Source organism: Rhinolophus sinicus, chromosome 18 (genome assembly GCF_057876585.1).
Source record: "Rhinolophus sinicus isolate RSI-liver-muscle chromosome 18, RSI-T2T, whole genome shotgun sequence".
NCBI classification, from domain to species: Eukaryota; Metazoa; Chordata; class Mammalia; order Chiroptera; family Rhinolophidae; genus Rhinolophus; species Rhinolophus sinicus.
Window position 1 is genome coordinate 91,464,528 of NC_142518.1, and position 113,798 is coordinate 91,578,325.

Below are 113,798 nucleotides of genomic sequence, written 5' to 3' on the forward strand. Positions count from 1 at the left end.
CCTGTAGGTTCCTTTATCTAGTTTTGGAGCTCTTGTTCTAATCGGTTTAAATCTTCCTGAGTCCCAGTTCAGCCATCCACCATACATTAACCAACCCTATGAGCCTATTGTCATCTTCACACCTGAGCAATGTGTCTCTGTGCTTGCCGCAAGTCCTGGATAACAATGTGGAGTAGAGCAGGACTAGGAATAGGGTCCTGGAAATGCTGCTGGGGACTGCCTGGGCCTGGCATCCATTGCAAAGTAGTGAATCAGTAACACAAACTGTGCCAAGGTCAAATCCTGCCTTTGCCACTTTTGTGGCTGTGAAATTGGGAATAATCGTGCTGTGTATTAGTTTCCTAGGGCCACCATAATGCAGTACCAAAAACCCAGTGGCTTAAAAAACAGAAATGGGATTGACATCATCAAAATGGTGGCGTGAGGTGAGCCTCTATAAAGCTCCCCTGGAATTTACAACTAATCGAACAACAATAACTCCACAAAGGACTCCCTGCACAGCACACAGGCAAGACGAAGAGGCCCACTACTGAATTCACCTAAAGGTGGTTGAATCGCACGAGTGGGGGAAGGGGGAAGGGAAAAGTGCGGAGAGGCATTTTTTCCACTGATTACCATCCCCCATCAGTTGAAGGCTGTCCTGGCATCTGGTTCCTGTGTGCAACTGTGCAAGTTCCCCAGTGCTGGAGAAAGCCCTCCCTCCAGCAGAGAAGTTGCAGGTGCTGGAGGTGAGAAACATGAGCCTGCTGGAAAGAGCGTTCTCCTGAAGCCATAGGGGACCTCGGCTAGGCTGAGATGAGGGGGGGAGGGAGATCATCATCTCCTGCTACAGAAGCCTTCCAAGTTTGTGTGCCATCTGTGTCTCCACCATTCTATTTTGAGTGCATGTGCTACCAAAGTGAGCTCTCACATTTATAATTAAGACTGTCATCCAGCCCCTGCAGACACCTTGCCCACAGGGGTGTCACAGGAGAATCTGTCAATGGCCTAACGAAACCCACATGTGTCCTGCCCATCTCTCACCCCCAGGCCCTGCCTTTGTGTCGGTAAAATCTTTTACACTGTTGGTTGTGTGGTGGAGAGAACTCACCCCTAGGGTAATGAAACTATGGTTCAGGTTCACCTTAGGAAGGGAATACTCCCCTCTCTCACAGTCCCTACATTCACCTAGTTCAATTGATCCACACTCTTGACATTCAGTATCACGTTTCATCCACATCACAACCCTACAAGGCAGTTGCAATGATTGTCCCTATTTTATAGCCAAGGAAACTGAGGGCTCAAAAAGCTAAGTCACTTGGTCAAGACTACTCTGAAAATGGCAAAAGTGAGATCCAAATGCACTATAGTCTATCTGATGCACTATACTCTGTGGACTTCACAGGAGAAACCAGGTAGTAGGCCAAAATGAGATTTAAATACAAATCTAAACTACAACTCTAGAACAATCTGTTGCACAAGAACAGTGAGAAGAACTGCTTTTATTTGTACACAGCTTCTAGTCCTAGTGTAACACAGTGGATCTGTTAGGGTGTGATTCTTCACTTGAGAAAATAACATACTGTAGATAAAATACATGTATTACTTTTTTTTTAATTTATTGGGGTGACATTGTTAGTAAAATTACATAGATTTCAGGTGTACAATTCTGTATTACATCATCTATAAATCCCATTGTGTGTTCACCACCCAGAGTCAGTTCTCCTTCCATCACCATATATTTGATCCCCCTTACCCTTTTTATAAGTTAGTGTGTTTATTTTCCTCAGTGTTTGTATTCACTGAGATGGTTGGGTTTTTTTTAGATAATTGGTAAGTGAATAGCTCCCAACACTGGTAAGCAAAAGATACTATGGACACATGAAATAGATTCAATATCATTAGTTTAAAATTTTTCATCCTAGGGTTTCCTCAACTAGTGATTTTTCCCAATGCATCAAATGTAGGATCCCACTCCCACATACATTTCAGGAACACACTTACAAAATAAGATAGATCCACCTTTCTGCTATGTTTGAGGCCATTTTCCCTCCCTTTCCAGTCAATAAACTCCCTAAGGGAAGGATTGGTGGATTTCCCTGCACATCATGTGTACAGGGTCAGAGGTGTGTTCATGGAGAGGTTTTCAACCTGTAAGTTCAAGTAAGCCAGCCCTTGAAAAAATGAGTCCATGCGGCTCTTGGGGAATGGGGGAGAGTGATGTAAGCTTTTCTGCATTTCTTCAACTCTTACTTCTTTCTTTTTTTTGCACACTTATCACTCACTGTAGAGAACACAGAAAAGAAGAGGCTCCAGTCTCTCTGCTTGAAGGTGCTGGCAGTCCAGTTGGAGAGACAAGAAAAACACACTGGAAACAACTCATGTACAATACAAGAGAGCTGAGGAATAGTGTGAGTGTGGCTCTGACTCAAAGTGCTGAAAGGGGCTCGGGGAAGGGAGAGATGGATGTGAACTAAGAGGAAAGTAGGTGCAGTGAAAAGAGCACTGGGCTGGGATCGTGAGACCTGGGTTCTAGACCAGTTCATCACTCAACCCTCTGTGCGACTGTGTGTTCACTTCTCTCTCACAGACCCACCCTCAACCAGCTTGCAGTCTAGCAGGGCACACAGGGCCAAAACTCCCACAGATGCATGTGATACTACAGGATCAAGGAGATACATTCATTCACCCATCATATCCTGAGTACCAGCTAAGTGCCAGGGACTGGGAGGCAAAAGTTAAACAACTATGCTGAAATAGCTACAGGTCCCCAAACCCACCTGGCTACTCTTGCTTTTACAACTTTGCTTGTGTTGTTCCATGCCCCAGCATTACCCTTCTCATTTTGCCCATCTGGAAAAACTGTTGATCCTTCAAACACCTGGTCAGGAATCACCTCCTTTGTGCAGACGTCTATCTTAGTCAGTACCTTTATTACACTGAACTGAAATGGTCTCTGCCCCTCCTACCTATCTCTCTAATTCACCCTGAGGACAGGAACCAAGGCTTCTCTTTGTAATCAGTACTGGCACTGGGCCTGGACTAGAGCAGTGGCTCCTTTGGTAAACGTCTGTCGAATCACACAGAATCAAATCAAACTGAGAGTGGGATCCTTGACTCCATCATACTTCAATTCAATTTGCTTTGCAGTAACCCTTGGTAGAGAGGGAGCTTGGAAGCATGATCCGCTTGTGAGCTTTGCTGACTGTGTGACAGACCAAGAGGTTCTGAGAAACATTTTACCAAATTGCACGGTAGCGAACAATCTATAAATGGAGACCAATGCTCTGCTGCCACCCCCCTCGCAGGCTCTGATTGACAACCCAAACTCCAGAAGGGCCCGTTTAAAAAACAGAATCATGTATAGTTAGTCCAGCAGCTTCAAAGTCTACTGGGTTAGGGAGGCCCATTGTCTTAGCTCAGGCTACTCTAACAAAAATATCACAGACCATGTGGCTTAAACACAAACATTTATTTCTCACAGTTTTGGAGCTGGGAAGTCCAAGATCAAGGTGCTAGCAGTTCAGGCCTTCTCATTCTATCCTCACATGGTGGAGAGTAGAGGGAAAGGGACAAGAAGTAAATTCTCCCTGCCTCTTCTTATAAGGGCACTAATCCCATCCTGAGGGCTCCTCCCTCATGACCTACTCACCTCCCAAATGCCCCACCTCCTATTACCATCACACTGGGAACTAGGGTTTTAACATGAATTCCAGGGGGACACAAACATGCAATCTATAGCACCCATTATGTTGCACATAGGTGCCACAACCCACCCAGCCTGAGCTGTGTAATGCAGCAGCCTGGCACCACAAATGAGCAGAGGGACGAGGCTGACTAGCCCTTGGTGAGTGGCCCTCAGCTTCTACTGTCTGCCTCCCTTATACTCAGCCCCTGCTATGGGCACAGGGCAGAGGCAAAGAAAAATAATAATAGCAAATTCGTAAACAGAGTTAAAGCATAGTCTACACACTTGCAGAGGCTGCAAAACAAATATAACATCCCAGAACACAGGGTCTCTTTGATTGGTTAAGGGAGAAGTCTGGGCTAATAAGGGCAACAGTGTGGACCCAGCCCTCTACCAGCCAGTGTGTTTTCCACTGTTTCTAGCCACAGACTTCACCCTTAAGGGCCTTGTAAATTAGCACAGAGGACCCAGAGGAGAGCTTGTGGCAGTTCAGTGCCAGCCCAGCCATTTCCACCACTGCAGCAGAGAGAATTGGACACACAGGGCAACACCATTCCATGTTTTGGTCCCACTTTTATGTGATGTTTTGGAAAAGAGGCAAATGTGACCCTTTCCAACCAGAGGTGCCATAAAACCACAGTTGGTTCATCTGTATTCCTCTAGGGATCAGTTTGGGTCAGTTCAGCTGGGATAAGGAGGAGGAATAGAGAACAGTGCCCCAATGGAGGCCTGGCAGCAAAGACCACCCCCCAGGGAGACACCATGGTGTTGTAGCCAGGGCAAGAGGCTAGTGCAAGTGAGGGGAAGAACATCCAGACTAGCCGCCTTCCACACACGGTTACTACCCCATTTTTCCAATGCAGGAAAGCCCAGGTCTGCGTTAAAGCCTGTGGTAAGATGGCAGGCAGGTGAAGGGAGGGGCAGACACCTGGAAAAAACTTCTAAGCCAGTGTCTTTGCAAGTGCCTTGGCTTGTTTATTAGTATGACGTTCCATGCCCACTGACACCCTGTAGTTCAGGCCCCCAGAATCAGCCTGTGGATAGTTCCAGCTCAATCTGAAATAGAGTCTGGGTCAGCCTCAGTCTGTGGCTGTCAGCCCAGCATAGCTCACTGGGCCTGATGCAGCCTGAGCCCACATGCTTGGCTTCATTAACATCAAACATTAACCAACCAGAGTGACCAACCCCAGGCTCAGTCTCCAGGAATAGCTTCATTTAAAAGTTTGTAAGATGCAAGTAAACAACACACTAATGAAATCCACAGATGAGCTAAAACCAGACTGTTTGGCATCAACCAAGATCAGCCAAGACTGAGACTGAGTCTCTAGAGGGCCTAGGAGTTTAGAAATATGGTAAGTAAATAATCGAGTGAAACTCAGCCTGGGCAGGAGCCAGCTAAACTCATGTGCATGCTGCCAGATTCTCCCACAGTTATCAGAAGGCAGGAGGGCTGAAAAGATCAGCAGAGCTAAGGGAAACAGAGAGGTGCAATGTGGCAGGGGCTTGGGGCAGGTGATCCCCCCATTCATTTGGGGGTAAGTCTGTAGAGACAGCACATGCACCGGAGAGAAGACTCCTGCCCACGTGAGCCAGGAGGAATTCCAAGGAGTCCCAGCAGGACTGAGAAGTTCCAGGGGGAGCAGAGGTTTAGAGGCACTAGAACAGGAAGGGCATTATGGATGTCATGCTTGGAGCAATTTTACACCAAGAATAGCAAGATCTCTGTTGCCCACCTGTGTGCTGGGGAGCCCCACAGCAAGCTTAGACCCCAGGAACAACTCAAGTCAGCAGGAGATGGCAGTGATAAAGTCTCTGGAGTCAGACAGACCTGGGTCCCACTCCTAATCCTGTTTTGGACTTGTAGACTAGTTATCTAACTTCCTACAGCCTCAGTTTCCTCATTTGTAAAATGGGATGATATTTGACTTTCCTCATTGAGTGTCCTGAGGACAAAATAAGACAATACTTGTGAAGCAATAAGCACAGTTCTTAGCACACAGTTTCAGCCACGAAGAAAAGGAGGAAACCAAAGACTGTATTGTTGGGGCCCTCACCATGATGTCCTTCCACATCCCTTCTCCTCAGAACCTGAGGAATGGATAAACAAAATGTGGTATATCCTCCCAATGAAATATTATTTGGACAGCAAAAGGAACAAGGATGAACTGTGAACACCACATTATGCTAAGTGAAAGAAGCCAGATGCAAAAGGCCACAAATTATGTAATTCCATTTATATGGAGTGTCCATAATAAGCAAATCCATAGAGACAGAAAGTAAATTAGTGGTTTCTAGGGGCCAGAGGCTGGGGGAGGAGAGCAAAGAATGACTGCCAGTGGATACAGGGTTTCTTTTTGGGGAGATAAAAGTGTTCCATAATCAAATAGTGGTAATGGTTGCACAACTCTGTGAATATACTAAAAACCACTGAATTCTACATTTTAAAAGGGTAAATTTTATGGTATCTGAATTATGTCTCAAAAAATTGTTATTTTTAAAAGGTTATAAAGGTAAAAACAAATAAATAAAAGACAAAGCATTCTTTTATAGTTTAAGGATCTTAATGATTTAGATTTTTAAACACTATGGAAATACTTACATAATCTACTACTAGTTCCACTTCCTGATCTTCTCCTCTCAGTTTCCTCACGACTTTTTGGATGAAGTCTTCAAACTTGGTGGCCATATAGACATCTTCATTTTGTAACTGAAGCCCACCACATTTCTGTTTGATCTCTTCAACCAGCCTTAAAGTAAGTCCAGCACATGTTACTTACATGTTTTTAAAGGGTTTAGGGACACTGTATTATTACATATGTCAAGTTGCTTTGAAGTAAGACTTATGAGGCCTGACAATTAACTTCACGAACTCCTAGAAAAAGTACTACAGACCTTATTGCCGAATATCACTGTATGAAACTTAACTTCTGCACAGCAAAAGAAACCATTGACAAAATAAAGAGGCAAACAACTGAATGGGAGAAGATTTTTGCAAACAGTGCCTCCGATAAGGGGCTAGTATCCAGAATATACAAGGAACTCATGCAACTCAACAAAAAAAACAGACAACCCAACTGAAAAATGGGCAGAGGACCTGAACAGACATTTCTCCAAAGAGGACATACAAATGGCAAATAGACATATGAAAAAATGCTCAACGTCACTAATCATCAGAGAAATGCAAATCAAAACCACAATGAGATATCACCTCACCCCAGTCAGAATGGCTATCATCAACAAGACAAATAGTAACAAATGTTGGAGAGGCTGCGGAGTAAAAGGAACCCTCATACACTGTTGGTGGGAATGCAGACTGGTGCAGCCATTCTGGAAGGCAGTGTGGAGGTTCCTCAAAAAATTACGAATAGAATTGCCATATGACCCAGCAATCCCTCTCCTGGGTATCTACCCAAAAAATCTGAAAACATTTAGAGGTAAAGACACGTGTGCTCCAATGTTCATTGCAGCTTTGTTTACGGTGGCCAAGACATGGAAACAACCAAAATGTCCTTCGATAGATGAATGGATAAAGAAGTTGTGGTATATATACACAATGGAATACTATTCGGCGGTAAGAAAAGATGATATAGGAACATTTGTGACAACATGGATGGATCTTGAGAGAGTAATGCTGAGCGAAATAAGTCAGACAGAAAAAGCAGAGAACCATGTCATTTCACTGATATGTGGTATATAAACCAAAAACAACAAAAGAACAAGACAAACAAATGAGAAACAGAAACTCATAGACACAGACAATAGTTTAGTGGTTGCCAGAGGGTAAGGGGGGTGGGGGTGGGGGGTGGGAGATGATGATAAGGGGGATCGAATATATGGTGATGGAAGGAGAACTGACTCTGGGTGATGAACACACAATGGGATTTATAGATGATGTAATACAGAATTGTACACCTGAAATCTATGTAATTTTACTAACAACTGTCACCCCAATAAATTTAATAAAATAAAATTAAAAAAAAAAAAGTAGAATGATAGTGTCTTAGAACGTGCCCTCTGGGCAATTGCAGGTTCAAGCCGGCAATAACAACAGCTAGGAGTCCAAAGGAAGCACATGAATGGATAAGATGTTTTCTCTTATCAGATCAAGACTCAAGGACCTGGAGGGGCATGATGCCACAATGAGGATGAGCCTATTAGGGGTACTAAGACTGAGCTGGGTGCAGAAATTATGCTGCTGCTCTCCCACATGTCCAAGAAGTCTTCCGCTTTCCTTGATGCACTCAGGTTTTGCCAACCTCCAACAAGAGAGCCAAAGATAAGCCTGCTGGTAAGACCCACTGCCTAGGACCTTGGCCCAGCTCCCCAGCAGAGAGACTGGCCTCCATCTGGGCTGTTTTTTTTGTCTTTTTTTTTATTTTGTTTTTTAAATTTATTGGGGTGACAATTGTTAGTAAAATTACATAGATTTCAGGTGTACAATTCTGTATTACATCATCTATAAATCCCATTGTACCATGAGCTGTTCCAGCATTAGAGTATGAAGTGTTCTGTCAGATTTTCCAGGCCAGCCCTACTTTCCCGCATCCAGGCCCTTGGTCAAATCATGTGTCCAGAGTTCTGGATCAAAACATGTGTTCCCCATAAATAAGAGGCTTGGAAAGAAAATGTGCAGCAGCTGGCTCCAGCCAGCTCTTATCACCTCAGTCATTCCAATGCCCCTCTCAACACCAAAGTCTTCAGCTCAGCTGCAACCAGCTATGTTCTTGCTCATAGCTTTTTAAAAAATGGGTCCTTATCCCTAACTATTTCTGAGTAAATCCTGCCTCCCCATCTGCTGCCTAAGGAGCTGTATCTCCTCGTCAGGCTGGGAGCTCCTATGGGGAGGGCCTATCTTTTCCTACTTCTGGTGCTCCTGGAAATAGAGCTTTTAAACCCAATGGATACTCTTTGTTGACTGCTTATCATGTGCCAGGCTCTGCGCTAGGATATCACAATGAACAAAACAAAGTTCCTACCCTAATGAAGTCAGCATTTTAGTGGAAAGCAAAGGGAATCACTGAGAGGAGAAACCACAAGGCACTTGTTCAACAAATAGGTATTGGGCACCCACTGTGCCCCAGGCTTTAGACTAGGTCCTGTAGGCACAATACCAAAGCAGACCTGGTACTTGACCAAGAGGAGCCACCAGCCAGGCTAGCTTTGTGGCCACTCTTCGAGAGGAAACATTTTCTCTCAAGATCCTAGTTGGAAATTGCTTCATTGGCCCTGGTCAGCTGCCCACTACCCACTTCCCCATCTACCCACTTCACCCTTTTCTCCACCACAAGCAACACAAGTCAGTTGAGAGCTCTTCATCCATACATTTATAAGGAACCAGACTAGTGTTTCTTTGGAGGCAAAGAGAAGAAGGAGGTGTGTCGTACGGGAGACCCTGCTCGCTGCACCATCTGTCGTGCGGGGGACCCTGCTCACTGCGCCATTTGTCGTGCAGGGAGGCCTGCGGGGTCTCTGCTCCCGCTCCCCATACAAGAACGCAGGATATGGTGAGGCCAAAAAGGAACACCCACGGAGCCATAGGTAGGGTAGTCATACCACTATATTCTCTCTGGCGGCATTATACTCTCACTGGAGGCTGGATCCACACTGTCTGCAAACCGCCATCCATACTTGCCAGCCCAGCCGCCACCTTCTTGCTAGCCCCCATTATTTTTCTCTGCTAGCGTAGCCACACCAGTTATATTAGTGGCCAATGGCTCACTGGTTACAGCTGACAGCCAACTAGCCACAGCTGATGGCCATCCCATCACAGTTGATGGCCATTTACTACCTGAGCCAGCACCTGTCCATGTGAGGCCGCGAGCCTGGAAACTACTTTCTGGGGCTCTGCCCCCACACTCCACCCCTACAGGCTCTCGCCTCACAATCTACGCGACAAGCGTCTTCCGCGAGGGGCCCTGTGCGAGGAGCCTGGAGGTGAATGCAATATCCTGGACACAGCCAGGCTCTCTGGGCACAGCTAGGGTTTCTCAGGGCACCACCAGTACTTCTGGGCACAGCCAGACTTCCTGGACTTCTTAGGGTACCACCTGTCTTCCCGGACACAGCCAGGGTTTCTCAGGGCACCACCAGTACTTCTGGGCACAGCCAGACTTCCTGGACTTCTTAGGGTACCACCTGTCTTCCCGGACACAGCCAGGGTTTCTCATGGCACCACCAGTGCTTCTGGGCACGGCCAGACTTCCTGGACTTCTTAGGGTACCACTAGTTTCCCCGGGCACAGCTAGGATTTCTCAGGGCACTGCCACTCTCTCTGGGAACAGCCCGACTTCCTGGGCACAGCCAGGGTATCTTCAGGGCTCAGCCAAACTTCCTGGACTCAGCCAGGGTTCTCAGGGCACTGCCACTCTCTGTGGGCACAGCCACACTTCCTGGACACAGCCAGGGCTCTCAGGGCACTGCCACTCTCTGTGGGCACAGCCACACTTCCTGGACACAGCCAGGGCTCTCAGGGCACTGCCACTCTCTGTGGGCACAGCCACACTTCCTGGACACAGCCAGGGCTCTCAGGGCACTGCCACTCTCTGTGGGCACAGCCACACTTCCTGGACACAGCCAGGGCTCTCAGGGCACTGCCATTCTCTCTGTGCCTCTCAGGGTACCCTGCTGGAACAATAGCGACTCACAATCAAGGTGCTTACATATTCTCAATGGCGGCCAGTCAAGACACAAAAGCAAATATCCCCCAGTTCCACTACATGGTGGTATGTTCCCAAACAAACAGTCAAGCGGTCCACTAAATTAGGGATGGAAAGCAATTACCCATAGTCCATAGTCATTCGCCAGGGCTGTCCTGGGGGTGAGGGATGACCGTGACCTCACCCTCATCTCCCATGGAGGACTCAGCAAGCGTTACCTCCTGGGACTATAAGTCCTGCATCCGGGCTGCCTGAGCAGGAACCTCCCGGCCCACAGGGCTGCAACGACCTTCGCTTTCTCCGGCCTGTGCTGGTTGGGGAACCGTCCACATCTTTCCACCTCTTCGCGGGGCTCCATCTCTCCAGCAGCTGCATGGCTTTTCCTGTGCTCGTGGGAGAACCGTCCACGTCCTCCCACCCCTCCACGGGGGTCCAGCTCTCCGGCAGCTGCTCCTCCTGGTCTTCCTGAGACTCAGTGTTCATACACACAAACTGCTCCACCACTCTTGGGAGAGCCTTGGCCGGCACCATACCCTGCTTACGAAGCTGAGCTTTTATACGTGTAAACTGCTCCAGTACATTCCGGAGAGTTTCAGCCGACACCATACCCTGCTCGCTGCGCCATTTGTCGTGTGGGAGACCCTGCTCGCTGCACCATCTGTCGTGCGGGGGACCCTGCTCACTGCGCCATTTGTCGTGCAGGGAGGCCTGCGGGGTCTCTGCTCCTGCTCCCCATACAAGAACGCAGGATATGGTGAGGCCAAAAAGGAACACCCACGGAGCCATAGGTAGGGTAGTCATACCACTATATTCTCTCTGGCGGCATTATACTCTCACTGGAGGCTGGATCCACACTGTCTGCAAACCGCCATCCATACTTGCCAGCCCAGCCGCCACCTTCTTGCTAGCCCCCATTATTTTTCTCTGCTAGCGTAGCCACACCAGTTATATTAGTGGCCAATGGCTCACTGGTTACAGCTGACAGCCAACTAGCCACAGCTGATGGCCATCCCATCACAGTTGATGGCCATTTACTACCTGAGCCAGCACCTGTCCATGTGAGGCCGCGAGCCTGGAAACTACTTTCTGGGGCTCTGCCCCCACAAGGTGGTTTTCAGATCTGCCTCAAAGTTGAGGGCACACACCAGTGAGAAAAGCAGTGGCAGATTTCCCTTGGGAGCTATTGTTAATATATCTACCATATACACTGACCACCTGACCAGTGAGTGAATGAAAGGTCACAGCCCCTCTCCAGCAGCCCCCACAACCTGCCTACTCCAAGTGGAAACTCCAGCAAGACATGGGTCTAGGAGCTAGGACCCTGCTGTGGGGCTTGAGGAGACCTGGGCAGATTGTCTAGCCTGGAGTTCAGCTGGAAGGGGAAAAACAATTGCCTTGGGAACAAACCAGTGAGGACTGGTTCCAGACAAGGTGTCAAGGTGGAGATCCCAGGAAGCTGCAGGTATGGTGCCGGTGGCATAAAGTTGCACTGCTCAGATCTCTCTTCAAGAGAACCAGCTGCAGGGAGCTGAGTTCACTGACAGCCCCAGCTGTTAACACTTTTGGATCTACGGTGGTGTTCACATCAAGGCTGTGTTTCCCCCAAGCTACTCCCAGCTAATTACTAAGTCTGGCAGCAATACCAGTCCCAGCCATTCCAGTGACAAGGGACTCCTCCAACAGGCAAACCTTGCTCAAGGATTCCCCATCAATCTGACCAAGACTTTATCAGAACTGTGCTACAGTCTGAGGCTCTTCCTACACAAGCCTCCTTCTTTCCCCGTGTCCTTTTTTCAGGGGTCAGTCTTTCACTGTGGTGGGAAAGCTCTCCCTGCCTACTCCTTCCACACCTGTATCCATCATAGCCTTTTCTTCTAATAAATCACTTGCACATTTAATTTCATCTTGATGTCTGCTTCTCAGAGGACCCACACTGACAGAAGGCAAATATCCTGTGGGTCAGGACAAGTAGCCTAATAGATATATCTGCCCATTGCAGCCCAGAAGGTTTAGTACCCACTGTCAAGAGAGCATGTTTTCCCAGGTCTAGGGGAGGGGGCTAACATGAACTCCTTTCTGATGACTAGAAGGGGTCCCAGCCTCACACAGCTCTGATCCTGCTGAAGAGAAACTGCACCAACTCTCCCCCTCAGCTTAGGGTTCTCCAGTTTCCTCAAGTAGAAATCACTGATATGTGGTATATAAACCCAAAGCAACAAAAGAACAAGACAAACAAATGAGAAACAGAAACTCATAGACACAGACAATAGTTTAGTGGTTGCCAGAGGGTAAGGGGGCGGGGGGTGGGGGGTGGGAGATGAGGGTAAGGGGGATCGAATATATGGTGATGGAAGGAGAACTCACTCTGGGTGGTGAACAGACAATGGGATTTATAGATGATGTAATACAGAATTGTACACCTGAAATCTATGTAATTTTACTAACAATTGTCACCCCAATAAATTTAATTTAAAAAAAAAATTAAAAAATTGGCACTGACCCTGGTGACAGACTTGATCATTGCCCTTTGCTTCGTGATTGTATTAAGTGACTGCCAAAGGCCTGTTCCTGAATAATCAGCACATTCCTCAGGACTGGGAGTGGGAGCCCATCTGCTCTGGGAGAACTTCCTTTCTTTTACTGTGCTATTTTGGCTTCAATTTCCCATTTGGACAGCAGCATCTTCTAGCCGGTGGCAAAGGGAGAGGGTGGAGAGGAGTGCTACAGTCTTCCTTCATTTCTCACTCATTCCCCTGGTCTCTCTGGAAATAAATCAACAATAATCAGACTATGTGCTAGGCACTGCTGTAAGCTCTCTATATGTTTTCATGCACTTAATCCTTCTAACACCCCTGTGAGGAAGGTACATATACTACCTCCATTTTCCAGATGGGGAAACAGGCGCAGAGAGGTGAAGCGACTTGTCCAAGGTCACAAAATATGTGATAGAGCTGGGATTGAACTCAGGCAGGGATTGAACTCTGGAGGCTGAGTTCTTCCCCATTGGTTCTATCACCTTGCAGGGCTTGGATTCCTGAGTCTTTAGATCTGGGCCCAGTGGTATCTGTGTCCATGGCCTCTTTCCCCTTTCACTGTCTGTCAGCAAGACCTAAAGTCATTTGCATTAAAAATGGGATGCCTTGCATAGCAAAAGGTGTTTCTCATGCCTTGCCAATGACCCATTCATTTAATGTTTGAACTCCCAGATCCTAGGCCAGCAGGAGAATGTGGGCTTTTCCGTAGGGTAGTTGCAAGGAGCTTATGTAATAATGCAAAACAGCTGCTGGGAATAGAGTACTCACTCTATGCTCTTCTCTTAATGCATTGCCTCATTTAAGTCTCACAGGAACCCTTAAACAGGTTTCAGGGAGAAACTGAGACTCAAAGAGCTCCCAGCCAACCACAGACCTAGCACTTGTGTACATCATTGCTACACTAGATGTTAAATAGCTAGGTAGCCTTCATTCGGTGTCAGGCATTGTCTAAACACTTTCCTGCATTGATTCATTCAATCCTCACAACCCAATGAAGTTGGTTCTATTAGTAGTTCTATGTCCCCATTTCACAGATGAAACTGAGATATAGAGAATTCAAGTAACTTGCCCAAAGTCAAACAGCCAGAAAGTAAAAGATCTGGGATTTGAACCTAGAATCTTAACTTAGAATGTTGGCTCCCTGGTGTATGCTCTTAACCACTATGCTGTGCTACCTCTGAGCATTAAGGTCACCTCAGGGCCCTGGAGGTGTCATACTACCATAACCCCCCTCTACCGCTTCTTCTTCATATCTCCCTGCTATTCCAGGTGGACTTGATCTTCCCAGTAACCATAACTGGAGCCTCTGGAGTCAGACAGTCTTGAGTTCAAATTACAGCTCTGCAACTCACTAGCCATATGACTTCTGTTTCTCTCTGTGCCTCAGTTCCCTGATCTGTAAAGTGGGGATAATAATGGCAGTGACCTCATAGGGTGGTTGTAAGGATTTATATCAAGCAGGGTAGATTCCCCCATTTCCACGACTACCACCTTTATTCCAGACCAGCCCCAGCATCCTGCAGGGGGAAGTGGTGCTTCACGCCCTTGCACTTATCAGTCTTGCCCTCGGTGTCTGTCTTTTCCTGTCCCAAATGAAAGGCAACCTTCAGTTACAGATTCTTTAGGCTTTTCAACACTTGGTGATTACAATTCCTCCCAGGAGATCAGAGAAACCCATTTCCCTAGCATTCTAAGCCAGGAATTCTATTGTCATTTGGTAACTCAAACATTACCAAGATGGCCCAGCCCATCTCCTTTCTTCCCAACCCATAGTATAGGCAGAGAAGACTCAGCTTCACTGAAATATACTCCAGCAGCACCCCATAACCAGAGTCTCCCAGAGAGAAATTCAGATCAAAGAAAATCAGCCAATTCAAACAGTATTTGTTTGGAATCTGAGAATTCCTTGCTACACCAGTAACTGTGGAAATGAGCCTATTTTTCTTGCCTTCTTTACAGAAAGTGTTTAAATACTGGGCAGGGAATATAAATTATTCAGTATCTTTCCCTACCTTCTCATAATTCCAGTCTCTTCCAGTTGTATAGTGTCTTAAGCTCAGTGGGGTAGGATAGAGTATAGGGCTACCTATAAGCAGGCAGTCAGGACTAGAAAAAGAAGGTTCTTTGCTAAATTCTTCATTCATAGGCTGAGCCATAACCCTGGCCACTGACTGCCCTTAATCTCATTCACAGGCTGAGTATAAAATTGCAGAATTCTGTATTACATCATCTATAAATCCCATTGTGTGTTCATCACCCAGAGTCAGTTCTCCTTCCATCACCATATATTCGATCCCCCTTACCCTCATCTCCCACCCCCCACCCCCCACCCCCCTTACCCTCTGGCAACCACCAAACCATTGTCTGTGTGTATGAGTTTCTGTTTCTCATTGTACACCTGAAATCTATGTAATTTTACTAACAATTGTCACCCCAATAAATTTAATAAAATTAAATTTAAAAAAAAATTGCAGAATTAGGTAACTTGAACCTAGAGAGATAAATCAACTTGAACTGCATCACAGAGAACCAATGCATTCTCCATCCTAGCCACATACTGACCATGAACTTCAGCCCATGTTTTTAGCCACAAAGGACAAGACTACAAGCATGTGGATACATCAGTGCAAAGGAATCTTTATGATATTAGTAAGGTTTCAACTCAAGGACAGGTGAGTGGGCAGCACAACTTTGTCTCTGAGGGAGAGCCCACTCTACCGGTCTTCCCTGAGTGCTGGGGCTGTTAAAAAGAATTCTTGCCTAGGGAGAGTGATTTGAATGATGAGAGAAATCAATAAATTGCTCTTGAATGCAGTTCAACCTCACTTACTCAAACTAATTGGAGGTAGCCCTTCAAATTAGTGAACTATTTGTGTTGTAGGTTATTTGTAAAGAAATGAAGCTTTATTGCTCTGAATACTTCACAGTAACTCCAAGTAGACTAACAAATTGTAGCCTAATCAAGGTCTTAGGAGACTTAACTCAATGAAATTAAAAGAATCCCCAGCATCACCTACTTATATATAAAAGGTGCTGCCAAAGGAGTGACAACATTTGCTGCCTTGAAGTATGGAAGCTCAGTGCATGTAGCCCATTTATGTATATTCACATGACTCTGCCAGGAATGGACAAATTAAAGCCAGGTAAGGCCCAAGCCATCCCCACTTGGTACTCATGGAGTGTCGTCTCATGAGCTTTTACTGTAAAGGAAGCAATCTAAGTGACCATAGAAGTAGCAGGTGCAATTCTTCCACTGATGGCATGAAAGATAGTTTTTAAATACTGTCACTTCCTTTCATTTTCTTTCCTAAGAAGACATATGTTACCAACTCAAGTCAAGTACCTCAGTGCTTTGTCAAAACCCGGAACAAACATTACAGGGGAAAAAATCTGAAGGTTGAGGAAGGGAAATAAACAAGAAGAGTAAGTAATGCATGAATCATTCATTACCACCTGATGGCTCTTTAAAAATAAAAATAAAACGTGGAAGGAAATAGAGTCTGTGCCACAGTCTGACATTTTTCTAGAAAACCTCGTGCGACTCTGCCCTTTTATTTCACAGAAGGAACTGACCTGTAGCTTCTGACTTGGATTACCTTTTCCTTAAGCCCTCACAGAGCTCAGGGCTGGGTGACAATGTTCACCCAGCACCAGTGCCCACTTTTCTGCTGGACACTGGTAGTGGGGACTGAATAAGTGCATTTTATTTGCACAGATTTAATTACTTACATCGTGTTTCTGAAAGATTTTGAGGTGGCTTACAACAATAAAATAATAATAAAATAGAAACAGAGAGCCAGATCAAGGGAAATATCAATACAACTTTTTAAACTTCAGTGTAAAAAAGATCCTCAAAGGCCATATAGAGCTAATTACAAGAAGTTGAAAAGAGCAGAGTTAAGATTCAAATTAGCTCAATCCAATGGACCATCTCCTGAAAGAGCACAGGCTTCCCAGATGTACCTCTCTATAAGTGTGATCTTGGGCCTGATATCTAACATCTGTGAGCCTCAGTTTCCTCATCTGGATGATTAACCTAATAGATAGTATCTATTTCATAAAGTGTTATAAGGATTCATTGAGATGATGTCTGTAAACCACTGAGTCCCAGTGTCTGGCAGAAGACACATGCTCAATAAATGGTAGATATGAAAACCAATATGAAAACAGCTTCACATTGTGCAATACAAAGCATTTGCCCATACTGGGATCTCATTTGATCTTCACACCAGCCAGGACTTGGGCCCAGGATCACAGAGAAGAGAGAGCAAAGAAAGTGGGGAGTCTTTAGGGAAAGTTTTCTGCAGGAGATGGCACTCCCGTTGGATCTTCTGAAGGCCAGGTAGGATTTGAGGAGATAGAACTGAAGTACAGATGAGGAATGAGATGGAAGTGTATAAGAACAGTAAGAAGACCCTTCTTACTAGAGCAGAGGGACAGGTAGGAAATAAGAGTAGGGAGGGGAGAATAGGGCAGGATTGACTCGTGGAATTGCTTGACTCTGGCCAGATGGTGAAGGAATTTGGACATCATTTAACAGGAAATGGGGAGTCATTGAAAGATTTTGAGCAGGTTGAGTAGGGGAAGGATATGACATGTTGAAAGGGATGTTTTCAAAGGTGGAGGCTGTCTGCTATTGCTTGCTATGTGCAGGCTGTGGTTGGAGGTTGGGAGGAGGCAGAGTCTGGCATTCCAGCTGCAATGACCCAAGGAAGAGACAGATGGTAAGAGCTCAAGCTAAGGCAGTGGGAATGGAGACAATAAGCAATTCCCAATTCCAGTTAAGGGCACTTGAGAGGGAATGCTTGCCAATCAACATATTTCCCTTCTAGACTCAAAATCCCATGAGGATAGGGATCACGCACACCTTGTCCATCACTTTATCCCACAGAATCTAGTATAGTGCTTGGTACACAGTAGGTGCTCAGCAAGTGTTGAATGAATCAATGAATGTGTTCATGTATGGCTCCATGCAGACAGATGCTGAATAACAGTTAAGAATAGTTGCTGAGTCAAAAATAAGCAATGGGGCGAGGGAGCAGACGGCTCAGTTGGGTAGAGCGCAAGCTCCTAACAACAAGGTTGCTGGTTTGATTCCCACATGGGCCAGTGAACTGCACCCTCCACAACTAGATTGAAAACAACGGCTTCAGCTGAGCAGCCGGTGGGCAGCCAGTTTGCTCAGTGGTTAGAGTGTGGTGCTCATAACACCAAGGTCACCAGTTCGAGTCCCACCTGGGCCAGTGAGCTGCGCCCTCCACAACTAGATTGAAAACAACAACTTGACTTGGAGCTGAGCTGCACCCCCCACAACCAGATTGAAAAATGACTTGACATGGAGCTGATGGGTCCTGGAAAAACACACTGTTCCCCAATATTCCCCAATTAAAAACAAAAGAAAAGAAAAGAAAAACAATACACAATAGTACAAGGAAAATAAAATAGAAGATTACCCAAAATTCCCACTGCTTTAACTGACTTTCTTTCACTGTCTCTGGACAAATACTGACAGTCTGGTGTAGGAAGATAGCCCAGGAGAGAGCCAGAGCAAGTTGGGAAAGAAACCACCTAAAGCAGAAGACATATCGGCATGCGTGCTCTGTAGGTGGCACACCAACCACACATCCCCAAACAGTTCACACAATATATGGACATCACAAAACAAGTAAATTATGGATGAGAGATGTTTTAAATGGGGATATTTACCTTACAAAAGAATTAACTGAGAATTTATATAAAGTAGCAAATAGCCTTGCTATTACACTTAATTTGAGACTAGGATATGACTTACTAAAATTGGATTTCCATCCAAGACAATGTAAAATAATGATAAAAGCCCTGACTTGGGAGTCTAGAGGCCCAACCCTTGGTCTAGGTGAGTAGCAGAATGTGGTGGTTAATAGCACAGGTGCTGGAGTCAGGCTGCCTGGGTTTTTCATCCTGGCTGCACCTTGGGCAAATGGCTTAGCTTTTCTGAGCTGCAGTTTCATTATCTATACAATGTGATAATAAAACAACTGATTCTACCTCATAAAGTATTGTGAGGGTTATGTAATGTGTTCAGCAGTGCCTATAGGGTTTCAGTAAGTGTCGACTTTTACTTTGAATCCTAAATGTATGACCTTAAGTAAGTCATTTCCCTACTCTGGGCCTTGGTTTCCTCATGAACCTGAGGCTTCTTTCATCTATACCTTAGGGATGTGGTCCGTACTTGTACTACAAACTCATCATTGAACACACATAAGGGTTCCTCTAACCTCTAGGGTCCCCAGTTGATAACTTTGGCCTTACAAGGACAAAAGTTATTGGGACTCCGAGATAAGTGAGAAGGCCCAAATACATACAAGACTAGGATAGATGCACTTTTGTTAATATACTTTGTAAAGATCCCAACTCATTCACACAGCTCCCACCCTTACATTCTAGCCCCTTTTGCCCCTCGCAAGCTGCCCTATATCCTTAACCATGTTCATCCCAGATCCTAAGGAAGAGTAATCCCAAGAGCGTCTCTGGACAGCTTCCCCGGCCCATTCTGCATTTGGAATTAGAACCCCAAGTTCTTCCTTTAGGTTTCTCTTCCCTATGACTCCAGCCCAGGGAACTACAATTGCATCAACCTCTGCTGCCCTCTGCTGTGGCTCCAGACATTCTGACTCCAGTTGGGCAGGTTGCTTCAGCTTCCAAGCATGTGTCAGTTTCTCAAGTCCCTAGATGCCAACCTGACCTCAAGAATACAAAGCATGAGTTCCTTGTATATTTTGGATATTAGCCCCTTATCGGAGGCACTGTTTGCAAAAATCTTCTCCCATTCAGTTGGTTGCCTCTTTATTTTGTTGATGGTTTCTTTTGCTGTACAGAAGCTTTTAAGTTTCATATAGTCCATTAATTTATTTCAGCTTTTACTTCCCTTGCCTTTGGAGTCAAATTCATAAAATGTTCTTTGAACCCAAGGTCCATAAATTTAGTACCTATGTTTTCTTCTATGCACTTCATTGTTTCAAGTCTTATGCTTAAGTCTTTGATCCACTTTGAATTGATTTTGGTACATGGTGACAGATAGCAGTCCAGTTTCATTCTGTTGCACGTGGCTTTCCAATTCTCAAAGCACCATTTATTGAAGAGGCTGTCTTTCCTCCATTGTATGCTTTTAGCTTCTTTGTCAAAAATTATCTGTCCCTATTTATGTGGTTTTATTTCTGGGTTCTCAATTCTATTCCATTGGTCTACATGTCTGTTTTTCTGCCAATAGCATGCTTTTTGATTATTGTTGCCCTGAAGTACAGGCTAAAGTCAGGGAATGTGATACCTCCAAGCATTGTTCTTTTTTCGTAAGATTGCTTTGGTTATTTGGGGTCTTTTGTGGTTCCAAAGAAATCTGATATTTTTTGTTCTATTTCTTTAAAAAATGTCACTTGGATTTTGATGGGAATTGCATTAAATCTGTATATTGCTTTGGATAATATGGCCATTTTAACTATTTTGAGTCTTCCAATCCATGAGCACTAAATGTCTTCAATTTCTTTCAGAAATGTCTTATACTTTTCACCATGTAGGTCGTTCACATCCTTGCTTAAGTTTATTCCTAGGTATTTTATTCTTTTTGCTGCAATTGCAAAAGGAATACTTTTTGCATTTCTTTTTCTGAGATTTCATTGTTAGTATATAGGAATGCAATGGACTTTTGTACATTGATTTTTAGCCGGCAACTTTACTGTATTCGTTGACTGTTTCTAATAGCTTTTTGGTGGAGTCTTTAGGGTTTTCTATATATATCATCATGTCATCTGCAAAGAGTGATAATTTAACTTCTTCATTCCCAATTTGGATGCCTTTTATTTCTTTCTCTTGCCTGATTGCTCTGGCAAGGACTTCCAACACTGTGTTGAAAAGCAGAGGTGACAGGGGACAGTTCTGTTGTGTTCCTGAACATAGAGCAAAGGGCTTCAGTTTATCACCATTAATTATGAGATTAGCTGAGGGCTTGTCATGTATGGCCTTTATTATGTTAAGGTATTTTCCTTCTATACCTATTTTATTATATGTTTTAATCATAAATGGGTGCTGCATTTTGTCAAATGCTTTTTCTGCATCAATTGATATAATCATATGATTTTTGTCCTTTATTTTGTTTATGTGATGTATCACATTGATGGATTTGCGGATGTTGAACCATCCTTGTGCCCTGGGGATGAACCCCACTTGGTCATGATTAATAATCTTTTTGATGCATTGTTTTATTCGATTTGCTAGAATTTTTTTTAGGATTTTTGCATCTGTATTCATCAGAGATATTGGTCTGAAGTTCTCTTTTTTTGTGTTATCCTTACCAGGTTTTGGTATTAGGGTAATGTAGGCTTCATAAAATGAGTTAGGGAGTACTGTCTCTTCTTCAATATTTTGGAAGAGTTTGAGCAGGACTGGCATTAGATTCTCTTTGAAGGTTTGGTAGAATTCACTAGTGAAGCCATCTGGTCCAGGACTTCTGCTTTTGGGAAGGTTTTGGATGACTGATTCAATTTCGTTACTGGCGATCGGTCTGTTTAGATTTTCCAGTTCTTCATGGTTCAGCCTTGGAAGGCTATATGCTTGTAAGAACTTGTCCATTTCTTCTAGGTTATTGAATTTGGTGACATATAGTCCTTCGTAGTATTCTTGGATGATCCTTTGTATTTCTGTGGTGTCCGTGATAACTTCCCCTTTTTTTATTTCTGATTTTGTTAATTAGTGTTTTCTCTCATTTTATCTTAGTGAGTCTAGCCAAGGGTTTGTCAATTTTGTGCATCTTTTCAAAGAACCAGCTCTTTGTCACATTAATTTTTTCTATTGTCTTTTTGTTCTCTATTTCATTTAGTTCTGCTCTGATTTTTGTTATTTCCATTTTTCTGCTGACGTTGGGTTTCATTTGTTCTTTTTCCAGTTCTTTAAGGTGTAATATGAGGTTATTTATCTGAGATTTTTCTTGTTTCTTGAGATAGGCCTGTATGATATAAATCTCCCTCTTAGAACTGCTTTTGCTGCATCCCAAAAATTTTGGTAGGAGGTATTTTCATTGACATTTGTTTCTATGTATTATTTGATGTCTCCTCTAATTTCTTCTTTGACCCGGTCATTCTTTAGAAGTATCTTGTTTAATCTCCATGTATTTGTGTTTCTTCCTGCTTTGTTTTTGCAGATGATATCCAATTTGAAAGTCTTGTGATCAGAGAATATGCGTGGTATGATTTAAACTTCTTAAATTTGCTGAGGCTGATTTTATGTCCCAAGATATGGTCTGTCCTTGAGAATATTCCATGTACACTAGAAAAGAATGTATAGCCTGATGTTTTAGGATGAAGTGCTCTATATATGTCAGTTATGTCCATTTCATCTAATGTGTCATTTAGGGCTACTATTTCGTTATTTATTTTTTGTTTGGATGATCTATCCATAGCTGTCAATGATGTATTTAAGTCCCCTAGTACAATTGTGTTTTGGTCAATTTCTTCCTTTAGTTGTTTGCAGTTGCTTGGTATATTTCGGTGCTTCCTGACTGGTGGCATAAATATTGGTGACTGTTGTCTTCTTGTTGTATAGTCCCCTTCACCATTATGAAATGTCCATCTTTGTCTCTTGTTATCTTTTTCACCTTGAAGTCTGTTTCATCTGATATCATTATGGCTTCACCTGATTTTCTCTGGATACCATTTGCTTGGAGTGTCAATTTCCACCCTTTCACTTTGAGTCTATGCTTGTTCTTGTAGCTGAGATATGTCTCTTGGAGACAGCACATGGTTGGGTTTAGTTTTTTGATCCCATCTGCTACTCCGTGCCTTTTTGTTGATTAGTTCAGTCCGTTTACATTTAGGATAATTATTGATATGTGAGGATTTCCTATCATTCTATCTTTAGTTTTCTGGTAAGGTTGTGTCTCCATGATTTCTTTGCATTTTGTTGTTGTCTATTATTTCTCTGTGGTGGTATTCTGTGATAGTTCCCTCTGTTTCTTTTTTATTGCAGTATATATTTCAGTACTGGACTTTTTTTGAGTGGTTACCCTTAAGTTTATGTAAAAGAAAATTTGATATTTAGAGTATTCTATTTTCTTCAGCACGCTTACTTTCTCCATTCCCATATTCCGGTTCAGGCCTTTACTCTCCCCCTTTTTGAGTTTTGGTTGCCACAAATTGTCCCTGTTGATGGTGGTCGAATACCCTTGTTTATTATTTCTTGTAGTGCAGGTCATGTATTAGAACATTCCCTCAGCTTCTGTATGTCTGGAAAGGTCTTTAATCCTCCTTCATATCTAAAGGATATCTTTTTTGGGTATATTACTCTTAGCTCATAATTTCTCTCTTTCAATAGTTGAATATTTGATCCACTCCTCCTGGCTTGTAGAATTTCTGCTGAAAAATCTGATGATAATCTAATGGGCTTTCCTTTGTAGGTTACTGTCTTCTTTTCCTTGGATGCCTTGAGGATTCTTTCTTTGTCATTGATTTTTGACATATTCAACATAATTTGCGTTTTGAAGGCCTATTGGGGTTGAGGTAATTAGGTGTTCTATTTGCTTCTTGTATTCGAGGGTCCAGTTCTTTCCACAAGTTTGGGAAGTTCTCATCGACTATTTCTTTGAATATACTCTCTGTTCCCTTCTCTCCTTCCACTTCTGCTCTGCCCATTATTCTTTTTTTTTTTAAATAATTTTATTTTATTAAATTTATTGGGGTGACAACTGTTAGTAAAATTACATAGATTTCAGGTGTACAATTCTGTATTACATCATCTATAAATCCCATTGTGTGTTCATCACCCAGAGTCAGTTCTCCTTCCATCACCATATATTTGATCCCCCTTACCCTCATCTCCCAACCCCCACCCCCTACCCCCCTTACCCTCTGGGAACCACTAAACTATTGTCTGTGTCTAACATTATTCTTGTATTGCTCTTTCTGATGGAGTCAGATAGTTCTTGTCGAGTTCTTCCATTTATTTTAAGTCTCAAGTCTCTTTCTTCTACCATCCATGTAATTTCCAGGTTTCTGTCTTAGCTGTCACTGATTCTTTCCTCCATCTGGTCAACTCTACTTACTAATCTGGTTGTTTCAGTCTTAATTTCTTCTACTGAGTTCTTCATCTTCGGAAATTCTGTTTGGTTCTTTTCTAAATTTCAATTTCTTTGGTAAAATACTCATGTTGTTCTTTGATTTGTTCCTGAGTTCATTAAACTGCCTTTCTGTATTTTCTTACTTCTCGTTGAGTTTTTTACGAACTGCAATCGTGAATTCTCTGTCATTTAAGTCACATATTTTTATATCTTTAATTTCATTTTCCAGAGACTTTTCATTTTCTTTCTGAGCTGTCTTGTTGCCTTGGTTATTCATGGCAATTAATGATTTATTATTTCTCTTCCTAGATGTCTACAGGAGTGGCTTCTGATACAGGTTGATAGGAAGAGGTCTTTCTTTTCCTTTCCAATTCGTGTGGGTAGAATGTTTTATTTTCTCTCTGAGTGCAGCCTTTTTTTCTCTCTCACACTATAGTGCTATGCTTTCTCTGCACCATTCCAGCTTCTCACACAATGGGGGGATTCCCTGGGAGATTGGTTTCTCCTCTGTTAATGGTTCGCCTGGGTCACAGGGCGTGCATCCCTGTGGGGATGTGGAGAGCTTTTGAATTTCCTAAGCTATTCTTGCACCAGACTCAGAGCCCGTGTGTTTCAGCAGTTCTGTTTACTCCTGCATGGATCCACTCAGATAGGTGGGGACAGGGGCGGGATGAGATGTGAGAGGTGGCCCAGAGCAATGGCGGCATCAACCACCACAGCCAGTCTTGCTTCCACAGCTCCCTCCCATTTGCTGGAACTAATTGGGCTGCAAATCTGTGTCTGTGGACCACAGTTCTCAGAACTGCAAATAGGCTCTTCTTTTGATCTGACACTGGTACGCTTCCGCTTCTAGCACTGGACAGGTGGGGGCAGGGCGTGCTCTGCGAGGGTACGGAGGGGGCGGCTAGTCTCAGTGCCTGTGGCTTCCATTCTCTGCTCAGCAGTGAGGGTTAAAACAATCTTTTCAGCCTTCTTCCCTCAATCTTTCCTCCGAGGACTGTGCCATGAGTGTTGGGTTAAGCTGTGTTATATGCTATCCCCTCAGCCCTGTAGGCCATAGGCAGAGCCCTAGTAGTCCGAGTTCTTCCCTCTCCTGCAGCTGTGGTAGTTCCGGGATGCAGTGAGCTCGGAGCACTGAGCTAGGTCTGCATCTTGCGCCCGCGAGGCTCCGTCTCCACACTTCTCCCTTCCCTCCTCCCCTGCTCGTGCAATTTGCCCACCTTTAGGTGACTTCAGTAGTGATCTTCTTTGTCTTGCCTGTCTGCTGTGCAGGAAGTCCTTTGTGGAGTTATAGCTGTTTAATTTGTTGTAAATTCCAGGAGAGATTTCCAGCGGCTCACCTCACGCAACCATTTTGAACAACAATTACTTTCAATGTAAATGGATTAAATGTTCTCATCAACAGACATAAAATGGCTGAATGGATGAGAAAACAAGTCTCTTAGTATTCTGCCTACAACACACTCACTTCATGTCAGAAGATAAACACAGACTAAAAGTAAAGGGCTGGAAAAATATATTTCATGAAAATGGAAACAAACAAACAAAAACTGGGGTAGCAATACTTATACCAGACAAAATAGACTTTAAAGCAAAGACTATAATAAGAGACAAAGAAGGACCTAGTCATCCCATTTCTGGGTATTCATCAAAAAAATTCAAAATGCTGCTTTGAGGGGACATGCTCATCCATATGTTCATTGCAGCATTATTTACAATAGCCAATATATGGAAGCAACATGAGTGGACCAGAAGGAATGAATGCATAGAAAAGAGGTGCTACATACATACAATGGAATATTACTCAACTGTAAAAAGAATGAAATTTTGCCATCTGTGATAATATGCATAGACTTAGAGGGTATTGTGCTGAGTGTTCCAAGTCAGACAGCAAAAGACAAAAGACATATGATTTCACTTGTAAGTAGAATCGAAAGAACAAAATAAACAAATGAAGCAGAAACAAACTCATAGATACAGAGAACATTTTGATGGTTGCCACACGGGAGGGGCATTGGGAGTGGGTGAAAAAGGGGAAGGGGTTAAGAAGTACAAATTGGTTGTTACACAGTAGTCATGGGGATGTAGGGTATAGCATAAGGAATATGTCAGTAATGTTGTAATAACTATGCAGGGTATCAGATGGGCACTAGATCTATCAGGGTGATAGATGGGAGGGGGTTGGGAGCAGGGTGAAAAATGTGAAGGGATTAAGAAATAAAAATTGGATCAAAATGGCGGAATGAGGCGAGCCTCTATAAAGCTCCCCTGGAATTTACAACTATCCGAACAACAATAACTCCACAAAGGACACCCTGCACAGCAGACAGGCAAGACGAAGAGGCCCACTACTGAATTCACCCAAAGGTGGGCAAATCGCACGAGCGGGGGAGGGGGGAAGGGAGAAGTGCGGAGACAGAGACACACAGGCGCAGGACACAGACCTAGCTCTGTGCTCCGAGCTCGCTGCATCCCGGAACTACTGCAGATGCGGGAGAGGGAAGAACTCGAACTGCTAGGGCTCCGCTTATGGCCCATAGGGCTGAGGGGACAGCTGAACCCAATGCTCATGGCAGATACGTTGGAGTAAAGACTGAGGGAAGAAGGTGGTTTAAGCCCTCACTGCTGAGCAGAGAATGGAAGCCTTAGGCATTGAGACTAGCCGCCCCATCCCTCCCCTCCCAGAGCTCGCCCCGCCCCCACCTGCCTGGTGCTAGAAGCAGAACAGTAGCAGTGTCAGATCAAAAGAACAGAATATTTGCTGTTCTGAGAACTGTGGACTGCAGACACAGATTCACAACCCAACTAGTTCCGGCAAAGGGGAGGAAGCTGTGGAAGCAGGACCGGCTGTGGTGGTGGTCACCGCCATTGCTCTGGGCCACCTCTCAAAACTCACCCTGCGCTTGGCCCCACCTATTTGGGCGGATCCCTGCAGGAGTAAACAGAAATGCTGAAACATACGGGCTCTGAATCTGGTGCAGGAAAAGCTTAGGAACTTCAAAAGCTCTCTGCATACCCACCGGGACACTGCGCCCTGTGACCTAGACGAACTATTAACAGAGGAGAAGCCCGTCTCCCAGGGAATCCCCCCATTGTGTGAGAAGCTGGAATAGTGCAGAGAAAACATAGCACTACAGTGTGAGAGAGAAAAAAAAGGCAGCAGTTGGGGAGAAAATAAAACATTCTACCAACAAGTACTGGAAAACAAAAGAAAGACCTCTTCCTATCAACCTGTTGCAGAAGCCACAACTGTAGATGTCCAGGAAGAGAAATAGTAAACCAGTAATCGCCATGAATAACCAAGGCAACAAGACAGCTCAGAAAGAAAGTGAAAAGTCTCCAGAAAAGGAACTTAAAGATATGGAAATATGTGACTTAAATGACAGAGAATTCAAGAATCCAGTTCTCAAAAAACTCAACGAGATGTAAGAAAACACAGAAAGGCAGTTTAATGAACTCAGAAACACAATCAAAGAACAACATGAGCATTTTACCAAAGAGGTTGAAATTTTAAAATGAACCAAGTAGAATTTCTGGAGATTCAGAACTCAATAGAAGAAATTAAGAATGAAATAACCAGCTTAGGTAGTAGAGTTCACCAGATAGAGGAAAGAATCAGTGACATCGAAGATAGAAACCTTGGAATTACACAGATGGAAGAAGAAAGAGACCTGAGACTTAAAAGAAATGAAAGAACTCTACAAGAACTTTCTGACTCCATCAGAAAGTGCAATATAAGAATAATGGGTATACCAAAAGGAGAAGAAAGAGAGAAGGGAACAGAGAATATATTCAAACAAACTGTTGATGAGAACTTCCCAAACTTGTAGACAGAACTGGACCCTCGAATCCAAGAAGCAAATAGAACACCTAATTACCTCAATCCCAACAGGCCTTCTCCAAGGCACATTGTATTGAAGCTGTCTAAAGTCAACGACAAAAAAGGAATCCTCAAGGCAGCCAGGGAAAAGAAGACGGTAACCAACAAAGGAAAGCCCATTAGATTATCATCAGATTTTTCAGCAGAAACTCTACAAGCCAGGAGGGAGTGGAACCAAATATTCAAACTATTGAAAGAGAAAAATCATGTGCCAAGAATAATATATCCAGCAAAGATATCCTTTAGATATGAAGGAGGAATAAAGACCTTTCCAGACATCAAGAAGCTGAGGGAATTTTCTAATACACGACCTGCACTACAAGAAATACTAAAGGAGGAGTTACGTCATAGGAATGGCGAGAGCAGGGCACACTTTTTGAGTTCTCCTCTGGATCTTATCACAAACAGGAATTATAACCCATCAATGGACTCTCTGCTCATCACACAGAACAGCTAAGAGACTCGTGCAAGGATTACTCGTGCAGGTGGCAAAATTGGACAAGCAGGGGAAGAGGGAAGGGAGCGGAGTGGAGACGCGATCCGCATCTGCGGCTGTGGGGACACGGTCCGCATCTGCAGTGGTGGAAACGCGGTCCGCACCTGTGGCTGTGGAGGTGCGGCCCACATCTGTGACTGTGGAAACGCAGCCCGCATGAAAACATGGCCGGCTATGAAAACACGGCCGGCAACTGAGGCGGTGGAAATGCCACCGACACCCGCAGCTGCAGAGACGCAGGGGATCCCAGGACAGAACAGAGAACACAAAAGCCAGGAGGTGGGCTCTTTCCCTGTGTCCCACAGCTGATCTCTCCTGCCGAGGAGGCAGCATATCCAGCATTTGAGGTAATAACCTTAGCTGATACCTCCAGTTAAGCCCTAAGCCGGACAAAGGACACAAACTCCATACCTGGGCTTCTCCCCCCGCTCTTCCAATCCTACCCCCGCCCTTCCAGAGACTTGAACTGGCCCCTGAAATGAGGAGTGGTGTCAGATTGCAGAGGAGCCCTGGTGCTCGGGCTCTGGCCCTGGGAGGAGGCTGGGAGGAGTGTGGTTTTTGCTGGGCTAGGAGAGAGAGTTCTCCTCTGCCCCAGCCACCACCTTTTCTGGCCTGCGGGAAGACTGTGACATGGCTGGGCTGGGAGAGAAAAGACCCATCCATCCCCAGCCCCTACCCTTTCTGGCCTGCCTAGGCCGGGGCAATTACATCTGCAGAGGAACTCCCAGGGATCAGCAGTAAGCAGCATACGCAGCTCCCAGCTTTCAGCAGCTCAGAAATCTCCTGCCCACCACACACACACACACACACACACACGGAAAAGGTGCCCTAAGACTCAGGAGAACTGTACACAGGGCTGGTGGTGCTACTCTCAGTATGCATATGTGCATGCAAGGGCAGAAACTGCACTGGCTTTGTAAAAACTACCATCCAGACCCCTCAGCCCCACACATCTAAATCTGCAGTCCGAACGTCACTCTGGGCACCAGGTGACCGACTCTGCCTACACAATACGCAGGGGACTCTTTGGTACAGCAGAGGAAAACCTGGAGATTACTTGGTGGGCTTAAGCCAAGACTGTTGCTGCTTTTTGTTTTGTTTTGTTTTGTTTTGTCTTTATATCTTTGATATCTTTGCCTGTGTTGAGTGGGGGTTGTTGGTTGTTTTTACATGTGAATGTATTTGATTTTTTTCTTTGTTGTTGTTGTTGTGCTTGGTGATTTGCTTTGTTCTGAAATTGCCCTACCAGGGCCCAGCTTAAGAGGCACAAGATTCAACAAACCCAGAGGCCAACTCCAGACCAAACCAGAGTACTACCGGGTTTGACCTACAAGTGACACACCCAGAGGGAATTCTCTAGAGGCACAAGAGCCCATAGAGGCTGAACCATATTTAAGTGGTCAACCCTCACGCAGCAGAACACTCTGCAGTGGGCAGAGCCAAGTCTCACAACTAGTCAGCCTAGGAGTTAACCCCAACTACTCACAAGTGAAAAGCAATTAAAGATCTTTTTTTAACAGGACAATATACACAACACAAGAGTCACCGTTGGAGCACACGCAGAGGAGAAGAATGAAGTAGTGCAAGTCAAATATAAAGGACACATACTACATAAGATAACCCAGCAAGAACTAAGAACCCTAGGGGATCTACCTAATACATCGGAGCAAACACAGAGAGTCAGCCAGAATGAGGAAACAAAGAAACATGTCCCAAATAAAAGAACAGAAGAAACTTCCAGAAATGGAACCAAATGGAACAGAGGTAACCAACCTATCAGAGACAGAGTTCAGAACACTGATGATAAGAACGTTTAAGGAGCTCAGAGACGACATAAAGAAGGATGTAGAAATCATAATGAACAACCAGTTAGAACTAAAGAACACAATTACCGAAGTAAAGAACTCACTTGAAGGAATTACCAGCAGGTTAGATGAAGCAGAGGATCGAATCAGGAACTTAGAAGAAAAGTTAGCAGAGATGACCCAAACAGAACAACAGAAAGAAAAAAGAATAAAAAACAATGAAGATGGTTTAAGAGACCTATGGGATAACATCAAGTGCAACAACATGTGAATCAAAGGAATACCAGAAGGTGAAGAGAGGAAGCAAGGGATTGAGAACATATTTGAAGTAATAATGTCTGAAAACTTCCCTAACCTGATGAAGGAAACCAACATACAACCCCAGGAAGTGCAGAGAGTTCCAACCAGGATAAACCCAAACAGGACCACACCAAGACACATTATAGTTAAAATGACAAAGAGAGAATCCTAAAAGCAGCAAGAGAAAGACAGAAGGTTACATACAAGGGAACTCCCATAAGAATATCAAATGACTTTTCTGCAGAAACATTGAAGGCCAGGAGGGAGTGGCAGGAGATACTCAAAGTGATGGAAAACAAAGGCCTACAACCTAGATTGCTTTATCCAGCAAGGCAATCATTTAAAGTTGATGGAGAGATATAGAGCTTCCTCGAAAAGAATAAGCTAAAGGAATTTATTACCACCAAGCCAGCATTGCAAGAAATACTAAAAGGACTTCTGTAAATAGAAGAAAGATGAAAACTAACTACAAATTTAAAAATGGCAATAACTATGTACCTATCAATAATCACTTTAAATGTAAACGGATTAAATGCTCCAATCAAGAGACATAGGGTGGCTGAGTGGACAAGAAAGCAAGACCCTTGTATATGCTGTATACAAGAGACTCACTTCAGATCAAAAGACACACACAGGCTGAAAGTGAAGGGTTGGAGTAAGATATTTCATGCAAATGGAAATGAGAAAAAAGCTGGAGTTGCAATACTTATTTCTGACAAAATAGACTTTAAAATGAAAACATTAAAAGACAAAGAAGGGCACTATATAATAATAAAGGGATCAATCCAACAAGAGGACATAACCCTAGTAAGCATCTACGCACCCAACATAGGAGCACCTAAATATATGAAACAGATATTGACTGACATAAAGACAGAGATCAACAGTAACATTATCATAGTAGGGGACGTCAACACATCTCTGACAAAAGGGGCAGGTCTTCCAGACAGAAAATCAATATGGAAACAACAGCCTTAAATGACACATTGGGCCACTTGGATTTAATCGATATTTTCAGAGCATTTCACCCCAATGCTGCAGGATACACGTTCTTCTCAAGCGCACATGGAACATTTTCCAAGATCAACCATATGTTAGGCTACAAAACAAGTCTTGATAAATTTAAGAAAATTGAAATCATACCAGTTGTCTTCTCTGATCACAGTGCTATAAAATTAGAAATGAACTACAGGAAAAAAAACTGGAAGACACACAAATTCATTGAGGCTGAATAACATATTACTAAATAATGAATGGGTCAAGCAGGAGATCAAGGAAGAAATCAAAAGATATCTCGAGACAAACGAAAATTAAAACACGACGACCCAAAATCTATGGGATGCCGCGAAAGCAGTCCTAAGAGGGAAATTCATAGCATTGCAGGCCTACCTAAAGAAACAAGAAACATCACTAATCAAAAGTTTATCTTCCCACTTAAGGGATGTGGAAAAAGAACAGCAAAATGAGCCCAAAGGGAGTACAAGGAAGGAGACAATAAAGATCAGAGCAGAAATAAATGAAATAGAAACCAGAAAAACAATACAAAAGATCAATGAATCCAAGAGTTGGTTCTTAAAGAAGATAAACAAAATTGACAAACCTTTAGCCAGACTCATTAAAAAAGAGAGAGAACTCAAATTAATAAAATCAGAAACGAAAGAGGAGAAGTGACAACAGACACTGCAGAAATACAAAAAATTGTAAGAAATTACTATGAGCAACTAAATACCAAAAAATTTGACAATCTGGAAGAAATGGACAATTTTATAGAGGCGTACAACCTTCCAAAGCTAACTCAAGAAGAAACAAAAAACCTGAATAGACTGATTACCACCAGGGAAATTGAATCGGTAATCAACAATCTCCCAACAAACAAAAGCCCTGGACCAGATGGCTTTACAGGTGAATTTTACAAAACATTCAAAAAAGAATTATCACCTATTCTCCTCAAGCTCTTCCAGAAAATCCAGAAGGAGGGAAGACTCCCAGACACTTTTTACGAAGCCACTATCACCCTGATCCCAAAATCAGACAAAGACACAACAAAAAAAGAAAACTACAGGCCGATATCGCTAATGAACATAGATGCAATAATCCTCAACAAAATATTAGCAAACAGAATTCAGCAATACATTAAAAAGATCATACACCATGATCAAGTGGGATTCATCCCTGGTATGCAAGGGTGGTTCAACATCCGCAAATCAATTAATGTGATACACCACATTAATAAATGAAAAATAAAAATCATATGATCTTATCAATAGACGCAGAAAAAGCATTTGATAAAATCCAGCAGCCATTTATGATAAAAACCCTTAAGAAGGTGGGAATAGAGGGGTTATATCACAAAACAATAAAGGCCATATATGATAAATCCACAGCTAATATCACACTTAATGGGGAAAAGCTAAAACCATTCCCCTTAAGACCAGGAACAAGGCAAAGTTGCCCACTTTCTACACTTCCATTCAACATAGTGCTGGAAGTTGTAGCCACAGCAATCAGACAAAAAAAGAAATAAAAGGCATTGAAATCGGTAAGGAGGAAGTAAAATTGTCATTATATGCAGATGATATGATACTATATTTAGAGAACCCTAAAGACTCCACCAAGAAACTATTAGTGGTGATAGATGAATTTGGTAAAGTAGCAGGATACAATATTAATATTCAGAAATCAGTTGCATTTGTATATACCAATAATAAAACATCAGAAGGACAAATGAAAAAAGCAATCCCATTTACAATTGCTCCAAAGACTATAAAATACCTGGGAATAAATTTAACCAAAGAAGCAAAAGATCTGTACTCAGAAAATTATAAGACACTGCAGAAAGAAATGAAAGAAGATACAAATAGATGGAAACACATACCATGTTCGTGGATAGGCAGAATTAATATAGTTAAAATGTCCATACTGCCTAAGGCAATATACATATTCAACGCAATTCCTATCAAACTACCAATGACATTTTTCACAGAAATAGAACATATAATCCTAAAATTTATATGGGACCATAAAAGACCCCGGATAGCCTCAGCAATCTTGAGAAATAAGAACAAAGTGGGAGGTATAACAATACCTGATTTCAAATTATACTACAAGGCTACAGTAATCAAAACAGCATGGTACTGGCATAAAAACAGACACATAGATCAATGGAACAGAATAGAGAGTCCAGAAATAAATCCATGCCTATATGGCCATTTAATCTACGACAATGGAAGCAAGAATGTATGGTGGGGTAAAGACAGTCTATTCAATAAATGGTGCTGGGAAACCTGGACAGACACATGCAAAAAAATGAAGCTGGACCACCTCCTTACACCATATACTAAAATAAATTCAAAATGGCTTAAAGACTAAAATGTAATATCTGAAACCATAAACTTCCTAGAAGAAAATATAGGAAGAAACTTCATAGACATTACCCGGAGTAAGATTTTTACTGATATATCCCCTGATGCAAGGGAAGTAAGAGAAAAAATAAACATGTGGGATTATATCAAACAAAATTTTTTGCACAGCAAAGGAAACCATCAATAAAACAAACAGGGATCCTACTGAATGGGAAAAGATATTTCCCAATGATATACCTGATAAGGGGTTAATATCACAAATTTATAAAAAACTCACTCAACTCCAAAAAAACAAACAACCCAATTAAAAAATGGGCAGAGGACATGAAGAGACATTTTTCTGAAAAGGACATAGAGATGGCAAACAGACATATGAAGAAATGCTCAACCTCACTAACCATCAGAGAAATGCAAATAAAAACCACAATGAGATACCACCTCACCCCAGTCAAAATGGCTATCATCAATAAATCAACAAACAACAAGTGCTGGCGCAGATGTGGAGAAAAGGGAACGCTTGTGCACTGTTAGTGGGAATGCAGATTGGTGCAGCCACTATGGAAAACAGTATGGAGGTATCTCAAAAATCTGAAAATGAAACTACCTTGTGATCCAGCAATCCCACTCCTAGGTATCTATCCGGAGAAATCCAAAACGTCAATTCAAAAATCTTTATGCACTCCTATGTTTATTGCAGCACTATACACAATAGCCAAGACATGGAAACAACAGAAATGCCCATCGGTAGATGACTGGATTAAGAAATGTGGTACATTTATACAACGGAGTATTATGCAGCCATAAAGAAGAAAGAAATCTCACCATTTGCAACAACATGGATGGACCTAGAGAACATTATGTTAAGTGAAATACGTCAGACAGAGAAAGACAAATACCATATGATCTCACTTATATGCGGAATCTAAAGCAAAAAATAAGTGAATGAACTAATCAGAAACAGTTTTGGAGACATAGAGGAAAAACTGAGGGTTGCTAGATGTGCTGGGGGATGGGGATAAGGGGGAAGGTGAGGGGTTTAGAAAATAGTCGGTAACCACAAGATGGCCACAGTGTTTTGAAAATTAATTTGGGGACCATAATCAATAATGTAAAGATTTTGTAGGGTATCTGATGGACACGTGTCCCATTTGGGAGACCACCTCAGGGATGATGTAGATGCCTGATCTCTGCACTGTACACCTGAAGCTGAACAATAATGAAGGCCAACTATAATTTTATATCTATATCTATATCTATATCTATATCTATATCTATCTATCTATCTATCTATCTATCTATCTATATATATATATATATATATATATATACACATACCTATGTAAATGGTTACAGGAAGCAGAGTACGGCATTAGGAATATAGACAGTTGAACTGTAATGGCTCTGTGCTATGTCACAGGGACAGTGGTTGGGGGGAGGGGGTTCACACAGTATGAGGGATATAAATGATAAACGTCTAAGTATTGCTTTGTCTTGTGCACCTCAAACTAAGAGAAAAAAAAAAAAAGAAATTCCAAAGGAGGCTATTCGACCACCATCAACAGAGATAATTTGTGGCACCCAAAACATAAAAAGGGGGAGAGTAAAGGCCTCAACCGGAATATGGGAATGGAGAAAGTAAGCGTGCTGAAGAAAATGGAATACTCTAGATATCAAACTTTCTTTTACATAAATTTAAGGGTAACCACTCAAAAAAAAAAAAAAAAAATCCAGAACTGAAATATATACTGTAATAAAAAAACAAACAGAGGGAAACATCATAGAATACCACCACACAGAAATAATAGACAACAACAGAACGGCAAAGAAACAATGGAGACACAGCCTTACCAGAAAACTAAAGATAGAATGACAGGAAATCCTCACATGTCAATAATCACCCTAAATGTAAATGGACTGAACTCACCAACAAAAAGGCACAGAGTAGCAGATTTGAACAAAAAAATAGACCCAACCATATGCTGTCTCCAAGAGACGCATCTCAGCTACAAGGACAAGCATAGACTCAAAGTGAAAGGGTGGAAATTGACACTCCAAGCAAATGATATCCAGAGAAAATCAGGTGTAGCCATAATGATATCAGACGAAACAGACTTCAGGGTGAAAAAGATAACAAGAGACAAAGATGGACATTTCATAATGGTAAAGGGGACTATACAACAAGAAGACATAACAGTCATCAACATTTATGCCCCCAATCAGGGAGCACCGAAATATTCCAAGCAACTACTAACAGAACTAAACAGAGAAATTAACCCAAACACAATTTTACTAGGGGACTTAAATACATCATTGACAGCTATGGATAGTTCATCCTAAGAGAAAATAAATAATGAAACAGCAGCCCTAAATGACACATTCGATGAAATGGACATAATTGACATACATAGAGCACTTCATCCTAAAACATCAGGCTATACATTCTTTTCTAGTGTACATGGAACATTCTCAAGGATAGACCATATATTGGGACATAAAATCAGCCTAAGCGTATTTAAGAAGATTGAAATGATACCAAGCATATTCTCTGATCACAAGGCTTTGAAATTGGATATCAACTGCAAAAAGAAAGCAGTTGGAGATTAAACTCCATTAAATACATGGAGATTAGGAGGACTTCCGGAAAAATAGCGGCTTGAGGTGAGCCTCTGTAAAGCTCCCCTGGAATTTACAAAGAATCGAACAACAAAAACTCCACAAAGGACTCCCTGCACAGCAGACAGGCAAGACGAAGAGGCCCACTACCGACTGAAATCACCTACAGGTGGGAGGTCCGCGCGAGTGGAGGGAGGAGGAAAGGGAGAGGTGCACGGAGACGGAGCCGCGCGGGCGCAGGACGCAGACCTAGCTCAGTGCTCCGAGCTCACTGCTTCCCGGAACTACCGCAGCTGCGGGAGAGGGAAGAACTCGGACTGCTAGGGCTCCGCCAGGGCTCCACAGGCCTGAGGGGGCAGCATATAACACAGCTGAACCCAACGCTCACGGCAGAGACCTCGGAGAAAAGACTGAGGGAAAAAGGCTGAAAACGGTGGTTTAAGCCCGCACTGCCGAGCAGAGAACAGAGCCTTAAGCACTGATACTAACCGCCCCCTCCCTCCCCTCCCAGAGCTCGCCCCGCCCCCACCTGCCCGGGGCTAGAAACGAAACAGTAGCAGTGTCAGATCAAAACAACAGAAAATTTGCTGTTTTGAAAACTGTGGACTGCAAACACAAATTCACAGCCCAACTAGTTCCAGCAAAGGGGAGAGAGCTGTGGAAGCAGGATCGGCTGTGGTGGTGGTCACCGCCATTGCTCTGGGCCACCTCTCACAGCTCACCCCGCCCCTGGCCCCACCTTTCTGGGCGGATCCCTGCAGGAGTAAACAGAACTGCTGAAATATACGGGCTCTGAATCAGGAACTGGAAGAGCTTTGGAACATCAAAAGCTCTCCGCATACCCACCGGGACACTGCGCCCTGTGACCTAGACGAACTACTAACAGAGGAGAAGCCCGTCTCCCAGGGAATCCCCCCATTGTGTGAGAAGATGGAATAGTGCAGAGAAAACATAGCACTACCGTGTGGGAGAAGAAAAATAAGTTGCAGTTGGAGAAATAATAAAACATTCTACCAACAAGTACTGGCAAACTAAAGAAAGACCGCTTTCTATCAACCTGTTGCAGAAGTCACTCCTGTAGATGTCTAGGAAGAGAAATAGTAAACCAGTAATCACCATGAATAACCAAGGCAACAAGATAGCTCAGAAAGAAAGTGAGAAATCTCCAGAGAAGGCACTTAAAGATACAGAAATATGTGACTTAAATGACAGAGAATTCAAGATTGCAGTTCTGAAAAAACTCAACGAGATACAAGAAAACACAGATAGGCAGTTAAATGAACTCAGAAACTCAATCAAAGAACAACATGAGCATTTTACGAAAGAGATTGAAATCTTAAATAGAATTTCTGGAGATTTAGAACTCAATAGAAGAAATTAAGAATGAAATAACCAGCTTAGGTAGTAGAGTTCACCAGATAGAGGAAAGAATCAGTGACATCGAAAATAGAAACCTTGGAATTACACAGATGGAAGAAGAAAGAGACCTGAGACTTAAAAGAAATGAAAGAACTCTACAAGAACTTTCTGACTCCATCAGAAAGAGCAATATAAGAATAATGGGCATACCAGAAGGAGAAGAAAGAGAGAAGGGAACAGAGAATATACTCAAACAAATTTTCGATGAGAACTTCCCAAATTTGTGGGCAGAACTGGACCCTCGAATCCAAGAAGCAAATAGAACACCTAGTTACCTCAATCCCAACAGACCTTCTCCAAGGCACATTGTATTGAAGCTGTCTAAAATCAACGACAAAGAAAGAATCCTCAAGGCAGCCAGGGAAAAGAAGACGGTAATTTACAAAGGAAAGCCCATTAGATTATCATCAGATTTTTCAGCAGAAACTCTACAAGCCAGGAGGGAGTGGAACCAAATATTCAAACTATTGAAAGAGAGAAACCATTAGACAAGAATAATATATCCAGCAAAGATATCCTTTAGATATGAAGGAGGAATAAAGACCTTTCCAGACATACAGAAGCTGAGGGAATTTTCTAATACACGACCTACACTACAAGAAATATTAAAGGAGGCTATTCGACAACCATCAACAGGGACAATTTGTGGCAACCACAACTCAAAAAGGGGGAGAGTAAAGGCCTGAACCGGAATATGGGAATGGAGAAAGTAAGCGTGCTGAAGAAAATGGAATACTCTAAATATCAAACTTTCTTTTACATAAACTTAAGGGTAACCACTCAAAATAAATCCAGAATTGAAATATATTCTGTAATAAAAGAAGAAACAGAGGGAAACATCATAGAATACCACCACACAGAAATAATAGACAACAACATAAAGGCAAAGAAACAATGGAGACACAGCCTTACCAGAAAACTAAAGATAGAATGACAGGAAATCCTCACATATCAATAATCACCCTAAATGTAAATGGACTGAACTCACCAATAAAAAGGCACAGAGTAGCAGATTGGATCAAAAAACTAAACCCAACCATATGCTGTCTCCAGGAGACACATCTCAGCTACAAGGACAAGCATAGACTCAAAGTGAAAGGGTGGAAATTGACACTCCAAGCAAATGGTACCCAGAGAAAATCAGGTGTAGCCATAATGATATCAGATGGAACAGACTTCAAGGTGAAAAAGATAACAAGAGACAAAGATGGACATTTCATAATGGTGAAGGGGACTGTACAACAAGAAGACATAACAGTCATCAATATTTATGCCCCCAATCAGGGAGCACCGAAATACACCAAGCAACTACTAACAGAACTAAAGGGAGAAATTGACCAAAACACAATTATACTAGGGGACTTAAATACATCATTGACAGCTATGGATAGATCATCCAAACAGAAAATAAATAACGAAATAGTAGCCCTAAATGACACATGAGATGAAATGGACATAATTGACATTTATAGAGCACTTCATCCTAAAACATGAGACTACACATTCTTCTCTAGTGTACACGGAACATTCTGAAGGATAGACCATATACTGGGACATAAAATCAGTCTCAACAAATTTAAGAAGATTGAAATCATACCATGCATATTCTCTGATCACAAGGCTTTGAAATTGGATATCAACTGTAAAAAGAAAGTGGGGAAAAACACAAATACATGGAGATTAAATAACATACTTTTAAAGAAGGACTGGGTCAAAGAAGAAATTAGAGGAGAGATCAAAAGATACATAGAAACAAATGACAATGAAAATACATCCTACCAAAATTTTTGAGATGCAGCGAAAGCAGTTTTAAGAGGGAAATGTATCTCATTACAGGCCTATCTCAAGAAACAAGAAAACTCCCAAATAAATAACCTCATGTTACACCTTAAAGAACTAGAAAAAGAAGAACAAGTAAAACCCAAGGTCAGCAGAAGAAAGGAAATAACAAAAATTAGAGCAGAACTAAATGAAATAGAGAACAAAAAGACAATACAAAAAATTAATATGACAAAGAGCTGGTTCTTTGAAAAGATTAACAAAATTGATAAACCCTTGGCTAGACTTACTAATAAGATAAAAAGAGAGAAGACACTGATTAACAAAATCAGAAACGTAAAAGGGGAAGTTATCACGGACACCACAGAAGTAAAAAGGATCATCCAACAATACTATGAAGGACTATATGCCACAAAATTCAACAACCTAGAAGAAATGGACAAGTTCTTAGAAACATATAGCCTTCCAAGGCTGAACCATGAAGAACTGGAAAATCTAAACAGACCGATCACCAGTAACGAAATTGAATCAGTCATCCAAAACCTTCCCAAAAGCAAAAGTCCGGGACCAGATGGCTTCACTAGTGAATTCTACCAAACCTTCAAAGAGGATCTAATACCAATTCTGCACAAACTCTTCCAAAAAATTGAAGAAGAGACAGTACTCCCTAACTCATTTTATGAGGCCAACATTACCCTGATACCAAAACCTGGTAAGGACAGCACAAAAAAAGAAAACTACAGACCAATATCTCTAATGAATACCGATGCAAAAATCCTAAATAAAATTCTAGCAAATCGAATACAACAATGCATTAAAAAGATTATTCATCACGACCAAGTGGGGTTCATCCCCGGGGCACAAGGATGGTTCAACATACGCAAATCCATCAATGTGATACATCACATAAACAAAATAAAAGACAAATATCATATGATTATATCAATTGATGCAGAAAAAGCATTTGACAAGATACAACATCCATTTATGATTAAAACACTTAATAAAATGGGTATAGAAGGAAAATACCTTAACATAATAAAGGCCATATATGACAAGCCCTCTGCTAATCTCATAATTAATGGAGAAAAACTGAAGCCCTTTGCTCTACGTTCAGGAACACGACAGGGATGTCCCCTATCACCTCTGCTTTTCAACATAGTGTTGGAAGTCCTTGCCAGAGCAATCAGGCAAGAGAAAGAAATAAAAGGCATCCAAATTGGGAATGAAGAAGTTAAATTATCACCCGAATAGCCAAAGCAATCTTAAGAAAAAAGATCGATTCTGGAGGTGTCACACTCCCTGACTTTAGCTTGTACTACAGGGCTACAATAATCAAAACAGCATGGTATTGGCAGAAAAACAGACATATAGACCAATGGAATAGAATTGAGCACCCAGAAATAAAACCACATAAATAGGGACAGATAATGATTGACAAAGACGCTAAAAACATACAATGGAGGAAAGACAGCCTCTTCAATAAATGGTGCTGGGAGAATTGGATAGCCACGTGCAAAAGAATGAAACTGGACTGCTATTTGTCACCATGTACCAAAGTTAATTTAAAATGGATCAAAGACTTAAGCATAAGACCTGACACAATAAACTGCATAGAAGAAAACATAGGTACTAAACTTATGGACCTTGGGTTCAAAGAGCATTTTATGAACTTGACTCCAAAGGCAATGGAAGTAAAAGCTAAAATAAACGACTGGGACTGTATGAAACTTAACTTCTGCACAGCAAAAGAAACCATTGACAAAATAAAGAGGCAAACAACTGAATGGGAGAAGATTTTTGCAAACAGTGCCTCCGATAAGGGGCTAGTATCCAGAATATACAAGGAACTCATGCAACTCAACAACAAAAAAACAACCAACCCAATTGAAAAATGGTCAGAGGACTTGAAGAGACATTTCTCCAAAGAAGACATACAAATAGCAAATAGACATATGAAAAAATGCTCAACATCACTCATCATCAGAGAAATGCAAATCAAAACCACAATGAGATATCACCTCACCCCAGTCAGAATGGCTATCATCAACAAGACAAATAGTAACAAGTGTTGGAGAGGCTGTGGAGAAAAAGGAACCCTCATACACTGTTGGTGGGGATGCAGACTGGTGCAGCCGTTATGGAAGGCAGTGTGGAGGTTCCTCAAAAAATTACAAATAGAATTGCCATATGACCCAGCAATCCCTCTCCTGGGTATCTACCCAAAAAATCTGAAAACATTTAGAGATAAAGACACGTGTGCTCCAATGTTCATTGCAGCTTTGTTTATGGTGGCCAAGACATGGAAACAACCAAAATGTCCTTCGATAGATGAATGGATAAAGAATTGTAGTATATATACACAATGGAATACTATTCGGCGGTAAGAAAAGATGATACAGGAACATTTGTGACAACATGGATGGATCTTTAGAGTGTAATGCTGAGCGAAATAAGTTAGACAGAAAAAGCAGAGAACCATGTGATTTCACTGATATGTGGTATATAAACCAAAAGCAACAAAAGAACAAGACAAACAAATGAGAAACAGAAACTCATAGACACAGACAATGGTTTGGTGGTTGCCAGTGGGTAAGGGGGGTGCGGGGTGGGAGATGAGGGTAAGGGGGATCGAATATATGGTGATGGAAGGAGAACCGAATCTTGGTGATGAACACACAATGGGATTTATAGATGATGTAATACAGAATTGTACACCTGAAATCTATATAATTTTACTAACAATTGTCACCCCAATAAATTTAATAAAATAAAATTAAATATTAAAAAAAAGAAAGAAGTCAGACAGAAAAAGCAGAGAACCATATGATTTCACTGATATGCAGTACATAAACCAAAAACAGCAAAAGAACAAGACCAACAAATGAGAAACAAAAACTCATAGACACAGACAATAGTTTAGTGGTTACCAGAGGGTAACAGGGGTGGGAGGGGGAGATGAGGGTAAGGGGGTTCAAATATATGGTGATGGAAGGAGAACTGACACTGGGTGGTGAACACACAATGGGATTTATAGATGATGTAATACAGAATTGTACACCTGAAAACTATGTAATTTTACTAACAATTGTCACCCCAATAAATTAAAAAAAAATCTACAAATTATAAAGTAATATCGTGATAGATTTTTTTTACTACATAAAAAAATGTGAAGTCTCTAAAATCAAAAACAAAGTTGAAAGCAAGAAAATATTTGTGGCTTGTAAATATTTGTAATGTGTCAATCAGTTAAAGGAGGACTATGCAAAATATATAAAGATGTCCTTTTATCAATAAGAATAAGACAACCCAATAGGAAAATATGCAAAGAAAAGAACAGGTACTCAGAGATGAACAAATAAAAGGCAAATAAAACATTCTCACCATGGTGACCACTTCTTTAGCATAGAGAAGAAAATCCACCATGTGGTAATAACTCTGTATAATGCTAGGTGGGTACTGTTGAATAACTATGATGTACACCTGAAACTAATATAATATTGTATGTTAGCTGTATTTTAACAAAAATCTTTTTTTAAAAAGAAAGTGTTAGACCTTGAAAAAAAAATTCTCAACCTTTGTCAGCAACCAAATAAAACAACAAGAAACCAATTTTCACCCATCAAGCTGACAAAATTTTAGAACATTTATGATATTGGGTGTTGGTAAGGTTGTGGAAATATTCATTTTCATACCCTGTTGGTAGGAGTGTGAACTGATACTGCTTTTCTTTTTTTTTTTTTTTTAAGGACACCTTTCATATACTGCTTTTCTTGAAAGGAATTTTGCAGAATCTACTGAAGTGAAGAATGTATACCTTTGGGCCGGCCTGGTGGCTCAGGGGGTTAGAGCTCCGTGCTCCTAACTCCGAAGGCTGCTGGTTCGAATCCCACATGGGCCAGTGGGCTCTCAACCACAAGGTTGCCAGTTCAATCCCTCGAGTCCCGCAAGGGATGGTGGGCTCCGCCCCCTGCAACTAAGATTGAACACGGCACCTTGAGCTGAGCTGCCTCCCGGATGGCTCAGTTGTTGGTTGGAGCGCACGCTCTCAACCACAAGGTTGCCAGTTCGATTCCTCGACTCCCGCAAGGGATGGTGGGCAGTGCCCCCTGCAACTAAAATTGAACATGGCACCTTGAGCTGAGCTGCCGCTGAGCTCCCGGATGGCTCAGTTGGTTGGAGCGTGTCCTCTCAACCACAAGGTTGCTGGTTCGACTCCTGCAAGGGATGGTGGGCTGTGCCTCCTGCAACTAGCAACGGCAACTGGACCTGGAGCTGAGCTGCGCCCTCCACAACTAAGACCTCCACAACTAAGACTGAAAGAACAACTTGAAGCTGAACAGAACCCTCCACAACTAAGATTGAAAGGACAACAACTTGACTTGGAGAAAAATCCTGGAAGTGCACACTGTTCCCCAATAAAGTCCTGTTCCCCTTCCCCCCCCCAAAAAAAAAAAAAAAAAAAAAAAAAAAGAATGTATACCTTTCTACTTCCAGATATGGATCCTAGAGAAATCCTTCAATGTGTGCACAGATTTTCAGTGCAATTGTTTGACATAATACAAAGTCAAAAACAACTAAATTTCCATTGGTCACAGAATGCAGGCAGGGTAAGGGTTTGAGGCCAAGGGTAAAGGCCTGGAATAGTCTATGAAGACAATGGGAAGGGAGCCAACTCAGGACAAGAAAAACATTGCCAGGCATGTCAAGAAAACTGCCAAGGTTGGAATTTGGAGTGGCCTCAACCTACAGAGTTGTGATATTTTCGCCTGTTCAAAAGAGATGGTTCAAATGCCCTGGCATTTACTCATTCATCCAACAAATAGTATGAGTGCCTAGAAAGTGCCAGGCAGTGTCCTAGGCTCTGTAATACAGCAGTGAACAAAATAAATAGGGTACCTACTTTAATGGAGCTTGCATACTAGTGAGAGAAATTCACAAAAAACATACAAACAGATATATAATATAATATCAGGTAAATGCTCTGAACAATAAATAAAACAGAATAAGGGGGTAAAAAATGACACAGGTTCTGTTTAAATAATGAGATCAAGAAAGGCCTCTCTGAAGAGATGACATTTAAACAGAGATCTGAATGAAGTAGGATGAGCTATGTTGATATCTGGACAAAAGAGCATTCTTAGTAGTGTGAACAGTATGTGCAAAGGCTCTGGGGTGTGAGCATGCTTCACCTGAGGACGGAGATTGGCAGGATGGTTGTAGTGGAAGGACAAAGGGACAGAAGAGTGTTAGAAAAAAGGGAGGTTGAATGATGGGTTTTGTAGTTTGGACCAAATAGGGAGGGAAATGAGACCAAGGGATGCTGATAAATGGAGAGGAGAAGCATAGGGTAAGTGACAGGAAATTTCAGTGAAGTGAAAAAGCAGGTGTAATATTAGTGAGGGAGAGAAGACTATCACCACAATGAAAAGAGGATGTGATGAGAGAATGAGAGACTGGGGTTCAGTATATCAGAGAACCGTGATCCCAGCAATGATGAGGCCCAAGATGCTGTTTGTGGTATGAGAGATTAAGGAAGAGTGGAGAAAGGGCTTTGAACTGAGGGACTTTGAACATGAAGAACTAGAACATGATATGAATCATTGAAAGGAACCTTGATGTCACCCAGGGTAATGGCAGACGTGTTGGGGAGAAGTAGCCCTGAGCTGGTCGCCATGGTCCTCTACATGACTGGGAAAGTGTCAGGAGGCAGATAATGGGAACTGTGACAAAGGCAGTAAAAGAACTAATAGGGAGATTCCACCTAGCGGGGGGTGGGGGGGTTCAGGGAAAGCTTCCCAGATGCAGTGACACTTAAGGAGACTTGAAGAAGAAGGAGTATGGAGAGTAAGTGTTGCTAAAAGAAGGGCAGTGTGGCTGGAGTGACAATGGTGAGGAGAGAGGCATAAGATGGAGGAGAAGTAAAAGGATTAGGCTACCAAAGAGATCAGATAGTTGGGAGAGTACCCAAGAACCACCAAATGGAGGTTTGAATAGAATCGACTGGCACCCTGGTGAGCCACAATGCTGCTCTAGCGACTCCTAATGCAAGGTTTCTGAGGGGGCAGCACAGGTTTGTGACACGACTGACTGGGTTTAGGACTCAGCCAGGGCTCAGGGTCTGACTCAGTCTGTGCCCATAGAATCAAACCAAGCTAACTGGGGCTTCAGCCAGGTCCACTATGTCTCCCTAACAAAGTTCCTGGGCCGTAACTACCAACTTATTCCATGAGTAGGAGGAGCCATAGGCAGCTGGAAGCTGCTTAAACGAGCTACTCACTGGTCGCACCAATCACAGCAAAGAGAAGTCCAACCCTCATTGTGAGGGGATAATCCTGCTTCCTGCTGCCTGGATGGCTGGGTGGAAAGGTCCTGGGTCACATCTCAACAAAGACCAGCTTCCATGTTCCATGAAAGGAACTCTTGCCTCTACCCCTTGGCCACCCCCTACACACACACACACACACACACACACACACACACACACACACGACCAATATAGACTTTTTGTCAAAGTGGGGCAGATGTGAGGGAAGGGGTACCCAATAGCACCATGGCAGCCTTCTGGAGGCTAAACAATTGCCCCTCCCCCCGTCAAGGGTATTAAGGACATTTCTTTCAAGTTAGAGGCTGTTGAGGTGTATTGTCAATTATCCAAACTTGTGTTGAGTCCACTCTTCACTGGGCTCTGACCTGTATGTTTTGGTGCATGCAAAGATTTATAAAATCAAGCTCCTGAGGTGGCCGGATGGCTCAGTTGGTTAGAGCGTGAGCTATGAACAACAGGGTTGCTGGTTCAATTCCTACATGAGCCAGTGAGCTGTGCCCTCCACAACTAGACTGAAGACAATGAGCTGCCACCGAGCTTCCAGAGGGGCAGCCGGATGGCTCAGTTGGTTAGAGCGCGGGGCTCTCAACAACAGATGGTTCGATTCCCGCATGGGATGGTGGACTGTGCCCACTGCAACTAAAGATTGAAAAAAAAAACCCAGGAGAGGGATTGCTGGGTCATATGGCAATTCTATTCGTAATTTTTTGAGGAACCTCCACACTGCCTTCCATAACGGCTGCACCAGTCTGCATTCCCACCAACAGTGTATGAGGGTTCCTTTTTCTCCACAGCGTCTCCAACACTTGTCACTATTCGTCTTGTTGATGATAGCCATTCTGACTGGGGTGAGGTGATATCTCATTGTGGTTTTGATTTGCATTTCTCTGATGATTAGTGATGTTGAGCATTTTTTCATATGTCTATTTACTATTTGTATGTCCTCTTTGGAGAAATGTCTCTTCAAGTCCTCTGCCCATTTTTCAATTGGGTTGTTTGTTTTTTTGTTGTTGACTCTGGGTGGTGAACACACAATGGGATTTATAGATAATGTAATACAGAATTGTACACTATGTAATTTTGCTAACAATTGTCACCCCAATAAATTTTAAAAATAAATTTAAAAAACGAAAAACAAAAACAAACAAAAAAAAAAACGGCAACTGGACTTGGAGCTGAGCTGCGCCCTCCACAACTAGATTGAAGGACAATGACTTGGAGTTGATGGAAAAACACACTGTTCCCCAATTCTCCCCAATAAAAATAAACAAAATAAAGTAAAATAAAAGTAATAAAATAAAAGCAGGGCCTGCCCGGTGGCCCAAGTGGTTGGAGCGCCGTGCTCCTAAAGCCGAGGTTGCCGGTTCGATTCCCACATGAGCCAGTGAGCTGTGCCCTCTACAGCTAAGATTGTGAACAATGGTTCTCCCTAGAGCTGTGCTGCCGTGGGCTACCATGTGCCACCATGAGCGGCCAGTAGCCAGCATGAGTGGCCGTGAGCTGCTGTGAGCGGCCAACCAACGACTGGTGACCGACTACCTCAGCCAGGGGGAGCACAATGCTCATAAGTGCAAGGCTCATAATGCCAGCATGGGCCAGAGAGCTGTGTCCTACACAACTAAACCAAGAAACAATGCTTAAACCAGAGTGGGGAGGGAGGTGGAAGAAAGGGGGGAAAAATAAATAAAAGCTCCTGCACTGAAGGACAGGTGGCATAGGAGGGAAGAGTCAAGAAAGCAGAGGGTTATGGCAAAGCTTTTAAAATAGAGGTTCACACAAAATGTTATGGGAGCCTCCATGATGGAAGGATGAATTTGAGATGGAGGTCAGAGCTTGGTGGATGAGGTGACTTTTGAGCTCATCTCTGATGGATGGAGAGAATATAGATAAGAAGAGATGGGTGATGGGACAAATCAGAGAGGGAGGCCTTGACCACTGGGCTGAAGAGATTGACTTCTATCCCGATGACAGTGGAAGCCACAGAAGAACTTCAGATAGGGACAACAGTGAGGCCCAATGGAGGGATTAGGGGCTCTGAAGGCCCCCACACCCAGATTTGAGTCCCAGCTCTGCCACCGGTCAGCTTAGACCTGGGCCAAGCCGCTATCCTTCTCCATCCTGTCTCCTCTTCTGCAGGGGAGGATCCTACCTGTCTCCCAACATAGTTAACAAACCTGATGGAAGGGTGGGAAGGGGTTTTGGAAGTAGCAGTAATATGATATGCCACCAGGGTGTATAGTCTCTCAGCCTCCGAGGTCACATCAACAGTTAGGTCAGATGCCCCTTTCTCATCTAAATAACTGCAGCACCTCAGGCCTCCTTTCAAGATTTCATCCTCAGTATCTTGGGACATCCCCAAGGAGTTGTTTTGCAGTTCTCAGAGCTCTGATTTTATTGCTGCCACAGGCGGCTCCAAGCCATGGCGCTATCTGCCCATGCCTTCTTGGGCTGCTGTTTACGTCACTGCTGCCAATCTGCCCCGACTGCTGACCTTCCCCTTGACTACTGCCTTCAGTGCCATTTCTGTACCTCTCCTGCCAATGATAGCTCCCTGCTGCTCCCCAAGGCTGCCAGAATGCCCTCTGCCATTCTGGCCTGCTGGCTGTCACTTTGTTTCTCAGGCCTCCCTTGGGTTCCACTCCTTCAGAGGGTCCCACAGCAGAGCTGCTTGGAAGCTGGTCACTTTCCGTGCATTTTCTCAGTCATTCATGAAATGGTTTGTTATCATGATCTGAACTGTGATTCACCTACTATCTGTGAACTGTGGACCCTCACTATCACTGAGTGGGAGAAAATGCCAGTCAGGTAGGTACATTCTGACAGTAGGCATTGGTGCCTGGAGAGGGTAGGCCCAGATCAGAAGGCAGGGTGACAAGCCTGGGGAGGGATCAGGGTGCAAAAAAGAGACATGAACAGGACAGACCCTGAAAAGAACTTCTCCAATTTCAGATTATGACCTTGGGCCAAAAAGTGAGGCAAGCAGACATGGGCTGCCTGTGCAGGCTACAGCAAGACTCCAGTGACCTTCCAAACATCTTTAATACAAGAACTCTTGACCATTAACCCTCCCCACCCTGAATCATTGCTTTCCACTTCAGGCCTGTTGCCAAATTGGGTTCAAGTACCCCAAACTGATGACTAAAGACATTGGTTTCGAGATAAGGAGATAAGGGAGGAGCTGAGGGGGAAGGCAGGTGAGGTCATTATTGCCACCCTGGCCAAGACAGGGACGCTGGGGACAGAAACAGAGGGCTGACTACAGTGCAGAGCCTTGGTAGCCTCCGAGACCACCCCCAGGCAGAGTCCAAAAGATGGGGGAGGGATGGATGCCTATAGGTTTATTTGCTTTGACTTGGCACTTCAGCCCAGCTGATCTAGGTATAACATTAACTGCCATTTCAGCAGTGTTGGATGCTAGGGGCAGAAAGAACAAAGTATAGATGAGATACCTTTGATTTCTAGTTAGGTGTTTGGCTCAACATACACTTATATAGCATTGACTCCTCATGGCAAGTATATTCTGAGAGCTTCAAAGACATTAACCCACTTAATCCTCACCACACCTCTAAGAAGTTAACACTACTATTATTACTCCATTTCACAGGTGAGGAAATTGTAGGCTCACAGAAGTAAAGTCGCTTGCTCAGTACCATGCAGCTAGTGGGTGACAGAGCTGAGATTGAAACCCTGGCAGTCTGGCTTCTAGGCTTACTGGTAAAGGCAGGGCTGTTTGTCCTAGACAGCTGTCTTCAGGGTCATCTGCCCCCTGACTGTCCCCACATGATCCCATCAAGTTGACCTGCTTGCCCTTCAAGATGGCTAATATGGTACAGAGGGGGAGGGAAGGGCCTTTGAGGGGGGCATTTCCCCAGTTCTCTGGTCTCTGGGAATAACTTCATTCTCAACCTGGAGTGGAGTGGGGAGGAGGCAGGGAAAAGACAGCGGGAGTGTCAGCAGTCCCAGAATCACACAGGGTCCTTGCAGTGCTTGTCCCCAGTCTATCCTGTGAGGCCCTGGGCTCTGCCCTCAGCTTTTATTCCTGGAAGTGGAATTCACTGAAACTCCTCTCTCATTTAGATTCCTCTCCTTCAGGGAGTCCCATGAAGGCCCCCTTTCCTTCTTCAAAATGGTCTATTTTATTGTATTTGGATCCTTTGAAAGCTGCCTTAAACTTGTGGACATAAGCAGAGTGTAAATACGTTTAAAATAAAATAAAAAGGAATGGGTAGTTTGCTTCTGTGGCCCTCCAGGCTAGGTTAGCACATGTCCATTGGGTCTGTTTGTCTCTTGGAAGTATTCCTTTCTGGCTGAGGATTCTAGAGGGCATTTACTGGGAACTGCATTGACACTGGTGCAATGAGCTGTCCTCTGATGCAAAGGGTGTGGTGACAAGGCTGGACTCAGTTTCTCCACTTCCTCCGTAGGAAGTCATGCTGGTTAGGAGTGACTGCAGGGGAACCAAAGCCCTGTTCTAGAAGCTATGGCAAAAAGTCCATGTCCAGTTAACCAAATCTGTCTTCTGGAGCCCCCAAATTCCCCTTTCTGGGTCTTCTTCCCTCTTCAGTGGTGTCTCCTTATCCCTCCAAATAAACCTTTGGCCCTTGTTTCCTTTCAGGGGTGAATGGCACTAACAGCCCCAAGAGAAGGACAGACTTCCCCTCTGCCAATGGCTGGCAGCACTTTTACAGAGTGGGCTCTTCTAAGGGGGTCTCATCCCAGCTCAAGAGAGTAACTCTCCAGCTAAACTCATCTTCCCCAAGGGCTGCAGTAGGGCTTCCCAGGAACCAGGGAGAGAGGACGTTGGCTTTTTCTGAGACAGGCCAGCTCAGAAGAGGAGGAACAATAAACATCCATCTTGAAAGAAAAGTGGAACTATAGCCAGAGCCCAGGGTGGGGGAGCTAATGGGAAACAGCTTGCCAGATGGAGGGGGACAGAATTCAGTAATAGCTGAGGTTGGCTGCTACACAGGGAGCTGGTAGAAGCAGGCTGATTGAGACCAGCTGCTGCTCCTTTGTCTCAGAGATCTTTGGACTCTGCCCGGAGCAGGCCACACCTTATTCCAGGTGACTGGAAGCCAGCAGAGAATTCTCTGCCCATTTTGACTCCTGGAGCCTTCAGAAAGAACAGATCAAAAGGGGACTTTCCATCCATCAGCCTGACACCTCCTCCCAAGTCCCCACCCCCTTGCTGTTCCTGTCCCGGAAAGCTCTGGAGGGAGAGGCCAGGGAAGGAAGAGACCTGCCCACTCTCCATTGTTCTTCTATTCACTCAGCACCAGCATCTGGAGACTCCATGGCTCTGGCTTCCTGGCGCTGCTACTCCTGGCTTATTCTCCTCTGTGGTATGTGCATCCCGGTCTCAACCTCCCCTTGTATGCTGGGAAGGCAGGTCCAGCAGGAAAGCAGCTCTGGCCTCCCCTACTGGGTTTGAAAAGGTTTGGAATGAGGGCTGGGGCCCAGATTATCTCTTTATTTCTTGTTCCCCCTCTCCATCTTGAGGAAGAAGAACCCCAGGGCCAGTCCTTGGGACCCTCAAGACTCAGGTCAAGTCTGGTTTGGCATGTTTCCATCCCTATCTGTTAAAGAAAAAGTGATTCTAGCACTTGTTAAAAGAATAAGGAAGATTTTATTCAAGACTATTGTAATAGGGGCATTGCAACAGGGGAGAAAGATCAGACTCATGTCCGAATACAGCAAAGATGGTCAATGAGGAGAGTGAGGGGGTCAGAGGATAGAAACTTCCTAAGAGGAGACATCAAAGGTAGGGAGAATCTTGCTACACTGACTTAATAGGATTCTTGTTGCAGGCAAGCCAAAGTTATCAGATATCAAGGGTAGGGTGTGGGAATTTGATAAGATATCAAAGGTGATCAGATATTAAGGGTTGGGGATTCTCTCTAAACTGACTTAGCAAGATTCTTGCTAAGACTGGGCAATGCAGGCCCAGCAAAAACAGGATTGATATGAAGGCCAAAGTCAAGGCCTAATCAAGAAGAGGGCTCGGAGGAGCCTAATTAACTTTGGTCTTCTTTACCCCTATGGTGCCCTGCTTGTCCTCTTTGGTCACAACTAAGTGCCCAGCTTAGCAGCCTCCACATCCTCTCCACCTCCAGCCTTAGGGAAGCCTCCCTTCCCTTTGCTCTCTGTGAGCAAGACCCTGCTCCTTCATTCAGCACCCAGTTCCTGAGCACCTCTCAAGTGCCAGGGCCTGTGCCAGGGACCACAGAATGATTCAGCTGCAGAGCCTGACCCTTGGAACCACAGCTCACGCCTCAGAGAAAAGCAATCTGGGTGTCCAGAGAACACAGGTTGGCTGAGTTTTGCTTCTCATGTTGGTGTGTTAGCACCATCCTTTTGCCAGAGATCTGCTCATGCAGTAATAAGGATTCATTTTCTTAAATCAACAGTATGCATCTTATCTCCCCCTGGATTTTATGACACCAAGACAGCCAAGCAGGGCATTCATGGTGTTACACCCCTATCCACCCTCCTTCCTCCTGTAGCTCAGCTTACTCAGAAAGTAAAAGTTTAATACCTCCCCATACTCAGGCCCTTATTACCCTCTGGAGAGATCCTCCCTGAAAGTTGGGGGGCTAGGCTAAAAGGAAGCACTATCAGAAACCACTGGAGTTTCCGGGTACAGAGCCTGTAGGACTTAGCCCAGTACCTGGCATAGAGTCGGTACTTGGGCAATGATCAATGAATACTGGATGACTCTTTGGGTCAAACCAAATTTGGGGTAAAGCCTTACCTGGACCTTAGCTTCCTCCTCAATAGAAAGTAGACAATAATACCCACTTCACAGAGTTGTTGCAAGTATCAAATGAGATGCTATAGATAAATCGCTGACTTCAGTGTCTGGCACATAGTAGTTCTTTAATGCTAACCCACCTTTCCCCACCAGGTGACAATGTCTGACTGAGATTGCCTGTCTTATGTATTTAAAAATACCAGAGATTTGGATTATAAATGGTACAAGTCAGCCTTGAATTTAAGTAAACCCAATATATGATGAGATGTGATCAAAAACTACGGTGAATGTTTAATTTTTTTTTAATTATTACAGTAAAAGACACATTGGCATTAATCCCCCTCAAAATACTTCCCCTCGTGATAGGGGGACAACCAAGATGGTGCAGTATGTAAATGCTGTATTTACCTTCTCTCACAACCACATCAAAATAACAACTAATCTACAAAACAACCATTATTGAGATGTACCTAAAATCAAGCTGAACTGAAGCCTTTCAACTAAGGACTTGCAGAAGAAGCCACCTCCAAACTGGTAGGAAGATCAGAGACACGGAACAGGCTGGTCCCACACCCGCATGTGACCATTAAAGATTGGGAGGGCTATTTTGGCTGTGGTTGTCCCCGCCACCCCTTAAAGGAGCAAGAGGTCCCAGCCCCACCCCAGCCCAGGGTTCCACTTCCGGGGAGAGAAGTCCCCATAATTTCTGGTTGTGAAAACCAGAGGACATTGTGACTGAGTGACACTTACTGCGGCTGCACTCACAGGCGCTCCTCTTTTTTTAAAGATTTTATCGGGGAAGGGGAACAGGACTTTTATTGGGGAACAGTGTGTACTTCCAGGACTTTTTTCCAAGTCAAGTTGTCCTTTCAGTCTTAGTTGTGGAGGGCACAGCTCAGCTCCAGGTCCAGTTGCCGTTGCTAGTTGCAGGGGGCACAGCCCACCATCCCTTGCGGGAGTCGAACCGGCAACCTTGTGGTTGAGAGGACACGCTCCAACCAACTGAGCCATCTGGGAGGCAGCGCAGCTCAAGGTGCCGTATTCAATCATAGTTGCAGGGGGCAGAGCCCACCATCCCTTGTGGACTTGAGGAATTGAACTGGCAACATTGTGGTTGAGAGCCCACTGGCCCATGTGGGAATCGAACCAGCAGCCTTCGGAGTTAGAAGCATGGAGCTAACTGCCTGAGCTGGCCCCCAGGCGCTCCTCTTAAAGGGACTGCATGCAGACTTACCCACCAATGAAATCACTTGCTCTGAGCTCCAGCGCTGGGGCAGTAGCTGGAAAGGAAGCAGGGACATATGGGGGGAGAAATGAGTTGTCTGGCATGGGACGGGGGCTGGAGAGGAGGCTTTCTCCTGGACAGGGAAACTGGTGGAGACTATTGTTTCTTTGTTGAGCTGTCCCCTCTCCCAGCGTGCAGACACAGGCTGCCACCATTTCTGAGTCTCCACCATTAGTTCGCCACGCTCTAGTGATTTGAGACATGGCCCCGCCCAAATTTTGGGCACACCCAGGCTGCTTTCAGTGGTTTGTTCATGCAGACCACCTGCTTTGGCTCAAGTTGCACTTTCCTAAGGTCTCTCAAAGGTTCACGGAACCCAGACAAGCAGCATCTGGCTTGAGCATGTCCTGTACCTCTGGCAGAGCAGTCCTAGGCCAGCACTAGTGGCAGCAGCTTGGCCTCCCCAGGCACTTCCAAGCACAGCATGGGCAGCAGCCATCTGCAGATTTCTTTCTGGCTCCTGCTCGGTGGCCCCAGGTAGAGCATGAGCTGAAGCTAAAGTAGACCTACAGTGGATCCCCTCCAAGGTGGTCCTGCGGTTGGCACTCCCAGTGGCCAGCTTCAAAACAAGCTGGAGCATCACCCAGCTGCCTCCAACTATGACACACACAAGGGGTGGATTAGGCAGGCGCCAGAGTCCTGCTGAGGCAGATCCTGCTCCATTGCATCAGCTCCTGCACAACAACTCTTTTTCTGTAGTCAAGGCCAGTCCTCACAACCAGCCAGCCCAAGGGTCAGTCCCTAACATTTATGTGTAATTATCAACCAAGGCTCAACGCACACAAGATACACACCTGGAGTGCGTGGCTCAAGTGACCAGAAAGACTGTGCCACTGAACCTCATTGCACACCTAATACATAAGACCACTCTACTAAAACTGGAAGACATAACAGTCCTACCTAATGCATAGGAACAAACACAGGGAGGCAGCCAAAATGAGGAGACAAAGAAACATGTCCCAAATAAAATAACAGAACAAAGCACCAGAAAAAGAACTAAGTGAAACAGAGACAAGCAATCTTGTCAGATGCAGAGTTTCAAACACTGGTTATAAGAATGCTCAATGATCCAGGGAGAATTTCAACAGAGAGATAGGAAGCATAAAAATGGAGATGGAAACCATAAAAAAGAACCAGTCAGAAATAAAGGATACAATAATGGAAATGAAAAATATATTATAGGGAATAAACCATAGATTACATGAAGCAGAGGATCCAGCCAGGGAGGTAGAAGATAGGACAGATAAGGAGCTTCCCAGACAAGAAAAAGCTGAAGGAGTTCATCACCACCAAACCAGTATTACAAGGAATCTTAGAGGGACTTCTTTAAGATGGGAGAGAGGTTAAGGATGGGTGAAAGGGTAAGGGATAAAGAAGTACAAGTTGGTTGTTATACAGTGGTCATGGGGATGTAGGGTATAGCATAAGGAATATAGTCAATAATATTGTAATAACTATGTATGGTGCCAGATAGGTACTAGATCTATCAGGGTGATAGATGAAAATGGGGTTGGGGACAGGGTGAAAAAGGTGAAGGCATGAAGAAATATAAATTGATAGTTAATACAGTATGGGGAATATAATCAACAATGCTGTAAAGATCATGTAAGGTGCCAGATGGGCACTGGACTTATCAGGGGGATCACGTCATAGACTCTGTAGATGCCGGACCAATGTGCAATACACCTGAAGAGCTGAAGTAGAATAATATTGAATGTCAACTATAACTAAATATATAGGTATATACAGTCACAGGATGTAGAATACAACATAGGGAAGATCGTCAATGGTATTATAACAACTACATAAGATGTCAAAGGGGTGGTAGCTTGGGGGGTGGGTTATCACTTTATGAGGGGCTTAAATGTCTAATTATTATGTCGCTTTGTACACCTGAAACAAAAAATATATAAATAAATAAATAAATAAATAATAAAACAAAAATCAATTATATTTAAAAAAATACTTCCCCTCGCTTCAAACACCCTTATCCCATCATTCTTGTCGTTTTCTGAAGCAGTTCTAGAAGTCCTGTTTCATGAGTGTCGTTGGATGTGCTCTTGTGGCTGCCTCAATGTCCTGAACCAATTCAAAACATTTACCTTTGATGGTCATTTTTACTTCGGGGAAAAGCCAGAAGTTGCAAGGTGCCAGATCCAGTGAATAAGGTGGATGATAACACACTGTAATTGTTTTTATTTGTAGAAATCATCATACCAGAAGCAATGTGTGACATGGAGCCTTTCCATTGTGGTCACAAAATACGGTCAATGCTGCTGTCATGTGCCATCCAAGGGAAAGGCAGGGATCTTCAATACAAGAAGTGGTGAATCAAACTTTAGTAACAGTGTGTGACAAGTTTTAACTTGTTCCGTGCAGTCAGTCGGGTGTGAGCTACGGTTGAGAGAAGGTGTGTTTTAAACTGTGATGTAAATCATCCTCCATCATGACAACACTCCATGTCACGCATCGCTTCTGGTATATGGCAATTTCTGTCTAATAAAAACATTACAGTGTGTCCTCACCCACCTTATTCACTGGATCTGGCACAGTGCAACTTCTGGCTCTTCCCCAAAGTCAAAATGATTCAGGACATCAAGGCAGCTATGACAGTGCAACTAAAGGCACTCATGGAAAGGGACTTCCAGAACTGCTTCAGAAAGTGGCAAGAACGATGGGGAGTATTTTGAGGTGAATTAATGGCAATGTGTCTTTTACTATAATAATTTTTTTTATTTAAACATTCACCGTATTGTTTGATCACACCTAAAATTAGATTTATAGAAGAGTAAAATGAAGTTGTGGTGTTTACTTAGTGAGATCCTCTAGAGCATTTCTAATAAAATTTGATCACAAAAGCTTAATTTATACACTACTTTTCTAGTTGGGTAGACCCTGAAAAGACCCAATTAGATTAGAAAAAAAATTGATTTAATGAGCACTAAAACCAATCTAAAAATGACAACCACTTGTTGATGCATCAGGTTTCTTTGATTGTGGCCCAGGGTGCCATCCAATTCAGCCTGATTTCCGATGAAATGTAATTATTTTTATCCTCAAGAAGAGTTAGACAGCATCATGTGTTTCAAAGGATGGAGGCCCTGCAGGGATGGGGAAGAGGGTTGGGGAACATGTCCCTGTGCTCTCTAGAAACTATCTGATCTCCAAGTGACCCTGGATTTTTTTTTTTCTGGTTTCTAGCTTATACCTGGGGTCATCCAAAGCCAGTGGACCTAAAAACAGAGGATGTAAGAAACTGTTCAACCAGCCCTCAGGTGAGGTCTTGGCTGGGCCCCACCCTGGCCCCCATCCCGGCACCCCCACACCACAACCTGCCCCAACCCTGCCCCACAGCTCCCATTATCCTCCCCTTCTCCTACTGGCTCAGTTGCTATGCTCTCCTTCTTCCAGCCTTTCTCCTGATTTCTGTACTCTGGGGTCACTGTTTCTGATTAACATCCCTCAGGGCAGGCAGCACATTCTTATGTGCCTAACATGCACCCCCATTCCTCCCTCCCACCCATTCCCAAAGCTGGTTATCTACTATAGTCCTCTCTTGGGCCTGGGCAGCCCTGCTAGAGGGAGGGAGGAAGAGCAAGAAGGAGGGTAGGAGGCCCCTAACTAAACTTTGGCTGAGTCAGGCAGAGGCCAGGAGGAGGATGGGAGAAAAGAAAACCAAAATTCTAGAGGAACAGTGAAGGGGAAGGCACAGAAGGGAGGAGAAGGGGAGACAGAAGGCTACAAGAGGCAGCAGAAGGGAAAGAGTGGGAGATCTAGGGTGTGAAGACCCGGAGAAGGCCCAATAGACTGAAGTTGAAAGGTCATCCGCTCCCTGGCTGGAGACCAAAGCGATTCTTTCCACCACCAGAGTAGGGCAAAAGAGTTTCCCCAGGGAGGGGTGGGCAAAAAGGTGAGAGCTAGTGAGACTGCCAGCAGCCACTAAGGCTCAGGAGTATATCTGCTTGCAATGTCAACTTTATGAGACTACTAAGGCAGGCAGGTGGTGGGCCAGCCACATTACCTTTACATTAAAACAAACATGGATATATTGTGAAGCAAAGGCAAAACAAAACAAACAAATAAAAATGTGTTTTATATTTTAAAGCTAAAGCAGCCTTTATCTTGGAGAGGATCTTTCTGGACAATGTCCCAAACTACTTCGGGTACTCATTTACTCTCCTCTGCCATTGGAGACCAGTGAGTGGAAACTTGAAAAAGTCTCTGGTTGCCAGATGAAATACAGGATGCCAAGTTACATCTGAATTTCAAATAATGCAAAATGTTTTATATAACTATACCCCAAATTGTTCATGAGACATACTTATACTAAAACATTATTCATTGTTTATCTGAAATTCAAATGTGACTGGGTGGTCATCTGTATTTTTATTTGCTAAATTGTCAACATCACCCCCAAGGTATCCAACGAGAGACGGTTCCACCAGCCTGACCCAGTGCCAGTGCTCAGATCCCTGTAACTCACCCACACCCCATCCCAGACTCAGGTCCCATTATTATCACAAAGGACCCCTCTCTAAGCTCTTCAATACCTCCATCTCTACTCAGCCCAGGCAGCTTAATCTAGACCAACCTGTAACATCACCTGCCACCCCATTCCTCTCCACGCTGGCCAAGCCTACCCACCCAAACCCCTGCCTAAAGAGAAGCTGGTGGCTCCTCTGGCATCACTTTCTCTAAGCAATGTGTGTCTGTGTCTTGGTGTCTTCCTGTCACATGTCAGTACCTTCCAATGACTGCGGTCAATACCACAGCACAGCTTGCAGCCCTCCGCGAGCAGATGTCCACCAAGAATCTCTCTGCTTACATCATCCCGGACACGGATGCTCACATGGTAGGGGATGGCTTCGCCCCCACCATTGCCCTCTGTGCTACACCTGGTCAGCCTATGAGAACAGGCCACAAACAGGAGGCTGTTAAGACTCCTGAAGGCAGAGACAGGATTTGACAGGCAAAAGGAAAGAAGTGGGGAGCTTAGACACGGGAGTTTGAGACAGCTGAAAGAATGTAATCCTTTACACTGGAGAGAAGATATTGCCAAATCTTCTTGACCTCAGGCAATGAAACTATAAATAACTTCAGAGTCGATTCTGATCAATTCCTAGATGGCAGATCCAGAATGAATGTTTAGGGCACCCTACCCTAGAATGTGGGCTGGGAATTGGACTGGAAGAATGCTAAGCTCCCTTCTAGCTCAGCCCTTCCCATAACCTAATGGATGGAACATTGAAATTATCCAGAGCCCCAGACTACGTGAGTTTGGGGTGTAAGCTGGGGGAGAGGGAGCAGACAGGAAACAACATGGTCTGAAGAACTATTTTTCCCAAAGCAGCTCCCCTGCCCACCCATCCCACCCTTTCCCACCACTGGTTCCACTTCCACCCCATCCACCTTCCCAGCACCAGCCCAGTTGGAAGAGAAGGAATTTTCAGCGTCAGTAAGATTATTTGAATTAGTTTTCCCACCTGCTGGGAAAGGCTAAGAACCTTGGGTAAGTGTCTGAACTTCAGTTTCCTCTTCTGCAAGATGGGAATAATGCAGTCTGTCTCCGAGGATTATGAGGATCAAAATACAATAATGTGTAAAGCCCTCTTCAGAAGTTATTTATGTTGTACTCAGTGTACTGTGCTAGACTGGGGAGGGAGAGGGACAGCTGGATGGGAGAACCCTTCCAAAAGACATGATCCCAGAACCAAAAGACATGATCCCAGACTGCACAGAATTTGCATTCTGGCTGGGTAGACAAGACTCCTTTGCAGAACAGTCCAGAGCTAGATTGTGGGGTTTAGATTCCAAGAGATACAGTTGCTTAAAGGAAGGGAAGATCCTGAGAACTGGGGGGAGTTCCAGAGGGCTTCCTGGAAGATATTACCCAGCATGCCTGGGCTTGTAGGACTGGATAAATCTGACCAGAAAGAACTGGGATGTAGTTGGGAGCCTTCTATGTGGAGTCCGACTTCATGACGAAGGTTAATGATGGTGTTGTTGATTTCCTAGAACGAGTACATTGGCGAACATGACAAGCGACGTGCGTGGATTACAGGCTTTACAGGGTCTGCAGGTGACAGCAATTACCCTGCTCTGATTGCTTCTGTTGTTCGACCCAGAGGTGGTCACAGATACCCTGGCATAGCTGGTTATCAGCAGCCAAGGACCCCAAGACCTAGTGTCCATAGACCCCTTGCTATTCTTTCTGCCTCCCCTCCCCCATCAGGTTCCCCAAGGCAGTCTCATAGACACACTTCTGCATGAGGCAGATGGCCTTCCTGGTTTCTCTCCCATGCTCACTGCCTCTGCTGCAGCCGGGCCCAGCCTAGCCCTCTCTGGGCTCCTTTTCTGGGACAGTTGATACTTCTATGTCTAGCCACGAGGAGCCTGCTGATTTCCTTCAGACAATGGCTCACTTGCAGACAAAGTTTTACTTTGCTGGTCCTTTAAGAGACAGCATTACTCCATATAGCCAAATGAGACACAAATGTAGAAGCCTTTTATGGGCTCCCACTTTCTGAAAGAACCTCCCATCCTAATTCTGGCCCCTTGAATGAATCCAAGCTTCACTTGTTTGATCCTTAAACATTCCTTCCCTGGTCTTCAAGCTGCCTTGCCTTTCCCATCATGGGCCTTTCTCTTTGCCAGAGTTGCTGGGTTTATTTTCTCTGCCTATCCTCAGCTAAGCCCCTAGCTTTGTGTCCATATAAGACACTGAGTCTTGATACTGACTATACCATCTTTCCTGAGAGCATCTACATGCAGCATTGACTCTTTTGGACTGCCGAAAGCAGACCCCACTTCTCCTGCTAAAAGTCCTAACGCTCCCCCTGGGAGAGGCTCTCAACACAAAGTAGAGATGCCTGACCCAGGACACCCTTTCTTCTGGTTTCCATCAAGGCTTTCTAACATCTCCTGCCTCATTTCTTCCCAATGGAGAAGAGAAACTCTTCGCAGAGACCCCTGTGACATTCTCAGACCCAGCATTGTATTGCACATGCACTAACTAAAACCACAACCCTCACCTTCACCCTTGCCTCCAAGTTTCTCTGTTCTACCCCAGGAACCGCAGTGGTGACCATGGGGAAAGCAGGTCTCTGGACTGACAGTCGCTATTGGACCCAGGCTGAACGGGAGATGGACTGCAACTGGGAGCTCCATAAAGAAGGTAAAAGGACGCATGGATTTGTCCCCCAAGCCCTGGAACCTGGAGTAGGTTTGGGGACGTACAGGTAAGGGGTGCATGCAAGGCCATGCTGGGTCCCTATGGGAATCTGGGGAAATTCGAGGCCATCCCTAAACTTTGAGGCTGCTATCAAGGAGGCCACACATGGCAGGACTCACAGACAGAAGCCTACTTGGAGGGCCTAGGGCTGGCTCTGGAAGTAACCTCTGTTTTCCTTCCTGTCTTTCTCTCAGTTGGCACTGTTCCCATTGTCAAATGGCTCCTTACCAACATTTCTGCTGGGGGGCTTATAGGCTTCGACCCCTCCCTCTTCTCCATTGGTAAGTTCTTCCTTCAGTCCTTACATTTGTCCACACCAATGAAGGTGACTCAGCTTCCCTGGGATGTAGAAAAGCATACCTTGGTAGAAGGAGGGTCAGAGTGACTCTAAAGACAGAGTATTTGAACTTGTGGTTACAGAATATTTTGCAATAAAAGTATATTCATGGATTATGTAGTGAAAATATGTTTAAAAGAACGAATACAGATTTTAAGTCATGAGTGCATAGATCCAACCTATAAGACTCAGGCAATCATTAAGATCTAGTGGATGAATAGACTAGGATTTACTTAAACCCAGAACCATCCTCTGTGACCTGGAACTCTACCAATTAGGGCACTAGGAACACTTGGTAGCCCTCTCCTGGAATGCAGTGTGGAAGGGTCAAAGGAGTTGAAAGGGATTCTGAGTAAAGAAGCACAGTGCCCTCCCCACAGGAATATAGCTCCATGAGCTCTGGAGCTCCAGCCAACTGGCCAGCCTGCCCCCAAGGATAGAAACATGTACTGAAAGGCTCCCATTTCAGAACTGGCTTCTTTGACAGCTTTTCCAATGGCCTAAACATTACCATTCCTTTGGGCTATGGCATTGAAGCTCAGTTAAAATGGATAGCACCAAAACAGGGCCCCAAAACCACTGGCACTTAATAAGATGAGCTTAGCCAATTGGCTGTGGACAGCATTGGAGTGGGCTAAGGGAAATTAGGCTTTGAAAGTGGAAAGAGGAAGGTGAGAGGACATGACCCAGGAGGGCCAGGCTGCTTTGACAGGCTCTGGGCAGCTGGGCCTACAGAAACTGAACAGAAAGCAGAGTGGACAAGGACCAGCTTTGCTTGAGTCACAATTTTTCCTGAGGTATAAATGGGCATCAGACAAGTGACTCCTTCTTGTTTCCGCAGGCTCCTGGGAGAGTTATAACAAGGCCCTCCAAGACTCTGGCAGAGAGCTGGTGTCCATCACAGCCAACCTTGTGGACCTGGTGTGGGGGTCAGAGAGGCCTCCAGTTCCAAGTGAGCCCATTTATATCCTGCAGGAGGCATTCACAGGTGATTCCCCAAGCTAGTCTGTTGACATCATCTAAATACATCATAAAATAACAGCATGCTCTATGATTCTTGTAAGTAGTAACAAAAATCCTCGTAGGACCAAGCTACTGACTGTGAATCAGTGTCTTGGCCACCACCATCCCTTACCTTCCCGAGATTTCTGAATGAGCCCGTGGATTGGGGTTCCTAGGAATATTGGGCAATCTGAGAGGCCCCTTTTTTATATGAAGGCCCGTGCACATCTGTTGTTTGGAGAGGAGTCAAAAAAGCAGGAGAGAAATTTCAAAATAGCAAGTCTGATGAAACAAGTTAAAATTGTGTCCAATTTTCTTTATCTGTTCTGACATAACTTGCAGAATCATTTTTTCTGCATCTCGACACAGTTTTTAAAGAAAGTTGCTATCCAAGACTGTTCAATCAAAAATAAAACTCATCTCATTGAGATAAGGAAGGGTGCAGTTATGTCGGGCAGGGGAGGGAATAAAGGGGAAAAGCTTCCAGGGACTGGAAGACAATTTGCGTGAGTTTTGTCACAAATGAGGGGAAGCTGAGCATTCATGGGCTGATAGTCGTGCCAGAACTGGGCCAGGAAACCGTTAAAGTTCTTGAGTCTCTAAGGTTATAAAGTTGAGAGAGACTGTCTCCCCAAGCAACTCATAGGTTTTCAAGGATATAAAAAGTAAAGGGAAGAACATGAAAAGTTAGTTACTCAAATATATTTTTGTGTATCAGACAATGTAAATTTGCTTTCATTAGCTGTCTCAAAAATGTATCACATCCATAAACCTTGAAAACATAATTCAAGTGAAAGAAGCCAGTCAAGAAGGCCTCAGATTGTGTAATTCCATTTGTATGAAATTTCCAGCAGAGGCAAATCCATTAAGACAGAAAGCAGATTAGTGGTTTCCAAGGTCTGGGGGAAGGCAGGAATAGGGAGTGACTGTTTAAGGGCTACAGGGTTTCCTTTGGGGATGATGAAAATGTTATGGAATTAGATAGTCTTGGTAGCTGCATGATCTTGTGAATGTTCTTAAAGCCACTGAATTGTGCACTTTAAAATGGTTAAAATTATACATTTTGTGGTATGTGTATTTTATCACAGTAAAATAAAGTAAACCTAAAAGTGTATCATATCCAAAGATTTGCTTCTTGTTGAATCATTTTACCTGACATAAAGTGCTTTTTAATGACATTAAGTTATTTATGCTAATCTCTGAGCCCAGCTAGGACTCTTAATTTCTGCCTGTAAATTCCTGGCCCTGCCTAGAGGTAGACTCTACATGCATTACAGGGAGCAGGAATAAAAGATGGCAACTAAAGTCCTAGGACCAGGATACAAGCATCCCAGAAAGGACAGCTCTGTGACACCGAGTTTAAGGACAGGTTTGGAGACCGACAATGTTAGCAAGATAGTCCAGTGTCTATACAGATTAAGAGTGTGAGCCATGTAGTCAAACAAACCTGGGTTCAAATTTCAGCTCCACTCTTTGTCAGCTATAAGACCCCAGGTAGGTCACTTTGCCTCCCCTAAGACTCAATTTCCTTCTCTGTAAAAAAAGGCTAAGAAGAATTAAAACAATAATGTACATGGAGAGCTTTGCCCAGATCTGTGGCTTATTAAGCACTGGGGTTACTGCAGAGAAGAGGCTTAAACATGACCCAACCCTATCCCTTTTCCCTTCAACTAGGGCTGCTTTCCTGATCTCTGTTCTGCAGGCATATTTGTTGATCAGAAAGTTATACCAGACTTACTGTACTCCAAGACACCATCCTATGTGCATTACAAATATTAATTCATTTGATTCCCCACAACAACCCTATTGAAGTAGATACTATCATTATGATCCATTCTCATTTTACACATGTGCAAACTAAGACACAGAGGTGCTAACTAATTTGCCCAAGGTCACCCAGCTAGTAATGACAGAGCTAGTATTTGAACCCAGACAGTCTGGGTCCAGAGCCCATGCCCCTAACGATTACACAAGTAAGAGTTTGTTCAAAGAAAGAGTTCCAGTGCTTTTAAAGAAATGAAAAACTATTGCCCTAAGGGAGCCCTCTCAGGAACAGAGTGTCAGAGACAAGGTATGTCACTTATGCTTTCTTTGGGCTTCTTTTCTTCTAGGGAGCACCTGGCAGGAGAAAGTATCTAGCATCCGTAGCCAGATGCAGAAGCATCACAAGGCCCCAACTGCTGTGCTTCTATCAGCACTTGATGAGACAGCCTGTGAGTACATGGAGGCACCTGGGTCCCCCCAACCCCCAAGCTTCCTGGGCCCTGCAGTGCAGGAATCCTCCCCAACCACCAGGTACCCACCAGTTCTGTGAGCTCTGTGGCCATGTCCTGTGAGAACTAAGAAGGGGAGGGGACAGGAGATCATGTCTGCCAAAAAAGGCAACTAGGAAGCCCAGGGCAAGCTGGGGCCAGCCCCCAGGCCCCAGGCCACCAGAGGGATGGCCTGACCACAGCAGCAAAGGCTTCTGTCTCATGAAAGGGAAGAGACCCAGCAAACACCCCCCAGCAGCCTGGCCAGGGCACTCACACACCCAGTGTACCTCTTTTCAGATAATCTGGGAACCCACTGAAACTACTTGCTGACTGCTGGCTGGGTATCTGCATTTTTTGAGAGAAAGGGTCCATAGCTCTCATCCATGCCACAAAGACACCCCCACCCACCCAAAGACTAAGAAACATGCAAAGGTAGATGAAGCAGGTGTGCTGCTTTCAATTTTGGGGGGGCCAAAGCAAACAGTAGGGCAAAGGTGTCAGATGGGCTGGCCTCAGGCAGCTCAGTCTCATAAATAGTCTCCATCAATCCTCTTCTCCAGGGCTCTTCAATCTTCGCAGTAGTGACATCCCTTATAACCCCTTCTTCTATTCCTACACACTGCTCACGGACTCCTCCATCAGGTACGGTTTTTCCTTGGCTTGCTATGGCAGACTTCCTCCAATTTCCACCTCTCACTGCGGCACCACTTACCCTGTCTCAATGTGCAGCCTTCCCACAAGCTTGGAACTTTTCCTGACATCTTGACACCTGGTCCCACTTACTCCAAATCCAGTCTGCTCAGCTCCCTGACCTCCAGCAACAAAGGGCCTCTGGTCCTTTGATTGTCCTTAGACACCCTCAGGACCTTTTCAATCTTGCCTCCCCACCCAGATTATTTGTAAACAAGAGTCGCTTTAACTCCGAGACCCTGCAGTATCTGAACTCCAACTGCACAGGCTCCATGTGTGTGCAACTTGAAGATTACAGCCAAGTCCATGACAGTGTCCAAACCTATGCCACAGGAGCTGTGAGGATCTGGATTGGGACCAGCTACACTATGTATGGGCTCTACAAAGTGATACCCAAGGTGGGTTTGCCATGCCACAACCCAGGCCAGGCAATGCCCCCACTCTAGCCCTGGTAAGTCTCACCTAAAGTGGGGCCACAGCTCCTCAGCCATTCAGGCAGTTGTTCAGTTGACAATGGTGCAATGAATCCCCTTCTAGGCCTCCCTGAGAAGAGAAGGATGAAGAAGCCAGATGTCTGTCCACAGAGAGCTCAGAGATTGTCAAGGAAGCTAAAGGGAGCACAGCCTGGCCTTTGAGGTGGACAAACCTGGGACTGAGTCCTGGCTCTGCCCCAAAATGGCTGTGCAACAACCTTAGACAACTGACTTAGCCAAGCTGGGCCTTTGTTTTCTCACCTGTAAATGGTGATAATAATCCAGACCTCAGAGGAGTTGCTCTGAGGAGCTTTAGAGGAGATAGTGCATGTAAAACCCAGTGTTCAATAAATGGCAAATGGTATGACATGTGCAGGAAACTCACACTGTCAGAACAGCCCATCAACTGGCTGGGGCCAAGCTCTTATCCGTCTCAGAGCATTGGTGGGATCCAGGGGCAGAAAGGAATGGAGGAAGGGAGGGAAGAAGGTTAAGCTGGGCTTGGAAGACTAGGAAACACTTGCACAGCCAGAGATCACACAAGGAAAGGTCATTGCCATCATAGGAAACAGCAAGTCTCCCCTCAGCCAGGCTTTCCTACTAATCCTTTTCAAACACTGCTGTGCCCTGAAGAGGGTTCACAAACCTCTTCCTCTCTACCCTTGACAGGAGAAACTCGTAGCAGACACCTACTCCCCAGTGATGGTGACCAAGGCGGTGAAAAACAGTAAGGAACAGGCCCTCCTCAGGGCCAGCCACGTAAGTCCATGGGCAGGCAGAATAGCCTTTTTGGAGCTCCTGGTCTGATGGGTTAGAAAAGAAACCCTGAAGGAAGAGCCTGAAAAGCCCCCCAATGAAACAGAGAAGTGGACACAGAAATCCTGGGTGCCTACCTGTGCTCTACTTCCATACTCCCAGCATGGTACATTGGTTCAAAGCACCCTACCTGGAGCTAGGGTGTCTGAGATCAAGCCCCAGCTCCTCCATTCATTTCTTAGATGGGTGACCTTGGGCAAGTCACTTCACCTCCCTGGGCCTTAGTTACCTCATATGTAAAATGAGGATCATAATAGTAATCTATAGCACAGGGTTGTCTTGAGGATTAAGTAAATAAATATATATTATACAATATATAAGACACATATAACATTACAAGATTAATAATACAGTTGTCCCTCAGTATCCACAGGGTATTGATTCCAGGACCCGCTCAGACACCAAAATCTTCAGATCTCTTATGTAAAATGGTGTGGTATTTGCATATAACCTATGCACATCCTCCATATACTTTAAATCATTTCTAGATTACTTATAATACTTAATGAAATGTAAATGTGGTATAAATACTGATTATAATGTATTGTTTATATCTTGCCATAAAATTAACCCCTGGTCATTCACAGAATGTAAAATAATTTATGAGACTCTACAAGAGTATCCAGACAAAATATTTATTGAAAGTTAAAAAGGGAGAGAGTTCTGTTTGGAACTGGCAGAAGTTTTGCCAGGGCAGTTTGAGAGGGCGAGCGGCAGAGACAGAGGGATAAGATAGAGATACTGGCAAATGGAGTTCTGCCAGGGAAGAGTCTGATGGGGGACAGCTGCGCCAATGAGAAGGAGTGCTGGGGTTTTATATTTTTCTAAGCAGCATGTAGGGTGCTTGTCATCTTGCAGGGAGGCGCTGCCATTACAATTGTCTTCTCCTGGGAACTGTCCTGTTCCCATCTACCATGTTTCCCAGAATATTAGACAGGGTCTTATATTAAGGTTTGCTTCAAAAGACCCATTAGAGCTTATGTTCAGGGGATGTCATCCTGAAAAATCATGCTAGTGCTTATTTTCCTGTTAGGTCTTATTTTCAGGGAAACATGGTAAGATGGATGTTAGCTTGCAACGATTGGGAACTGTTCTGTTCTCACCTATGATGGATGTAAGGTGCTTGTCAGCTTGTAGGTGCAGTGCTAGCCAGGGGAGTTAGGGCCAAGCGGTTAATGTTTAAGCTCACTCCTGTTAGCCAACAAGTTTGCTCCTATTAACTCTTTACTTGTCTCATCAATTTAGAGATGAACTTTCTGAATTTGTTCTAATACTTTTTTTTTTAATTAAAGTTTATTGGGGTGACAATTGTTAGTAAAGTTACATAGATTTCAGGTTTACAATTCTGTATTATATCATCTATAAATACCATTGTGTGTTCACCACCCAGAGTCAATTCCCCTTCCATCACCATATATTTGATCCCCTTTATCCTTATCTACCACCCCCTCCCCCCTACCCTCTGGTAACCACTAAACTATTGTCTGTGTCTATGAGTTTTTGTTTCTCATTGTTTATCTCGTTCTTTTGTTGTTTTGGGTTTACATACCACATATCAGAGAAATCATATGGGTCTCTGCTTTTTCTGTCTGACTTACTTCGCTTAGCATTATAATCTCAAGATCCATCCATGTTGTCACAAATGGTCCTATTTCATCTTTTCTTACCGCCGAATAGTATTCCATTGTGTATATATACCACAACTTCTTTATCCATTCATCTATCGAAGGACATTTTGGTTGCTTCCATGTCTTGGCCACCGTAAATAAAGCTGCAATAAACATTGGAGCACATGTGTCTTTATGGATAAATGTTTTCAGATTTTATGGGTAGATACACAAGAGAGGGATTGCTGGGTCTTATGGTAATTCTATTTGTAATTTTTTGAGGAACCTCCACACTGCCTCCCATAGCGGCTGCACCAGTCTGCATTCCCACCAACAGTGTATGAAGGTTCCTTTTTCTCCACAGCCTCTCCAACACTTGTTACTATTTGTCTTGTTGATGATAGCCATTCTAACTGGGGTGAGGGGACATCTCTTTGTGGTTTTGATTTGCATTTCTCTGATGATTAGTAATGTTGAACATTTTTTCATATGTCTGTTGGCCATTTGTATGTCCTCTTTGGAGAAATGTCTCTTCAGGTCCTCTGCCCATTTTTCAATTGGGTTGTTTGTTTGTTTTTGTTATTGAGTTGCATGAGTTCCTTGTATATTTTGCATATTAGTCCCTTATTGGAGGCACTGTTTGCAAAAATCTTCTCCCATTCAGTTGGTGGCCTCTTTATTTTGTCGATGGTCTCTTTTGCTATGCAGAAGCTTTTAAGTTTGATATAGTCCCATTCATTTATTTTTGCTTTTACTTACTTCCCTTGCCTTTGGAGTCAAATTCATAAAATGCTCTTTGAACCCAAGGTCCATAGGTGTAGTACTTATGTTTTCTTCTATGCAGTTTATTGTTTCAGGTCTTATGCTTAAGTCTTTGACCCATTTTGAATTAATTTTGGTACATGCTGACAGATAGCAGTCCAGTTTCATTCTTTTGCACGTGGTTTTCCAATTGTGCCAGCACCATTTATTGAAGAGGCTGTCTTTTCTCCATTGAATGTTTTTTGCTTCATTATCAAAAATTATCTGTCCATATTTATGTGGTTTTATTTCTGGGTTCTCAATTCTATAACATTGGTCTATATGTCTGTTTTTCTGCCAGTACCATGCTGTTTTGATTATTGTAGCCCTGTAGTACAAGCTAAAGTCAGAGAGTGTCATACCTCCAGTATTGTTCTTTTTTCTTAAGATTGCTTTGGCTATTCGGGGTCTTTTGTGGTTCCAAATAAATCTGATGATGTTTTTGTTCTATTTCTTTAAAAAATGCCATTGGGATTTTGATGGGGATTGCATTAAATCTGTATATTGCTTTGGGTAATATGGCCATTTTGACTATGTTGATTCTTCCAATCCATAAGCACAGAATGTCTTTCCATTGCTTCGTGTCTTCAATTTCTTTTAAAAATGTCTTATACTTTTCAGCATATAGGTCTTTCACATCCTTGGTTAAGTTTATTCCTAGGTATTTTATTATTTTTGCTGCAGTTGCAAAAAGAGTTGGTGTTTTTAATTTCCTTTTCTGAGATTTCATTGTTAGTATATAGGAATGCAGTGGACTTTTGTACATTGATTTCGTAGCCGACAACTTTACTGTATTCGTTGATTGTTTCTAATAGCTTTTTGGTGGAGTCTTTAGGGTTTTCTATATATAGCATCATGTCATCTGCAAAGAGTGACAGTTTAACTTCTTCATTCCTAATTTGGATGCCTTTTATTTCTTTCTCTTGCCTGATTGCTCTGGCGAGGACTTCCAACACTATGTTGAAAAGCAGAGGTGATAGGGGACATCCCTGTCGTGTTCCTGAGCATAGAGCAAAGGGCTTCAGTTTTTCTCCATTAATTATGAGATTAGCTGAGGGTTTGTCATATATGGCCTTTATTATGTTAAGGTATTTTCCTTCTATACCTATTTTATTAAGTGTTAATCATAAATGGATGTTGTTTCTTGTCAAATGCTTTTTCTGCATCAATTGATATAATCATATGATTTTTGTCCTTTATTTTGTTTATATGATGTATCACATTGATGGATTTGAGGATGTTGAACCATTCTTGTGCTCCTGGGATGAACCCCACTTGGTCATGATGAATAGTCTTTTTAAAGCATTGTTGCATTCGATTTGCTAGAATTTTATTTAGGATTTTTGCATCTGTATTCATCAGAGAGATTGGTTTGTAGTTTTCTTTTTTTGTGTTGCCCTTACCAGGTTTTGGTAGGGTAACGTTGGCCTCATAAAATGAATTAGGGAGTATTGTCTCTTCTTCAGTTTTTTGGAAGAGTTTCTAATACCTTTGACCCGTGTTTGGTTGAACCCATGGATATGGAACCTGTGCATACAGAGGACCAACTGTATATAATAAATATTCATAAATGATTAATATATGTTGAAATATTTTAAGTATGTTTATTACAATGTATAATCAATATATAATCACATATTATATGTGTGTATGTATACACATTTACATACATATAATGTGTATATACATATAAATATATATATTATGTACATATGTAATAATAATTTAAATTACATAAATCTATAATTTTATATATAATTCTTTTTTTATTGGGGTGACAATTGTTAGTAAAATTACATAGATTTCAGGTGTACATTTTTTTTTCTTTTTGTTTAATTTATTTTTTAAATTTATTGGGGTGACAATTGTTAGTAAAATTACATAGATTTCAGGTGTACAATTCTGTATTACATCATCTATAAATCCCATTGTGTGTTCACCACCCAGAGTCAACTCTCCTTCCATCACCATATATTTGATCCCCCGTACCCTCATCTCCCACCCCCCACCCCTCTTACCCCCCTAATCTTATATTAATGATATATGTATTGCTTTGAGCACCACCTGGCACAATCCAAGTGTTAAATAAGTGTTTGCTGTAATGATTTCATCACCCTGGCAAGAGAATTACTCTCTCTTTTGCATAGTCCTGTTAAAATAAGGATAAAGCACCTCATTTTAGAAAAGTTTTTCTTATGGAAAATTTTAAACATATACAAAGGTGGAGAAAATAGCATAATGACCCCCATGTGCCACTACCCAGCTTCAACTGTCATCAAGTCATGGCCAATCCCATTTAGTCTGCAAGCCCACATTCATTACCTCCACTCCCTACCCTCTGATACTGTGTGAACTTAAAGCAAATCCCAGGTATTATATCTTTTCTTCTGACAACACATCAGTATCTCTGAAAGGCAAGGACTCTTTTCAAAAAATCACCACACTGTGATCATATAAATAAACATTAACAAGAATCCCTTAATATCATCAAATAACCCATGAAACCCTCGGATTCTTAAAGTTCAGCTTCCAGAGCAGTCACCTGATCTTGTCATCCCTGAGCCCTGTCGGAGACTGTTCCTCAGCGGGCTTCTCTGCTTGCCTCACTCCAGGTGCGGGATGCTGTGCCCGTGATCCGCTACTTGGTCTGGCTGGAGAAGAACGTCCCCAAAGGCACAGTGGACGAGTTCTCAGGGGCAGAGCTGCTGGATAAGTTCCGAGGGTGAAGGACTACGGCTCCTTTTTGGCTACCTTTTAATGTGGGGTGGGGACAGGAAAGGGGACTTGGTCTCCTTACTTAGAGGGAAGGAAGACCCTCTTTTATTGGGGGTGCCTCTCTGGAGCAAGAAGTAACAGATTCTTGAGTAGTCCCGGAGCTAGGCAGAGGGTGTTGGATGATATTCTTCAGCCCCTAAAACTTCAAGGGCCACAATGCAACTGCGCCCCCTCGTGTCTGCTTCAGGCATGGGCCCATTCTCCCTGGGGGAGGCTGACTCAGGCCTGTTGGCCCCTGTACCACTTAAGGATATCAAATTGAGGAGGGGACTTTCCTGAGGGGACATTTGGCCCAGACCATGGGAAAATTGTAGATTTGAGGTGCAGGATGCTGCTCCAGCGCTGGAGGAGTTTTTAAATACAGGGAGCTAAATTTCTTCACTCTTGTTTTACCATGAATACACTGTGAGTCATACAGACCTTGGTTTCCCCATCTGTAAAATGGATGTGGAAAGAGAATGACCTGTATCTACAGTCCCTCCTTCTCTGACCTTGAGTGATCTATAAGTGGCATATCGGGAATTGGGAGGATGGAACCAGGAGGTGGGGCTGAGAGAGTCTGGCTGAGGTAGAGGCAGCCGTGACCTTCATTTGCCCTTGTTAGGTATTCTAGGCACAGCCCAGCCCATGAGCTCATTCATTGACCATTCCTGCCTTGTACTTTGCAGAGAGGAAAAGTTTTCCTCTGGACCCAGTTTCCAAACCATCTCTGCTAGTGGTCTGAATGCTGCCCTGGCCCACTACAGGTACTTCAGGAGAAACAATTTTCTAGGGCTCTGTGGGAGGATCCCAGTGTATGTGCAGGGAGAGAGGGTGTGGAGGAGGGAGTGCTCTGGGACCTGAGTCCATATTTAAGTTTTGAAACGTTTAGCACTGTGGGGCCTGTGGGTGGGGAGTGGAGTTCAGTTGGGGCTTGGAAGTTTATTTGGAATTAAAAGGCCTGAACAGTTTTTCCCCTAAGAGGCTGGGACTTTGTGATTGCTCAGGGCTGAGGGATCTGGAAGGGAGGCAGGGCTGCTGCTGGATGCTTTTCTTTGGCATCCTGTCAGTTATGTTAGTTAATTCTTAAAGTTCACAAGTGCATAAGGAGAAAGGCCCATTCACTCAGCCTAAACCAACTAAGGCGGGCCCAAGATGTAGGCTGGCCAGATGTTTGGCACCACAGAAAACAAACACCTGCAGACCTGCCTGATGAAACTTGGGGAACCAAGCTGACCAGATGCCTCTGCCTTGAATGGGCACAGCAGGCAGAAATCAGACACACTCCACGGGCTGGCCTGGCCTATCCCAGAATTCCCTCCCCGGCATCTCCAAAGCCTTCAGGTGCCTTGGCCCAGCCCTTTCTCCCCACTAGAGAATAGCAATATAGGAGCTCCTTGGCCCTAGCAAATCTTGTTCTCCATCCCTACCCTCAGGTATCCTTCCTTCCTGTTTCCTGGCTTCTCAGGGCTCTCTACTCTGGATGTAGCAGAAGTTAGAGAAAGAGCACTGGACTAAGCATTGGGGTCCAGGCCCAGCTCCGTGCCAGCTTTACCACATGGCCTCATGCAAGCCCCTTGGCCTCTGCAGGCCTGTTTCTCCTTATGTAAAAGAAGGTGGCTGCGCTGGGTGCTCTCTAAGGTTCTCCCAGCTCCCACATTCTGGGCTCTTTCCTTTCTCTCCTCCTTGGGGACCAGGGCCTTGCTTGTGAAGTGCAAGATAAACAGATGCACGCTGAGGACATTAGTGATAGAAGCTGAGTATTCTCCCAGGGCCCTTTGGAAGATAATGACTTCCCCAAAGGAATCAGCCTGGAAGCCCAACCCCCAGGGGTAGAGGGTGTTCCTCTGTTTTCACTCAGAATCCCCACCCCACCCAACGCAGGGTTAGACTGCTCCTTTTCTCAGCATCTCTCCTGTTCTCAGCCCAACCAAGGAGAATCACCGCAAGCTATCCTCAGATGAAATGTACCTGGTGGATTCTGGGGGACAATACTGGTACGTAGCTTCTACCCAACCCTGGCCCAACTGTCTCAGCCCAAACACCCTGGGCCAGCCAAGAACTGGCCAAAGCTGTCCCTTCCTGGGCATAGATTCTTCATCTGAGAAAGAAGAGGCCTGCATTGATTGAGCCTGAGCATCCTTCCCACTTTTACACTTGGGAGCAGGGGGATCTCTGCACAGTGGGAAACACACAGAGACCAAAACAGTGGGGCTGCCCATGCAACACCTCAGTGAGAATCAGGAAAAGACTCCCCTTGCTCAAATAAAATGTTTATAAGCCTGCATATTATTACACAGTCTGAACAGCCATGCTTAACAGCCCTGCCCAGCTGTACAAACACTACACCCATATTCTCACTCACTCAGGCACACACTGGACATGGCCCATACTCTATCAGCACCATGCATCCTCCTCAGCCCCCTTCCCACTGCCACTGTATGGGTGAGGTGATCATATCAGGTTGGGGGTGGCGCAGGACCAGACCTCCAAAAGCAATAAGCAGGTAAGAGAAGCAATGTCAGAGGACACCCAGAGCACAGTTGAGACAGGGTACACCCATTAGCATAGGTAGGTGTCTCTGAGTATATATGTGTGCATGTTCTTCTAAGTGCATGCACAACCATGTGTAAGGCACTCTCCTATGTAAGAGGGTACTCTCCCCCTGCACCAGGACTCCACAATGCCTGTGTCCACCTGTGTGCTCTCATTGAAATTAGTACAGAACCATGAAGTGAATGGCATCCCTTTAGATGTGTTACCCTTATACAGTGCGCAACATGAATACCCAGATATGATGGCCATGCAAAATAGGCTAACCCAATTCCTTCCAAATATGTGACCAATCATTCACTCAGGAACTGAGCTGAGAATTGCTGGAATATTTTCTCTTCTCATCCAGGAAGCAAGTGGACTGTGGGGAGCTTGGAGTTGGGGAAAGGAAAGGGTGTCGGAGCTGATGGAGGAGTAAGGAGTAGTTTCAAACAGTTTGCCATCCTCTATCCTGTGGAAATGGCGAATGCGCTAATGACAAAGGCATTCTGCATGTTCCAAGTACACCTCTGGAAGCCAGTGCAGCAGGCACTCAGCCTGGCAGCCTTTCCTAGTTTCAACTGTGTCTCTGTGTGTACTGGAGACAGCCAATGTGCAAAGGGGAAGTGAATTTGTGGGGCGTTGTTGGATTGGGGCACACTCAGAGCAGGGTGAGGCTGGTGAAATGGTCACCTCACTTCCTCTTCTCTCCTTCTAAAAAAGCCTACCACGTCCTGTGACCTGCTCCCAAGGAGGGATCCCCAGGGCCCTGGGACCATTTATCTTCCCCCTCCCCTCCCTGAGGTAGGGAGGTTACCACACGGGCCATCCTAGGGGAACAGTTGCAGCTGGTGGTTGGGAGTCAGGTTTTGGCTTCTGGCTTCAGTTTATTGGGACTCTGAACAAATTTCTTCATCAAATCCATGTTTACAATGGAGAGAACTGTGGAGAGTGAGTGCTTGCTGCAGGCCTGGTTTTACTGAGGCTCAGAAAGGGAGACGGCCTCCTGGCCTCAATTGCCTCATCTGTGAAATGGGGATAATGAGGTCTGCTCTACCACCCTTCCCAGGGAGCTGCCCAAAATGTTATATAGATGGTAAATAATTATCTCTATGTGTGAGTGTTATTATTTCTCTGGACCTCAGTTTCCCCAGCTGTAAAAATGGGACAATCCCTCCTACCTCTCAGAAAGCCTGGAACAAGCCTTGCTTTTAGAGCCAGCCTGACCCAAACAAACCCAGGCTTGCAAACAGCCAAAATGGTAGGGGGCGTGAAGGTGGATACGCTTGTGGGGAATCAGGATTGCCTGACAACATAATGATTTGAACTTGATAGCTTTGCAGAGCTTCTTCACACATAGATGCTGAAGATGGGCTTTTGATGATGGCAGCCGTTTTCTTCCTTTCACTCCCCTCCCCACCGCCATTCCATCCCTGCTGCTCAAACCCCAGTGAAAAGCACACAGGAAACACATCACCATGATCCCTACCCCCAGGTATTCAGCAGAGCTGCATATGTTGATTTTCCTTTTCCACAGGGATGGAACCACAGATATCACCAGAACAGTCCACTGGGGCACCCCCTCTGCTTTCCAAAAGGTAAGCATTGGACCCAGATTTCCCCTACCTACCCTCATTCAAGGGACACCCAAGAAATCACTCCACTAAGAGCCCTTTAATTTTACAGAAGCTAAAACTGAGGCCCTAAGAGGTTAAATAGTTTGCCCATGGTCACACAGTAAGTTAGTATCAGAAAACCCAGTCCTTCTAGCTACTTCTCCAGAGATGTTTCCGGCTACCAACAGAACTCAACAATCTTACCACCTGTGTGCTCTCGTTGAAATTAGTACAGAACCATGAAGTGAATGGCATCCCTTTAGATGTGCCCAAGTTTATCATCATCCCATTTCAGTAAATCAATGAATACTTTTTGGTGCTATCTGTGTGCCTAGCTCCATGCTCAACAGAAAGGAGGGAAAAAGGCATTCCAAGAGGAGAAATGGCACAAGCAAAGTCTCAGAAGTGGAAAGGAGCTGGAAGTTTTCAGGAAGCAGTGAGGGCTGGTCCACCTAGTATAGAGGCTGAGACCTCATCTATGTGCACTAGTCTGCAGCTCAGACATTATGCTGAAAACAGAAAAAACAACAACACTGGTCCGGCCTCCAGGAGCTCATAGTTTAGCGGGTTGAGTTTGCTGCCCCAGATTGTTGTGCCTGAGATGACAAGCCTGTACATGTGTGTTGGGGCTGGGAGGGTGAAGGGGACTCACCACATCACCACAGGGAAGGGGTTTCTGTCAGCCCACCTTCCTTCCTCTTTCCACAAGTTAACAGCCCCATCCAAGCAAGGCTGACCTGCCAGATTATCAGATCCCAACCTAAATTTAATGCCTTAAGAAAAAAAAGGATGGTCATAATATTGGTAATAAGGGCACTGACCTCAATTTGAGCATTTACTCTGTTTGGAGCACCTTAGCTGCATGAGTCTACCTACTCCTCCCAGCAACATTATGAGCTGGTACTGGGATTGTCACATTAGAGACGAGAAAAGTGAGGTGCAGAGACATTAAAGTTGCTTGCTCAAGGTCTCAGAGTTTTTAGGTGACCAAGTCAGGATTCCAGCCCAGGGAATTTTTCTCCCAAGCTCCTGCTGTCACAGCCTTAGCTCACCACCATCTACAAGCATCACTGTGAGCCAGCCAAAGAGAAGTACATGGACTAAGCCCCAGCTTTGGACAGGTCCCCCTCAGCCTCCTCTGGCCTTCTTCTAGAACCTGGGTGACCACACATGAGCATACACCTCCCCCCAGTATCCCTCACAGACCAGGGCCCACACACCTGTGTATACACAAGCCAAGCAGCTGGAAATGCCCAGGCTACCCCTCTTGTGTACCACATTACTTCTCCCTCTCCCCATCAGGAGGCATATACCCGTGTGTTGATAGGAAATATCGATCTGTCCAGACTTGTCTTTCCTGCTGCTACATCAGGTAGGTTTCGGAGACCAGGCTGGACCCACAGCATCATCCCATACATTGTATATATAGGAAAATCCAGACCAGAGAGAGAAAGTGATTTGCCCAAGGTTACACAGAGGGCTAGTAGGCGAGCCAGGCCTTGAACCCAGGCTTCCTGACTCCTAATCTAAGGGTAGCTCAGAGGTGGGGGAAGTTATTGTGGGCTGTGGCAGTAATGGGAGGATTCCTGAAGGTAGGTGTCTTGACAGATGGGGAGAAATTGTATTAGAGTTGTCAGTCTGGGTGATGGGTACAATGTAAGGTGTGCTGGAGACAGTGCACTCTCAGAAATCCCTCTTCATAGGCACAATCCTGGTGGTTGGCTCTGAAACGAGAGATCAAGAAGGAGCAAGGCAACTAGTCTGGGGTCCAGCCAACTGATTGGGGCCATCTCTCTTCCAGGACTAGCAATGGAAGCCTTTGCCCGCAGAGCCCTGTGGGATGTTGGACTCAATTATGGTCATGGGACAGGCCATGGCATTGGCAACTTCCTGAGTGTGCATGAGTGTAGGTATCTCCTCAACACTCCCCCGGGATCCCCTCTCTTCTGAAGGTGGCAGAGCCTTTCACAGTTATGGAAATGACCGAGACCCTCAGAGATGCAGTGACCCACCCAAGATTACCCAACTGGTGGGAGGTGATGCTCTGTGAGGTAAGTGAGAAATGCTGGCATCTGGCCACTCCTGCTGCCTGCCTGGCAACTGGGAGGGCCTCAGAGAGAGGAGCAGGGTCAATGCCTGCTGGCTGATTGGCGTAGACCCTGCAGAAATAAAAGCCAGAGCCAATCTGGTCTGTACCAGCCCCAGGTGGACAATGATGTGGCGGACAAGTGCTGCTAGAGATGCCCGGGGACCCCCACTTACCTGCTATTCCCCTGAGCCTGCCAGTTTCCAAGCCAGTAAGTATAGGAAAGCTGATATTGTGCCTACATCTCCCTTTCCAGGGCCAGTAGGATTCCAGTCCAGCAGCATTACCATGGGCAAGGGCATGTTCACTTCCATCGGTATGACTCTCGGGCTCCTCCACCCCTCCCTACCCCAAGACGAGCCCAGGATTGCAGTCTATGAAACATGACAGGCATAGGCACACCCAGGCTCCACTGCTGCTTTCCCTCACCTCTCCACTCCCAGCCCTAAATGGATTATTATCCCACCCTAACCCCAGGCCACCTGCAGCCCATACCCTCATTTTGCCCTTGGGAGTTTGTTCCCAGCTGTACATCCAAGCTCTAAAGTCTCCAATCAAATGCTGGGGTAACAGGACAGTGGCACACAAGGAGATGGGAGTACCTCCAGGACCCAAGTGAACCCTGAAATCTTTCCCGCTGGGCTGCAAGGAAGGGTGAGGGAATTGAAGCCTGGCTGGTTGCCTCTGGGTTATCAATGAGCATCTAACAAGTGGTGAGTCTGTCCCAGCCACCAGCCAAGGGCAGCTAAGCAGTTGTACCCTGTAGCCACTACTCAATTGATACAGGAAGCCCAGGTTCAAGTCCCCCCACCCTGCTTAATGCAACCAGCAACTCTGTGCCTCCCAGAACCTGGTTACTATCACGACAAAGAATTTGGGATCCGTCTTGAAGATGTGGCCGTCGTGGTAGAAGCAAAGACCAAGGTAAAGTGCCACCAAGATGGGCTAGAGGTTTGGACAGCATGGCAGTGACTTTGGGCTGTGTGTGGGTGGGAGGAGGGTAAAAGGTCAAAGGAGAATGTGTGGACAAGAGTTTATTTGGAGTCTTCCTTAGCTCCAGAAAAATTCCATAAATCAGATTTTCTCAAAACTGTTTGCACATTAGAATATTAGAATCATCTGGAGATCTTTTCTTTTTTTTAATGCTAATACCCGGGTCCCACTCCAGACCAAATGAGTCAATATTCCTGCCCTAAATCATTGGTTTTCAGAGTACATAATCACCACCAGGGGAGCTTGTTAGAAGTAAAGATTCCATATAATAGCAACCAACAAGATAAAATACCTATATACAAACTTTAAAAGACGTACATGGAGAAAACATGTACTGAAGGACTTAAAAAAGAGCTAAGTAAATGGTTTTCTCTGAAAAGAAACCTCAAAATTATGATGTCATTTCTCCCTAAGTTAATCTATAAATTCAATTTCAACAGTGCTAACTGGATGCTTTTGTAACTTCACAAAATGCTAATAAAGTTTATTTGTAAAACTAAACATGTAAAGATAGCTACAGAGCTAGGAAAATTCCAGGAAAAAAAAGAGCAATAAGGGAAACTAGCCCTCTCAGATATTAGTGCATGCTATGAAGCTACCATAACTAAAATAGTGTGACATTGGAAATGGGAGAGACAGAAGTAACAATGGAACAGAAGAGGTAGTCCAGAAATAGACCCTCTAAAATCCATAAATAAAATGGGAATTTAGTTTATAATAAAGCTAGCATTTCAAAACAGTAAAGAAGAGAGAGATTGTTTAATAAATGGGAGAACAAATGGCTAATCATTTGGGGGTGGAGATTAAACTGAAGAACTTCACTATTACACCAAAATAAAATCCCAAATGGATCAAGGTTTAAATGTGAAGCCATAAAAGATCTAGAAGAAAACCTATGTGAATTCATTTATAATCTTAGGGTGGAAAAGGACCTTTCTATGCAAGACCCAGAAGCCATGAAGAAAAAGATTGATAATTCTGACTAAAATCTTTTTAGAAGACTATATGGAAACAATACCATGAATAGTCAAAAGACGTATGACAAGTACAGCACATATGTCAAAGAAAGGATGAACGTCCTTTTTACCACGAGCTTTTACAAATCAATAAGATAAAAAATAGGGAAAACAGAAAAAAACAGACAAAGGACATGAAGAGGCAACTCAATAAGATCAACACAGATAGATGGTCCATAAACATGAAAAGATTCAATTCATAAAGAAATACAAATCAAAACAACAATTCAGAAAGAAATACAAATCAAAACAACAATTCAGAAAGAAATACAAATCAAAACAACAATAGAATACCATGGCCCACCTATCCGATTGGCAAAAATGAGAGACTTTGGTGATACCCAGTGCTGGTGAGTTTGTGGGGAAACAGGCACTCCCAAATACTGCTGGGAGAAGTGCAAATTGGTACAACCTTAGTGGAGGGCAGTTTGACAATATTGAAATTCCTATTAAAAATGCCTGTACTTTTTGTTTCATCTTTCCCTCTGCCAGATATATGCCTTCTGGATATAGTCCCAAAAGGTCACCAAGATATTTATACACAATGATGTTCATTATAACATTCATAGTAATAGTTTAAAAAGTGGAAACAGCATAATATCCATCACTAGTTAAATAAATCATCATCCGCATACTATGGACCCTTGTGCAGCCTTAAAAAGAATGAGTGCATTTCCCTGTGCTAATATGGAGTGCTTTCCTAGGTCACTATTGAGGTGGGGAAAGGGAGAGAATGTGCAGAAAAGTGTATGATAGGATCCATTTTGCATGAATTTTTATAATATATGCATATACAATATATACTGTATATGCCTAAAATTTTTTCAGGAAGGAATGTGGGCAGGGAAGAGACTTTCAATTTTTATTGGGTATATTTTTGTAGTTTGAATTTCCTAAGCACACACATGCAAGAGCTCTCTGGGATATGAGAATTGTGGGCTATTTTTTCTTCTTTGTACTTATCTCTATAGATAGATCCATCGATAGATATGTAGTTAGAAATAGATAGATAGATGATAGATAGATAGATAGATAGATAGATAGATAGATAGATAGATAGATAGATAGATAGATAGACAAATAGATAGATATAAAAGCCTAATACTTATCTGAAAGTTATTTAAATGTAGGTTCCCTGCCCTGCCCTAGAGATTCTCACTCCAGTGGTCTGCGTGTTGGGCCCTAGAATCTACACATTTAACAAGCTCCCTACTATGTGCTGTGTGAATGCCCACACTTGGAGAAATACAGACCCAAGCCTAAACTTAGGAATCAGGAGGGAAGCACCAAATACAGGGTGCTAAGTGATAGAAAGGGGGGTGGCCAAGGGCATTGTGTTGGGTTTGAAAAGGGTCAGTTCCCTGTGCCCATGGCTTCTGGATGGAGTGTTGTAGCCTTTCCTTCAGCCTAGCTCCTCCTCGCTCACTTCCTGCTTTCCCACCTACCCTGTGGCTTCCCAGTACCCAGGGACCTACCTGACCTTTGATGTGGTGTCCTTGGTGCCCTATGACCGGAACCTCATTGATGTCAGCCTGCTGTCCCCAGAGCAGGTGAGTGCCCCTCAGCACTGTCTAGCCTGCAGCCTCCGAACCACTGCCTGCCTTCTCTTCCACCCTGGGCCTCTCTTTTTCCTCTGCTCCCCCTACCCCAAGACCCTCTGCCCCTTCCCTTCAGCTGGAAGGGTTCACACTGGTGGCACCTGTAGGCACACACTGGGGTATTCCTCTCCTGCTCATCAGAGATCCCGGAGCTTCTAGAAATCCCATCAGACCAGCGTGCCCAACCCCAGGTAGTAAACTCTTGGGGAGTCTGAGACTGGGTCTCTGGACTCCACCATCAATCCCTTCCCCTCTCTGGGCCACAGGCCCCTCTTCTGTAAAATGGTACAATAATGCCTGCCCTACTCACTCTCCTTCCTGGGCCTGAAACCCACTCCCCACCCCCATTCCATGAAAGTGATTATGACATTAAACAGCTACGGTGGCACACTGCCTCTGAAAAGCCCTGGAGAATGCCTGTTGCTTGATGATGGCTGGGAACTTACGGGGATCTATGAGATACCTATGGGTACCTGGGCCGAGGTGGGCAGCTGGAATACCACAGCAGGGGACTGGATGGCACTAAGACCTCACTTCTTGGCACCTCACCCCTCCTACCCTTTGTAGCTCCAGTACCTGAACCACTACTACCAGACCATCCGAGAGAAGGTGGGCCCTGAGCTGCAGCAGCGCCAGCTACTGGAGGAGTTCGAGTGGTTGCAGCAACAAACAGAGCCCCTGTCCTCCAGGGCCCCATGCACCACCTCCTTGGCCTCTGTGTTGGCAGTCTCTACCCTTGCCATCCTCAACTGGAATGTCTAGAGGCCCAGGCCTCCCCTGCTGACCTTCTCACTCAGCTCCTCTCACCCTGCAGCACCCATGCCCCAAGAGCTTCTGCTAGCCCGTTGCTTGGAAACCTTTGCCCTCAGCCTCCTTCTCCAGGACCAAGCCCCAAGGAAGCAGGGCTCCTTGGCCCTAGGCAGGCCCCCTCTGAGCTTGTACACCTCACTCTTGGTTCCTAACCCCCAGCCCCAGGATAGGAGAGCCAAGTAGTTCCTTTCCTCCTGTAAGCCCAGTAGGCCTAAACTGTAACCTGGCAGAACCTGTTGCTACTGCCCCCCCACACACACACACACAAGAAAAACAATATAGGGCAGTGTCTTACCCCCAGGGACTCCATGGCCCTGGGAGAGCCCCACCCTATCACCACCTGATGAATATAATCAGAGCTGTTCCCACCCACACTGGCTCCTGGCTCCTGACTCCTTGGTCTCCCCATGCCCTTGAGGCTGCCTCTAGCCTATCCCTGGCCCTGTAATGGACTCCTGGCTGCTGCCCATGGGCTGAAGGAAAAAGATTGCCTCCAGGTTCCCTGTTGTGCCTGTGGGGGGTGGGGGGGTGGAGGGTGGCTGGGCAGTCTGGTTGCATACTGCCACCCCAGATCAGGGAGGCCAGCCAGAGAAAGGGCACAAACACCAGCCCCCGCACCCAACACGTGAGCCCATTGCTTCTAAACCCTGTGTGGGCTCCATGCCAAATGACAAGATAGGGAGTTAATCCATATGAATTTGGCCATAGGGTAGGAGGGACTGCAGGGAGTCCTCTGAAATACGGCCCTACTTGAACTTGGAACAGCCTGAGCACTGATGCTGAATCACTGTCCCATATTTCATGACATGTGGGAGCCCTTTTAACTTTCCAAAGTGCAGCCACAGTGACAAGCCCTCCAGCATCATTGGATGACCATTAACCTGTGTGGCTAGTGTCTGGTTTCCCCATTTTACAGATAAGAAACCTGAGCTTCAGATGGGGTGGGAACTGCCCAAGGACACACAGTGTTTGGTTGGTATATGGTGGGACCACAATGGGCTGGCAGTCCAGCTCTTTTGCCCTTTGGTACATGCAGAATCCCTTAACCTACCTCCCAGCCCCCTCTTGGTTCACTGAGCCCGCTTTTGTTGGGGGAGGGGGAAGTTTTCTCCAGCCAACCCAGCCGTTAGCCACCTGGGCTCACATCCTGCTCGATGCTTAAAACAGCCTGGCAATGAAGACTGCCCCTGGGTTTTGCATTATGTCTGCTGTGTTGCTGGGGACTGCTGTTACCTGTGGCTTTTGTGGTAGGGGAGGAAGGGGAGAGGATGAGATGGGGGCAGGGATGTGAGGCTCCCAGAAGCTCAGTTGGGGAGCACATGTCCTTGAGAATGTGCCTGTGAGCACGCGTACATGTACGTGTGTGAGTGTTCCTGTATTCATATGCATGCCATGCCCGGCCAACCACCTCCTGTGTTAAAGGTCATGGAGCCTTGTGGAGGGGATGGGGGTGGGGGAGCCTCACACTGGGGGACTTGTCAAATGTGGTCCAGGGAAGTTGGGGCCACCTCCTTTGCTCAGAGGAGCACAGTTAGGAGTTGGAGACAACCAAGTCTCTGGGGCAGAGTGCTGGACAAAGGCACCAGGCAGAGGAGTCCCTCAGCCTGGGACCACCAGGCCTAGACTGCCAAGTGTAAGGGTGACCTGTGACAGTTATCACCACTGATGCTCACATCCAAAGGCCCCAGCTCTGAGCCATCCTCACAGTGAGCCTCTGTTGGCTGAGTCATTTGCTCCCTCACATGCTCACCCTACAAAGATAGCTACTAATAGTACAATTAAAGGCACCACCACCATTGTCATCATCATCACTACCATTTACTAAGTGTTTCATATGTACCAGACACTGTGCTTTACATGCATTCTTTTTCATTTTTATTTTATTTTATTGTGGTAAGAACACTAAATGTGAGATCTAGCCTTTTAACGTTTAAGTGTAATTATTGCATTTTCTCACTTAATCCCCACAATCTATAAAAAGGAACTTTTATTGTTCCCATTTTACAAGAGAGGCTCATAGAGATTAACCAACTCGCTCCAGGTCACTCATCAAGGAAATGAAAAAAGCAGGATTCAAACCAGTCAGATGACTCTAGAACTCACTCTCAGAAAAGGACAAGTGGTATGGCTTGCACCATTTTACAGATGAGGAAACTAAGGCTCAACCAGTATCACACTGCTGGTGAGGTAAGACTCAGATCCAACTGATATTCTCTAGACTATCCTGTTTCCCCAGGGTCTTCCTGCTCAAGCCTTTATCCTTGGGTTCTGACACTTGCTCCTATGGTTCTGGCAGGCTATGGGCAGCAAGAGGGCCCTGGATGCCTGAGCAAGACCCACTCACAGGCCTTTCAGCCCATGGTGGCTCACACGTTCCCCTTTCCTCCCTTTAGTGTAAGACCGAGGGCTCCACTTCATCTCCTCCCCATAAAGTAACTGCTGCTTCCAATCCACCATCTTGGGATTGACAACCCCTGCCTCCGGAAGCATTCCTGTAGGAGGGCCTTGGCGCTGCCAACCCCCCCCCCCCACACACACACACACACACACACTCCTCCCTTCCTGGGCCCCAGATGGCTAGAACACTGACTATCCTGCTTCAAGAGCTTCACTCTGGTTTGGGCAGGGAAACATCCAGGGCACATACAGAGGGGCTAACATATGCAGGGGCATTTGAGACATCATTATGAACTGAAGATAAATAAATGCCCCCTTGGGCTCTGGTCCTTTTTCTTGATGCTGGTGGATGAGCTTGCTAAACCCTTCCTTGCCTGCTGATTGCCACTGTGGAGTGAACCATGTGGAAAATCCCCTTTTCCTAAGAGTTAGGATTCTAGGGCTCTAGTCCAGGCTGTGTCAGCTATGTGCCCTTGGGCAAGTCCCTTAACCTCTCTGGTCTTCAGTTATCCTTCCTATAAACAACGTGTACCACCTGCCTCATGAGGTTACAGTGAGAGGCCCGGAAAATCCGGACATGACAGCACCCTATAAAACAGGAAGCCGTACAGGCAAGAGATGACAATGCTACTATTTGTTGGGCATGCATGACTTCAACCCTTGCCTTACCTTTAGAGGTAGGTAAGGAAAAGGTTTGGGATGCAAATTTTATATATAAATTGTCAAAACTAGATAGACTTTTGAGCAAGTATCTAATTTGTGTTTTTCCAGCTCTGCTCCCTAGAGCCCACGCTTCTTCAGAAATGCCACAAGCTGCCATGGAAAGCACTCAAGCCAAAAGCAGCCCATGTGGGCTTCCCATCAAATTTTATTAGAAGCAATTGCCGAGCCAGCTTCATGGGTCATCTACCTGTGCAGTAGATGTGCTCTGCTGTCACCACCTTGAATTTCTTAATAATTTTTGAACAAGGGGCCCCACATTTTCATTTTACACCAAGCCTCACAAATTCTATAGCCAGTCCTGACTAGCAGCTCCATGACCAAACAAACAAACAAAAAGGTGGATTCAATCCCTTCGGTGTATGATGAGGAAACATCAACAGCAGCCCAGAAATAGGAAGGGACTTGTCCAAGGTCGCATTGCCTGTTGGGGCCAGAGCTAGGACTGATTATGTGCTGGCTCCCCCCCAGTGTCCTGACTAAATCTCTGGTGTCCTGACTATGTGCTTGCTCCTCCCTCACTTTCAGTGGGTCCTTCTGTCACTCTCTTATTGCCTCTGATAAACAAACTTGGGCCCAAAGAGAGCTGTGTGAGGTCACACAGCTATGACAACTGTGGTGATGATGACATTGAGATACATTTCTTAATGCTTTCAATCCTTTTGGGAATAGGAAAGAGCATGGGTAAGATGAAAGATGCATACATACATACACAAAGAGTCTAAGTGGCTCATTTAAAAAATTATTATTAAGCCAGTCCTCTCATGTGCCAGCCAGCTGGCTCCAGGTCCTAATGAGCTGGGACCACAGAAGGGGCAAGGCTGGCTACTCTTCACCGAGATAAACCACGTCACCAGTGAATTTTACCAAGTCACTGGTCACTTCCTCAAATCAGTGATTGGGCATTCTTGGTTCAAAAGAAAAAAAATAGAAATATGAAAGATTTAATAGAAACTGTTTCCTCCCTCTCTATCCAGCCCTGCCCTCCAAGGCTGTCTCAGTTGGGAGTGGGAGGCGCTCTCCAACCCTGCCCAGCCAGCCCTTGCACTGAGGCCACCCATCTTCTCACTTCCTTGTTTCTTTGTGAAACAGGAACTGAGCGGGTAGTGTAAAATAGGTAGTTGAGAAAGCCTCAGTGGTCCATGGCAAGGCCATGAAGCTGAAAAGCTAATTTCCCTCCCAGCAGTCCCACATAAGTAGTTCTAGACCCTCTTGCATATCACACCTCCTGTGTTCTACAATAGCTTGGGCTGGGGGGACCCTGCCCTTGACAAGGTGGAGACACAAGGCCAGAGGGTCATGCAGCAGAGATTCAGATGGAGCCCAGATGAGATGTAGAAACAAGTGTCAAGGCAAAAGAAAAAACTCTGAGCGTAAACTGATGTAGTCACCTACCAGGTACCAAGCACTTTCCATGAACAGAGCACTAGGCTGAGACTGCTCTCGCTGTACAGGTCATCTGGGTAACCCTGGTTACTTACACACACACACACACACACACACACACACACACCATTCTTCCTCTCCAAGCAAGGCTCACATTATCACTGTTACTGTCTTCACTAGAGCTCATTGCCCAAGGTCACTTGCCCAAAGTCATATAGCCAGTAGGTGATGTATGACAATTTAATTCCAGTTGTACCTGACTCCATCTCTGCGAGGTCTTCTCCTGCTCTTCTTTTTCCCTAGAGCCCTCGACAATTATCCCCTAGACTGTTGAGCAACATTTGTCCTTGTAACCTTGGGACACAAGCCTAGGCAAAGCAGCCTAGTCCCTCCCAGTCTCCCATAGAAAGGGCCTCCAGCAAGTTTTCATCTTCATACCAAAACTTAGCCTCCTCTTCTGATGGTAACTGCCACAGCTACCTGAAGGTGTTTTTTTTTCGTTTGTTTTACTTTGTTTTTAAACCAAGAACTTATCACACTGAAGCCTATGTAACTTTACTAAACAATTGTCACCCCAAAAAACTTTAATCAAAAAAGGAACTTATCACAAATTCACAAATTCTCCCTCCCATCAGACCCTGCTACCAGGATCTCCCCAGTGTCCCCAGAGCTGCAGGCTCTGTGAGTACTCCCTGTGTGCATAAGGAATGGATGCTTCCCACCTGGATCCCTTGCTTGCCTCTCCAAGCAAACACCATTCTTTTGGTGTTTTTCATCCGCTTTTGCTTTTTTCATCCTCCTTGACTAAGATTATCACCATGGAGATGGAAGGAGAACTGACTCTGGGTGGTGAACACACAATGGGATTTATAGATGATGTAATACAGAATTGTACACCTGAAATCCATGTAACTTTACTAACAATTGTCACCCCAATAAACTTTAATTAAAAAAAATGATTATCACCATGAAATCTGCTAACAGGTCAGGCTATTAACTTCACCTTGGAAATGCCCAAGTATTTTCAAGAGACTATGTGGTCTCTGCTTGAACATTTCTGGAGACAGGATGATCACTGTTTACCAGGGTTGAGCTGGTACGATCTGAATATTAAAAATGTCTTCCTTGGAATTAATGCAAACCTTTTATTTATCTGTTCCCTACCATTCCTAGCAACCCAGAACACATCTGCCTCCCATACACGAAAGCTGTTTGAAGTCAACTTGCTTTCCCACCCAACCCTCTAGACCAAATACTACAGGTAGGTGACTACATCAGTTTACACTCAGAGTTTCCCGATTGACAAGAACTCTGCTATAAGTCATCACCACTTAATCAGCCCTAGCTATCCAGTTGTTGTGCTTATGATGTAACTTCCAGACACCCATCCCATCCTCTTCATTCCGCACTAGGCCTGCTTTAAGACAGCCCTGTGGCACCTAGTTTGGCACCTGACCAGTGTAGGGTACCAATTCTCTCACCTCTTCTCTCAGGAACTCTGCATCAGAGGCACTTGAGTCTAGTGGTTAATAGCTTGGGCTGTGGACCAAGACCAGACCTGTGTTTAAAACTCAGCTCCTACCACTTCCTAGTTGTGTCTTACACTGTTTGCTGAACCCCTATAAGCGTCACCTTGTTCTCTGGAAAATGGGGATAACAATGGTGCCTGCTTCATAGGATTCTTGTAAAGCCCACTGCCTGCCACATAGTGTTATTATTTTCAACTGGATGTGTTGGGGTGGGGGGCAGGGACAGGTGAGAATAAGGATCATTTGGGAAGTTTTTCCAAATATAGGTACCCCTCACTATCCAAACTCTCACTCTCTCAAATTAGCACTGTACCCATTCAGAGAGTAAGGGATGCTTTCATACATGTCAAGGTCCCTGTGAGCCCAATATCCCAACTATGATCTTAACACTAAATTAGGATCTCTTGGGGGGCTCACATGGGGATTTCTTTATATGAATGCAGCCTATGATGACCTTTGTGTCTTTGGCAGCCCTGTGTCCACCCTCTGAGGGTTCAGATGGATCTCACTTTCAGTAGAACACCCCCAACACACACACATACACGCACACAACCGCCATATTGCTGCTAAATCAAGGCTCTCCTGCCCCAGATTTATACTGGGCACGTCTTTGCAATAATAATCCCAATTTAAGCTACAGTTGGCCCTCTATATCCTCGGATGCTGAACCGGAAGATACGGGGGACCAGCTAAGGGACTTGAGCATCTGCAGATTTTGATATCTGCAGGGGAGGTGAGTCCTAGAACCAATCGCCCTCAGATAATAAGGGACAACTGTACTTAGCTCAGGGGGTTGTGGTGGGATTAATGTAGTGCTTGACAAAGAACAAGTACTGGGCAAATGTAGGCTTGCTGCCCACCTAGTTTGCAAGCTCCCAGGTGCAAGGGACCTTGACAGCTATTTATCACACATCTTTTCAAGGTGCCTAGCACAGGCTCTGCCCACAGTTAACTCCCAGGTTCTGTATGCCAGCCCATTATGAAGTTTGAGGTGGCTTTGTTCAGTGAACTACTGACCTGCATTACTTCTTTAGCTGAGGGCTCTGTGTATCTGGAATATAACCTATAAAATGCAAATGTTGCCCAGAGGGGAAACCCATTAAAAGCGTATTTAGGACCAATTAGCTAGCTGGAGCCTGACCTAATGGGACTCGGGCCAGGGCAATCTGCTAGGAGAGAAAAGTTGAGGGAAGGCCAAGTCGGGATGAGGGAGCCCTGGGCCCTCAGTACAAGGTCTGCTGACCAGAGGAAACAGATCTGAAAAGGAGACAGAAGAAGGGCGGGGCTGAAAACCTTCACTCACTTCTGTCCTGAAAGCTGTACTTCTCTAGGAGGTAACACACACACACACACACACACACACACACACACACACACACACACACTGCCTTTTCTCAGGCAGCCTGGTTAGGTGTCTGCCTTTGAAGGCTCTGCGGTTAGAGTGTGAGCTCCTCTCGATGCCTGGGCTGCGCAAACAGGAAGCGGTGCACATCCTGCGCGCAGGCCCAGGCGACACGGAAGGTTCTGTTAGTGGCTCCCTCCCTGCCCCAGCTGCCCCGAGGCCATGCAACCTTGTCCCTCATCCAGCACCCTAAGAGCCTACCCTCCTGGCCCTGATCACACCGCTGGGCACCAAAGGCCCGCTAGGTCCTCCACACCGCTGCCGGGCTCCTTCCCACGCAGTGCAGCCTCAGCAGTTTCCATGCTCAGTTTCCACGCGGCCTGTGAGAGACTTTCAGGCTGGAAAGAAAGCGCAGGCCCAGGTCCGCGAGGAAGCAAACTAGGGGCGCCCAGTTGGGGGCGCCGATCTTTTCAAGGTTCTGCCAGGCAGGCTGAGCCAATGAAGTGTGGTTTCAGCTTGGGAAAGAAGGACCTTGCCTTTCCTGAGTTTACTGATGGATGGATGGTTGGAGGGCGTCAGGCAGGCTGGGAGGTAGGAGGGAGGAAGTCAGGACAACATCTTGGGAACAGGGGAAGGCCAGCCAGGATTTCTCAAGTATCACAGTAGAGAGCTTTAAAAAGATGTGTACCTTTTACTCCAGGATTCCCCTCCTGGAAATCTATGCCAAGGGGAAGATCGTGGATGTGAATATTTACCTTAAGGATATGCAATGAAGATTTTTTAAAAATTAGGCCAACCTAAGTTCATCGTTATGGGCTTGGTGAAATAATCACAGTACAGTCATAACAGCCATCAAAATCACACAGTTGAATATTTCAAAGTATGAGAAAAATTTTAATGTGTTCAGTGTAACAAGCAGTACCAACACAGTTTGTGAAGTATGATTTTTTTTTAATTTCTAAAAAGATTAATATTAACCAATGTCACCCCAATAAATTTAATTAAGAAACAAAATAAAAATATATTAAAACAGCTTTGTTTAGGTATAATTGACATACAATAAATTGCATGCTTTTAAAGTGTACAACATGAGTTTTGACATGTATACACCAACGAAACCATCACCACAACCAAGATAGTGAACATATCCATCACCCTCAAAATGATCTTTGTAGTACTCCTGATCTCTCCTTCCTCTCCCCATTCCCCCAACCACTGATTTGCTTTCTGTGCAGTATGATTTTTTGGGGGAAAATAACACATACACATAGCTAAATGCTCAAAAACAGAAAAATATATCCATTCAAACATTATGGAAGATAATTATGGAGAATATCTGAATTTTCTTTTTTGTGTGTATCTATCAGCTAAATTGTATATGATGAATACGAATTGCTTTTCAATAACAATAAGTCATTAGAGTTATCAAAATATCTGCCACAGATAATTCACAAAGTGAACATAGTAAACTTAGCACATAGGCATCGAGAAATGCCTGTTGAATGGGACATTTTCTGGTGGTGTGGAGTTGCTTGCAAATGTATTTGTTTTTCATGATGTCTATGGTGATGATAAATATATGGGTGATAGCCAAGTGGGCTTTGACTCTAAGGTGTGACTCCTCTGGTGAGGATCACTGTAGATATGGTGGTGGCAATGGGGATAATAGTTGTAGGGTGATGACTGAGAGGTGATGGCTGTAGGAGTGATGGTCATAAAGGTAAGGGCATCAGTCGGGGTGAGGGGCTCTAGTAATAGTGTTTATAAAGGTAATGACTGTGAGCCTGATGGCTGTGCAGTTCATAGTAGCAGTAGTGAGGCAGATAGAGGAAGATGGCTGAGGGGTGTTGACTGTAGGGTAGTTTCTCTAACACTGATGGCAGTGAGGATGACTGCAGGGGTGATTGTTGTAGGGGTGATGGCTATAGGGGATGATGGTTGTAGGGGTAAGAGAATTTTGGGGGTAATGGCTGTAATGTCCATAAGGGTGACAGCTGTAAGGATGATGATTGTAAGGTTGAGAGAGGCAATGATGATGACTGGAGGGATGATGGTTGTAGAGGTGATGGCTGTAAGGTGATGGCTATAAATGGGAGTGATGGTTTTAGGGGTGATGTAGTGGTAATGATGGCAGTGATGACTTTGGTGATGCAAAGTGACCAGGAGCATTGGCCAATAGGCAGAGAGATGGTTCATATTCTGGTCAGTGAGATAAGAGGCCTGAGTAAGCCATATGATGTCAAGTTGATTGGCTACCTCTGAAGAAACAGAGCAGATGAATTGCTGATGATGGACATGAGATGGCAGGAGGGACTTTTCTCTGCTTGTTCAACCCAAGAGCCATCTGCATCAGAATCTCTGGAGACTGAAGCTGGGACTTCCTTCCTCCCTAGGGGCCGACAGGGGCTGCGATTGCTGTAACAGCAGGTCACGTGGCAGGGCTTCCTGTATGCTGCTGCTGCAGGGTGTACATGGCCCTTACCCCTAAGCTGCCAGCACAGCAGTCAGAGTGCCAGCCAGAGGCTCAGTCCATGCCGTGCCCCCCAGACGGTGCAGACGAAGCAGAGCAAGAGGCCTCTGCATCTCAACACCTAGGAGAGTAAGGACAGAGTGTCACCAGGGCAGAGGACAATGTTGCGCCGCAAGCCCTCCAACGCCAGCGAGAAGGAGCCCACTCAGAAGAAAAAGGTGAGGACCATCTCTGGGAACTCACTTCTTTGTTCCTTCTGCTCATTCAATCCGTCCTCTCCAGGACTTGTAGAAGTGGGAAGAGCCAAAGGCCACATGTTGAGTCTGTAGGCAAGGGTCTTTCTTCTAAGGACAATGGGACAGGGGCCCAAAGGTTTCTAAAATAACAGAAGTACAAAGGATACTTCCAAAATTCTAGAGAAATGGAGTTATAGAATATACTCTTAAAATTCTAGAGTTATAGAACTCAACCCTACAATGATGGGATAGAGACTTAAAATTAGGAGCTAGAATCTTAGATTAGAATTTGAGAATCACAAAATAAAATTCTCAAGTTGAATCCTAAGACTACTTCATTGTAGCTCCCCTACACTGGTCCTGCCACCGCTTCTGCCTGAGCATGGCCTCTCAGGACCCATCTCACTCAAAGAGTCCTGCTGGGCCACCCCACTTGGAGCCGTGATGCTCCTAGGTCCCCTGCCCTTTGACTGTAGCCGGGACTCTGCTCAGTTGGTTCAGCTCTATTGCAGCTCCCCTGGCACACTGCTAATGGGACCAAACTGGACATGGGGAGGAGGGCCTCCAAACCTGCAGTGGGATGCAGGGGGCATACAGGCTCTTCCCAGGTGGGGAGAAATTATTGTGAAGAATGAAAAATGAAGCTGGTGAGATGGGGAGTAGGAGTGAGGGCTAAGGAGGAAAAATTTAGGGGGATATTTTAAAGGCCAGGAGGCAAAGTAGCTGCCATGGACAGCAGAAGTATTCATCTTCCTGGAGCAGAGGCTGGACTAGAAGATTCCTTGAAGGTTATGCCAGATCTAAGTTTCTTTATTTGGATTTGAGGATTTCTAGACTTAGTCTTTTATTTGATTGTAGAATTCTCCCAGGCAATTAGGAACAACATCCCACAAATCCAGCGGGATCCTAGGACCATTCCAAAGTAGGCCTGAACCAGGTCCAAGAGGCCCAGGCCTAGCCTCAGGCCAAGTGCCGTATGGGGGAACCCCCTTGTCAAGTGAGCAACTCCCAGGCCGAGGCTGAGACAGCTGAGGCTGAGCTTCAGGTCATTGGTGTGTGCATCTTGCCTCATCTCAGATCCTGGGGTGGCTGCTACTTCCAGCTGTACTCTCCCCACCCCAGCTGCTTGTCTAACGTTGCAGTGGAGGTGGGTGGGGGTGGGGGAGAGATTTATGAGTTTTCACACAGGCTCTGTCACCTGCCTGTCCAAGCCCTGCGTGGCACTGGTCCGAGCAGATTTGCTATTGGCTGACTCTCCTTGGCGAGCAGCCTGCTTCCCCTTGTTCTCCGCCTAATGGGGGTGGGAAGTCAAGACTGCTCTAGACACTGCTGGGCCCCAAACCACATGGGAGCTGAGCTGGAGGAAAGAGTCTGAGAAAGAGCTGACACTTTGACACTGGGACCTTGTGCCACCGCAGGCAGAGGTGTCAGGGGCACACAGAAGGCAGAAAAGTTCCCATCATGTTTCTTCACCTCCATTATTCCAATTCTGTGCTTGGTGGCTGCAATTTCCCCCAGGCCTCTCCCAGGAGAAACAAGGCCCATGTGGTCCTCTAAGGGAGGGTGGTCCAGGGAAAGCTCATTCGTTCCTGCCAGAGCCTGGGCCAGCCTTCAGAGTCACTTTCCAAGCCTCAAACCTTGGAAGTGCCCTTAGAAAAGCCAAGGTGTGCTTCCAGAAGGTGGAGACAGTAACTTCCCTGGGCCTGAAGGCAGCGAGCAGCCAGCTCGAGCATTGTGACCCTGGGCAAGTTCCTTCCCCTCAGAGGGTAAGGTGACATGGTAGAGGGAAAAGCACAAAGGTAAACAAGGCTTCTCTCCCTCCTGCCCTTACTCCTCTTCCCAGTCCTGCCAAATGGCAAAAGTGCTGTGGAGGGAGCAGGAAAGCAGAGTTGGAATACTACCAAGTTCCACGTAGCTGTAGGACCTGTAGGACAATTCATTGACCTTCTTTGGGCCTCAGTTTCCCCATCTCAGAAAATGGGGATAGCTTCTGATCTGTCCACTCAGGAGATTGAGGTCGCATGGATCATCTGGAACAATAAATATGAGAGTCGTCTGTCAAGTTCGTGCATGTGCACACAAGGAGGTGCATGTTGTAGGCATGAGTGGGGGTGGGGAACACAAGGCATAGAAGAACAAGCACGGGGTCCCAGCCCTAAAATGAAAAAAAACAGGACTTAGTAGCACTAAGAGCCAGAACTGAGTGAGAGCTCATCAGGTGCCAGGTGTTGCGCTGTGTGCCCCACCCATCTCTGAGCTGCTTGGCTCCTCCGACAACCTTGTGAGTTAGGGACAGATATTGCCTTTATCCCTATTTTATGCCCAAGGCTCAGAGGCTTACCCAAGTTCACATAGCTGGTAAGCTGAAGAGCAGAAATCAAAGCCAAGAATGGTCAGTCTCCAGAGTGTTAAACCTTTCCCCCTCTACGCTCTTGTCCCCTACTGATCTCAAAAGCACTAAAAAAATCTGATGAGCATGAAAGACTCGACATATCAGTAGGAGAGCTCTGCAGGGCAGATCCAGATGGCTGTGGAGTGAGGGACCTTCCAGGCAGCAAAGCAGAGGCAGGAGCAAGCCCTCCAGGATGGTGGGGTCAGGATGTGGCACCTATTTGTCATCATGGAAGATTGGGGATGCCCCTGAGTGGATGGTAAGGACATACCCCTTGCCTGCCTTTGCAGAGTTTTGCCTCAGTCGAGGTCTTTCTCTGTACTCCTTTTGATCTGTTAGGATGTAGGAAGTGGACAGGGGTTTGTCTTGGGACCTGCCTCCCCAAAGGATTGTCCTACCCCACCACACCCCTAATTTCCACCATACCCGAAACCTCCTACCCAGGGAAATGGAGAGGAACCTGGGCTCCCATTCAAGTGCTCAACTGTTCCCTCCTTCCAGTCTCTCCCTGCCCCTTTCTACCCCAATCGCAGCACACTACATGCCCTGGGCTCCCTTTCTACAGAATGCCTCTAGCAGGACACCACCACCAGTATGTACTTTGTGTTACCAGTGGCTCCTCATTTCCCACAGGCTAATGCCCAAGTTCCTTGGCATTGCTGGCAAAGGCCTACCATGGCCTTTTCTGCTGTACCTCCCACCACATGCACAGGCATACCCACCATTCCATCACCACACTGGAACATCCCTAACTCTCACTGTCGTTTAAAACCTTCCCAGAAACTCCTGGAGAAATCCTGGCTCCCCTGCATGGCCCAGCTCAAATTCACCTCCTCCTCCATGAAGCACTCCTGAATACTTCCTCCTCCATGCTTCCACTGCTCTCCCGGTAGCTCCCTGCAAATGCCACGTGACGTCACCATTGCACTCAATCCATTTCTATAGTGGGGTGATGTTGTAAGCTCTGAGCACAGCAACATGCACAAGTCTCAATAGTCACAAACATGGGTTTGAACCCCTGCTCTTTCTGCTGCCAGGTGTGTAACTGCCTAAGGCATTTCATTTCTGAGTCTCATTCTCCTGAGTTGGGAAGTGGGGCTGTAAGACAGGGCTGTGGTAAGTTTGTAGTAAGCTGGCACACATAAAACACTTCAGAGGGTGCCAGGCACAAGGGAGGTATTTAACCCCTGTTTACTGGATTCCCATGCACGCATGGGCCAGTGTCTGGAGACCAGAGAGTGCTAGGTATACGACTGGAAACAAGGTAAGATGTTACCAATGGGGCACTGTGAGGCTCTGAGGGGGTAATTGGGGGAGGTTTCCTGCAGGGGACAGTGCCTTCAAAACTGGATTTGAAAAACCTGCTTATCGAAGTATAATATTCGTACAAAGTGCATAAATCATAAGTATACCACTCAATGAATTTCCATAATGAACATCCCTATGTAAACAGCACCTAGATCAAGAAATAGATCACTTTCAACATTCTAGAAGCTTCCCTCATGCCCCTGCAATCCCTACACACTCCCGTTCCCCAAGGGTAACCACTATCTTGACTTCCAATAGCACAGATTAGTTTTGCCAGGTTTTGAACTTTCTATATGAAGAACCATATAGTGTACTATGCTGGCTGGTCCCTTCTGCTCAGCAGTGTATCTGTGAGATTCATCCATATTGTTGGGGATAGGTGTACTAAGCTCATCACTATGTCCTAGCCTCTTGTATGTCTCTGCCACAATTCATGTATCTGTTCTATGGTTGATGGGCATGTGGGTTGTTTCCAGTTAAATTGGATTTTGAAGGAGGGAAGAAACTGTGGTTCATAGAAGCGTAGAGTGTTCCAGGTGGGGAATACCCTGGATAAGAGCCTGGAAGTGGGTTATAGGAAAAGCTAAGCCATACACAGACATTTGGACATTCGCTGAGGGGTGGCTATGTCAGGCACTCACTCCCATCCTCATAAAAACCCAGTGAGGTTGGTGCTCTTGCCTTCATTTTACTCATGAGGAAATGGAAGCCCAGAGAAGCTGAGGAACTAACCCAGCTTTACACAGCTGGTCAATGGCAGAACCAAGATTTGAACATTTGCCGGCTGACCCCAAATGAAGAGATTGAGGTTCAGGGAGATTAAATAACTTGCCCAAGGTCACACATTCCAGAATTGAACTTAGCAACATCTGATGCCGGAAAAGTAGTTCTTTCCAAGAGGCTCACATGTTCCCCTTAAACATGAAAAATTATGGTTGGTTCTACCACCCCCCTGGGCAGGACACCCAGGGAGGCCTCACCCCAAACAGAGGCCAGGCAGAAAATCCAAAGGGCTCAAAGATTTCAACTCATAACTGGTTGTCACTTCAGAGACACCAGAAGGTATTCAGGATATTTGGGGCTGCCCCTGATGTTGGAAGTATGCTGAGCAAAAGGCCACTCTGGCCAGCCCTGACCATGGTCACCAAAAGAACTTGTGTAGCCCTTTCCATGTCGTTGGGCTAAGGATGGGCAAGCTGAGCCCAAGTCCCAACATCACCCCCGTGGCCCTTTTGAATGGTTTCCTCCATTTTGGGCTAAAGCTGTGACAGAGAGTCCATAACACAAGGTCCCAAGAGTCAAAAGTCCCCTTTCCAGCCCCCAGACTGCAGATTAATGACAGGAAAAGGAAAGAAGTGCGATTAGAGGGCAGCCTGGCAGTGAGTTTACTCTGCCTCAACAAAGCTCACTCCAGGCCCCATGCTTGCCCTCCTGCTTGCTTTCCAGGCTTGTTAGTCCCTCGGGCTTTAGGGGCGACTCTCAGCCTCCTGGTCTTAAGGTAGTGGAGGGAAGGTCACGATAGGCTCCATTAGCCTATAAATAGCAGGCTAGCCTGCCCTCCTTGGGCCCAAGCCAGCCTGGTGCCCACCCTCTCTCTGTTCCCTCTTTTCCAGGCAGTAAGAGGAGGAAGTTATCCAGGCAGCTGCATCCTAGTCATACAAGAGGAGGAAATAAATGGAAAGTGGAGGAGAGAAGGGGGGAAAAAGGGAGAAAAAGAGGAAAGAATAGTAGGTGGGGAAAACCAAGGAAGGAGGACAGAGGGAATGCATGGGAACCAGAGCAACCACCCCATGCTTTCCCCTCCCCACTCATGCCCCTCTTTTCCAGCTCCCCAACATAGCACAGAAGAAGCTTTCTGACAGAGGCAGCAGGTGCCTCACCCAGGAGGCCCTTGTGGCGGTCATGTCTGCTTGGCCTGATTGCTGACCTAATTTCTGGTCAGCTAGCTTGCTGCAACCTCTAGGAAGGTGTGGCCCCTGACCCTGATTGCTGACGTACCTTTGGTCAACACTACAATAAAAGTACTCCATTGCAGTCCCCAGTAGTTGAGGCCAAATATGTGTGTGTTGGGGGGCAGGTGATATTGCCCCTGCCCTGAGAGGTTGTCACTGGACCCCCCTTTCATAGGAAAGAGGATGTGAAACTTTCAGCTTTGTGCGGGTTGAGGCTTCAGTTCCTCAAGCCCTTATCTCCTCCTGTGTCTACAGTCTATCCCGCTCTATCTGTCTGGTCATCTGTGAACCCTGGTTCCTGTGTGTATCTGTGGACTTGACTGTTGATCTTGATTCAGGTTCAGCCTCCACTCCTTGTGTCTCAAGCCTGCCCTCTTACCTGCCTGGCCCTGCTTTCTGCTGCTGTCTTGGCATGTGCATGCTTATCCAGTTAACAGAGCTCATTTCCTGAAAACAGTCTCGTTAGTGCAAACAGCAGGGCAGGCCTAAAATTCCAAACACTGGCACACAAAAACAGTAGCCAGCTCATCACATTAGTAGCTAAGGATAAAAGCTGAGATGAAGAAAAAGAAAATGGCAACTTTCTTTTACTAAATTACCACCAATCATTTGTGTGTCAAATCTGTGGGCACCTTCTCCAATTGCCTCTGTTGTCGCTTTCCAGAAAGCCTAATGCCAGGTCTTACTGACTCCTGGAGGGAATGTTTTCTCTTCTCCGGACACATATTCACCAGGCTTGGGGCTCTAATGTGTTTACCAGCATTACTGTGATGGGAGACCATGCTTGGAGCAGGCCCAGAGCATGGAGGCCGGGCTGTGGGGTTTGGGAGGACTTGCTCTGTTACATAAAGGTGATGCTATTGTTTGTGCAGAGGTATGCCTCTAGGAGGAGATACAAGGTCGGACAATTAAGTTCACGAACTCGTCCTAGAAAAACTGCTCCATACCTCATTGCTGAACATCACTAGGGTCACCTTAGAAGTACTCCCCTTGGGAAGCTATGCACCGACGCCAGTGCCTAGTCCACCCTTCAAAGCAATTTTGGGACTTTTTTTTGGAATGGTCATTAGAGCTGTCATCTAATACACTTAATGAACTGAATGTCATCAAAATGTCTTCCTTTCAATATTTACTTTATCTTAGGTAAAGAAAGAATTCATTGGGGGGCAGATCAGGTGGATAAGGAAGGTATTCCAATACAGTTATTTGTTTACTGGCTAAAAATTCCCTCACAGACAATGCTGTGTGAGCTGATGCACTGTCGTGATGCAAGAGCCATGAATTATTGGCAAAAAGTTCAGGTCATCTAACTTTTCATGCAGCCTTTTCAGCACTTCCAAATAGTAAACTTGGTTAACTGTTTGTCCAGTTGGTACAAATTGATAATGAATAATCCCTCTGATATCAAAAAAAAGTTAGCAACAGCATTGCAACAAGTTCGCGAACTTAATTGTCAGAACTCATATATGTTTACTCTGACTAGTTTAGTCTTTCACTCCAGGGTTCTGAGGCCCAAACTTTAAGTACTGATGGAAACGTGAGTTTAGTCTGAGGCATAACAGCGGTTGGAGGCTCCTGAGGTCAGGAGCTTGCTCTGGGGCCAGCATTAGGGTCCATTCTCTGCTGAAGTACAGATGAAGTCAGGTAGCTCCAAGGATATCTTGGGCGCTTCACCTCATTAGCCCTGGGACCTCAGGTTTCTGCCCAGGAACAGCTCCTTACTCAATCAGCCATTTTAGTACCACTGATTGCAACTCCTCTGCTTCTTCCAGCTCTCACTTCAGCGCTCCAGCAGTTTCAAGGATTTTGCCAAATCCAAACCCAGCTCCCCAGTGGTGAGCGAGAAGGAATTTAATCTGGATGATAATGTAAGTTTCAGAGACTCCTAGGGGGAGTCTGGCAGGAGGGAGAGGGGAGGGGAAAAAAGAGTTTTAGGATTGGTGGGGCAAAGTCTGCTTAAGTACAGAAAACCCACCTCTCCCACCCACCAAAATCCTGGGCCCCTAGAACTCACCTGCATTGTTTTCAGTTACAAATTAATAAGGCCGAGGATAAAACTGGTGCTAAGAGAGAAAGGGATGGGAGCTTCTCATTCCCACCCCTCCATCCTCTGCCGGGATCTGAAGGCCTCTTTCTACCCCCAAGTCTTGGACCCAGGCAGAGTCACCAGGGTCCCGGGACTTCCTTGTTTTTTTATCACAGATTCCAGAAGATGACTCAGGTGTCCCTACCCCAGAGGATGCTGGGAAGAGTGGCAAAAAGCTAGGGAAGAAGTGGAGGGCCGTGATTTCCCGAACCATGAACAGGAAGATGGGCAAGATGATGGTGAAGGCCCTGTCAGAGGAGATGGTGAGACTTGGGATTCAGGGAAGGGGGTGGGGACAGGGAGGACAGGCGTCACTCTGAAAGGGCATGAATGTGGCCACCTTGATAGCCACTGCTCAGGTACCATGCCTGAAACCCCGATTAAATACAATAAGGAAGGTCACATGGGAAGGGAGTTCATTCAGCCATGGACATGGCAGCAAGACACCATGGTCCTGAGGGACCAAGGGTGGGGTCTGAAGAGGGATGAAAGTTGGGGTAACAGAAGCTTCCTAAGAAGGCAAGCCTGAGGAGATTGTGCAGTTGAAAAGATGAGACAACCTGAGGCAAAAATCATCGACCTCAAAGTTTTGCTTGGAACTAGCCCCTGGGATTGGACAGGCTTGATTTGAAGATGGGCCCCTATGAGAGAAAATTAGAGAAGGCTGGCTTTGCCCAAGCGGGAGGACTGAACAGACAGGTATGGGACAGGCACAGCCAAGTAGCTGAAGTCACACAGTCTGGTGTGCTCATGGTTCTTATAGGAGGCTCCGAGGCAGTGATGTGCTACAGTCAGCACGTACGGGCTCATACCAGCTCAGGACAGCAATTGGTCCAATTTTCAGGAATTTTGTGAGTCAGGTGTGAAACACAACATTATTGAAAATTAAATTATATGAACTTAGAATTAAATACATTATATTAAAAATAAAAAGAATATAGTCAATCTTCAAAACTCATCACTTCTTAATTCTTGGACTGCCTTTCATTATTCTCTATACCTCTGAGGTTATTTGCATCTATAGTCTCTGTGTGGAGGAAATAGCCTATGATGGTGTGCTGCTTGGTCACAGTGGTAGAATGACAATGGCAATGGTGGGGAGTATTTACAACACAGGAATTGGTGAGTGCTACACATCAGGCTTTTTATTCCCAGAGAGGCAGTTGTGAAAGAGTTACCTCTGCACTGAGGTGTGGTGAGGTGGGAGAGCTCTGGAGGCTCATGCATTGCCTTGCCTCTCTCATCTGGAAACTTGGAATGATCAAGTATTTATCCTCAATTGAGGATTGAATGAAATGACAAGCGTGCCTGTCACATGGGAGCACAGTCAAAAGTAGTAACTCTCCAGCACTGTTGTCTGTTTGTGTCCTACCAAAAGCTGGGAGCCCAAGCTCTGCATGTACATTGGCACTCTAAGCTGACAAAGCACATTCACACCACACTCCAACTGAGCCTCATTCTGTGAGGTGGGCAGGGCAAAGACTGTTATTCCTGCCTTACAGAAGAGGAAACTAGGGCTCTAAGAGTACCATGCAGCCTGTAAGTGACAGAGCTAGGGCTGGAGCCAGGCCCCAGTCCTCTGCCAAGCCCAAGCCCATTTCCTCTGCACCCAGGGCTGCCACATGTCCACTCCAGTCAAGGCTTCTTAGAGCTTCCTGCCTCCCCTCCCCTGCAGGCAGACACTCTGGAGGAGGGCTCACCCTCCTCAACATCTCCAGACTGCAACCTGGACAGCCCTGGCCCTGAGAAGATCGCGCTGGCTTTTTCTGAGCAGGAGGAGCGTGAGCTCCTGGCACTCAGCCGCCAGGCATCCACAGGTGAGTAGAGGAGGTGAGGGGACACCTGCTGAGACTGGAGAAAATGACTGTGTTAGGGCCAGGCAGGTTGCTGTCTGGGAAGCAGGGAGGTAAGATAAATTAACCTTTATGGTTTGCCTGCTGGGAACTTTCTCAGCCCTCTTCACATTAAATCTTCACAACAACCTCATGGGTCCAGTACTATTATTATCCTCACTTCATTGGTGTGAAAACTGAGACTCAGGGAGGTTAAGTGACTCACCCAATGTGATGCAGTCTTGAACTCATGTCTGCCTTAGAAGAGCCTCCACTTGTTGTCCCCAGGCCCTGGAAGGCCCAAGGGCAGAGGAAGGGCTGCATTACCTTCTTGGACCAGCCCACCATCACTCTTCCAAGGGGAGCTAAAGGCTACAGCTGCCTGGGCCTCTGACTTTCCGGGCTTGGGTGGGAGTAATAGGTCTCCAGCTGTGAAGACTCAGCCTCTTGGACGCCAGACCTTGGTTTGCTGGGCTCAGGGCACCACTTAGCACCTTCTAATTGTCCATGGGGCTGGACAAGAGGTTTTGGCAGCCCTGCCTGGAGGAAGGCTTTCGGCCTCTGGGCTACAGACTTGCAGAGGCACTTTCTCATGCTTCAGGCTAGTTCCAAGTTCCCCATTCTTTCTCTCATTCCTCAAACACCTCCCTGCCCCCCGACTGAAAGCCATTTAAAATGCCCCTCGTCCTGCCCTTCCCAGACAGAAAGAGCTCATCTGAGTTTCCGGGTGACATTGTAACTAGACATGGAGTCTTACTAAGTAGAGAAAGTAAAGTATTAATGCAGGGTGTGGCTTCTTGGGTAGGAGGAGCACTGGAGTAGAAGTCAGGAGACCTGGAGTGTAATAGACCCAGTACTGCCAATTATAAGATGAGAGGACTTGGGCAACCTCACTCGGCCTGTCTAGCCTCAGTGTTCCCCTGTTCATTGGAGTGTTGGCACAGTTGGTCTCTAGAGGCCCTCCCAATTTGCCCATCTTTGGTCTATGAGCTATTTCTCCTTCTGTGGTCAACTGTTCTCATGTGTGAAGCTCCAGAGGTGAAGCTGTACTTCGGCAGGATGGTCCAGGGGACAGGTCAGAATCCCTGCCACAGTGTGAGACTGGACAGCACCCAGCTTTCTTCTCCAGCACGTAGCCCTGGGACTTATAGACCCTCTGGAAGGCACCAGCTGGACATAACCCCAACTATCTTTGGACAAAGGTGACCTTCTTCCCTGCCCGATCTCCTGCAGGCAGTGAGATCTGCAGCCACAGCCAAGGCTCTGACAGCTTCAGGGAGGAAGCACCTGCCCCCCAGTACACAGGGCCCTTCTGTGGCCGGGCCCGAGTCCACACCGACTTCACTCCCAGCCCCTATGACCACGACTCGCTGAAACTGCAGGTAAGATTGGCACCCGGGCCCCACTTTAGCCTGGCAGTCTGCACCCATAAAGGAGTCTGGACTTAGCCAGGGTAGGACGGTGTAAGTGGAGGCCGAGGGACCACCCCTCGTCTCTCTGCTAATCTGCTCTGCTCTCCTCTCCTCCCACAGAAAGGAGATATGATACAGATTATTGAAAAACCACCCGTGGGCACATGGTTGGGCCTGCTCAATGGCAGGCTGGGCTCTTTCAAGTTCATCTACGTGGATGTGCTGCCTGAGGAGGCCGTGGGGCCTGCCCGCCCCAGCCGCCGACAGAGCAAGGGCAAGAGGCCCAAACCCAAGACTCTGCATGAACTGTTGGAACGCATTGGCCTGGAGGTTTGAGCTTAGGCTTGCACTTGCATCTAGAATCAAGGGAGGCACCCTTGCCCCAGGGATGGGAGAAAGGGCACGTTGTCTATGTGGGGAAGGAAGGATCTCTGGCAGGGGTGGCTTGTAAGCAGCCACACTGGTAGTCTGCCTCTGCCCACAGGAGCACACATCCACTCTGCTTCTCAATGGCTACCAGACACTGGAGGACTTCAAAGAGCTGCGGGAAACACACCTTAACGAGCTGAACATCACAGACCCTCAGCATCGGGCCAAGCTGCTCACGGCTGCCGAGCTGCTGCTGGATTACGACAGTGAGTGGATATAGAAGCTGGGTGGGGGTGTCCACTAGCAGTCAAGGGAGGGGAGACCTCTGCTCGAGGGCCCTATGCAGTGGGGAGACAGTTTCCACACTTGAATTCCAGTCTCAGGCAAAATTTGTAGGGAGAAAGGATGTAAGGGATGAGTGGGCCCCATTCCCTTTGGGATCTAAGGGGGAGATTTAAGGTCAGAGAAGGTAAGGCATGGACTTGAGGCCTCAAAACTGGGTAATGACAGAGCCAGGATTCAGGGGCAGATTTCTTGGCTCCTGCCTTACTGCTGAAGAAGTTTGAAGTCCTGTGCCTGAAAACCACAAGAAGGGCAGAGGTGGTAGTGGGTGCCCAGAAGGAGAGACTGCCTACACTGTCCCTACCCCCAGGGTCCCTATCCCCACACAGAGCTCCCTGGGGTTTCTGACCCTCTCCCTGCTAAGGCCCAAGACCCCATATTCTGTCTCACACCCTTACCCGTGGCAGCGGGCAGCGAGGAGGCAGAAGAGGGCGCCGAGAGCAGCCAGGAGCCAGCTGCGCACACCGCCTCAGACCTCAAAGGGGACATTCCGCGTGACTCGGGATGCTTCGAGGGCTCAGAGAGTGGACGAGATGAGGCGGAGCTGGCAGGTGCTGAGGAGCAGCTACAGGGCCTCTCCCTGGCTGGGGAGCCTTAAGTGCAGGTGGCAGCGGGCCGAGGCTGAGCCCGAGCAGCACAGGCCATGGGGATTGGCCTGGCCTCCCGCAGTGGCCCGCACTGGAGGACTCACACTGAGCCAGACCCGGCTCTCCCCCCCACCCCCGAGCGCCTAGGGCCACAGAGACTGGCCAGGGCCTTACAGGCTTGGCTAGAGTGGTTGAGGAGACGCTGAGGGCACATCCCACCTGCCTGCCCCCTCCCTCCACCAGGTACTGACAGCACAGCCCTCTCTGGCCACTGCCACAGCAAGTGGGGCACAGAGGAGCATCCCCACCCATGTCTTCATCACCAAGGCCTCCAAATTCTCCTCGACCCCACAACACCTTCCCCTGTGGTACTACTCGTGAAAAGGGGGCAAATCAGTATTTCAGCTCAGTCTCAGGATACTAGGGAAGATGGCCATTTAAAAGGATTCTAATTAATCACAGGTAAATTCAGATTGCCCTCAATAGGTTTGAAGAAAGCCACATGTACCTTTCCTACTTTCCTTCTTAACTTTATGAGAGGTTTAGCCACTAAATCACTATGCAACTTGAACCAAGTGCCTTCCCCAGTCTTGGTCTAGGACTGGCTGGGATTAGAATGGATAGATGCTGAGGGCCTTACCAACTCTCATAGTCTGTGACATTAAATGTCTGCTCTCCTGTTACCTGTGGCCCAAGACACCAGTGGGGTTTACTGAGGGGGCTGGAGGAACCTTGGGCTTGCAAATAAAAGGGCTCCTCCTGCTCATCCATTCCATACCTCCCCACGTAACTCAGGCTAAACTGCAACGTCCCCAAGCTGAAAACAATTCCCATACCTCATACAATGTGCACCTTCCTCTTCCACTCCTGGCTTTCTCAAATGACACTTCCCCCAAAGCCAATGGAAGATGGTCAGACATTGTTTCCATGGACAGAATGGCCCCTAAGAAGCCAGATGTGAGCCTGGACCACCTGGACCTACTTGACCTTTTGTGTGGGCCATCACAAGCAAAGAAAACACCTACCTGACAATGGAAAATCCACTATCCCAACTTTGCTAAAGGTTTTCACATACCCTGAGCTCCACAAGGGGAGGGAAAGTATCTATTGGTGCAAACTTCCCTTGACCCCAGTACCAAATCTGTGCCCTGATTTCCAGAATAACCCTTCCCCCGGGACCAACTGACCCAGGGACCAACAGTGCCCACTACATTTAGGACTGCCGGCTTAGTGGACACACTTCTAGACCTACTACCAGGAACTTTGGTAAAGCTAGCATAGGGGGAAGGGTTTGGTGTAAATATGAAGGGGGTGGAGGGAGATAGGTTGGCAGCAATAAACATAAATAGAATGAAATTACTGTCTCGTTATCTTTCCTATGGAGAGAGGGCTGGGGGAGGGACAGACCAGTCTTCTTCAAAGCTGAACACAGCAAAATGTTCTCCATTGTCATTTCAGGGCCATCTGTCCCTTCCCTAAAGATGCTCAGTGCCCTTGACCCTGCTGACCTAAAGCTCCAGTTTTAAGTCTTAGCTGATTCTGCCTTTCCCAGTAATCAGCCCGCCTCAGAGCTCAGGCTCCCAAGGCCACAGTCTTGCTGGGGTCTGAGAGCGGAGAGTAGCTTTCTCTCTTCCTAGAGCTATTCATTTAACAAGAGCCCTGAAGACCTCTACCCCAGTGATGAAGGGCCAGCACTGGGGGCTGTCCAGGGTCCAAGAGAGGGAGATTTGGATTCAGTTAGGCCTTTTCTCTGAGGCTGCCTCTTCCTGGGCCCCATCCTGTGCCCACTGCAGCTACACCATCTCCTGGGAGGTGCAATGGCGACAAGACCCCTGATTTCCTTTGTTTCTGCCAGCATTAACTGCATTAAGCTGGGCAAATTTGAATGAGATCTGCCACCAAAGTAAAGACAAGTCCACTCTGCATCCAGGCCTTGTTCTGAGCTGCACTTGTCCCACTGCCGTTAGTGGCTGCTGTCAGGAAACTGTTAGCATTATCCTCATCAAAGAAACAAGGTGGAGCCCAAAGAGCCTCAAAGCCCCAAAGGTACTGAATAATGGCTGTCATTTAGTGAGCACAACACGTGCGTCAGGCACTAAGCACTTTGCATTTTTTCTCTCATATAATCTTAACGGTATCCCTGAGGTAGGTACTGTCATCTTCCCAATTTACAGAGGAGAAACTTGAGGCTCGGACAAGTTGAAGAAGTTGAGTAAGAAGTCCAACAAGCTTTCAGAGGACCCCCAGCCATCTGGAGGGCAATCTGACCCTCTGTACTGTGCCTTTGACACCCTTTAACCTAGCCATTCCCCTCCAAGGATTCGATCCACAGAAAGAGCCATACAAGTGCACACAGATATATGAACAAAAATATTTGTGACAGCTTTGTCTGTGAGACACTGGAAACAACACAAATGGAGAATTAGTTAGAGACATTATGGACAATTCACAAAATACCATTCAATCATTAAAGATGATGTTGTAGAAAAATATTTAATGACATAGGGAAAATCTTTGTCATTTTTCACTGTTTACTTTTAAATCTTAAAATTATACAAATAATGTACAAACATTCCTGTAAAAAAAGTCTGTGCTATAGAATGGTGAAGAAGTGAGTGCTGAAACATTATTTATAGGGTGATTCCATTTTTATTTTAGAAAAAGAAAACATACACAAGAGAGGTCTGGACCAAATGGTTACCGGTGGTAATCTTGTGAAGCAAGCGGGGTGGAATTGGGGGAGTGATGGGGAGAAGTGTTCACTTGCTACATTCTTGTTTTATTTCTATTGCAAAAGTATTATTTTAATATATATTTTAAAAGGGACAATATTTTAATGCCCAAAAAAAAAAAGAAAAACTAAATGAATCAATAGGTCCAAGCCTCTGGTTTCCAATTTGGGGTAGTAGCAAAATCATTATCCTGCTGCCTTTTAGCACAAGCTTCTGGAAATATGGGGAGCAGGGTGGTGAATAATGCCCAAAGTGCTTAAAATCCACATACACCAAGGAGACCTTATCAGAGGAGACTCCTAAACTTTTAAAAACCCCTGTGTAATGCCTATCTATTAAGTCTAAGCTGGGAGAAAGAAAATATCAGAAAAAGAGAAATCAGACTGAGAAAAGGATGCTTTGAACTCCCCTGCCCTGGGGAGAGGGTGGGAGGTGTCTCAGAGCTACTGGGCTCGTTTGGTCTATAGGTTGAATACAGGCTGAAAAGTAGATAGTTGTGCGATGATTGCAGGACTTTGGGAGGGGCAACAAGGAAATGTAGAGTGCAGGCCAGAGCCTGAATAGCCAGAAAGGCAAAGCCAGGCGGGGCTGTAGCCTAGGGCCCAATGCTCTTCCTCCAGGGCTGCTGGAACCTCCTCCAGCCTCATGGACATCTAGAAGATGCCAAGTGGCTCCCTAAGCCCAACAAACCAAGGTCTGGAGTCCAAGAGACTGAGTCTTCACAGATGGAGACCCTATACCCCCACCCCCTGCCCAGGATGTAACAGGGTCAGGAAGCTGTAGATTTTAACTCCCCTTGGAAGGGTGGAGGTGGGCTGGTCCAAGAAGACAATAGGGCTCTTCCTCTGTCCTTGAGTCCTCCAGATCCTGGGGACAGCAAGTGGAGCTCCTCTGTAGCAGGTAAGGCCTACCAGTTAGGAGTTAGGGCCTATCTGAGTTCAAGTCTTGGCTTTGTCACTCAATTAGGTAGATCATCTTGGACAAGTCACTTAATCTCCTTGAGCCTCACTTTCCACATCAGCAAAGTTGCGATAACAATACTAGTAGCCACATGGGGTTGTTACGAAAATTGAATGAACTAGTGTATGTAAAATACCCATAAAATCAATGTTCAGTGAATCCCTAAATCTGCACCATGCTGCTACCTGCTTTTCACTCCCTTCAAGACCCATTTCACCTCAGACCCCTAGTTAGTGTAGTGACCAAGAGCAAAGGCTTTGGAGTTAAAGTGTCTTCAAATCTTGGCTCCACTACTTACTAGTTACCTGACTTCAGGTAATTATATATATACACATTTCTTTTCTGTAAAATAAAAATAATGATCTATATTACAATATAAAAATGTATCAAGTTAACACATTGCACACCTTATACAGTGTTATATCTAATTGTATCTCAATTTAAAATATTTTTTAAAATAAAAATTAATTTAAAAAGAATAATGATCTAATAATACCTACCTCTTTTGTTTGCTACAGAAATAACTTAGATAATGCTAATAAAGTTCCTGGCACATAGTGACAATAAATGGTGGCTTTTGACTTTTTGTTACCTCCAGGGTACTAAGCTCAAAACTGAGCACAAAAGCCTGCCGATGTGTACTTGTCTGCAGACTAACTGCTATAGCCCAGAGACAAATTGATGTCCAAGGTCCTGGAATTCAGGGTAGAGCCTGCCAGCTTTGGCGCCCAGAGAGGCTGGTAATAGAGAAAAAGCCCACCTGAGGAGCCTGGAGCAGCCTGGCTCTCCCCAGTTCAGAGCACAATGATCAGCCCTGGGCATTAGACTTGTTTTAGGCAACTCCCTTGGACATCCATGGGCTGCTAGAAGAAAGAGGATAAAGGCCTGATTAAGAAGAAAGAGTTGGAGTCCAGCCAGCTCCTCCCCAATTCAGGGTTAGAGGCACCTTCTCCCTGCTAAACCATCAGGGGAAGAAGCTGAGGGCATCAGCACATTCTAGCTAAACTATCTCCCATTTCACTTGCTGCCTTTAATTCTCATAACCTTGCCTTAGACTTCCACAAGTAGGTTCTGATCAGCACCCCTAAAATCCTGCATGAAGACTCTCGCCTCCACAAATTCCCTCTCCTTCTCCCCAAACCCCATAGCAGTGTCGTCTGACACAAGCCCCTGCCACTGCTTCCTACTCACTCCTGGAGACCCCCGCCCAGGTTTTTCACATAAGTGGAGGCTGCAGTGGGGCCATTAGAGATCAAGGGCATTAAAACCAAAGCAAAAACAAGGTTTCTAAAGGGAAGAAAGGGCGCTGATCACTGTAGTCTCAGTGAGATCCAACACCTTCCCCCCTGCCAAGTCAGGAAATTGAGGATGAGGTATGAGGTTTCCCAGCTGGGGAAAAGAAGTAGTTCTCCCACCTCCTTCACAATAGAGGCTACCTTAGCTTCTCACACAACGTTGGCCTCATTCTATATTATTCAGCCAACAACACAATCAACAGGGAAGGAACTACCTCCCCTCTAGACCCAGCCAAGGCTCCTCCTCTAGGAAGGCCTTAAATAAACGGAATTCTATAGTATTTGATATGTAGGCTTCACCTTTTCCTATAACTTCACAGTTACCAATATAGCATTTGTATACGATTGCCTCTGGGACCTGCCAGGGATAGCGTCAGCAAGAGCCCAGGGCACTGGACCTCACAAAGAGACAGCCAACTTGACTGTGGGAACCCGACAAGGCAACTTCCTGACTTCCTGTGCTAAAGAAACCCCACCATCAGTTCAACTTAAGTGCAGGGGTCTGGATAGAGAGTTAAGAGATTTAAGTTTAAAATAAAAACCCAACAATCACCTCCATATCAGCCCGACTATTTTCCTCTGTATGCCTAAAATGGAGACAGCATTGGTCAAATTCACACAAAATAGAAAAAAAAATCCTAAAATCATTGCTCATTCTCATCTCACAAAAGAATGGGGTCAGCAATGCCATTTCTCCTAAAGTTAACTCTAGTACATGGTCAGTTTTTAACAAGCATTTACTGAATGTTAAATACATGAAAAGCTCACTCAATTCAAGTGACACTTGGAGTTATTCAAACTTCCTTTATCTGTCTTTACCTGGGTTATGTCGGAAAGCTCTCTGGACTGGGAGTCACGGCTTCTGTGTATTTCAATAATGTGTATTTCAATATGCAAACAGCTGGGCAAGACTGTACTAAAAGATATAAAAAAGTACTCAGATGCTTCCACTTACATATGTAGATTCACTGTGAATTCAACTGCTAAAAAGGAAGACTAATACAGGTACAGTGGTACCTCGGTTTTCTAACGTAATCCGTTCCAGAAGACAGTTCGAGTTTTGAAATGTTCGAAAACAGCCGACAGCTAGGCCTCAGGATCTTGCACTCAGCGGAAGCCGAGTGACATGTTTGACTTCCAAGGCGTGTTCGAAAACTGAAGCATTTACTTCCGGTTTGTAAACCGAGATGTTCCTCAGTGGAGATGACCGAAAACCAAGGTACTGCTCTACATTGTATTGGCAACTTAAAAATCCATGAATGGTGGCCAACACATGGAAACAACTAAAGTGTCCTTTGCTAGATGATTGGATAAAGAAGATGTAGTATATATACACAATGGAATACTACTCTGCCATAAGAAAAGATGAAATACTGCCATTTGTGACAACATGGATAGATCTTGAGATTATCATGCTAAGCAAAATAAGTCAGAAAAAGTCAAGAACCATATGACTTTGCTCATATGTGGGATATAAAACTGAAAGCAACAAAGGAACAAGACAAACAAATAAAGAAACAAAAACCCATAGACACAGACAATAGTTTAGTGTTTACCAGAGGGCAAAGGGGAAGGCGCATGGTAGAAGAGGGTAAAGGGAGTCAAATATACAGTAATGGAAGGAGAACTGATTCTGGGTGGTGAGCACACAATGCGATATCTAGATGACGTATTACAGAATTGCACACCTGAAATCTATGTAATTTTACTGACCATTGTCACCCCAATAAATTTAGTTTAAAAAAAAAAACAAATCCATGAATGGTATTACTATTGGTGACATGATTTTCAAAAGTCATAACATTTGGCAAAATTCTGAAAAAAATACAGTATCATCTTCCCTCAAATTATACAATGGTTGCATTCCTGGAAATTCAGTGTATATATTAAAACTGTAAAAACATATTTTGTGCTTAGTTGTGTAATAATTAGGCCCAGTCAACTACACTAGGTTTTTCAACCTATATTAATGTCCTATAGGCCATTTGAAAGTCTACGAATACAGATTTCTAGTTCTCATTCCTTTTTCATATTTATCCAAAATATGAAATCTACAATGACTTCCTGGGCTCGCATCCTTTAAAGCTAATGATATTCAGTTTTTAGCCTTTGATTTTATTTCTAAAACTTGTCACCTAAGAACAGCAAGTGATTCCTAGAATGTATTTTCAAAACTGACACAAATGTTTTTTGTTTGTTTGTTTATTTGTTTGTTTGTTTTAATTACTAGAAGCATTGCTCTTCTTTAATAGCACCAAGGCACAAGAGCAAATTATCATTTTTTAAAAAATATTTACTGTGGTTCTTTGGTGATTTTCCTTAGCCTGGCCACAGCCTCAGGAGTACAAAATAAACTGAGCTGGAAGAAAAGAACTAACCAGGGCAAGACCATGGGAAAAGGGAGGAGGGCTAGGTTGCTAGGTTACCACTTGAGCCAAGAGGTCCCACACACAGGACAGGTCCCTCTATCTGCCCCACTAGTTTGAGGGGCCTCTCAAAGGAAGGGGGTCAAAAGGCAGGGAGGATGCCAGTCACTCATGCTAGGCACAAGTAAAGAAATGAGGTAGAAGCGCTAAGAAACAGACATCCCTGTATTTCTTAAAACATTCAAGTCTCCTTCATTAATTGGCTTCCCCCAAAAAGAAAGATTTCTTTATTAAGACATACCAGAGAGTGAAAAACCCACCACACATACACATTTGTAGGCTCACACAAAAGTGCAGAGATTTACATATTAAATTGCATTTAAGTCAGAAAATAGATTTAAAAATAAAATACTTTTTCTTTCCCCAAGGTAAAGTGATTTGGTCAGTAGGAAAAGGGGCCTTACAGGTAAAGGTAGGATGGTTAGGGCAGGAAGAATGGAATTTAGCTGCTAAAGAATTAAAACACACCTCCACCACTGAGGAAAAAGAGCAAAGGGGAGTGGATGCTCTCTGCTAGGGTAAGAAGGATCCCAGAGCCAAATGGTGATGAAGAAACAACCCCAAATAGCCAAATCCCACCAACCCCCAAAAAGAATGTCAGTCATTGAAAAGAGCAAACAATTTAAGGTCTATTCCTCTGGAAAGGACCAATTCTTCAATCTCCGCTCTGATCAGAACTCAGATGAAGGACAGTCCCGGCTGGTGCATGGTATGAATGGGTTAGATCTTTAGGCCAACATCTTAAATAAAGAAGACTTATGAAGGAAAATAAAGAATGCAGGGTGTATGAAAAAGCAGAAACCTAAATAATAATCATTTCACACTGAAGAGATTTCCAAGTTGACCCTTCACCTCAGAAAAAGAAAGCTTGTCTGATTGACCTAAGAGTTAGCATAAGAGTGATTGAGGTAAGTTGAGGGAGGAGAGACATCCACCCTAACCCAAGGGAGGAGATGGGCTGAGATAGGATAGGATGAAAACTGACTAAAAATGGATTTATCTGAGTGGCAGGTTTACTGGAAAAATCTAATAACTTCTGAACACTCCAGGCTTGACCTTATTTTAAACTAAAATGTAACTACAAGCACAAACTGAGAGAGCCAGAAAAAGAATGGTAGAGGCAGTTAGGAGAGGAATCCAAGTCAGTTAGAGTCTCTCTCTCTCTCTCTCTCTCTCTCTCTCTCTCTCTCTCTCTCTCTCTCTCGCTCTCATTGCTAAACTCAAATCCTGTTATAAGGAAAACAGGAAGACATAGAGAAAAATCTGGGAGCAGCCAAATTTCACTCATTCTGATTAACTGGGAAGAGTGAAATAAGAATTGGTAAGGAGCCTTGATTATAGACTACTTAAAAAGAAATATATACTTTTTAAGGTATATTACCTTTTCAAGGTATATATTTGTAAAAGATCACTAACAAAATATTTCGCAAGGAAGGCCCTGATGAGCCTG

General features: G+C 45.0%; 2 protein-coding genes across 4 annotated transcripts; both read left to right on the forward strand.

The window, feature by feature from the left end:
- Positions 1-51,073: 51,073 nt before the first annotated feature.
- XPNPEP2 (X-prolyl aminopeptidase 2) lies at positions 51,074-83,469 on the forward strand. Of its 3 annotated transcripts, XM_019716994.3 has the most exons (21): positions 51,074-51,264; positions 57,160-57,233; positions 58,700-58,810; positions 59,974-60,037; positions 61,028-61,132; positions 61,384-61,470; positions 62,368-62,514; positions 64,640-64,741; positions 65,344-65,425; positions 65,676-65,871; positions 66,616-66,705; positions 71,783-71,892; positions 72,614-72,691; positions 73,850-73,921; positions 75,994-76,054; positions 77,375-77,444; positions 77,874-77,978; positions 78,415-78,474; positions 79,006-79,082; positions 81,628-81,717; positions 82,333-83,469. In XM_019716994.3, exons 1-21 carry the CDS (start codon positions 51,216-51,218, stop codon positions 82,525-82,527), a joined length of 2,025 nt encoding a protein of 674 aa, XP_019572553.2. In that variant the 5' UTR covers positions 51,074-51,215; the 3' UTR covers positions 82,528-83,469. The 3 variants fall into 3 exon arrangements, 2 of the variants coding, with proteins under 2 accessions (XP_019572553.2, XP_019572554.2); XM_019716995.3 differs by lacking the exon at positions 73,850-73,921 and having other exon boundaries at positions 82,333-82,678; XR_016019937.1 differs by lacking the exons at positions 79,006-79,082; positions 81,628-81,717; positions 82,333-83,469 and having other exon boundaries at positions 77,874-78,123.
- An 8,960-nt stretch (positions 83,470-92,429) lies between these two features.
- Positions 92,430-106,291, forward strand: SASH3 (SAM and SH3 domain containing 3). Its single transcript, XM_019717013.2, has 8 exons — positions 92,430-92,637; positions 100,080-100,175; positions 100,510-100,656; positions 102,069-102,210; positions 103,459-103,607; positions 103,758-103,967; positions 104,122-104,272; positions 104,756-106,291. Exons 1-8 carry the CDS (start codon positions 92,581-92,583, stop codon positions 104,944-104,946), a joined length of 1,143 nt encoding a protein of 380 aa, XP_019572572.2. The 5' UTR covers positions 92,430-92,580; the 3' UTR covers positions 104,947-106,291.
- The last annotated feature ends 7,507 nt before the right edge of the window (positions 106,292-113,798 follow it).

What these genes read in the sequence shown, in the direction of transcription:
- XPNPEP2 (XM_019716994.3), top strand. Translation starts at nt 51,216, where the DNA reads ATGGCTCTGGCTTCCTGGCGCTGCTACTCCTGGCTTATTCTCCTCTGT. An exon ending in CTGGGAGCTCCATAAAGAAG is followed by an intron (nt 61,133 to 61,383) that starts GTAAAAGGACGC and finishes TCTTTCTCTCAG; the next exon opens with TTGGCACTGTTCCCATTGTC. An exon ending in CTTTCCTGCTGCTACATCAG is followed by an intron (nt 77,445 to 77,873) that starts GTAGGTTTCGGA and finishes TCTCTCTTCCAG; the next exon opens with GACTAGCAATGGAAGCCTTT.
- SASH3 (XM_019717013.2), top strand. Translation starts at nt 92,581, where the DNA reads ATGTTGCGCCGCAAGCCCTCCAACGCCAGCGAGAAGGAGCCCACTCAG. An exon ending in AATTTAATCTGGATGATAAT is followed by an intron (nt 100,176 to 100,509) that starts GTAAGTTTCAGA and finishes TTTTTATCACAG; the next exon opens with ATTCCAGAAGATGACTCAGG. An exon ending in TGGAACGCATTGGCCTGGAG is followed by an intron (nt 103,968 to 104,121) that starts GTTTGAGCTTAG and finishes CTCTGCCCACAG; the next exon opens with GAGCACACATCCACTCTGCT.